Below are 144,179 nucleotides of genomic sequence, written 5' to 3'. Positions count from 1 at the left end.
AGAAACATTCAATACTGAGTCTTCATTTGCTCTAAGCATTTATTGTAGTTTAAAGACACATTACTGAGTTTTTTTTGTTGTGGAGCCATTTTATACACTCAGACAATAAAACTATTTGGATCTCCTAGACAAGAGGGACAGAGGAATTTGGACCCAAAATAAAGACAGTCTTTCCTAAATGGGGACACTTGACAGGTATGAGACGAGACCTCCTTTGAAAAGCAATAACATGAGAATGCTATTAGATATAATGAATCTAAATGAAATCGGGAATAAAGGACCTGCTGCACTTTTTAGAAAATCTTTTACTTTATGAAATACTGCTACACATTTGTAACTGGGTAATGCATTTAACAAGGCAAAACATTTTCACAAAATATGAGTAGAAAAATGACTAGGAGATTTGACATACAATGTAGAAATTCCAACTGACCGTTTTTTGGTACCCGCATACTACTGGTTATAATTACCTTGCATTGCACATTTAGAGAAAAACATTTACCTAATAAGTTGCTCAAATGCCTCCTTTTCTTTCCTCAAGGCAGTGAGATAGCGCTGTTCTTCAGTGGAACCTCCATAGATAAGGAAATACACCCTGCAACAAAGTAAGAGGAAAGTTAAATATTAAAGGGATCCTATAGTGCCAGGAAAACAAACCTGTTTTCCTGGCACTATAGGCTCCTGGAGTGCCTCCCTCCTTCGGGGCAGAAGGGGTTAACCACTTACCTGAATCCAGCGGCGATGTCCCTCGCGCTTGCTCAGTCTTCGCCCACGCTCCTGAAGTCAGCCGGGGAGCCCTAATGCGCATTCGCAGCAATGGCCACGCGCATTAGACCTCCCCATATGAAAGTATATTCAATGCTTTCCTATGGGGAAAATCTGACGCTGGAGGTCCGTGAGAACGTCCAGTGTCAGATAACGAACCAAAAGTCAGTTTGGATTCCAGAAGCCCTCTAGTGGCTGTCTGTTAGAAAGCCACAGAGGGCAGACTAAGAGCTGCAATGTAAACATTTACATTGCAGCATTAAGTGCAAAAGGGCACATACGGTATTCCTGCAGTTTGGTTTCATCTAGTGTATCTTATGTTTCTGGTGCAACCAGTCTGTTCCATGGCCAGTACTTTTATCACACATTTTTTATCCTGTCCATCCTAGTCTAGTCAAGCCTCTAAAATGCTCAAAGCTAATGTGTTTAAGATTGCACGTCGTACTGTTTATTCTTATCTCGCTATTACTGTCGTGGCATAGCGAGAATGCTTGTTACCCTCATGCACGTCAAAATAAAGAATGTAAAAAATGTTTTAAAAAAAATGAAGAAGATTGCACGTCGAGCTGGTATCCACTTGCTTCTGGTCTGTTTAGCTATACAATATCTGTGCAATTCTAATACAGCTAACCCTTGTCAGGGCCTGCTCTGCTTACATTCTTGCCTTTTACTATTCATATCAGTATGGACATGCAAAGGCCCTGCTCCCACCAGTATTCAACTCTACCTGCATTCAAGGGTGGTTATTAATGAGCCTCTGTCTGCAAAATGGATCTAACCAAACTGCTAACCAAGCCCACTTTACTCTAACAGTAAGAAAAATATTCTACTTCCACTAGATGCATTATAACAGTTTAAAAATACCATTATTAGGAATTTTAAAAAACAAAACAGGTTGGGCAGGGCCCTACTGTGATGGCGGATGGATGCCTTTTCATGGTGCTCCAAGTGAATCTTATACTTTGAGACGTTTACCTGTGACCCCGGCTCGCTTTCTGGGTCTGGCTGCGCAGTTTGTGTGTTCAACGTCAACTGACCGACCTAGGGGCGTCCCTGGTGATCATTTGCAGCCACCAGGACGGAGTCCTTTGCTAAATGGAGTGAGGCCTATCAGGAGCTGCTGTAGGGAGAGGTGGCCAATCTCCCGAACTAGCTCACGCTGATCTCCAGCAAAATCTAGATGGCGCCCCGCTACTCCAACTGTGGATCGTTGGGGGTGATCTCGGTCCCCACTCTGGAGGCTCCCTCACTCCACCTGGGAAGTGTGGTACTGCCGAAAGTAGTGACAACTCTCCACAAGGCTTAACATGGCAAATGTTGCATACCCCCAGCTCTACTTTGACAAAGTGATGTCCAAGCTGGATAAAATCTTCTATGACTTCTGGAAGTAGCGGTCTCCCTGGCTACATGTGCCTGCTCCCCAAGCCCCATCCGGCCACTCACCTGGGAGTCCCCCCGACGGCTTTAGATCCAATCTGTAGCGATGGGCGCTGGAAGAAACAGCGCCGACAGCTCACCAGGGTTGCGGGGTATAAGCCTGCATCGGAGCTGGGCACATTCAGAGCCAGCAAGAGCCTTGAGCATGAAGCAGCATGGAGGGAAGAGTAGAAAGAGCAGAGGTTCCCTATTACCTGGGTACTGCCACAGCCCTGCAACTAAGCCAGTCAAATCACCACATTCTCGGGGCCTGCATCCTGCCCTTAGCAGGCATAGGCTGAATACCTAGAGATGAACATTCTGCACATCTTCTCATAGTGGCATGTCCTCCCCCCCACCTCCTTTATGAATGGTTTTACGTTTCATGTTATGTTTTTATGTTTCATACTATGTCCCATTGTATCTTGGACATTCATCTCTGGAGCCGTCTGGGGTGGCACCACACTCATGCCTTCAGCCTTGCATCATTTACTATTCCTGTTTGCGATATACTTATGCATCTGTTTACTCTCCTTACTTTTAGAACTATAAAATGTGATGATTACTCTTAGCAGCTAGGCCCTTACCGTACGCGGTCTCTAACTCGCTTAACTGAATTGTCCTGTGCTGGTATTACTTATCTTGTACTATTTGTCACCATCACAATAGAAATGTGATTTAAAAAACAAAACAATAGCATCATTTTCTAAATGTGTATATACAGAGATGATACACATATATATAAGACGTTGGCACCAGGCTAAAGAAAAAAGTTAAAATTATTATTATTTTTTTTAAACTTTATTTTGCTGCTCCATGATAAAAATATTATGAATTCAAAGTGATGCGTCACCTATGCGGCTAAAACAAGCAAGTGTAATATAAAATGTTTTATCACGCTCTCCAACCAAGCACAATACACAATAACATTGTACAGTCACAAAAAGCCAAGCTGCAGTAACATATAATAGACGAGGAAAGACTGCAAAACGACCAAGAGGAAATAGCTATGAGAAAGTATCAAGGTAAAGGAAACTGAAAAAAGGGGAGGAGAAATGGAAAGAAGAGTAGGAGAATCAAAGGGTTTTAAAATAAGCACATAACATGGGCTACCAGTTTCCTTATTTAAAGAACTCCAAAAATAGCTTGATCAATTGACCTGTATATCCATCTAAATCAGAAATAAAATAAAGAGGAGAAACATAACACTAATGACCAAAAAGAGCCTACAGAAAAAGGAAAGGAAGGAACGGCTTCATTCCAAAGTAAACAATTGAGTCACTCCACATTCAGCTCAATGGTCAGTCAAAGAAGAACATTCCTTGGTGGTGAAAATGTGATCTAAGAAGAAGTTGTATATAGAAAATCATCCTGGAAAATGTTCTGAACATACAGTAAAAGGTCCAACAGGTTTAATTGTACCCCGGATTTGTGGGTTGTATTACGTGGTATGAAAAGCTAGTAAGATCTATACCTCAATTGGGAAACAAATATGAAATTAGCAAATTGGAACCAATGTGGCTTAGTACAAAGGTCGGTCAAATGATAAAAGGAACCCTGTAGATGTTGGATAGAAACCTCCGGGGTTATTCACTATATTGAGAATTCAATGTGAATGTCAAATCTAAGGTCAAATCCCTATGTTTTCAGTTTGGGTACTCTTACATTTGAAATTCTATTTTAATTCTTACTTTAATACACAACCCTGTTAGTATATCAAGTCAAACAGTGAGGAGGTAAAGCTCAACTTAGGCCACTGGTAGTGCACCCTCCAAAATAACAAAAGGAATGTAATCTCTATTTCTTCTGTATGTCTAAACCCTGGCAGGAATACGTAATTTATTTCATAAAACTTTACCCCAGGACTTGCCAAAATTAGCTAACTTAGTATTTTGTAATAGATGTATACTTGATAGGTTACACAAAAATAATAATAAAAAAAAATAAATAAACTTTGACAACTAATTTTGACAAGACCTGATTTACTAGGATTATGATAATACAAGGATAGGGCCCCGAGATGTTGAATGTCCTTGTTTGCAATTTATCAGCAGTAAACACTGCTGAACTATTTCTGTGTGTCTATGTGCTTAGAACACATTTTTCGCTTACCTTAGCGGTTTCTGTTTACTTGCTCTGTAAATTTCAAGCTGGCGAACAAAACTGAGCTCTGCATCATAGAGGACTACATATCTTGGTTCCACTTCATGCAGGACCCTTGTGAGTGCATAAGGGTCAGTACAGCCTTGTAGCGGATGAATAACAGTGAGCGGTTCCTTCAAAATCCCATAGCAAGAGTCTGAAGGCAAATTCAATTGGAGGTCTTCAAACTTTGGTTCCTCAACACTGCTTTCCTGACTAATGCTTTCTTCGTTGTATTTGTTTTCCTCCTCCTTTCCCACATCATCCTCTTCTCGTTTTCCTATCATTTGTGTTAAAGTTAGCTCGGTGTTTTTACAGTTTTTCTTCTGTTTTGTGGCACCTTCTTTTGTCTTCTTGGCTCTGGATGCTTTCCCAGTCTTGGTACCCTCTTTAACCTTGGCAGTTTTTCGGCTCTTCAACCACACTTCTGCAGCTTTCTCATCTCTTACAAAACTTTTGTTGTAAAGTCTCATTAACAGTTTCTCTGCTCCAGTTGCAATGTATTCTCTCAGTTGTGCGCATGTTCGATCATCACTGGCACAAATTAATACACGACCTGAAAAAACACAATGATAGAAAGTTATTAAGAACTGGAATTTATGTGGAGTATGATATGAGCTATGCAAAAAATATAAATATATACCCACAGTATATGTATATAAAATCGATGATTCCCTGCCTGGACGTTAAGGAAATTATGAGTCTCTCTGTTTCCCTATTATAAAATATGTGTAATGGGATACATGACAGAGAGTCTTATAAGATTATCAACTATTACTAGTCTCTCATAACAGCAGGTAAAGGCATTGCAGGTAACATATTGTTGTTTTCACAAGTAGATCAAGTTTTCAAACCATGTAATTAAAGGTATACTATAGTGCCAGGAATACAGAGCTGTATGCCTGGCACTACCTATCTCTCTGCCTCCCCGCTCTCTCACGCCCCCTCTAGCCCAGTAAGTAAAGGGTTAAAAAGCCTTTATTTACTTACCATATCCCAGCGCCGATGTCCCTCGGCACTGGGTCAAAGCTCTGCCCCCTCCTCCATCCCGCGACGAGTAGGGTCGAATACACAAGCGCGGCAAATCCACACGTGCATTAGACCTCACCATAGAAAAACACTGAATCAATGCTTTCCTATGGGGAAAATCTGACACTGGAGGTCCACATGCAGAGCGAGGGCTGACAGAGCTGCAATGTAAACATTGCAGTTCTCTGGAACTTCAATGTTTTACATTGCAGCACTAGGTTCAAAAGGGACACAGCACCCAGACCACTTCAAAGAGCTGAAGTGTCTGGGTGCCTACAGTGTCCCTTTAATAATATGTCACACTGTTAATTAATCCCTGTAATTCAAGGAATGGCATCTTTCCAGGGTTTCTAAATCTTTGTACTGCAAAAGGACATAACATACCTCAATATATTTTAAGAATAATGGAAGTTACAATACAATCATGTACTGCTGTTCTATAGAATATATAATGTCTAAATGAATAAAAAGTTATTTGATAAAATAAAATATAAAAACAACCAAACAAAAAAAAACACAAACACTGTTCGGTATAACACAAAAATTGGGTTAGAAAGAACTTATAAGCACTAGCCAAATAATGTTCTTGGGCATCCTCTATCTCTTCATGTTCTAGAACCATGAAATCTTAAGAAGGTGCAACTTACTGCTGTGACATTAAAGGAACACTACATGTATTCCTGACCCTATAGTGTTAAAACCACTATCCAACCCCCGAGCCCCTCATGCCTCCCTAAATATAGCAAAATCTTACTCGTATTCAAGCCTGAAGCTGTAGCTCTGCGTGCGGTTTGCCTCAGAGTAGCAACCTGTCTGCTGACATCAACAGAAGTGGTAGCCTGATCTAATCACAGTACTTCTCCATACGATGAGCGGAGACTGTGATGGAGGCAGATCAGGGGCAGAGCCAGCACAATTCAAACACAGCCGATCAGCATCTCCTCATAGAGATTAATTGAATCAATAAATCTCTATGAGGAAAGTCCAGTGTCTGCATGCAGAGGGAGGAGACACTGAATGTTTGGATGCATTTTAGGCAGCCATGACCCAGGAAGGATCTCTAGCAGCCATCTAAGGAGTGGCCATTGAAGTTATCACTATGCTCTAATGTAAACATTGCATTTTCTCTGAAAAGACAGTGTTTACAGCAAAAAGCCTGAAGGTAATGATTCTACTCACCAGGACAAATTCAATAAGCTGTAGTTGTTCGGGTGACTATAGTGTCCCTTTAAGTATGATAGAGGAACAGATGCACTGAAGGTGCATCTCGTAGCTCCTGAAAAGAATGGGAAAGTACTAACTGGCTGAGAGGGTCGGCTTCCTCCTACTTTGTGTAGAGCACACTGCAGGAAGCTGCAAACCCTAGGATTCAAGACATGTACTTCAAAAGGTGAAAATATTTTGTTTATTTTATGCATATATATTTTAAATGCAGTTTCTATAGGATGCATTAAAAAGGACCATTCTGGGCATCATAACATCACAATAAAAACCTGATCGCGCTATCCTTCCACTTCCTATTAGTCTGAGGCTGCAATCAGAAAGGCGCCACTGATAAGCTGAGAGACATACGTAAATTTTTCGCTCATTTTTTGAATGGGATGCTAGTGATGGGCTGATTGCATTCAGCCTATCAGTGGAGCCCGGTCCATGGCTTCCTGATTGAAGTCACAGACCTGCATAGGAAGTGGAGGGGCAGAGCGATTGTGCACTGTGTTCCAGACATTGGGGTCAAACTTTTCGTCAACAGTTTAATCGTCTACGTTAAGACAGCCCTCGGGACCTCACTGCATCATTAAAACTTAATAGTAATAACAGGAGAAACTGTTCTTAAAAGAGAGTGCTTGGGGGTGTGGCTAACCGCCGAACAGAGCAGACACAGGGTGAGCGCTCTGCGACCCACCAAGCCCAAATGCAACCAATAGGCGACGATTAAGGCACAAAAATCGCATTTTTGGAGACAAACAACATCAATCAGCAACATGGCACCCTCCAAACAAATAAAAATTACAGACCAAGTACGGCAAACTGGGAAAAACCGGGTGAGGCAAATCCAAGATGGCGACGACTCCATGCAACAATCACCCTTGTCAGAAGGCCTAATCGACAACTCTAACGCGCAAGATGATTACCCGGTGACGAATTAGAGTCTCCACACGATGCTGCAGGACCTCAAAGGATCCCTCAAGGCAGACTTCCTCCAAATGGCAGCCGACCTCAGCCGCGATATCAAGGAGCTGGGGGGCCGCACAAGTCAGTTGGAGAATAAAACGGACAAACTCTGTATCGCGCACAATGATCTTGTGGACAAAATTCAACACTTAGAGGAGGAACACTCCACCATGAAACTCAAACTAGCAGACATGGAAGATAGAGCACGTTGAAACAACCTCCGTTTCCGGGGCATAGCAGACTCGGTGCCTCAAGAGGAACTAACACAATATCTGCGCGGCCTATGCAAAGCAATGGTGCCGCACCTGGCGGAGGAAGCCTGGACGCTGGATAGAGTACACCGCCTGCCAGGTTCACTGCAGGGACACTATCGCTCGCTTCCACTATTACGAATCTAAAGACGAGCTCCTTAAGGCAGCGAGAAAATCTCTAACTCTGCCGGAGCCTTACCAAGGGATATCTATCTTTGCAGATTTATCAGCTACCACCATGGCATGCAGACGTGAGTTCATAGACGTCACCAAAACGCTCAGAAACCAGGATATATCCTACAGATGGGGCTACCCAACGAAACTGCTGGTATGGTACAAAGGGAAATCAGTGCCCATATTGGAACCTGAAGTGGGACTAGCCAAGCTCAAGGAATGGGGCCTACACCACGCAATGGGACTTTCCGCACTACAAAAGTCCCCACCAAGAAAGTTGAGGCCTGAATGAATTCTTGCCGGTTTACCGGCAAAACGTGATTCCGTGCCTACGGTGTAACTTACCACAAAACACCTTCACACGCACGGACCACTTAAGTATCATTAATTGTTTCTCATTATCTCTTTTCTTGTTATTCCCATGTACTTTAATCAACGACAATTATCTGTCTGCACAGACGTACTACTAACTGTAAATGTTAATTTCAATGCCAGCATGTCCTCCGCATGCTCACGTGAGCAGGTACTGGGAAAGTTTCTTGTTACTCCCATGTACTTTAATCAATGACAATTACCTGTCTGCACAGACGTACTAACTGTAAATGTTAATGTTAGTTTCAATGCCAGCATGTCCTCCGCATGCTCACGTGAGCAGGTACTGGGAAAGTTTCTTGTTACTCCCATGTACTTTAATCAATGACAATTACCTGTCTGCACAGACGTACTAACTGTAAATGTTAGTTTCAATGTCAGCATGTCCTCCACATGCTCACGTGGGCAGGTACTGGGAAAGTTAATTGCCATATGAACAATTAGAAGAGCTATGTTATTATGCTGAAATGTATATATACTTGTGTCGACCAATATGACTATGTCTAAAAACGCACTGTAGCCACAAACACGTAATGAGGGCGACAAACAGGTGGGTCACCCGCCACCCCTCCTCGACCGAACCATGTGTGGTGCCCTCTGTGACCCACACTCAGGTCTCATTCTTTGCGGCTCTCACAAAGTTGTTATTTACTTAGGTTATCGTTTGTATAAATCCGATTTTTTTGTTTCCCTCCCCCATACCCCATACCCCCCCGCCCGCCTTGAGCATAATTTCACATAGAGTGACAGAGATCAGAATGTCATATTGACGAAACATCCACAATCCACGAGTCTCATGCCCTCACAACTCCAATACCACCAACGCTAATGTTTCCAAAACCCACAGCACCCTTCACCGCAACACCATGCTGTAAATAATATGGCAGCCTCCTTTAAAATTTTATCCCTTAATGTGAAGGGACTAAATAGCCCGCATAAGCATCGCTTGGCTGCACTGGAAATGGTAAAATCTGAAGCAGCGATAGTGTGCTTTCAGGAGACTCACTTTTGTTCTCGCAAACCCCCGCAACTACGTAACAAGAAATACCCCCAAGCTGTCCACACATACTCTCCAAGTAAATCTAAAGGGGTCTCCGTGTTTTTTCACTCAGATTGGGTATTCACAGAAACTTCACGCCACACAGACACAGCGGGTAGACTGCTGGTGTTGGTGGGAGCTTTAAACGGTATTTTGGTTACTATAGCTTCCCTCTATGCTCCCAGTGAAGACCAAATATCATTTATCCGCCGAGCCCTGAAACAAATTAATAAGATGAAACAAGGGCACGTTATCATCTGTGGCGACTTTAATTGCACCCTTAACCCCGAACTCGATATCCGCAGGGAATCGAACAAACACCCCACAAAGCAAGGGAAAACTAAAAGCTCCCTTCTTTCCACCCTGCTCTTTGAAAACAACCTGTATGACACTTGGCGCTCTAAATACCCCAAAGAAAGAGACTACACATACTTTTCCCCAGTCCATTTGACATATTCCCGTATAGACCTATGTGTGGTCGATGCCACCACACTACCAAATGTGAGGGAGGTATCCGTAGGGGTGAGGACATGGTCAGACAACATGCCAGTCATTATCACTTTAGCAGCCCTTTACCCCTCCAGAGGTAGGGAGAAGTGGAGACTTAATGAAGGTCTACTAGATGTACCATCTGTGCTGCAAACAGTCACACATGAAGCAGCCGAATACTTCCAGGAAAATACATTGGATGATACTCCAATTAGCACAATATGGGTAGCACATAAGGCAGTAATGAGAGGGTTATTCATTCGGGAGGGGTCGAAACGTAAAAAAATAACTGCAGTTGCCCAAAACAAGATAACGTACGACCTCATGACATTAGAAACCCAAAATAAATTAAAACCCTCCAAATCTTTATCCAAGAAGATAAACGAACTCCAGAATGAACTACAATCTTTGTCCTCGTTAACCACCGAACGCTGGATGAGATCCCTGAAACTCACACAATACACCCAGGGCAATAAAGCAGGCAAACTCTTAGCAAACAAACTCAAGGCCAGGCGCATCCAGTCCAAAATCCCATACATTCATTCTCACTCCAAGGGCAACCTATATAACCCAGAAGACATAGTAAATGAACTAGCACATTACTACCATAATTTAAATAACCTTAAAGACGACACATCTACATCCCAACCAAGCAACATGGATATACAATCCTTTTTAGAAGGCGTTACCTCACTACCCAGACTAACCCTAGCTCAAAGTACAACTCTAGACAGACCTTTCACAGAAGATGAGGTCACAATCCATTCCGAAGCATAAAGCTCCAGGACCAGACCGGCTGTCTAATTATTATTACCACCAGCTGAAATCCACCTTGATACCATATCTCACCTTACTTTTTAACGACATAAAAAACTCCGGTACCATGCCCAAAGAGATGCTGGAAGCCCACGTAGTAACGCTCCCTAAGCCAGGCAAACAACCCACTGTCTGTGGAAACCTTAGACCCATCTCCTTGTTAAATGCTGATGTTAAGTTGTATGCAAAATTATAGCCAACAACACCCAAACCCTTACTCACGGATTTAGTGTCAGCAGAACAAGCTGGCTTTGTTCCTGGTAGACAGGCTGGTGACAATACTAGACACTTCATTAACCTAACGAAGTGGGACAAGAAAAGCAATCAGAAGGGGGTTATCCTAGCGCTTGACGCTGAAAAGGCGTTCGATCGGTTACACTGGGAATATATGACAATGACGCTTGCCAAATTGGGTTTTTCTACTTCCACCCTAACTGGTATTCTGGCACTGTATCATGGTCCTACAGCTAGAGTGTTCAATTCCGGGTTCCTATCAGACCCTTTCAACATTAGTAACGGTACTCGCCAAGACTGTCCACTCTCTCCCATCTTGTTTATATTATGTCTAGAATCACTCATCCATCGCATAAAGACACACCCTAACATTAGACACCCCAGCCGGGACACACACACAAAAAAAAAAAAAATATGTTACAGACCCCCACACATCAATCCCTCATTTAATGTACTTACTACACCAATATGGCAAAGTGTCCTACTATAAAAATAACCTGACAAAAACCCAGGCATTGCCCATAGGTCTTCCCGCCTCTGCAATACAAACACTAGCAATGACTCACCCATTTGATTGGAGATCCACTTACGTAAAATACCTGGGCATCAACCTAACTAAATCCGACGCCCAACTTGTACAGGAAAATCACAAGCCAGTAATCCACAAACTGCAAGCCCAATTAGACTCATGGCAAGGTCTGGAGGTGTCATGGATGGGCAGGATCCACACCACCAAGATGATGGCATTGCCCCATGTGCTGTACCTATTCCGCACAATACCGGTGGCACTACCAGACAAACTTATAAAGAGATTCCAAAACGTATTTAACAACTATATCTGGAAGAAAAAAATAAACCAAGAATTGCAAGGCGCCTAACTTGGCAAAGACCGATGAAAGGAGGCCTGGGGATCCCTAATATAAAGGCTTATTATAAGGCAACCATTTTAGCGCAGGGCTTGGGAGTTCTGACTGGTGGTACTCCCCCAATATGGAAACCATTGGAGGATGCTCGCGTCCACCCAGCCTCGATAGATCAGATGATCTGGTTGGGCACAGAGGGGGACCAAAAACAGAAGGGCTACCTGCCTAGCACAAAACTAATGTTACGGGGTTGGGCACGATGGGCTGGCCCACTTACTGGAACAGCAAACCGTCTCTTTTTTGCCCCTATTGACGTTCTCAACTCCATATCAGAAAACATTCCTGTCAAAACCTGGGTATCCAAGGGGATAGAACGGGTTCACCAATTATATGCTGCACAAAACCTTAAACAATTCCCTGAATTGCAAGCAGAATTTAACCTACCCTCTAGAGACATATTCACATACATCAGAGTGAAACACACCTTACAAATAATATAATATACAGTGCTGTGAAGAATCCCAGTTAACCAAATTTGGACTTCACAGCATTGGCAAAGGCACAAAGGCCAAATCACTCTCCCTGTGCTACAACTCCATAAATGAGGCAGACCCACTATCATGCTATGGCTATATAGATCAATGGGAAAAAGAATTGAACACTTCCATACCTCTACCTACTTGGCTTCAAGCCATACAACTCAATAGAGCATCATCACAAAGCTTGTCACATTGGGAGGCATACTGCAAGATTTTGATGAGGTGGTACCTGGTCCCAGCTAGACTGGCTCACATGTACCAGTCCGTCTCCCCTCTGTGTTGGAGATGTAGAACACATGTGGGATCATTTAAGCACATCTTTTGGGATGCTCCATCTTGGTAGAGAAACTTCTCCAGAGGCTCACACTTACTCCCATCCCGTTTACAGCAGAATGCTATCTTTACACCTCTCCCCAGCCATTTTCTCGTCCAAAGAGTAGTGACCATACACTTATTAATGGCAGCTAAAATTAGTATAGCGAGCCACTGGAAAGCAACAAATGCACCAACTATACTAGAAATTTGGAACAGGATGGACTCCACATACGAGTACGAGCGCATGGCGAGTAGAATTAGGGGGAGGAATTACATGCGAAAGAATGGGCCAGTTGGACGTTGCACCGACTGAACTTAAAAGCCATACACACATAACCCACACGCTCCTGACGAATCCAGGCCAACGATTACTATAAACTCACATGGACATATACTCCTCAAAATGTATCATGCATAACTCTGTCAATGTATCATGCATAACTCTGTCAATGTTATTACTGTAGCTCAATAACAGTTATGAGATAGGATGTAGTAATCCAGTGCTCTGCATAGCACATAAGCTGATATTTAATGCTCACCCCCCCTTTTCTTATTTCTGTACCCCATTGCTCATATTTATTTTATACTTTGTTCAACAAGAATTTGACAAAAAAAACTCAATAAAAATTAGACACTGAAAGAAAAAAAAAACTTAATAGTAATGAGGTTGTTTTGGTGCCCAGTGTCCTTTTAAAATGAGGGTTGCAACAAGCTTGAAATGCCCCTTTAAGAGCGAGTAACATTTCCCTCTGACTGTGCTAGATATGCATGTTTATACAAGAAATTTAATCTTTAGGAATTCAATGTACTAGGACAAACACATCTTATTAAAATTGCGTTACATTTTTGTTTGCTTCAACATGACATAAGTAAATAGTCCTTACAAAGTAATTATATAAAGCCCTTTCCAATCTCAATCTGGTCTTATAAGAAAGAGCCTGATTACTGACATTTATAAAAACAATAGAAGACTACTTGAAAGCGTGCCAGCAAGAGGCCGGAATTTGATCTTGTACTTTAAAACATACTGGTAGGTTAATGCTAAAAATATATCTTCTCATTTAACAGCTTGTGGGTGCTAGATGTCACACTACTTTACACGTTTTAGAGATGAGGTTTAATTAAAGAATCCTTTTTTATATTTTCCCTTAAAAAGGAGTGTGTGTGTATTGTAATTACATCAATGTGATTTGAAATTATTAACATGTTCCTCAAAGCTAGGGATTCGAACAGTGAATAAGGAGCATGTATGTGAGCGGTTAAAAGAAGAGGGAAGTTATGTGATCAGCTTATGATTGTTATGTTATTAGTAAAATGTTTCAATGAAATAATGGGTTTCAATTACGGTAATATTTTAAACTCTGAAGTGTGATGAAGAAACATAGAAACATAGAAATGTGACGGCAGATAAGAACCATTCGGCCCATCTAGTCTGCCCAATATTTTTAAATACTTTCATTAGTCCCTGGCCTTATCTTATAGTTAGGATAGCCTTATGCCACATGCATGCTTAAACTCTTTAACTGTGTTAACCTCTACCACTTCAGCTGGAAGACTATTCCATGCATCCACTAACCTCTCTGTAAAGTAATATTCCTGATATTATTCTTAAACCTTTGCCCCTCTAATTTAAGACTAGGTCCTCTTGTTGTGGTAGTTTTTCTTCTTTTAAATATAGTTTCCTCCTTTACTGTGTTGATTCCCTTTATGTATTTAAATGTTTCTATCATATCCCCCCTGTCTCGTCTTTCCTCCAAGCTATACATGTTAAGTTCCTTTAACCTTTCCTGGTAAGTTTTATCCTGCAATCCATGAACCAGTTTAACAATCCAATAATAAGTGAGCGCTAAGAAAATATGTGCTACAACAGTATAGCAGCACTATACCCAAGTGACACAAACTAGTAAACACAGAAAATGAATAATATTTGTATACAGACATATACTCAACACTCTCTTTTAGCTGATCAGCATGGAAGAGTGTTAGATTAGGGACACACTTAGTTCTGTAATATTACCAAATAAGTGCGCTAATACTGGAGATAGTAGATCTGAAAATAAGCAAGGAAAAATATAGTGCAGATGTTATATACAGAACCATATATAGGTAGGAGTGAGGGGAAAGAACTCACATGGACCAGAGCCTAATCACCCCTGGCCCTGGGTTTTCACAGCTCTATTGTAGAGGGAGAAATCCCCCAATCTGCAAATGAAAGCTGTATGCTGAATACTATGAAGTCAGAGAACGATTTTTAGAAGTGGTGGGTATCAGCTGTATAAGCTACCCACATAAAAGCATAAATACACAACGTAGAATGCCACAGTCACAAACAACGCTGGGTTTCGAAAGTCCCGCTCATGTGACCACTTCCGGGTACGCCTTCTGATGACGTCTCTGTGACGCGGTTCGCCCGCCTGTCTGGGCTTCCTCCTCCGACGTCAGTGTTCACCAGCTCCTCCTCTTATACACCTTAATCCGCCCCCATACTGTCGTCACTAATCTTAAAATTTAAACATCATCCTATCCTGTGTCCCTAATTTGATACGCCTCCATGCTGATCAGCTATAAGAGAGTGCTGAGTATCTGTCTGTATACAAAGTGCTGGGGGGAATTATCTGCACAACAGCCAGCTATCATCAAACATAACAGATCTACTCCAGTATTAGCGCACTTATTTGGAAGATCCCATATCAATGAACACTGTCCTCCGATTTTCTAGGATGATGTTTACATTTTAAGATTAGTGATGACAGTATGGGGCGGATTAAGGTGTATAAGAGGAGGAGCTGGTGAACACGGACTTCGGAGGAAGCCCAGACAGGTGGGCGAAGCGCGTCACGGAGACGTCATCAGAAGTGGAAGTGGTCACGTGAGCAGGACTTTTGAAACCCAGCGTTGTTCGTGACTGTGGCATTCTCCGTTGTGTATTTATGCTTTTATGTGGGTAGCTTATACAGCTGATACCCACCACTTCTAAAAAATGTTCTCTGGCTTCATAGTATCCAGCATACAGCTTAAATCTGCAGATTGTGGGATTTTTCCCTCTCCAATACAGCTGTGAAACCCAGAGCCGGGGGTGATTGGGCTCTGGTCCATGTGAGTTCTTTCCCCTCACCCCTACCTATATATGGTTCTGTATATACCATCTGCACTATATTTTTCCTTGCTTATTTTCAGATCTATATCTCCAGTATTAGCGCACTTATTTGGTAATATTATTCATGAACCAGTTTAGTAGCGCTTCTCTGAACTCTCTCTAAAGTATCAATATCCTTCTGGAGATACGGTCTCCAGTACTGCGTACAATACACCAAGTGAGGTCTCACCAGTGTTCTACACAATGGCATGAGCACTTCCCTCTTTCTACTGCTAATACCTCTCCCTATACAACCAAGCATTCTGCTAGCATTTCCTGCTGCTCTATTACATTGTCTGCCTACCTTTAAGTCATCAGAAATAATCACCCCTAAATCCCTTTCCTCAGATGTTGAGGTTAGGAGTCTATCAAATATTCTGTACTCTGCCCTTGGGTTTTACGTCCAAGATGCATTATCTTGCACTTATCCACGTTAAATGTCAGTTGCCACAACTCTGACCATTTTTCTAGTTTACCTACATCATTAGCCATTTGGCTTATCCCTCCTGGAACGTCAACCCTGTTACATATTTTAGTATCATCAGCAAAAAGACATACCTTACCATCAAGACCTTCTGCAATATCACTAATAAAAATATTAAAGAGAATGGGGTCCAAGTACAGATCCCTGAGGTACCCCACTGGTGACAAGCCCAAGCTTCGAATATACTCCAATGACTACAACCCTCTGTTGCCTGTCACTCAGAACCTATTCAAGTAAGGCAGAAATACCATGCTGAGAATGAAGATGCACATTGGTCCTGAAAAGAGGCTGTTAGAGTGACAACGAACAGCGGTGGCGTAAGGCAGCAGTGTGAACACAACCTTTTCTCAGAAAAGGCACCGTAGACACTATAGAGGCTGCAAGGATAGTCTCTTTGATCTAGAACCACTACATGGAGCTGCAGTGGTTCTGATGCCTATTGTGTACCTTTAATGTAAATTTCAAAAGAAAGAACATAAAGCAAACGTGTGCAATGTTGGCAAATTAATAACTTAAATAAGAATATATATTTATGCTATCCATATCAGTACAAGTGTGTAAACTGTGCTTTCGCCATACCTCCATTAGGGGCCAGGATTTGAATGGCCACAGAATCCTTTTTCATGTTACACTGCCTGAAAATGGTTCAACACTAAATGAAAGGGACAATGCCAGGAGACTCCAGGCATCCAAACCAATTCAAAGAAATGATATGGTTGCAGTGTTATGACATTCAATTGCAAAATGCCAAAAGTCGGTACAGTGCAAAATACTTTCATAGTGCACAACTGTGAATTACCTACCACTATAACCAAGCATCTTGACAAAGACATGTTCATGATGAAACTGGTTAGAGCAATATGAAGATATTATATTATAGACTGTAAATACAGAGCTGCAAAAAAAACAGCTGCTTTTGGAGAAATTCTCCAACTCACCCATGGTCACAGCTAGACACACAGACAGACAGACACACGCACGCACACACTTAATTTTAACTATAAACCTAAACAAACATTATTTCACTAGTAAAAATCATAAGGAATGATACGATTTTCCAGTTTTGTGAAGATGTAACACACACACACATATATATATATATATATATATATATATATATATATAAAATGAATAAAGAGGTGCACTCACAGGTCTTCTTCCAAACGTGAAGTTTATTCTGTTATTTCAAGGTTGTCCCAACGTTTCGACCCCTAAGGTCCTTGAAAAAGACCCTTAGGGGTCGAAACGTTGGGACAACCTTGAAATAACAGAATAAACTTCACGTTTGGAAGAAGACCTGTGAGTGCACCTCTTTATTCGTTATTTATATATATATATATTTTTTTTTAATTCTTTATTTTTGTGGTGCGCATGTTAACAAACGGGCCCATGGTGCCACAACAGCATTCCAGGGCGAAACATTCAGATACATATATACAATGTGGCAAATGGAGGGTCTGCACATTTTTGTGATATGAGTCGTGTGCCTATAGCCCACAAGAAGAAGGTATGTGTGTCCATACTGAGTGTGTGTTGGTCGTCTGAGGTGTCTGTCATACCGATTGTGGGCTAAGTTCTGACCGTGGTCGCAGACAGGGCGTCTAGTGTGATGCCTGTGTACCTAGGCTCGTGTGGCTTGACTGTTGATAGAGGTACCTGTACATTGTTGAGCCTCGGTATGCGTTATTTGGGTCTGTGGTATGGTGTTAAACCTATGCGTTTGTTCTGTCGTGGAAGCTAGGGGCGCAGCGCCTAGTTTAGGGGCTGCTTGTGCCAGTCATCTGAGGGTACATCCGAGGGTAGGGGAGGGTCAGGTAATCTGCCTATAGTAGTGAGCATGTGTTGTTGTGGTGCACAAACTAGGGAGAATTATAACAAGGACAACATGGTTTGCCTGGTAGGGGCAACTTGGTGTTGTTACATGTCTGTAGACATGGTTCGGCATTAGTGAGAGTTCAAGTAGTCCCTTCTGCAAGTCAGACCGTCGGTGGCTGTCGAGGGACAAATGCGGTCACTTTTGCCGGGTCCCATCGTTGCTTTGCAGTTTCTCCCCTTTGAGGTGCGACTGACGGCAGTGAGTTCAAAGGTAGTCCCAATGTATGCATCATGGCCGTTGCTTCGGTGATGTCGTGGACTATGTGTCGTGCTTCTCCTTGAAGGATCAATAGGGTCCTCGTGTGCCGCCAGTGGTATTGGATGCCGTTCTGTCTGAGGATAGTGGTGAGTGGCCTCAGGGTTCTCCGCCACGCCAAGGTACCTCCAGATAAGTCCGGATAAAAGGTGAGCCGCATTCCCTCAAAATCATAAGGGTCTTGGTTCTTGAGAGCTGCGAGCAGTGCCGCTTTGTCCCGCCCGCTGTGTAGGTGGACTATTAAGTCCCTTGGTGCTGCCGCTGGGGCCTTGGGTGCTTTTGGGATGCGAAAGCATTCGTCAAAGGATAGGGATTTAGCCTGTCTTGGGGGTAACAGCGCCGCTGCGAGACGTCTCAGCATGTGGGGTAGTTCCTCCATTAGTACGGTTTCCGGGACCCCCCTAATTTTCAAGTTGTTTTTTCGTCTCATTTCTTCTAACGTTGCAAATCTGGCGTCATAACTTTTGTTTTGCTTCGTGAGCCCCAATATTGTTTGCTGCATTGAGGCTATTTGCTGTGCATGTTCCCCAGCAGTAGTTTCCACTGTACCCAGCCGGCCCGTCAGGCCCTGAAGGTCTGCTCGCAGGTTCGCCATGTCTGCCAGTATGTTTTTTTGTAAGCCCGCCAGCAGGTCTTTATGTACCACCGTTGTTACCGGTTCCTTGTCCGGGCTGAGCGGTTTTCCATCCGAAGGTGGTCTCGCCGGAGTTGCATCCACCTCATCATCCAGGGACAGGTCGTCGGACAGGTCTGAGTAGGCCCCGGAGTAGTCGGCCATATTGGGCCTGGTGGCCTGATGCGCCTGCCTGAGGAGTGCGCCAATGTCCTGGCTGAGGTGAGGTTTGTCTGGTTTTATTTTTTTGTTTTTCCGACCCATTGTGTGGTACGGGTCTCGCTCCTGCCTCTTTGGGTATTTCGGTCGGGTTTTGCCGTGGTAGAATGGCAAAATGTCTAGCTGTGTCTCGGAGCTCCGAGATCATGCGGCCATTCAGTTCAGTCGCTTGGCCACGCCCCCATTTATATATTATATATGCTGGTAGCACCAAGACAAAAACTTAAGGGTGAGTGCTGTGATACATTGGAAATTATATATATATATATATATATATATATATATATATATATATATATATATATATACACACACACACACACACACACAAAATAGTAAAGAATCCTTGCACTCAGGCTATAATTGTAAAGTGTGCTTGCCGGGTGCTCAAACCTGGGACTTTCAATATCCAACAAAATGTAGTGATGGTAGCACTCACGGTCTTCAGTTAAAAATCTTCTTTATTCAACAAGAATTAAAACATAAGGTCTAAGATCAACGTTTCAGTCCTCTCTCAGGACTTTTATCATATTGATCCTGATGAAAGTCCTGAGAGAGGACTGAAACGTTGATCCTAGACCTTATGTTTTAATTCTTGTTGAATAAAGATTTTTAACTGAAGACCGTGAGTGCTACCATCACTACTTTTTGTTATATATACATATATATATATATATATATATATATATATATTGTCCAAAGAGGAACCTGCACCTACGGTGTTAAAAAGTCCAAACTTTATTTGAAAATATTTCAGGAAAGGGTATTGATCCTGAAGAAAGTTCTTTATAAATGACTGAAATGTTGATCGTGTTTTAAATATTTTCAAATAAAGATTGGACTCTTTAACCCAGTGAGTGCAGCTACCTCTTTGGATAATGGATACTAAAGCCCTGGATAACTAGCACCCGGCAACCAAGAGACATACAAGCGTGAGTGCAAGGGTTTTTCCATACATACACACACACACACACACACACACATCTCCTAATATTACATGGTTTGAAATATTGTTCCAAACCTCTATCCTTACCTGGACCGAGATCATCACAGTTTTTATTTTCTACTTCAATCTCCTTCAAGACTTCAGTCAAAGCTTCCCATTTTGGGTTGCTCTCTAAAACCAATTCTTTCTTTCCATCTGGGAAGAAAAATAAAAATTCACAAATCTCATAAAGCAGAGGTGTTTTTGCAAATGTGCATAAACAAAACAAAACTAATTTTTAAAATATTTTTTAAAAAACCTAGGAAAATTTGTTAACATCCCTGAAACCCAATGACTAATATTAAAGGAACACTCCGGGTACCATAACTTTTTATCTCAATTATATATGCCTGGAAGTCTCAGCTGCCATCTTACCTTTAAGGGCTAAATTGTTGACAAATGGTTTAACCCCAAAGTTGCTGACACTCCTAGTCTATCAGTAACTTTCCATTGATAACACTGCACATAGTATTATTATATTATTACTGGCATTTATAAAGCGCCAACATATTTGATAGGACTCTAGAACATGGGTAAGGGGAATGTGTAAAATATTCTGAAAGCCAAATCAAAACAAAGTTAAAAAATCATTATCTAAATATATTTGTGAGACATAGGCACCTTAATGAAAGTAGCAGTTGGAGATTGCCAAAACCAATTTTAGTCCATTTACCAATCAAGCTTTAGTGATCAACAGCTTGTGCTAAGAGTTAATTTTAATTAGGATCAAGCATAGTAATTATAAGAGGATACAATGGTGAAGGAAGAGGATTGCATTAATAGAGGATGATTCTCCCTGTAAAGAACTTTAGGCTACTCATTCTCTAATACTTTGCAACAGCGGGAATAAACGGAGAGAATATTTTTTGGAGATGTCCAGTTTGGGAATGGAGTTTAAGTGGCCCAGGGGTATTATGTAGCATTCTCAGTGTACAGAGAGTGGGGCCTAAATTTAAGACAGATAACTGAGGTATTAAGCAGATGATCCACTTACCTCCTTAACAAGAAAACAATAGACCTATATTTTAGTTTGTTTTAGGATGGGGGGCTTTGAAGGCACGTCCATATACAATCATGTTATCACAATAAGCGCTACCATTACATAGTGCTGTTATTTTAACAACAGTAGTGATGGTACGCAATGTGTTATGGAGAGATAACGTGTTGAAAAAAACATAAACAGGATTATTCACTAAAATAAGAACGGTCAGAAATTCATGGAGAATTTCAAATTTGAAGACAAAGTAGCTGAACGAAAATCATAGCTAACTTGGAGAAATTTTCCAGTTTGACTATTTTAGCCTAACATTTGAAATTCTCCCTTTGTGAATAAATAACCCTGGTTGAAATAATACTCATTAAAGGGGTAATGTCTGGACATGCAGCACTATCAAAAGGACTTACCATGAAAAAGTTGAAACAGAACACTCCGGAAACCATAATAACTAAATAAATAACCTGAAAAAAAATTTATGGTACAAGGTCGTCCAAGGTGCTGGATTACCTCAAAGGCTTAAACTGCTAAATGGTTTAACCTCAAAGTCAGCTCTGACCATTCACTTCCTTTCCAGTCTGAGGAGTCAATCAGAAAGCATCGGACTGGGAACAGCTGATAGGATGAGAGCATCAGATACATACTTTTTTCCCTCTGATTTGTGAATGGGGAGGTATTTACAGGCTGAGCGCATTAAAGGGACACTCCAGGCACCCAGACCACTTCTGCCCATTGGAGTGGTCTGGGTGCCAACTCTCACTACTCTTAACCCTGCAAGTGTAATTATTAATGAGCAGTTTAAAATCAGAGTCTTCAGACTGGCACCCCTCAGCTCTGCCTCCTCACTTCCATTCCAGACTGAGATTTCAACTAGTAGGTTAAAGGGAAACTTCAGTGCCAGCACTGCAGGTCCCCTCTCCCTTCCACCCCCCAATCCCCGGTTGCTGAAGGGGTGAAAACCCCTTCAGTAACTTACCAGAGGCAGCGACAATGTTTTCCTGGCACTGGAGTTTCCCTTTAACCTACTAGTTGAAATCTCAGTCTGGAATGGAAGTGAAGAGGCAGAGCTGAGGGGCGCCAGTCTGAAGACTGATTTTAAACTGCTCATTAATGGAAACTAATTGAAGTAAGCTGGCACACCATAACAACTTAATTCTGCAGTAGCTGTAACGGTGCCTGAAGTGTCTCTTTATCTGATCTAATAGCAATGTAGCCACTTACAGTAGAACGTTATGTATCTATTTTACACATACCATTTGCGATTTCTGTTGACTTGGCTTGCACGTTTTCAGATGTTTTTGGCTTCTTGATAGTTTTAGAATCTGGAACATGGTAAACCCTGGCACGAGCATGGACAAACATTGATGTGCTAGAGTCAAGAAACAGCCAGCCTTAAACATAAAACAGAAGCAGGAAGATATTATGTAAAACCTAGGATGCATATTATCTTGAGAATATATATTTTATTTATAAAATATTTTATCAGGAAGGATACATTGAGATTTCTCTCGTTTTCAAGTATGTCCTGCATTCACAAAACATTGCATTGATACAATAGGGTACAATAAAATACAAAAACAATATTAATACAAAATGTAACATAGAACTGGTAGGAAATATATAATCAACCATGACAGGTGCATTCTGTTGAGATATGTAGAGATGGATTTCTTGAAGGATTTTAGGCCTGGGGAAGATTTGAAATTGTGCGGGAGGTCGTTCCATAATTGCGGTGCTCTGTAGGAAAAGGAGGATCGCGTTTCTTTTTGTATTGAGGAAGACTAAAAAAAGTGCTGGTACTGGATCGGAGGTTAAAGGAGGTGGGAACAGCCAGGGACAGCATTCTGCTCAGGTAGGGTGGGAGCTTTAATACACGATGATTGAAAGATGAAGGGTGCATCTGGATACCAGTGACAGTCAGTTTAGTTCTTTTAGCATGTCACAGTGGTAGGTCCTGTAATTACACTGTGGCACAAACCGGCAGAACGAGTTATACAATCAGGGCCGGCACGTCCAGAAGGGACGGCGCAAAAATCCAAATCTCTGGCACCTGGCCAGAGACTTGGATTTTTAAATATTTCTGACACCCTAAGCCCACAGCAGCCGCCCCTCACAACTCACACACTGCCGGTGTTTTGAAGGGCAGAGCTGCTACCACGGAGACACACTATGGAAGCCTGGATGCTGCAGGGCCTCCCTGAGGCATTGTAACAGCCCTGCAGAGGTTTTATTGACTGCGGTCTGCAAAGCTCCGCCCCCTTGCTCTGTATCAGCCCTCCCATAACATGACGTATGTCATCAGACCGCGAGGGAGTGGGAACAAGCTCCCACTCTGAAGGCTGGCTCCAGCTCCTACAGGTAGGAGCTGCCACAACATACATACTGCCTGTTACAGTGAGGAGCACTATGGGGCATAAAGGAATTAGTAGCTCTCAGCAACAGGTGAATCACCTATGGTGTGTCTCCATGAGTGACTGTGAGTGAGTATCTGGTGTGTGAAAGTGAGTGGTTGTATGGGTATGTGAAAGTGAGTGTGTTGTCTGGTGTATGGAAGTGATTGGGTATCAGGGTCTGTGAATGTGAGTGTGTTGTCTGCTGTATGAAAGTGATTGGGTATCAGGGTCTGTGAATGTGAGTGTGTTGTCTGCTGTATGAAAGTGATTGGGTATCAGGGTCTGTGAATGTGAGTGTGTTGTCTGGTGTATGAAAGTGATTGGGTATCAGGGTATGTGAATGTGAGTGTGTTGTCTGTGTGTGTCAGAGCATAAATGTCTGACTGTGAGTGTGCATGTCCTGCATGCATAATTGTAAGTCTGTGTCTGTGTGATTTTGTGCATCTATGATTGTGACTGTAGGTGTATGCTGTGAGTGTGTATCACTGTAAATGTGTATGAGAATATTTCTGATTGTGATTTTGACTGTAACTGAATGTGTTTGTATGTAATTGTTATGTATATCTCTGAGAATGTATGTTCCTGTGTGACTGAGGGCAGTGTGTGTATGACTGTGTGCCCCTATCTGTGAGTGAATGTTGTGTGACTGTTACACTGTAAGTGTGTAGAGCAGAAGTAGCTGGAAAAGCTTATAAAAAAGGGTGCACACAGGGAACCTGGAAGGGGTTAATTGACCTAATTGTTATGGGAAATATGGAATTTTAGTTTAGGAGGCTATAATTGCAAAGAAATAAGGACTTTTTTGGGAGGCATGGAGTAAACTGCAGGCCTATGTGATGTGGTCATCCTGCTTGGAGTAAACATGTAAAACTAGCACTAACTAGAAACTAGCAATTAAACAAGGCATGTTAAAAATTTCTTCACATCCTCCAATTTACATGTATTTTATATATATATACACACACACACACATAAAAAAATAACATGATTATAGAAGCGTTCTAGCAGTGGTTAACGGTTGTCTGTGGGTAGACAGCTGTGCAGAGCTCTGAATGTCTTTAATCTATGTCATAAAAAATATTTTATGCAATAATGTGTATATCTCTTATAAAACACAAATATGTGGGGGAAAAAGAAGAACGGTTCATAATGTATAAATACTACTTGTTTCAAGTGCACTTTATTTACCTGAATTTTGCCCAAATGCCTTTTCACTTGCCCTCATTGATTCTAGAAGGTTTAAAAAAGTCACACAGTCATACTGGGAAAGGTATTGTAAGAGTGTGCGAAGAATCTTTAAGTCTTGAACCAAAGACTTTGTCTTGGCTCCAAGCTGATGCCATAGTGGATCCAAGTAATGGCGGATAGTCTGAAGAAAGGAAGATTAGTGAAACTTTAGCTGGACATAATCAATTATTTGCGAAGTGTGTCAAAATTCAGTAATGAGCAAAATATTACACTGGACAGAAAATTCACAATAGAGTGGAACCTCGGAACTCAAACGGTCCCTTACCCGAACAATTCGGTAGTTGAACAAAAAATTCAATAAAAAAATGGCTAGATACACGAACGATTCTCAGTACCCGAACAAATCATGACACAAACATGTTCCATCATAAAGCTAGGTCTCACGTTAGACACATTTTAAATGCCAGAAGAACAGTTACCTAACAGTTCCCCATCGAACCAATCATATTTCTTCTCTTTTCCACTTACACCATCAACTCTCATCATTACAGGTAAAGTAAAATTTTCTTTTCATTTACTGTACATTGTGTTTATTATTTATTTTCTATTTGATTTTATGCATGCAAGGCATTATTCAAATTTGTATTAAAATGCTGTAATGGTGGGGGTCTGGAATGGATTAATCCAATTTACATAAATTCTTATGGAAAATGTTGATTCGGTTCTCCAACAAATCGGAACTTGAACAGCCTTCTGGAATGGATTAAGTTTGAGTTCTGAGGTTCCACTGTAATTAATTTGACTGCTTTCTCCATTAGAAAACATTTTGTGAAAGGTATTATTTGAGTGTGTTTTTTTTTTTTAAATGTAAACCATCCACAGATATGAAAGTGCAGATAAAGAAATAAAAATATAATTGCAAGCACAACTTGGAGAAAACGGATATCAAAGAGGCTGTATGTTTACAAATGACTTCAGTACTACACCATTCAAATAGCTGAGTGTGGATGTAGGGTGCCGTTTGCACCATCAACTCAACAATTAGGCAAATTTGTAAAGATGCTTAGAGTGATCCATTAAGAACATATAGATGTTTACATTATTATTCACTAAAGTGACTATGTTGGGAATTCAAAGCAAATTACAAATTGAAGGCCAAAGCAGCTGTACTGGTAGGAAAGCAGACTTGAAGAATGCTTCCTTTTGGCTTTAAAGGACCACCATAGGCACCCAAACCACTTTAGCTTAACGAAGCAGTTTTGGTGTATAGATCATGTCCCTCAGTTTCACTGCTCAATTTTCTGACACTTAGGAGATTTAAATCACTTTATTTATGCACCCCTAGTAAAACCTCCCTGCATGAGACTTGAACATTCTTCCTAAACACTTCCTGTACAGAAACATGTAATGTTTACACTTCCTCTATTGCAGTTTGCTTAAATTAGAATGTCGTATCTCCTGTTCAATTAATAGCCTTAAAGACCTTGAAAGAGCCTCTTGTGTGTAATTAAAGTTTAATTTAAAGAGTAGGTGATTAAAACTGTTTCAGTAAGTTACATCTGACTGAAAATGAAACCATTTTGATTTCATGCAGGCTGTGTCAGTCACAGCCAGGGAAGGTGTGTCTAGGGCTGCACAAACAGAAGCAAAAGTGATTTAACCTAAAATTGAGCCATGAGACATCAGATGTGTGATCTATACACCAAAACTGCTTCATTAAGCTAAAGTTGTTTTGATGCCTGTAGTGGCCATTTAAAATTTGAATCTCACTTTAAATTACGGACGGTTCTCACATGAGTGACTAATCGAATTATAATAGCTATTATCAATAATAAAGAAACAAACACCTTGTCAAATGCTTTGCCAATGGCACTTTCCAAAGATAAATCCTCCACCTCTAGAGCTGGGTTATAGCGCTTGAGTTCTTTCAGACAAGCATTCATAATGTCCAATATTGAAGCTTGAATAGCAAGCATGGCAGGGGTCATGGAGACGTGCAACTCTACTACTTCAGGTTTATGCTTCTCTAAGAAAGAATTCACAGACATGTGGAACCTGGAAAGAAAAACAGCAGTGACTACAAACATATGTCGCAATGTTTTTTGCCCTGCTGTAGGCACTACAGAGTAGGGAAATTATTAATACTTTCTAGAAATAATTAAACTTTGTACAAGTTAACTCAAATACTAATACTAAAACAAACATAGTATGTTAAAATTGTAATAAAAGAGGAAGAAAACATGTAATGTTAACATAAAAAAGACAATATTATGGAGTACACTATACTAAATATCTGATGAATAAAATACCAGGAATGCTAGGTAAGGGGCATGTATTCTAAGCATCAGAAACACTACAGCCCGCTGAATTGGTTACGACGCTAGGAGCACCCTGACGCCGTTTCCTAGTAATGGGGCAACTTAACTGGGTCTCTGTAGGATGCTGAGCATCCGGTAATTGCCTCTAGCAGTAACATTAAATATCGCTGTATGTTCAGTGTTTCATAGTGAAATGCTGCACGTACAGACTACAAGCACCACAACCACTTTGAATCACTGAAGTGGCCATGGTGCTTGAAATAACCCTTTAAATATGATCCAAGTACTATTCACATGCCCTATAACCATTTCACACGTAGTTTGTATACAGCTCAGACGATAAGAGTTTATGAAAAAATAGGGTGTGTAATGACTTCATGCTTTGTTTTGTTTGTCTTAGTTATCTACCTCTTCGCCCCATCCCCGCTGCCCCCGTGGTTAGGGGTATAACAAGCCAGAGCCTGGAAACCTCACTCTTATCGAGAATACACTGCCGAAGCAGCGCCTTATCTAAAAAAATCATAGTTGTCAATATAGGTTCACACAATGCACCCAGCTAGTAAAACACAACACTTTACGGGCAGTGACGTGCTGCTCTAGCTGCCTCTCAGGTCTTCCTTTCATAACCACACAGAATAGAATCCGGGGAACAGTACCCAGTTTAGCTTGTGGGGAGAATGACTAACTTAGACAATTAGTGGCAAGCAGCAGGGAAACAAGCCCAATGTTATTTTAAGATTAAGATTACGTTAAGTTTATTATTGGTGAATGTTTTTTCCTTAACTCACTATACATGTAACATAAGAGGCCATGATACTCAGAAGTAGGAAACCAACAGCCAATATTATGCAAGGATTCTGCAATGCATTTGTCTGCACCTAATTTAATTCTACGTACCAATACTGCACTACCAACTACTTTTTTCATTTCAGAGCAATGGGTTTTTATGTGTGCTGCATACCCCCAAATGGTTAATTGGAAAGTGCAAAATGTGTGTTCGCCTAACTTAGTGTAAACACAACATTTTAAGCAAAACATACCGTGGCCATAGATAAAGTTTCCTCACAAATAGATTTCTCATTACTCTTTCCACTTGGCAGAATCCCATGTTGAATGCAATCGGATTGTCTGTAAAGGCTTTGATGAAACCTTGCTTGTTCTTCTGTCGGTACAAGCGGAGTATAAATGCCTCCTGGCAGGACTCTATAATCTTGTGTGCTTTATACACCAGGATACCTGCAATCATGAAAGTGCAGACATTGAGACAGACCATTACTCTGCTATAAATGCAGGTTTACTCAGAAAAATAGCATGCTTTCCTTACATGCAACTAACAAGTTTTTTATTTATTTATTTTTTTTAAAGTGGAAATCGTAAACTATTTACACCAGCAGATAGCTAACTAAAAGTTTACTGTGGTATGTGCTATATTTATTTATTTATTTTAAATCACTAGATGGTGTGTCTGTATGGGTAGTCTATGTCAAATAAATTACCCCTGCAATGCAGCACAACTGTGTGTGCAGTATGCACATGGCACAAGAGAATTAAAGATGGAGGAGTGCATACACTCATACCAGGTTTATCTTTACATGCCTGAGTGTAGCAACATTGCACTAACCAGTGGCAGGCACGTCAGCTGTGAGCTGGTTAGGGAGATTAGCAAACCACTTCAAATGTCCCAGAATAATTTTTTTATATTTCTATTTGTGAGCCCAGGTTAAAAAGAGACCCAAATTGTAGTTTATTGTTGCTCCCCTCTACACCATAGCTGCATATGCATTCACTGTCATAATTCCCAGGATGAGGTGTGACTAACTTGTACCGGAACCCCAGCAGTGTGGGAAGAGGCAGGGATTTGATCTATGCTTCACATATTGTGAAATAGCAAAATCGTGTGGGGTAAACAAAGTGCAGAATATAAGGTAAGGTGTATATTCCTCTTTGAGTGATAAACCCCCCATATAATCAAACTGAGAAATATAAAAAATAAAAATAAAAAAGAAGGTTAATCTTTGGGTAGCCTTCACATATTCCAGAAGGGAATATCACCAGTATCAATGAATGATATAATAATGCCACTGTTTAATGCATTACTTACCAGATACTAGGTTTGCAGGAATTCTGTCAGTAAGGAAATCCACCACAAGAATTCGGCTAGTGACAAATAAGACTCCACCTTGTGTGTAGACATCATAGCGTTCACTGCTGACAATCTCATTGGTGATAATGCGTGGCAGAGGGGTAACACCTTCAGAACGTAGCTGTTCTATAAGGTATTCCTGCAAAAGAAGATGTACATCTTTTGATTATACTACTGCATTTTTAAACTTGTATGTGAAATAGATTGTCTATATCACTGTCAGGTGCAATGTTTTATGTAGTAAATAAGCCCATCATCCTTTTAAACATAAACAAAAACACAACAAAAATTAAAGAAAAAAAAAAACATTAATAAGAGGATCGTAAACTAATCTCAAATGCAAATGCTTTAAAACAGTACATATACTGGGACTTCTTCCAATGTCACCTACAGTAAAAAATAGATTCATTAAAAAATATTTAGTAATCCCAATAACAATAAGTACACAGCAATATTCAGAGTTGCAGTAAACTAAAATCCACAAGACAAAATTGTGGATAAAGTTAACTAAACAAGGTCTGGCAATAACAACCCTAAGCATTGAATATCATTTTCCATTTGTTTTATATATATATATATATATATATATATATATATATATATATATATATAAACAAGGAGTCAGTGCAACATTTTATCTGCAGGTTTTTTCTGTTACAGAAGAACAATGAAAACTGTGTCTGATGTGATTGTTAGTAACTGGTACTCTCTGTGTCTGATGTGATTGTTAGTAACTGGTACTCTGTGTCTGATGTGATTGTTAGTAACTGGTACTCTCTGTGTCTGATGTGATTGTTAGTAACTGGTACTCTCTGTGTCTGATGTAATTGTTAGTAACTGGTGCTCTCTGTGTCTGATGTGATTGTTAGTAACTGGTGCTCTCTGTGTCTGATGTGATTGTTAGTAACTGGTGCTCTCTGTGTCTGATGTGATTGTTAGTAACTGGTACTCTCTGTGTCTGATGTGATTGTTAGTAACTGGTACTCTCTGTGTCTGATGTGATTGTTAGTAACTGGTACTCTCTGTGTCTGATGTGATTGTTAGTAACTGGTGCTCTCTGTGTCTGATGTGATTGTTAGTAACTGGTACTCTCTGTGTCTGATGTGATTGTTAGTAACTGGTGCTCTCTGTGTCTGATGGGATCGTTAGTAACTGGTACTCTCTGTGTCTGATGGGATCGTTAGCAACTGGTACTCTCTGTGTCTGATGTGATTGTTAGCAACTGGTACTCTCTGTGTCTGATGTGATTGTTAGCAACTGGTGCTCTCTGTCTGATGTGATTGTTAGTAACTGGTGCTCTCTGTGTCAGGTACTCTCTGTGTCTGATGTGATTGTTAGCAACTGGTACTCTCTGGGTCTGATGGGATCGTTAGCAACTGGTGCTCTCTGTGTCTGATGGGATCGTTAGCAACTGGTACTCTCTGTGTCTGATGGGATCGTTAGCAACTGGTACTCTCTGTGTCTGATGGGATCGTTAGCAACTGGTACTCTCTGTGTCTGATGGGATCGTTAGCAACTGGTACTCTCTGTGTCTGATGGGATCGTTAGCAACTGGTACTCTCTGTGTCTGATGGGATCGTTAGCAACTGGTACTCTCTGTGTCTGATGGGATCGTTAGCAACTGGTACTCTCTGTGTCTGATGGGATCGTTAGCAACTGGTACTCTCTGTGTCTGATGGGATCGTTAGCAACTGGTACTCTCTGTGTCTGATGGGATCGTTAGCAACTGGTACTCTCTGTGTCTGATGGGATCGTTAGCAACTGGTACTCTCTGTGTCTGATGGGATCGTTAGCAACTGGTACTCTCTGTGTCTGATGGGATCGTTAGCAACTGGTACTCTCTGTGTCTGATGGGATCGTTAGCAACTGGTACTCTCTGTGTCTGATGGGATCGTTAGCAACTGGTACTCTCTGTGTCTGATGGGATCGTTAGCAACTGGTACTCTCTGTGTCTGATGGGATCGTTAGCAACTGGTACTCTCTGTGTCTGATGGGATCGTTAGCAACTGGTACTCTCTGTGTCTGATGGGATCGTTAGCAACTGGTACTCTCTGTGTCTGATGGGATCGTTAGCAACTGGTACTCTCTGTGTCTGATGGGATCGTTAGCAACTGGTACTCTCTGTGTCTGATGGGATCGTTAGCAACTGGTACTCTCTGTGTCTGATGGGATCGTTAGCAACTGGTACTCTCTGTGTCTGATGGGATCGTTAGCAACTGGTACTCTCTGTGTCTGATGGGATCGTTAGCAACTGGTACTCTCTGTGTCTGATGGGATCGTTAGCAACTGGTACTCTCTGTGTCTGATGGGATCGTTAGCAACTGGTACTCTCTGTGTCTGATGGGATCGTTAGCAACTGGTACTCTCTGTGTCTGATGGGATCGTTAGCAACTGGTACTCTCTGTGTCTGATGTGATTGTTAGCAACTGGAACTCTCTGTGTCTGATGTGATTGTTAGTAACTGGTACTCTCTGTGTCTGATGTGATTGTTAGTAACTGGTACTCTCTGTGTCTGATGTGATTGTTAGTAACTGGTACTCTCTGTGTCTGATGTGATTGTTAGTAACTGGTACTCTCTGTGTCTGATGTGATTGTTAGTAACTGGTACTCTCTGTGTCTGATGTGATTGTTAGTAACTGGTACTCTCTGTGTCTGATGTGATTGTTAGTAACTGGTACTCTCTGTGTCTGATGTGATTGTTAGTAACTGGTGCTCTCTGTGTCTGATGTGATTGTTAGTAACTGGTACTCTCTGTGTCTGATGTGATTGTTAGTAACTGGTACTCTCTGTGTCTGATGTGATTGTTAGTAACTGGTACTCTCTGTGTCTGATGTGATTGTTAGTAACTGGTACTCTCTGTGTCTGATGTGATTGTTAGTAACTGGTACTCTCTGTGTCTGATGTGATTGTTAGTAACTGGTACTCTCTGTGTCTGATGGGATCGTTAGTAACTGGTGCTCTCTGTGTCTGATGGGATCGTTAGTAACTGGTGCTCTCTGTGTCTGATGGGATCGTTAGTAACTGGTGCTCTCTGTGTCTGATGTGATTGTTAGTAACTGGTACTCTCTGTGTCTGATGTGATTGTTAGTAACTGGTACTTTCTGTGTCTGATGTGATTGTTAGTAACTGGTGCTCTCTGTGTCTGATGGGATCGTTAGTAACTGGTACTTTCTGTGTCTGATGTGATTGTTAGTAACTGGTACTTTCTGTGTCTGATGTGATTGTTAGTAACTGGTGCTCTCTGTGTCTGATGGGATCGTTAGTAACTGGTGCTCTCTGTGTCTGATGGGATCGTTAGTAACTGGTACTTTCTGTGTCTGATGTGATTGTTAGTAACTGGTGCTCTCTGTGTCTGATGGGATCGTTAGTAACTGGTACTTTCTGTGTCTGATGTGATTGTTAGTAACTGGTACTTTCTGTGTCTGATGTGATTGTTAGTAACTGGTGCTCTCTGTGTCTGATGGGATCGTTAGTAACTGGTGCTCTCTGTGTCTGATGGGATCGTTAGTAACTGGTACTCTCTGTGTCTGATGGGATCGTTAGTAACTGGTACTCTCTGTGTCTGATGGGATTGTTAGTAACTGGTACTCTCTGTGTCTGATGGGATCGTTAGCAACTGGTGCTCTCTGTGTCTGATGGGATCGTTAGTAACTGGTACTCTCTGTGTCTGATGTGATTGTTAGTAACTGGTGCTCTCTGTGTCTGATGTGATTGTTAGTAACTGGTGCTCTCTGTGTCTGATGGGATCGTTAGTAACTGGTGCTCTCTGTGTCTGATGGGATCGTTAGTAACTGGTACTCTCTGTGTCTGATGTGATTGTTAGTAACTGGTACTCTCTGTGTCTGATGTGATTGTTAGTAACTGGCACTCTCTGTGTCTGATGTGATTGTTAGTAACTGGTACTCTCTGTGTCTGATGTGATTGTTAGTAACTGGTGCTCTCTGTGTCTGATGTACTGGTTTTGTCTAACCTCTGGCCAGCTATTGCAGAGTACCTCTCCCATGACGTTCAGCCACACAGCTGGCTGAGCATCATGGGAGCTGTAGTCCCCGGGAGTTGGAGTGCCAAAGGGAAGCTGTCAGTGATCCCATGCACACAGAGCTGCCAGGATGCTGTATTATCTATCACCTCCTCTGCTGTATCAGTATTTAACACCAGCACCAGGTTCCCCGGATCGCAGTACAGCTTCAGAAAGTTCTGCAAGATCCTATCGATCCCCAATCCACGGCCAGTGATCACCAGGCCGTCTTCATGGAACAAGTCCAGGAACACTTGGTTCTCATACTCCAGGAGAGGCGCCATTTGCAAACACCTCTAACCCGGAAGCGGCACCAAAACCATAGAGTTCAACAACAACAACAAGCTGTCAGCACCATCGAGACGTAAAATGAAACCAGACAATCCCAGGGATAGGACTCCCAAGAGTGAAGCAGCTGAGGCTGTCATAGCATAGGAACAAAATAGAGGGGTACATCTAGCACTGGTATTAATGTTAGTATGCTAAAAATTTTTATTTATTTTTAAATTCTTAATTTAGTACAATCTGCTGAAGGAAATGTAGATAACACAATTTTAAAATCTAACTTTTAGTAATCATCAAAATATATACTGGATAATAGAGGTGAGAGGGGTGGTTGCTATGCAAGGAAAGGATATATATATATATATATATATATATATATATATATATATATATATATATATATATAAAATTAATAAATATATAAATCAAAGCAGTAGCTATACTTTAAGCTGACCATTAGATTGGGTGAATTAGAATTACTATTTATAGTACAACACTGCTCTCTAGTGGATTTGGGATGGAATAGAATTCAGACTCAGTGTTAAAACAACACTCCAAGCACCAAAACCACTGCAGCTCACTGTACTCTTTATGTTGCCAGGAATTACCAGGCGCGCATCTTGTACGCAACAGTTTGGCTTGCCCCAATAATGTTTTACGCAATTTAAATTTTGTTCAGGACGTCTGATGCAGGTCCATGTGACAGTTCGGTTCAGCCAAAAATTGTCTGTGATTAAATATTTACCTCTGACGAAGGCGCAATCAAGCGCTGAAACGCGCGTTAGCTAGTTTAGCTAGGTGCTGCTCCACTCATGGAGATCTTATTCAGTCTAGTTTTCTATACTAGCTCTGGGACTCTGGTGGTTTATTAGGAGGGGATTTTTTGATTCATTTAGCAATCTGGGCGAGTGATTTAGCCGAGTTTGGTTCTTACAGATATATTTTGCTCTATGTGGGTGGTCTCCTCCATTTACACTTCTGGGGGGGTCGTTTGATTAACCATCCTAGTTTGGAGTGCATTCAGTTACAAGTGCAACTTTGTTGCCCTATCCACCAGATACTCTGTTACCTCTAGGCTGATAGCCTAGGACAGGGGTAGGCAACCTACGGCACTAGTGCCATGCACGGCACTCGAGGTGTCTTTGCACGGCACTCAAGGCTGCTAAAGCCAAACAGGCTCTGGCCTATCAGGAGTCCCAGTAAAACCAATTAATGGTGGAAACAGCGCCTATTGGCTTATGGCTGCACCATATCAGCCATTTTTGACATGCCAATTTGATTTGTCATCTTGTTATAATTACATTATTATATCTCTATTTTAAAAAAAAAACAACAAGTGAGATAACTCATATAATAATGGTTGATTGTTTTTCGTTCAACAATATTGTATTAATGAATATTCAAAAAATGAAAGGAAAAATTCAGTGGCAATTGATGACCCACTCATCCCTTATACTCTGAGAAGAACAAAACTTACTCCCATATCCAGTCTGCAGCGTGAGTGACCGTCCTTAAGTGTAAAAAACACAGTGTCCTGGTAGCTATAGGAGTCATTTCATTTGGGGAAAAAACAAAAACCAAATGCTTTTCATTTTAGTTGTTTCGCCCTGACTTCCACAGACACAGTTGGGAGAATCTGATGATAGGGGACTGTTTTTTTCACAATAAAGTATGGTCACTAATGCTACAGACTCTTCCCAGCCACGCTGATGAAAGAAAGGAAATCAGGGCTGTAAGGAGGCTTGCACTGGCAGTGGAAGCAACCACAGAAGTTATTGTGGAGCTGCTGGTAAAAGTTGTGGGCCTAGCTGACTCTGCTTTTGCAACAACAGATTCTTCAGAAATTTTTGATTTTGAGTCACCAATTGCAGCAGAATAGGACAGAGAATAAAAAAACATTGGCCTGCTGGATGGGGAATTGAATGTAACAGACATGCTGCTCCCACTTTCCTGAGGCTGAATACCACTAATAGTAGTGGTACTGCTGGTGGCAGTGGCGATGCTGCCTGCAGTAGTGTTATGACTGTGTTAAGACACAGTAGTGTTAAGATAGTGTGGTGGAATCTCGGTAAAAATAAATTTAGTAGGCCGAGATTACCACGTGGCATGTGTACGTGCATATGCTGACGTATCGATCAGTTGGTTGCACGAGGCAAGATACGATCAGTAGTGTACGGAGCATGTGCAAGAATACAGGATGTAGTATTCCCCTCCTCCATTGTGCTGGACAGGCCATGCGGTCAAGCAGGAAGTTAATTCTTATTTGTATTGATTGGTCAAGAGAATGTGCGGGTGGAGCTTAATATGGGAGGAGTTATGTGCCTATATAAGGAGCCTGCACTATTGTCCGGGGCTCAGAACTTGCTGTATTTTGGTGACGTTAGTCCCTCTGAGTCCCGATCGGTGATCCAATAAAGAATCTCTTCCTTCCTGAAGAAACCTGTGTCCATCTCTCTGTGCTTCGCTTCCGTCAGTTTCTCCGGTATCATTTGGTGCATTGGCCGGGAAGCTCATCGTTCAACGGTAGCTGAGAGGCAGAGGCGTGAGACGGTCTATCTTTGCCCACGTTCTCTACGGCTGCACCCCTGAACTTCTGCGTGGACCTCCCTTCGTCTCGGCGCCACTGGTCTGTTGTCCAGGAGATCATCGGCCTCTACGTAAGAAGTGCTGGGGTGTCCCCGTCGATGAGTGTGAACTCAGGTTCAGGAACGAGGAGGTAAGACAACTGCTGTTTTAGACGGCAGACCCACTAGGGGTATACCGATTGTGCGGTAGGCCCATAAGGGGTTATTTGTGTATGGAATCTGCCCCCTCTGTCGGAGGGAAGGAGCGAAGGCGCACCGCTCAATCGAACGCTCTTTAGTCAGACCGTTTGATTTGGTTAGTCAGGCGGGGTCCTGTGTAAATAGCCCTAGCCGGACACCGGTGTCTTGTCTAGACTAGCGTTCTAGGGTGTATATTACGTTCGCTAGGTCGGAGGGACCGGGAGACTAAGCGGCGCCTGTGTAAATTCGGTTCACTAGTTCTCAACCTATCTTGGCTAAGTGGGAAGGCGTGTAAATTTGGAACCCACTAGATTTTTGATAGTAATCGACTAAGAGGCGCCTGTGTAAATTCGGTCCTCTAGCTCGCTATATGTGGTGCTTGGGCAGTGTGGCTAACCAAAACGGGTGTACATAGTTTTAGGTAGTCCATTCAAGGTACTGGCCAATAGTTTAGTTGGGAATTGTAAATGTGTTAAAGATTGTTTAGTAAAGTGTATATCTTGTTAGATAGCGCGAGCTCAGCCGTCTAGCGAGAGTGTTAATAGTGTGTTGCTGTATCATAGTGCACGGTACCATAACCCTGTATATTTACTGACACTGTATATAAGTACTAATCATTGTCGTCTATTGCATGTTTAACACCATAACCACTAATAATTGTACTGTGACCTTAAATTGTGCTTTGACCTATGCTAACCGTACTGTAACCGCTATTTGTAAAACACGATGTTACTGGGGTGTGTTATAGACGGGTAATTCGTATATAGAGAATTATAGCGTGGGTGACTGTATAGTTTCGCCAAAGGGCATAATATTGATTATCTAGTGACTGGTGTACCAGCTGTGTGTGTACGGGAATTCCCTGAGTGTTTATTGTGTTATTGTGTACGTTTCACTTGGTAACCGTACCACGTGGTGCTGTTGCCAGAGGAAACAGGTGTGACTGTTGAATAGTACGCGTGCATAGTATTCGTTGTCAACGACGTTCCATTGATAAGTATGGGCGCGTCGCAGTCAACGATTCCGGATCCCTTAGGTTGTATGGTGAAGAATTTAAAAAAGGGATTCAAAACATGTGATTTTGGGGTTAAAATGTCTCCTGTACGTTTAGTCACTTTGTGTACTAGGGAGTGGCCTACTTTGGTTGCAGCATGGCCGCCACGTGGCAGTTTGGATCCAACTCTGGTACAGCGCTTACACTTGGCTGTATCGGGTAGGCCTGAACTTTACGGGCAGTTTCCTTATATTGATTGTTGGAGACAGGCCGTAAATGACTCGCCAAAATGGATTCAGACATGCCACGAGGAGCAATGTCGCCTCATGGTGGCTAGGACTTGTTTGTCCACTAGGACTGGTGTTAGGCCCATTTTGGACACGCCCCCTGAGTCCGAGATCCCTTTGCCGCCCCCTTACTTTCCTTTAAGAGGAAGTGACGCGAATGCAGGAAGTCCTGCACCCCTTCCCTCATTGCCCCCATCCACTTCCGCTTCCTCCTCCAGTACAGAATCCACCCCCTCTCGTACTAAATCTCCCCTTCCGGAACCAGAGCCAACCCCCATTAGATCTGAATATCCTGATTTGGCGCCACTTCAGACTTCCGGTCAAGCTTCTTCTAGCTCGGCTCGAAGTGTTTTATTTACTAATTTTTCCCAAAACCAAGCTCCCACATCCTCATGTTTTATTACCCCCCGACCGGAACCTCTAACTGACGCCCCTCTACGTAGCCCCATACTAACCAGACAACTGACCGGTACCCAACAATTAAAACATTATCAGATGCCTCTTCGTCTGAATCCCGGGTCAGCCTATATTGATGCCGCAGGTCAAATGGCACATGCTGACCCAGTCTTCGTATATGTCCCGTTCACGACAACCGATCTCTTGAATTGGAAGACCCACAATTCCTCGTATACTGAGAAACCACAAGCTATGACTGATCTGTTCACCTCGATAGTTCAGACACATAACCCGACATGGGCTGATTGCCAGCAGTTATTGATGACTTTGTTTAACAATGAGGAAAGGACAAGGATTAACCAAGCGGCCATTAAAGCGCTAGAGGATAGAGCCCGTGCTTTGAATCAAGCCAATCCGGCAGCATGGGCCGCAACACATTATCCTAACACCGATCCCGACTGGAATGTAAATGGTGCTGATATGGTTCAACTCAGAGCCTATAGAGACGCTATAATTGCTGGCATGAAAGCCGGAGGAAAGAAAGCCATTAATATGTCGAAGACAGTTGAGGTGATTCAGAAAAGTGATGAAGCGCCCAGTGTCTTTTATGACCGATTATTGGAGGCATACCACTTGTATACCCCCTTTAATCCGGAAGACGCAGATAATTCCCGAATGGTGAACTCCGCCTTTGTCAGCCAAGCTTACGGAGATATTAAGCGCAAGCTACAGAAGTTAGAAGGGTTTGCAGGTATGTCTATCACCCAACTAATGGAGGTAGCGAATAAAGTATACATGAACAGGGAAACAGAAAGTAAGAAAGAGGAAGAGCGCAAGATGCGTAAAAAGGCAGATATGTTAGCGGTAGCGATCGCAGGCGTAGATAGACGGGGCCCAGATAGAGGCGATAGTAGATGGAATAGGGAGCCTTTGAGTAGGAATCAGTGCGCGTATTGCAAGGAAGAAGGGCATTGGAGGAACGAGTGTCCACAAAGAGAGCAGTACGAGAGAGACCAACCCAGGGCAGGTTATGGAAACTTTAGAGGCAGAGCGAGAGGTAGAGGAGGCCCCGGAGGGAGTAATGGTAATAGAGGGAGCAATGGGAACAGAGGAAGTGTTAGGGAAGATAGGTATTTTCCAGCAGCGCAAAGGTCCCGCGATAGAGAAGGTAGGGACTTTGTAGGATTGGCTGACACGGTCATGGAGGACTATTGATACCGACCGGGCTCCATCCCCCTTGGTCGAGCGGAGTCTATGGTCGATGTATCAATAGGGGGAAAAAGGAGTGTGTTCATGATCGACACTGGTGCTGAACATTCAGTGGTGACTAATCTAGTTGCTCCTCCATCTGGAAGGACTATTACTGTAATAGGAGCAACTGGAAGAAGTGCTGAAAAACCGGTTCTTAAAAGTCGACTCTGTACATTGGGAGGCCACGTGGTAAAACATCAATTCCTTTATATGCCTGAATGTCCAGTCCAATTGCTGGGACGTGATATGCTATCTAAATTACAAGCACAGATTACGTTCCTACCAAATGGAACAACATCCTTAAAGTTTAATGGACCTTCAGGTATTATGACATTATCCGTACCAAAGGAAGAAGAGTGGCGACTTTATACAGCGTTGACTAGCCAAAACCCTAGGAGTGATGAATCCTTATTCAACATACCAGGAGTTTGGGCAGAGAACAACCCACCAGGACTGGCCCGCAATATTCCACCTATTAAAATCGAACTAAAACTTGGGGTTTATCCAGTGAGCCTAAGACAATATCACATCCCGCAGAAGGCTAAGAAGAACATCCAATCTTATCTGGATAAGTTCATACGGTATGGTATCCTAAAATTCTGTACTTCCCCCTGGAACACCCCATTGCTGCCTGTTCAAACGCCCGGTACTGATGAGTATCGACCTGTGCAGGACTTGAGAGCAGTCAATGATGCGGTTGTTAGTATACATCCAGTTGTACCCAATCCATATAACCTGCTTGCTTTAATTCCGGGCGGGGCTACTTACTTTACAGTCTTAGACCTCAAAGATGCCTTCTTTTGCCTCCGAATTGCCGCAGAAAGTCAATGTATTTTCGCTTTCCAATAGGAAAATGCTGTAACGGGCTCAAAACGCCAAATGACCTGGACAAGACTGCCCCAAGGGTTTAAAAATTCACCTACCCTATTTGGTTCAGCTCTAAGTCAAGATCTACTGGATTTCGAGTCCATCCCAGGAGAGTGTGTATTGTTACAATATGTAGATGACTTGTTGATAGCAGCAGTTACAAAGGAAATATGTCAGCAAGCAACGCACGATCTATTACACATTCTCTGGAAGGCAGGATACAAGGTGTCTAGAAAGAAGGCTCAGTTGTGTTTGCCAACTGTCAAATATCTGGGATTCCATATCTCTGAAGGTCAAAGAATTATGGGGCCAGAGAGAAAAGAAGCTGTGTGCCAAATACCGATACCCAAGAATAGAAGACAAGTGCGAGAATTCTTGGGGGCAGCAGGCTTCTGTAGGATATGGATTCCCAGCTACGCGATACTGGCAAAACCTCTGTATGCAGCTATCAAAGGTACAGAGCACGACCCCTTCTTATGGACTCAAGAACAGCAAACGGCATTTGAAGATGTGAAGAAGGCTTTGATGAGTGCCCCAGCATTAGGTCTACCTGATCACACTCGACCATTCTACCTGTATGTACATGAGCAAAGAAGAATGGCTGTGGGAGTATTGACACAGTACTTGGGATCATGGCAAAGACCTGTTGCCTACATGTCTAAGCAACTGGATGCAGTGGCCAGCGGACTTCCACCTTGTCTAAGAGCCGTAGCTGCAGCCGCCCTGCTGGTAGCTGAAGCCAATAAACTCACTCTGGGTCAAGAACTTTATGTACGAGTCCCACATGCAGTACAGACGTTGTTGGATTACAAAGGAAATCATTGGTTTAGTAACAGCCGTATGACCAAGTATCAAGCAATGTTGTGTGAAAACCCAAGAGTGCATTTAGAGACTGTAAACACCTTAAATCCAGCTACCCTTTTGCCACAACCTACTGAAAGTCAACATGATTGTTTGGAAGTAATGGATGAAGTATTTTCAAGTAGACCAGATCTTCGTGATTTTCCCATCCAGAACCCCGATGTTCAATATTACACCGACGGCAGTAGTTATGTGAAAGAAGGGATCCGCTATGCAGGATATGCAGTAACAACAATAGACAAGGTGATAGAAGCTCGGCCACTGGCGAAAGGAACATCAGCACAAAAGGCAGAATTGATAGCACTGACACGAGCGTTACAATTGGCTGAAGGTTTAAGAGTGAACATCTACACGGACTCCAAGTATGCGTTTTTAACCACTCATGCCCACGGAGCTTTGTATAAAGAAAGAGGACTATTGAATTCAGAAGGCAAAGAAATCAAGTACGCAGCTGAAATCCTACAACTATTGGAAGCAGTGTGGGAGCCGAAACAAGTCGGTATCATACATTGTCGAGCGCATCTGAGAGGAGATGGTGATGTAACTAAAGGAAATCGGATGGCAGACAGTACAGCTAAGCGTGCCGCTGAATCGGGAAGACAGGAATATGTGGGGCATATAGCTGCTCTTATACCAACTCCACTGTCTCAATGGACTCCAGTTTATACAGCTCAAGAAGAGGAGTGGTTAAAGACTGAACCTGGAAAGTATTTGGAGAACAAATGGTATCAGTTAGAAGATGGAAGAATAGTCATTCCAGCATCACTAGCGGTAGAAATTGTCCAAAATTATCACAACGGGACACATTCTGGGAGAGACAGCACAGAAGAATCTCTCAGAAAACATTTCTACATACCAAGATTGTCCAACTTGACTCAGGCCATTGTACGAAGATGTGTAACGTGTGCTAAAAATAATGCAAGGCAAGGACCAGTAAAGCCACCAGGAGCCCAGTTTATGGGGGGACTCCCCATGTCCGATTTACAAATAGACTATACAGTGATGCCTAAATCGGGTGGACATCGTTACCTGCTGGTAATTGTGTGCACCTATTCAGGCTGGGTAGAAGCATGTCCTACTCGTACAGAGAAAGCAGGAGAAGTTGTGAGATTCCTGCTACGAGAAATTATACCCCGATATGGACTACCCTGCTCTATAGGATCGGACAATGGTCCAGCTTTTGTTCATCAGTGCCTACAACAACTGACTCATATGCTTGGTATAAAGTGGAGGCTTCATACGGCATATAGACCCCAGAGTTCTGGTAAGGTAGAGAGAATGAATAGAACTATTAAGAATCAGTTGGCTAAAATGTGTCAGGAAACCCAACTTAAGTGGAACGTTCTCTTGCCCATAGCTCTATTGCGAATCCGCAGTACCCCTACCAGAAGGATGGGCCTCTCTCCTTTTGAAATCATGTATGGGCGACCACCTCCCGTACTTGGTAACTTAAGGGGGGATTTGAGTCAGTTGGGAGAAGGAATTACCCGGCAGCAGGTTGTAGAGTTGGGTAAGACTATGGAGGAGGTACAGAAATGGGTACAAGATAGATTACCTGTGAATATTTATCCCCCAGTTCATAGTTACCACCAGGAGACCAAGTGTGGATTAAAGAGTGGAATAATGTACCGTTAGGGCCCAAGTGGAGAGGTCCTTATGTTGTTCTTTTGTCTACCCCTACAGCGATAAAAGTAGCCGAAGTGACTCCGTGGATACATCACTCCAGGGTTAAACCAGCAGCAGTCGATTCTTGGCAAGTTACAGCAGATCCAGAGAATCCCTGCAAGATCCGGTTAAAACGCACGACTCAGTCGGAGTAACGAGGAAATTTGTGGATTACAAAATTTTATTGTTTCAGAGATTTGGTACGTGAGTGAGGAGGCCATAATAAAGCCTGTCCCCCCACCGACGTATAGTGTATAAGCCAGTAAAGTCTCGAAGGGACTCCTGTGAAGACGAGCAGAACTCCATTCCCTGCAGCCCTTACATCCTGGAAGCTGAGGTGCCTTCGCACGGACGAAGACTGAGGATGACGACGAAAGATGTGTTCTTGATAATGTTTATTTATGTGTATTTTTATATTCAGGGAGGTAGAGGTACCGACACTCCTAGCTGTGAGGTATGCATTAAGACTACAAGAACAGGTAACCATATTTCCCAAACCCTAATTTGGCATTCACAATACGAGTGTAAAGGAGATGTATCAAGATGTAGATACCTAAATATAGAATATAGTGTGTGCCATTTAGGAGTAGGAGAACCTAAGTGCTTCAGTCCGGAGTATCAACCTCGTACAATTTGGTTGACTCTCAGGAATGGAGATCCTCAGGGGACCCTAATTAATAAGACGGTGTTAGAATCCGTACATTCTTCGGGTGTTCTGCTATTTGATGCGTGTAAGGCGATATCGAGTGGTAGAAAGCCGTGGAATGTATGTGGGGATCTTAGATGGGAGAGGACGTATGGGTCTAACGATAAATATATATGTCCCAGTAGTAAAAATAAATATGTGAGTCCTAGATGCCCAAATAGAGATTATAACTTTTGCCCATATTGGTCTTGTGTGGGGTGGGCAACTTGGGGACAGACAGTAGACAAGGACATGATAGTGACTAAGTTGCCTACCAGCCCATATTGTAAGTCTATGGAATGCAATCCAGTCCATATACTTATAAATAACCCCGACAAGTTCTTAGACAAGTATGGTAATTTATTTGGGTTTCAAATATATGGGACGGGTTTAGATCCTGGGACAGTATTGTTTATAGGGATAGAGACTGATACGGTATCCTCCCAAACTCATCAAGTATACCATTCATTTTATGAAGAGATGAGCATAGATAATAAGATCCCCCATAATGCTAAAAACCTGTTCATTGATTTAGCCGAAAGTATTGCCGGTAGTCTTAATGTTACCAACTGCTATGTGTGTGGAGGTACTAACATGGGAGACCAATGGCCTTGGGAAGCAAAGGAGGTAATGTCCGGTTCTGAGGCAGTTGACCAATTAATATCTACACAAGCCGATTATCATATGAGTGTTAGAGGTAAATCTGAGTGGAGATTAAAGACCTCCATCATAGGTTATGTTTGCATAGCAAGGAAAGGAATGATGTATAATACTTCTGTAGGAGAATTAACTTGTCTAGGGCAAAAAGCTTATGATGATGATACAAAGAATACAACTTGGTGGTCGGCTTCAAATGTCTCAGAACCATCTAACCCGTTTGCTAGATACGCCAATTTAAAGGATGTGTGGTTTGATCTATCCATCACATCTACCTGGAGAGCCCCAGCAAATTTGTACTGGATCTGTGGTAAGAAAGCCTATTCGGAGTTGCCACAGGACTGGGAAGGGGCATGTGTGTTGGGTATGCTCAAACCATCCTTCTTCTTGTTACCTATTGAAACAGGTGAGACTTTAGGTGTTAAAGTGTATGATGTGAATCATAGGAAGAAAAGGGGACCCATAGAGATAGGCGCCTGGGAAGATAATGAATGGCCTCCCCAGCGTATTATAGATTATTATGGGCCAGCCACGTGGGCAGAAGATGGTACCTTTGGTTATAGAACCCCTATTTATATGCTCAACCGTATTATACGATTACAGGCGGTGGTTGAGATTATTACTAACGAGACATCACAAGCGCTCAATCTTCTAGCGAAGCATAATACCAGGATGAGGACAGCAGTATACCAAAATAGATTAGCCTTGGATTACCTTTTGGCAGTAGAGGGAGGTGTATGTGGGAAGTTTAACCTGAGCAATTGCTGTCTTCAAATAGATGACGAAGGGCAAGCAATAGCTGAGCTTACTAGCCATATGGTTAAACTAGCGCATGTGCCTACTCAGGTATGGAAAGGGTATAATCCAAGCAGTTGGTTTGGTAGCTGGTATGAGTGGTTTGGAGGGCTTAAGGCAGTGGTAGGTGGAGTCCTACTGATTTTAATGTTGTGTCTACTCCTGCCGTGTCTTATACCCTTAGTAGTTAGGTCTGTGCAAAGCCTGATAGAAAATATAGCAGAAAGGAAGGCTGCTGCACAGATAATGGCAATTTATAAATATAAGGCTCTAGATCAGGGAGAACCAATGCAGGAAGATGAGTGTTGAAGATTCACATCATAAGATAAGTCTGGTCTGGTTCAAGGTAACCTGCGGTGTATGCAAACTAAGGTTAAGTGATGCCTCAAGTAATTGTGAAATATCAAGAGGCATCAAAGGGGGGAATGTGGTGGAATCTCGGTAAAAATAAATTAAGTAGGCAGAGATTACCACGTGGCATGTGTACGTGCATATGCTGACGTATCGATCAGTTGGTTGCACGAGGCAAGATACGATCAGTAGTGTACGGAGCATGTGCAAGAATACAGGATGTAGTATCCTCAACCAAATTGATATCCATTTAGTAATGAATCCTTGTTCCTATCCCACTGATAGAGCCAAGATTGCTTTCCTTATTAACCATCTATCCGGGAAAGCTTTAGCATGGGCTAATCCCATATGGGAAAATACGTCCCCTACATCCTTTGCTGAGTTTTTGACAGCCTTTAAACGTACTTTCGATCTACCCGGTAGGGTTGCTTCTGCTGGCAAAGCTCTGCTTAGGGTTCGACAAGGGAACAGATCGGTAGCAGATTACACTATTGAATTCCGCACCTTAGCAGCTGCAGTGGTTTGGAATAATGACGCTCTCGTAACGGCCTTTCAGGAGGGTTTGGCCGCTTACATCCTGGACGAAATAGCGTCCAGGGAATTGCCTGTCCTTCTGGATGATCTTATTGATTATATCATCCATATTGATAATCGTATTAGAGAGAGACGTAGTCAGAGGCGTGTGTATACACAGATGTTACCTGCTTTACCCAATACTGCGCTACTAGCGTTACCCCCTTCTAGCCAACCTCCCCCTGAACCCATGCAATTGGGTGCTACTGGGTTAACTGAGGTTGAAAAATCATATCGAAGAAGGGAAGGGTTATGCCTTTACTGTGGGAAAAGGGGACATCTTCTAAGAATCTGCCCTGAATTGCAGGGAAAACTTCAGCACCTAAGGCCCATAGAGGGGCCGGCCTCGGGTGTTATGTTGTTTTTTTCCTCACGTCCCCATTGCTAGACCGTTTATTACGGTTACCCTTTTTGTTAGAAATACTACTGTGATTACCAAAGCCTTGATAGATTCAGGGGCTGCTGACAATCTTATGGATGAGAGTTTTGCTAAAACCGCATCTTTGACTATGATCCAAAGGGTCACTCCCTTGGCCGTGGAGGCCATAGACGGTAGACCACTGGGGAAACCTCTGTTGACCCATGAGACCCAAGAACTGGTTATGTCTGTGGGTGCCTTGCACAAGGAAAGATTGTCCTTTCAAATAATCGACTCTCCTACAGCCTCTATCGTTTTGGGCTTCCCCTGGTTGGTTAAACACAACCCAATGATTGATTGAGGTTGTTTGGAGAATCTCTCCTGGGGGGAAGTCTTGTCAAAAAGATTGTATGACTCGTGTTTGTCCTGTTAGCTTGCTTAATGTGCCCACAGCCAAACCACTTTCTGTTTCTGTCCCTCCTGTGTATGCAGACCTAGCAAAGGTTTTTGAAAAAAGGGAGGCAGATAAACTGCCCCCGCACAGTGAATATGATTGTGCCATAAACCTCTTACCTGGTACTATGCCGCCTAGGGGTAAGGTATATCCTCTTTCCGAAAAAGAGAACCAGGTCATGGAGGAGTACATACAGGATGCCTTAAGTAAAGGTTTTATCAGAAGGTCCTCCTCTCCTGCTGGGGCTGGTTTATTTTTCGTTGCCAAAAAGGAGGGTGACCTAAGGCCATGTATAGACTACAGGGCTCTGAACAATATAACGATTAAAAACGCCTACCCTATCCCCCTCATCACTGAGTTGTTTGATCGTGTTAAAGGTTCTAAGTACTTCACAAAACTAGACATCAGGGGGGGCTTATAACCTTGTCCGTATAAAGGAGAATGACGAGTGGAAAACAGCGTTCAATACGCGTAGTGGGCATTACGAATACCTGGTCATGCCTTTTGGACTGTGTAATGCTCCTGCTGTGTTTCAGGATCTCATAAATGATGTCCTTAGGGATCTATTGCATGTCTGTGCCGTGGTGTACCTTGACGACATACTTGTGTATTCTACTGATTTGAAGTCACACCATAAACATGTTAGGATGGTGCTTAAAAAGTTATTACAGAACGGACTTTATTGTAAGTTAGAAAAATGTGTGTTCGATCAGACTTCTGTGCAATTTCTAGGATATATTATTACTGAACAGGGTTTCAGCATGGATCCTGCTAAATTGGAAGCCATACTGTCCTGGCCACGTCCCCAAGGACTTAAGGCCATCCAGCGTTTTATAGGATTTGCCAACTATTATAGGAAATTTATAAAAAACTTGTCACCACTTATCTCTCCTATAACGAAGCTGACTAAAAAAGGTCTACACCCTAGGGTTTGGACTCCTGAAGCCCTTAAGGCCTTCGAAACTCTCAAGAAGGAATTTGCCTCTGCTCCAGTACTACACCACCCTAATCCTTCTCTTCCCTTTGTTATGGAAGTAGACGCTTCTGAATCAGGTGTGGGAGCAGTACTGTCACAGAGGTTGTCGTATGACGAACCCCTCCATCCCTGTTGTTACTTTTCAAAGAGGTTGTCTGATCCAGAAAAGAATTACGATGTTGGGAACAGGGAACTATTAGCTATTGTGTTAGCTTTTAAGGAATGGAGGTACTTATTAGAGGGTTCTAGACACAAAATTATGGTTATAACAGATCATAAGAACCTCTCCTATATAGCTGATGCTAGAAGGTTGTCCGCCCGGCAGACTAGATGGTCTCTATTTCTCTCACGCTTCCAATACATTATTACCTATAGACCTGGCTGCCATAATGCCAAAGCTGACGCTATCTCTCGACAGTATGAACCTTTGGAATTTGTTAACCCGACTCCTGAACCTATTGCACCTGCGTCTCAGATAATAGCTGTGTCAGGGACCAGGAACCAGACAGAGACGGAACTAGATGCAAACACACCTTTATTGATAAATAACAAATAAATAACAAAAGTAAAGTCCAGGAATCAAGCAGGGGTCAGTCACCAGAGCGGGTAGTCAGACAAGCCAGGGATCAGGAGCACGGAGAGCAGCGGAGTCAGGAACAAGGCCGGAGTCAGGAACCAGGAACAAACAGGAAACACAGGAACAAGGAGACTTCTGGGAAACAGGAAACCACGCAAGGGCAAGGAGGTTCTGGGCTTAGCTGCTTAAATAGGCAGAACTGATTAGCAGCAGGGTTGATTACTACTCACAGGTGAGTAACCGTGGCAACAAGCAGAAGGAGCTCATAGTAATTGCAGCTGAAAACTCAATCACTGAAACAGAAAAGGGTTGCTGTTTAAAACAGCAAAGAAACCCTGACAGTACCTCCCCCTCAACGACTACCCCCATCTCTGCTGGTGGGTCTGGGCTTCATGGGGAAGCGGGCGTGATAGGAACGAAGGAGGGATGGTGCATGGACATCAGAGGCTGGAACCCACGAGCGTTCCTCTGGACCGTATCCTTTCCAGTGCACCAAGTATTGGATCTGTCCTCTGAAGACCCGTGAGTCAATGATGCTGCGTATTTCATATTCCTCATGATTGTCAATCAGAACAGGACGTGGACGTGGCACTGAGGTGGTGTAGCGATTACAAACCAACGGTTTCAAGAGGGAAACATGGAAAACATTTGAGATACGCATGTTAGCAGGAAGGTCAAGTGCGTAAGCTACAGGGTTAACCCTTCGAAGTATACGAAATGGCCCAACGTATCGGGGTGCCAGTTTTTGTGAGGGAACACGGAGGCGTAGGTTGCGGGAAGACAGCCAGACCCTCTCTCCGACCTGATAGGTAGGTGCAGGAAGGCGTCTGCGGTCGGCCTGGAGTTTGTAGTTCTGCATTGCGCGTTGCAAAGAATTCTGAACCTGCACCCAAGTGGAACGGAGTTCCCTGAGATGTTCCTCCAATGCCGGTATCCCCTGTGGCAAGAACGTATCAGGCAACATGGACGGTTGAAACCCATAGTTTGCCAAGAATGGGGATAGCCGGGAGGAGGCGTTAATCGCCTATTGTGGGCAAACTCCGCCCAGGGTAGCAGATCAGACCAGTTGTTCTGGTGGTCAGAAATGTAGCAACGCAGAAACTGTTCCAGTGTTTGGTTAGCTCGTTCCGCTGCACCATTGGATTGCGGGTGGTAGGCCGAGGAGAAGGAAAGCTGAATTCCCATTTGCGTACAAAAAGCTCTCCAAAATCTGAACACGAACTGGCTACCCCTATCTGAGACTATCACTTTGGGTAACCCATGCAAACGAAAGACCTCCCGAGCAAAACTTGTTGCAAGTTCCTGGGAAGTTGGTCGTTTTTTCAAGGTAATGCAATGCGACATCTTCGAGAATCGGTCAACAACCATGAGAACAACTGTATTGCCACGGGAGACTGGAAGATCTACGATAAAATCCATGGACAAGTGGGTCCAGGGTCGTTCACCATTAGGTATGGTTTGCAGGAGACCCACTGGAGGGCGTCGTGGGGTTTTATTTTGAGCGCACACAGGACAGGCAGCTACAAAAGCGGTGACATCCGAACGGAGACTAGGCCACCAAAATTGCCGGGAGACGGACCAGATTAACTGTTTTTTGCCTGGATGTCCAGCTGCTTTGGGGTCGTGGTATGTACTCAATAGTTTCGTACGGAGGTTAATAGGTACAAAACAACGGCCATAAGGTTTCTCTGGAGGAGCATTACTTTGTGCAGCCAGAATCTCCTCGCCTAGGGGTAAGGTGAGGTTAGTACGGATGGTTGCCAGTATATGGTCCGGATGAATCACAGGAGTGGGGGTTATCTCCTCTCTAGATGGAGGGGAGAACTGTCGAGACAAGGCATCAGCCCGAATGTTTTTAGTACCGGGCAAGTAAGAAACCACATAATTGAATCTTGATAGGAAGAGAGCCCATCTAGCTTGCCGGGGGGAAAGCCGCTTAGCTTCGGAAAGATATGTAAGATTCTTGTGGTCTGTGAGGATGAGGATTGGCACTGAAGTACCCTCAAGAAGGTGCCTCCATTCTTTGAGAGCCAAAATTATGGCTAGAAGTTCTCTATCACCAATCTGGTAATTGCATTCCGCCGGGTTCAATTTCCTCGTGAAATACCCGCACAGATGCCTGGAGCTCTCAGGGTTAGGACGTTGAGACAGGAGGGCGCCTACTCCTGTCTCAGACGCATCGACTTCAAGAATGAATGGTAAGGCAGGGTTAGGGTGTGCCAGTATAGGAGCAGCAGCAAAGGCGACTTTGAGAGACTCAAAGGCAGTAATGGCTTCTTGTGACCAATGCTGTGGATCAGCATCTCTCCTGGTCATGTCCGTGAGAGGTTTAACCAAGGAAGAAAAGTTGCGTATGAACTTCCGATAATAATTGGCGAAGCCCAGAAAACGTTGTATAGAGCGAAGACCCGTAGGTCGAGGCCATTTTAGTACAGCTGAAAGTTTCTCAGGATCCATAGAGAATCCAGCATCTGAGATAACATATCCCAAGAATGTGACCTGTTTGCAGTTAAATTCACATTTCTCCAATTTGCAGATCAGATTATTTTCTCTAAGTCTCTGTAGAACACGAGAAACGTCTGCATGATGGTTCTCGAGAGATGTGGAATGGATAAGAATATCATCAAGATAAACCACCACACATTGCTGCAGCATATCTCGCAGGACGTCATTTATAAATTCTTGGAAAACCGCCGGAGCGTTGCAAAGACCAAAGGGCATTACTAGGTATTCGTAATGGCCGCTCCTGGTGTTAAATGCGGTTTTCCATTCGTGGTCCTCTTTTATTTGGACGAGATTATATGCCCCTCAGATCAAGTTTGGTGAAGACCGTTGCTCCCTTGAGGCGGTCAAATAACTCCGTGATTAATGGAATGGGGTAGGCATTCTTAATAGTAATGCGATTGAGACCCCTATAGTTGATACAGGGTCTCAACTCGCCATCTTTCTTTTTTACAAAGAAAAAGCCGGCCCCGGCAGGAGAAGATGACTTCCGAATAAAACCTTTAGACAGTGCATCGGTAACATACTCCTCCATGGCTCGATTCTCTGCTACAGACAGTGGGTAAATCCGGCCACGGGGAGGATTGGCACCAGGTTGGAGTTCGATACCACAGTCATACGGACGGTGTGGTGGCAGAACGCTGGCTTGACCTTTGTCGAATACATCTTGGAATTCTTGGTACTCAGCGGGTAAGGAAGAGGCAGAACATGCGCCCAAAACTTTGACTGGTTTCTGGTTTAAAACAGCAAAGAAACCCTGAGACATACACACAGGCGTACATAGTGACAGACACATACTAACATACAGACACACATGCATAAGGACAGACACATTCATAATGACATGTAGACATACATACACACATACACACATAATGACATGCATACAGATAGACATACAGTCATACAGACACTGACATCCATACATATACACATATACACATTCATACACACATAATGACATGCAGACATACACACAGACACACAGACAGACATACATACATACATACATACATACATACATACATACAGCTCATTTTCCAGCCACCCTCCTGTTTCTTGTCTTTGCAAGTCGGCTGGCTCTCCCTCTTCATGTCAGGCGCGAGCGCTCCTCCCACACAGAGTTAGCTGGGAGGAAGTGACCACTTCCTCCCAGCAGCACTTGCGCTGCAGCAGCATTTTTTTTTTACCACGGCCGCAGTGCTGACCGGGCCCCTGAAGATATGGGGCCCATCGGGTGGCCCTAAGTGCATGGGCCACATCAGCATGCGGGCGCCGGTGCAACTGCTCTGGCAGTTCCACCGCTACACGTGGGGCCCGGGCGGCCATTATGGTTGTCACCCCCTGATGGCGGCCCTGATTGGGCATAAGTTTGGCAAACACGAGATTCATGGATAGAAAACCTGTTTGGTAGCTGACTTCATTCTCCGTGAGATATCGAACAACACCCCCTCCGGAGTGAATGTGCGGGCCCGCCAGTCCAAGGCTCTTACGTCCGATACCCGTTTACAGGATAATAGGCAGAGCAGCATAAGTAGTTTTGCCGATATTTGTTTAAGTGATACTTCCAAGTTAGTGGGCCAGCCATCTAGGAGTCTGAACACACAGTTGATGTTGAACACACAGTTGAAGGATCCATATCTGGATGTAGGGGGACGTTGTCACGGTTCTCACCGCTACATCCAGACAGCCAGACGAGGTCGCTCCAGAAGTGCCCGATGAGGGAATTGAACCAGGGTACTCTGCAATCCTGGACCTGCTCTCTTGCCTCTGAGCCACTATACAGCTCTAGAAATTGCCTGAAGTTAATCTTGCCTTGTATCCAGCACTGGGGGCTGGACGTTATTCTGTGGCTGCTCCAACATTCTCAGCACACCTGTGGCTAATCACCAATCAGCCAGGTATAAGACACTGCCTCTCCCTGAGGGCAGTGTCAGTTCATTGACTCTGGTTCAAGTATTGCTGTTTCGTGTTCCAGTGTGCTCCTGACCTTGGATTGTTATTTCGTTGTACCCTGACTTCTGGCATCCTCTGACCTCGGCTCTCTAATTGCTTATCCTGATTTCTGGCACCCACTGACCTCTGGCTTACCCACGACTATTCTCCTGGTTTATCCGTTTCTGTACTGTGACTTGGAGCATTAACCTGCACAGCCCCCGTGCACAGACTCACAGGCCAGGTGAGTTCTTACCTGACCACCTTGGCCTGTGTTTAATTGCAAGGGTGAGCATATATCTGCGCTACAGACTCCCAACAAAGGTAAGCCGTTACAGACGTGAGAAGCGGACTCCCTTGAGCAGGCGACAGATTCGAGGATTTTGCCCCAGTGGGAGCCCATCCACCTGGTCATGTCCAGCTGATATGGCTGAGCGGAATACATTGACCGTGCGGAAGGCTTTGCCTGACTCGAACAGGTGTGTTAAGAAGTCTAGCACTGACTTCACAGGGGCTAATACCGGATCCAACGATCGTTCCAGGCACCAATTGGCCCACTGTCTCCATGCCGCAGTGTATGCGTGCCGTGTACCAGGTGCCCATGCTTTTGCCAGGAGTTGCATAGTTGTGCTCGAAACCTCTGTGATTTCCCAGGGTCCCCGGAAAGGAGCCATGCCATGAGGCGGAGAAGGCCTTGTTCCACTAGGGAGTGGTTCTCCCCGTCTGGGTTGGTCAGCAGAGATGGATGGTCCGGTAGTAGCCTTGGGTGGTCTATCGCCATCTCCAGTAGGTGTGGGAACCAAGGTTGAGATCTCCAGCATGGGGTTATCAGGACCAACGAGCTCTTGAAGCGTCAGAGGTGCGCTAGACAACGGGCTATTAGATTGAAAGGTGGGAAGGCATAAGCCCTGCCCTTGGACCAATCTTGGAGGAAAGCGTCTGTCGCTATGGCCTCCGGTTCCGGTTGCCAGCTGCAGAACCTCGGTAGTTGTGTGTTGAGTCTGGATGCAAACAGGTCCGTGCTCAAAGGTCCCCATAGGGCTGAGATCCTGCGGAACACGCTCGGTAGCAGTCTCCAATCTCCTGAGTCCCTCAAGTAGCGGGAGTTCCAATCCGCGGTGTAGTTGTCCAGGCCTGGGATGTGTTCCGCGGTAACGGACAGGCTGTTCTGTAAGCGGTAATTCCAGAAGTCTCTGGCCAAAACCGCTAGGATGCGGGACCTGGTTCCCCCTAAATGGTTTATGTATCGCACCGCCGAGACATTGTCCAGTTTGAGCAGGATCGAGCATGAGATGCCTTTGGGTGAGAGACTGCGAATGGCGAACGAGGCCGCCAGCAGTTCCAGAGAGTTTATGTGTAAGAAGGACTCTTCCGTGGACCATCTGCCTCCTGTGGATATATTGCCACAGCGTGCGCCCCAGCCATGTAAGCTGGCGTCCGATTCTATCACCAGATCTGGGGTGGACCCGAAGATCGCCCGGCCATTCCATGCTTCCATGTGGGTTAGCCACCAGTTCAGTTCCTCCCTGGATTCCATGTCCAGGGTAAAGTGCGATTCTTACGAGTGGCCACTTCGCAGGCAGGTCGCTTTCAGTCGCTGTAATGCTCTTTAGTGTAGCGGGCCTGGGAAAATCGCCTGTATAGAGGCTGCCAACAGGCCAATGACCCATGCCAGTTGCTCTGGCCGGTGCATAAGTTTCCTTATTTCCTTTTTGATGTTGGACATCTTTTCCACCGGGAGGCAGAGAACTTGTAGGACGGAGTCGATTCGGAATCCTAGGAATTCCATTTGTTGTGAGGGAATCAAAGGGCAGGCATGTGAACCGCCACTTCTTGTCTCCCCAGCCGAACTGGAGTAGGTTCCTGTGTATTGTCGCTACCGGGATCGTCAGGTAAGCATCCTGCAAGTCTAGTTTGACCATCCAGTCTCCGGGTAGGAGCAGGTCTCTGAGGCAATGAATGCCTTCCATTTTGAAATGCCGGTATTGGATGAAGGCATTTAGGGGCCGTAGGTTGATAACCGGGCAAACCCCACCTCCATTTTTGGGCACTAGAAAAAGGTTGCTTACGAAACCTGGGGTGTCTAGAGGGACCTCCTCTATGGCCCTCTTTGTCTGTAATTCTCTGATCTCTGCAGAGATGAGGTCGATGTGTGTAGTCGGCATGTGAATCGCCCGTGGGGGAGTGGTCTGAATGGGGGTAGCAGTCAACCCTAGGTGGTAACCCCCTACCGTCTGTAACACCCAACTGTCTGACGTGATCAGAGTCCAGGCCTGAGAGAACAGGGCCAGTCTGCCCCCTACACGTATATGGGAAGAAAGGGGAAACATGGTACTCACCATAAGGGCGTTTTCCCGTGGGTGTTCCTCGACTGCCGCGGGTATGCCAAGTCCGTCCTCGTGAGGGGAAGAACGGGGTGAAGGACCGTTCCTGGGTCGGTCTCTGCTGGTTGAAGGAGCCTCTACCCGGTCTGGAAAAGACCCGGTGGTTGCGGCCGGGTAGACGGCTCCTACCTCTACCGGCCCCGCCAAAAACCTTCGGGTTAAATACCCGTTTGATGGAGGATTGGGCTTTGTCCAAAGCCGTGAAGGTTTTGACATATGGCCCTAGGTCCTTTACGAAGGACTCACCAAATAGAAGGCCTGTTGCGGAGGCACCGGGCTCATTGGAGGCCATGCTCGCGAGCTTGGGCTCAATCTTTAGCAGGATGGCCTTCCTGCGTTCAGTCGACATAGCCGTATTGGCGTTGCCTATCATGCATATTAGGCGTTGGAGCCATCCGAACGCCACGTGAAAGTCTACTGTAGCCCCACTTGACTGAGCCGTTTCTAGCAACTCATACAGTTTGGTGACTGGACCCAGGGTGTCAAGGAATTTGTCCTGACAATTGCGCATAGAGTAGTCTAGGCCCTTTTGGGTTTCCAACCCGTCTTGCCCAGGAACTGTACAATCTGGGGGTCAACTTCAGGGGTCTTTGCCACTGCATCGGGTATGATCGGGCGGGGGCATTCCGCCCTCAGTTTGTTACGACCCTCTTGTGAGAGGGATTTACGGACTCTGAGGGCCAGGTATTGGGCTATGTGGTCAGAAGGCTCCCATTCAGCGGAGCGAGGGTGTCTGAGGTTGTCTGGGTCAAACGCCAGGGTATCTTTAGCGTCAGGGGTTGGCTCTGTATCATGGGCCCCTGATAGGGCTTTGGTCTGGGTTGGTCTGGAAGGGAATTGTGTTCCCGGGAGGTCATCGTCCCCTGAAATCTCGTCCCCATAGGGGTCCGAGAACTGATCATCTGACCCATCCTCCCCATCCCCGTCTGAATCAGACAATAAATTATGGGCACGCGCCCGTTTCCATTCTCTGGCCGCCGTAGCCCGGCCAGTAGCTCTACTGCGCGTTTTTTGCGCGCCATCATCGACAGCCTGAGGCGTGTCAGTGTCAGGGTACCTGTAGTCTCTACCTCAGAGGAGGTGAGAGACTTAGACGTTTATCCTCCCAGAGGGGTTGTTTCTTCCGTTCCTCGCGGTCCTCTCGGCCATTTACAAGCCGACCGCGAGGGATCCACTTCCTTATATGACGCGACGCTCAGTAGTCGACGTCATGACGCCAACCCGGGTCGACCTGTCAGTCAAGTCCCGAGCACTAATCAGGACTCGTCGGGGGCGTGATTACCCTCTAGAATCAAGGTATAAAGTAAGGCTTTCGGCATCTGCTCATTGCCCTGTCGTGGTTCTAGCCTGTCTAGTCACTCAGTGCTCTTGTATTCTAGTTGTCTCTTTGGTTCTGATCCGGCTTGTTTGTACTACCCTGTTTATCTCTGTTACCCTTTGACTCGGCTTGTCTCTCGCTTACCTGTCCTCTCGTTCCCTCGACCTCGGCTTGTTCCTAGACCATTCTCTACTTACTCCTTACGTTAAGTCCGGCCATTCTAATACATACCTACCACCTGTTTGTACTCTGCGTGTTGGATCCCTGTCCCGATCCTGACAGTCAGTCAAACCAGGCTTTACCTGGATATGGGGGGGGGGGTCAGCAGTGTGTTTGCGCTTGCCAAGCGCCTTGCGCCCTGCGGTAGTCCCTTCAGGGGAAATGGGAGAGAGTCCTGGCCTAGATTGGGCAGGGAGGGCCTGCTTAAGGGCCTGGGAGATGGATAGGGAGATGCTAGAGGACATAGCTCCCATGGCAGAGGAGATGGCCCTGTTAATGGAGTTGGACATAGTGGTGTCCAGGAGGCTTTGGAACTCCTCAGAGCCGATAAGGTTAGAGTCAGCCTTGGAGTCAGAACCTGTGGTACCCCTAGGGGGAACAGGGTGAGAAGTTAAATCACCGCAGACAGACTGCATGATGACAGATAAAGATATATCTCAAAGTATAGGACAGAGGTAGGTGCTGGATTGCTTAACCCAAGCACAAGGACAGAGTAGGAGAGAAATACCCGGTATAGGAGCAGGAGCAGGGAGCATGCAGCCTCCACGGAGCAATGAAGCAAAACCGCCGAGTAAGGAGGCTTTAAAATGGCCGCCGGCGACAAGAAACCAACAAAATGGCCGCCGCACGTGTTCCGCGCATGCGCAGAACGTGCGCGCGGTGGAACCGGAGAAGAAAGAACCCGCCGGGGTAAGCTGCCGGTGGGAGTCTATGGGTGCCGAAAACAGCTGTGGGGGGTGGGGGGAATGCCAGGAGCACCCGGAGAAGGGGTCAAACAGCCCAGAGAGAAGGTCCTGAGCCCACCCCAATAAGGATAGTAGAAATACAATAGTGAATATAGAATAGGAATAACCAGAAACAAGCCCTGCAGAAAACAGGGACAGTCAATGTAGACAGAAATGACAAATAATATTAGATAGTTAATGAAGGTACTTAGCTGGTCTGAGGGAGCAGCGAAGAAAGAGGAAGAGGAAGAGAGTGCTACACCTTATATACTGAAAGGGGGAGGTTCCCTTATGTAGCACTGTTGAATATGTTGAATATGTATATATGTTAATGATATGCTTTTACTCATTTCTCTCTTCGCTGCTGAGGGAAAATTAAAGAAAGAGAAGCATAATAGGAGCCTCCGTGTCTTTAATAAAATTCAGAACTCCATTACATAATTTAGACATTAAGCAATAAATATCCCCAGCAGTCCAGAATCCTTATAGCCTCAGGAGTATATGCAGCAAGTGTGTATGGCTTAAAAGCTCCCCTATTATACCTTGAGCAGTTCGGCATTCAGTAGTCAGCAAACAACGGACGGAATACCGCTTGTGTCTTCATTGTTCTGCAGCATTAAGTCTCGGCACTCTGCTGCTCTTATGTGCTGGACGCCGCTTCTCCTCCTCACACCAGAGCCTCTCGGCCGCGGGAGTGTGCGCAATCACGTGTCACGTCATTACCCCGCCGGCCCCCATCCCCAATTTTGTTGTTTTTATATAGTTGAAAAAAAAGTTGGAGGGGCGTGGCTAGCCGAGCAACGGACCAGACGTGTCTGAGAGGGGCTCCGGCTCTACTACAACCAAATAAACATTATTGCCACAAAATTAGCAAGATATTTAGTATAAAAAAAAATCAAAGATATGGGTGCGCAGAAAATATTTAAAATGTCAGTGCAAATAAAGTAATAATACAGATTTCTCCCAAGGATAATATACAGGGTGTGTAGATAACTCTTGTAGAAACACACACTGTGAACCAAAATAGCAATTGATATAACGTGCAAAAATAGAGGATATACTTGCACTCTTTAGTAGATATGGTCAGATAATCTAAAATACAGAATAAACACAAACTAGTGCAATACAGCTAGTAAAAAAAAAATCTGAGTAAATGCTCTTGAGAAATTCACTCACAATTCTGGAGTGGTTATAGTACCACTCCGGGCTCTCAGGCTCAGGGAGGATCAGACCCTTGAGATCGTTGGATCCAAGTAGTGGAGGTTAAAAGATGCACTCACCGCCAGCCAAACCTCTGGAGAAGAATAATTTAATGTAGATCAAAAATCAATGTAAAATGTATAAAATAAAATCACCCTGCACATAGAGGAGATGCAAAGACTTGGCAGTCAAAATGATTTACAGTCCAAGTGTCCTCTCGCTGTAGAATCCAGCCGGTCTCCGTCTGTCTCTCTCTGTTACCATATGCAGTTACATCCGGGTTCGGCATGCAGCTACGCTATGTGTATCTGTATGTCACTTTGTGTATCTGAGTGTATGTGCCTGTGTGTGTCTGGGTGTGTGTATCTGTGTATTACTGTGTATCTGAGTGTGTGTGTATGTGCCACTGAAGTGGTCATGATGCTTGGATTAACCCTTTAATCACTGTGAAGAAGTTATGAGACCAGTTCATATGGTTAGGAAAATAAAGTTTTGTCAACAATTGTCTAAGTTAGTCTTCATATTACTGACGGTCACAATCACAAGCAAAACATGTTTTTTTATTAAGATATCTTTAATTGAAGAAACAGCTCAGTATTTAATTTTAACAGACACCCCCAGACTTCTGTTGGTTTTCCAGAAAGGAAAGAATTCTTAACAATTAGCACAACTGTTCAAAGTTTCTTGTGAATGCACAATCGTATGAAAATATATTTCACAGTCATGTGCATCATTTGCTTTCTCACTCAGTAGAACTGTCTTCTTTGCTCGTTTTCCTTGGTTTCTTATACATATTACATGCCGGAGTGCTCGATCCACATAAGAAATTTGGATAAAGTATATACTTTGCATTATATGAAGTACTGCGCAGGCATCTTGCTATATCTTTGTCACACTTGCACGTCAGTTTTTGGCATCTGTCCTCTAACGCATCTGAAAGACAAAAATAGTTTCCATTGAGAACATCAATTTTATTGGGAACAGTTTTACATCTGACCTGCTTCTTTATTGAAATACTTCAAATGCTTTTACTGTTATCAGAAATCCTATCAACTAATAGTGTAGACACACCGGGCTCAGGTGTATAGGGACATGTTTAACCCATTCATGACACATAAAGGGAGAATTCAAAGTGAATTTCTAATTTAAGGCCACATTAGCCAAACTGGAAAAATTCTCTAAGTAAGCAATGCTTTGAGAAAGGCTACCTTGGACTAAAATTTGAAATTCAATATGAATTCACTTTGAATTCACAACTTAGTGAATAACCCTGACTATTTATGAAACTTGACACACCAGGACATAGTGGGACATCGTTAACCAATTGTGATGAAGGTGGTTAGGAATAATAATTAAAAAAAATTAATGTATAATGCTTTATTGTTGCATTACCAGTTTCGATTATTATTAGATTGTAGATTATTATTATTATTTTTATTTTTTTAATTCTTTATTTTTGTTGTGCACGCATGAACATCATGCTTGAATAGCCACGACAGCTACAGCAAGCTTATTTGACAATAGAGTATAACAATAGTATGGCATTTTGAGTAACGGCACAATTTTTAAAAGGTATAAAAGAGCATTTACGAAAGTTAACAACAGAAGGTAATATAGAAAAAGAGCAATTTCCGTCCTGGCCGTATGGTTAGTGTCGGCGTATGTGCGTATGGCCTGGAGTAAGCCTATATTTGAAGGCAAGGTGTGCACTTATGTGTCTCATTCCTCAAGGTTGGAGTGGGACTCTGCACTTGAAGGGAGCATGTCGATACGCCTTTGTTGTGGGGCATATGGAAATTCCATTTGTAGACCATGTGGGTGGTCGTAAGGCATTGTGAAAGGTGAGGGCTGTGCATAGCCTAGATTGTCGTATGTGAGGGGGGTTAATAGAGGATGCTGACGCGCAACCTGATGAGGTATTTGTGCAGCTCCTAGTTAGTGACCTCGTTGTAAAGTAGTTAGGGTGGAGCTGGGGGGGTTTGATAGTAAAAGGAGCCAACTAGTCCGGGTTCTGCCCGGTTCAGCGGTAAATAGCCGCCGTATAGCAATCCTGCTATGTGTGTGCAGGGAGCTCTGGGTTACACAAAGATAGGGGCCTATGCCCTGTAAGCAAACATTTACATTACGGTAGCGTAGATAAGAGGGAGAACATTAGAACAAAAAGCTAAATATAAGTAACTCAAAAGTCACGGTTCAGGTGTTCTTCACTCCAGGTGTTCCCCTGGATGCTGGAACAAATGGGATAATCTTGGCTGGATCCCAAGTAGTAGTGGTCGAAGAAGGCAGGAGTCCCATATCTGTCAAGACAGTGTCCATCTCCGCGACATCCGTCGCTTTATATTCCTTGCCTTGGTGTTGGAAGAGGAGTATGTGTGATGGTCCCCAACGATACTTCACTCCCTTAGCCGTCAATGCCGCTGTAAGTGGTCGGAGAGATTTGCACCATTGCAGAGTTGTGCGCGAGAGATCAGCCGACCTACGCCAGCCGCGGAGAGCGACTGGCGTAGGTCGGTCAGGAGAGAGGTAAGTATCTCCGTGGTAACTGGAGAGCCCATCGGCTGTTGCTTAGGTTTGGGAGATCCCTTGTAGCCCAGTGTCTCAGGGCAATGAGGGATGTGTCATCTGAGCTCTCTGAAAAATCTTCATAGTCGTCCGCCATGTTGGGTGCCGCCGCACCATGAGGCCTCCTCAGTAAGTCGCCGATATCGGCTGTGAACCGCGGGCGATCCGGCCGCGGTTTTTTAGTTTTCCTCCCCATCTAAGGGGGAGTGTTAGCAGGCTGTCCGCTGTCTGGTGGAGTGACTTTTGCGGTCAATTTCAGACCTTTTTGGGCTCCGGTCGTCGGAGAGCAGTAAGTGTGCGACCGTTCATGCCGAGAGCTGGCTCCGCCCCTAGATTATTATTTTCCCTGAAATAAAGTGTTGACTTATTTCTAGTCCAGCAGAGAGACAGTCTGTGGCGCACTCTGTATTATTCCCTTTGGTTGCCCTTACCTATCTTGATATTTTCCGAATTGAGACGTACCCCCTTGTTCATGGCCCAAATGGAGCATGTGCGGTCCCCCCTTTTATGCCCTTCAAACACCGACCACCCCTGGCTCGTTAACTTCAAATGAACAATTGGTTCAAGTGCTTTCCCTGCTGCTTGTTCCTCTCCCAGACAAGTTAGGAGAACAGCGTTCGGGAGAGAGGAACTACCGAGCAGGGGGAACATTCGCTCCCTAACAGTGTTAGGTGTTCATGCAGGAAGCCCCGAAAATAGACCGACTGCCAACCCTTTTCTTGTGGAACTATTCTGGGCTATCGCCTCATGGCCGGCCAAAACTTTACCTGAATGGCGATTTTGTTCTACCGAATGGATTTGAGCACTATTTGGACAATTTGGGCACTCAGATCTGGGCTATTCGAGGATGTACGATTTGTGGGGTTCCTGTAATATTTTGATATGTTTTTGGAGTATTTTGTATTCTTTGTATTCGTTCCTGTAACTGAGAGATAATTGAGTTAGCCTTCTTTTGACTCAATTATCTCCCAGACTCAGGGACACCTGGGAGGGGTTTGTGTGATGTTCAATGGAGACCCCTTCCTGCGGATCTGTGCATAAAAAGCTTAGCTTTGAGCTGAATAAACCAGTTGACTCCCTGTGTGTCGTCCAGTTACTGGGGGAATGGGCTATAATCACTAAACAGCGCTTTCTTCCAGCTCCAGAGGACTTCAGCGGAGATATTCGGTCTCAGGATTCCAGCTCACAACACAGTCCCACCCCACAACTTTTCTTTGCCCACTGGGAGATAATGAGTACTGAAGAACTCACCGGCAAAAGATAAGCATTGAGAGGCATGTACAGCAAACGACTCACTGTCCTCATAAAGATGCTGGACCACAAAGCAATCAGGATAAGCAGGTGGGAGAATGCAACCATGTCACTTTATGAAAGTGCCAAATTCTCTTGAAATCAGAACTTTTATAAATCACAAACATGGGGCACTGTTAACCCCTAAAGTGCCTCAACAAGCTGAAGTGTTTTAGGAGTGTGCCTTCTGCATGTCGATTTATTTTCCCCAACACCTCGGTGCAGGGCCGGACTGGGAAAAAAATTAGGCCCGGGCATTTTTCAATCGGAGCGGCCCCCTAAGAAGGGGGCGGGGCCAGAGAGGGTGTGTTTTGTCATTACTAATGACAAGCACGCCCCCTCGCAAAGTGAGCATGTTGGTTTAATGCGCAGAGCCCCACTGAAGAGCTCTGGCATTAGAAAAAGGCCCTGAATTTGTTATGCACAGCGCAAGCAAATTTAATAACATGCTTGCGCTGTGTTTGCTTTTAAATTGTCTCTGGTGTCTCCACAAGTGGGATACCAGAGGACAAAAGGGCCAGGAAAGTGCATGGTGCATATGTTTGGAGCCTGCTTGTGGGATTGCGTGTGTGTAGAGTGTGGTGTGGTATTGTGTAAATAGGTCAATTTCATTTGTGTTTGTGGTGTAATGTGTGGCTAGGGGCTGTAGAGAGTGTGTGTATAGGGGGCATAGTGTTATAGGGGATGTAGCGAGTGTGTGCATACGGGCTGTAGTGTGTGTGTGTGTGTGTGTGTCGGTGACGTAGTGTGTGTAGGGGTTGTAGAGAGGGTGTGTTTAGAGAATGTTGTATGTGTTTGCTGATAAGGAATGTAGTGTGTGTGTAGGTGGTGCAGTGTGTGTGTGTGTGTGTAGGAGATCTACTGCGTAAAGGACCTAGAGTGTGTATAGGAGATTGTGTGTGTGTGTGTGTGTAGGGGATTAAGAGTGCATATAGGGTAAGGGATCTAGCGTGTATCTGGAGCGTAATGTGTGTAGTGGTGCAGTGTGAGGGGTGCTGTAGTGTGTATATTATATTTGGACGTATTGTATGTTTGAGGGGCACAGTGTGTGTGTCTGTAAGAGGGGTGCTGTGTGTGAGGGTGTTTTTATCTGCCGTCACATTCTAGGTTTCTAATTTTCTTTGTCTGTTAACTCACTGAGGGTATTTGGGTGCTGTGTGTGTTTGGGTGTCGCGCTGTGTGTCTGGGGGTGCGCTGTGTGTCTGGGTGCGCTGTGTGTGTCTGGGTGCGCTGTGTGTGTTTGGGGTGCGCTGTGTGTGTTTGGGGTGCGCTGTGTGTCTGGGGGTGCGCTGTGTGTCTGGGGGTGCGCTGTGTGTCTGGATGCGCTGTGTGTCTGGATGAACTGTGTGTCTGGATGCGCTGTGTGTCTGGGGTTGCTGTGTGTGTCTGGGTGCTGTGTGTGTGTCTGGGGGTGCTGTGTGTGTGTCTGGGGGTGCTGTGTGTGTCTGGGGGTGTTGTGTGTGTGTGTCTGGGGGTGATGTGTGTGTGTCTGGGGGTGCTGTGTGTGTGTCTGGGGCTGCTGTGTGTGTGTCTGGGTGCTGTGTGTGTGTCTGGGGGTGCTGTGTGTGTGTCTGGGGGTGCTGTTTGTGTGTATGAGGGTGCTGTGTGTGTGTCTGGGGTGCTGTTTATGTGAGTGTATTTTTTAATTTAAATTAAAATATATTTTTTTATTAATAAAATAAAATGTTAAATGACCCCCCCTTCCCCCCTTCTTACCTTTATCCTGAGAGGGGGGAGTCCGTTCAACCATGAGGAGGGGCCTGCTGCCATGGAGGGTGCTTCCTTCCCTGGTGGTCCAGTGGTGAGAGTGAACTCTAGCCTGCAGGCTAGAGTTCACTCTTGCGAGATCTGACCGTTGCCGCGATAACCGCGGCAACGCTCAGAATCCCGCGAGAGGACCCGGCGGAGCTGCTGGATAGAGCTCGCCGGGTCTTCTCCTCCCTCCCTCCCCAAGCGGCCGCATCTGAGTGCCTGTGGGCCGGTGAGGGAGATCTTTGATCTCCCCACCGGCCCATGGAGGCAGACAGCAGGGCTGGCGCTCGGGTAGCGCTGGCCCTGCAGGGGCTGGCAGGGGAGATCCTGTGATCTCCCCTGCCGCCCTCGGCCCCACGGCCATCACGGCCCACCGGGCATTTGCCCGGTGTGCCCGATGGCCAGTCCGGGCCTGCCTCGGTGTATCTCTTTGTCCCTCCTCTTTGTCTGTCCATCACCCTCTTGTTCTTTTGTGATCTCTCACCTCCACCTGTTTACCTCCATTAAGCATGGCTGAGTATTAGTGCTAGAGGATTTTCTGTTTCCTTGAGCTGTTTCGTCAGGAAGCTGCTTCTTGCTCTCAGTGAGCAATTCCTATCAGACAGGGTAGAGGATATAGAAGATTTTCCACCCAGGTCATTGCCGCCACACTGCATTGCATGACTGGCAGAAGTTGGAGCATTGTCCAGTGCGCTCCCCTCCTGCCGGAGATTGTGTCCCCCGGATAAGTGTGCTCTAGGCAGCTGCCTAGTTCGCCATGCGGTTGTGCCGGCCCTGATTGTGTGACTACCTAAAATAAGAGATGCCAGAACAATCCTGGCATCATTATCAGTGTTCCATAAATGAACATTTGCCTCTTGTTGGACAATTTATGAAAGACCGCAATTCAATATCTTAAGCTGAGGCTTGGCTGGACTGGAGAATATATATTGCCAAACAACACCTACTCATGGTATTATCTAAATTGAGCTACTCCAACCAATGTAAGTCCACAACACAGTTTTAACATGTAGAATCAGGTCTTTCAGCAACTCTGTTAATGCAATACATCAATCCAGCAGTAGACAGGGCCGGACTGGCCCGCCGGAATACCAGGAAACACGCAAAACTATGTAACATCTACATAGAACAGAAAACAGACAGAACGTAAACGGGTCCTTAGAATGGCCAGATTAATACGTTGAAAGATAGAGAATAGTCAAGGGAGCCAGAAATACACAAGATTGATAAGAGAGCCAAGTCAGGGAAACTAGAGATTAGAGTAGTCAGGAATAGCCAAAGTCAAATACTAGGAATATCAAATACAAGGACAAGAAAATGCACTCTCGGATACCAGGAATGGACACCACGGCAGGGCAATGGGCTAGGGAATTCAGGGGTTTACATACCACTCCTTGGGTTGTAATTGGTCAGAACTTGGCCTCTGACACCTGAGCGTGCGTGTGCGTTGACGTTGTGACGTCACACACGCGTTCTCGCAACCTTTGGAGTCAGGGCTACAAATGGCCGTGACCTTGTGTGACCTTGCGTGACCTCGGTGCCATTTTGGATAGCACATGTGGAGGGGACGGATGCCACAACGGGTCTGCTCCCAGCTCGCTGCTCAACAGGTAATTCCTTCAACCTGTCAGTGTGGTCGCACAGATCGGTTGCGACCACGTGTAGCCGCGAGCCATGACAGCCGCACAGTGCAGCTTCCCCCAACCCAGTACACACACTCACATTGGGGACCTGAGACGCCAAGGTCACCTCTTACCTCTATATTCTAAAAGTCACTTTTGTTTATCACCTTGTGAGCAGCAAGGGCTGGAAATTTAACTTAAAATACTGCTAGCGAGTGAGACACAAAGAGCAGGAGCCAGGAGTAAGCGCAGTGAGGAAGGCAGTCTCGGTCCCTGCCTGATAGCCGGCACACACAGGAAGCATGTGACCTGGCAATCAGGCACACATCAAGGCAGCCCACCCGGATCTTTTACAGTGTGTAAATGCTGTCAGGAAGGGAGGCCTGTCAGAGAGCTGCAGGCAGGCTGCAGAGAAGGAGCAAGGTGGGCTCTTTTGGCATAGCACCCAGCCCAGGTATTTCATGTTCATTGTACTGATTCTTAGAGTGTGTGTATAATTGAGGGTGTATTTGTGAGTGCGTTTGGTGTGTATGTGTTAATATGGATAAGTGTGTGTGTGTCCGGATGGATCAATGTGTGTGTGTTAATATGCATCACTGTGTGTGTGTCTGTGTGTCAGTATGGATCAATGTGTGTGTGTCAGTATGGATCAATGTGTGTGTGTGTCAGTATGGATCAATGTGTGTGTATGTCAATATGGATCAATGTGTGTGTATGTCAGGGAGTAGGTATGCATTAGTGATTGCGTGCCAGTGCTTGTATGGGATGCAGCATTAGTTTTTTTGTTGTGTGTGCCAGTGTTTGTTGATGAGTATATGTCAGTGTGTTTATGTGTGGGCATCAGTGACTACACAACAGTGTGTGTGCCAGTGAGTATCCATTAATTAATAATCCATGTGTCTGTCTTTATCTGTTTTTTTTTTTTAATTTAACCCCTTAAGGACACATGACGTGTCTGACACGTCATGATTCCCTTTTATTCCAGAAGTTTGGTCCTTAAGGGGTTAAAATAACAGATTGAATTTAAAAAAGTAAATATAGTTTTGCTTTATCTATGTGATATGTGGGAGTATTATGCATCTATATATTTGCACAAATGTATATTAATTTTTTATATATATATATATATATATATATATATATATATATATATAAACACAAACTTAATCTTGTAAATTATTATGTTTATAATATATGATACACATGTATATAAATGTAACAAGTGATTTTACAAGTGAAAATCTAAATTGCGTAATTTAGACCAAAATAGCAGATTTGAAAAATCCAACTTAGCCATAGTGACAGCTTGATTATTGTAGTCTAATTTGTGGAATTTAGATTTTTATTCACAAAAAATATTTGTTTAGTGGATAACCCTGCCCTTCTCTCAGTCTTTCATTCCCTGATATCAAACTATATCCAACGAAGAGTGCACTCATAGGATTATAGTCACCTAATTAACTTTAGCTTAATGAAGCAGTTTTAGTGTATAGATCATGCCTCTATGGTTTCACTGCTCAATTCACTGCCATTTAGGAGTTAAATCACTTTGTTTCTTTTTATGCAGCCCCAGCCACACCTCCCCTGGCTGATTGACAGAGCCTGCATGAAAAAAAAACTGGTTTCACTTTCAATCAGATGTAATTAAACAATTTTATCTCTTGCTCTGTAAATTGAACTTTAATCACATAGAAGAGTATCTTGCAGGGTCTAGCAAGCTATTAATATAGCAGGGGATAAGAAAATCTAAATTAAACAGAACTTACAATAAAGGAAGGATAAACATTAGATGACTCTCTTTACAGGAAGTGTTTAGGAAGGATGTGCAAGTCACATGCACTCCTAAATGGCAGATGATTGAGCGTTGAGACTGCAGGGGTATGCTCTATACACCAAAACTGTTTCATTAAGCTAAAGTTGTTTTGGTGACTATAGTGTCCCTTTAATTTAAATCAGACATGCAGCAGCAATCAATGTTTCACTCCCATTACTAGACTATTTAAGTTATGGGGATAAAACGTTGGGTAAATAATTTTCAATCTTTTGGGTTTTTCCACCTCTATATCTGTCACAGGTGGCACAATAAATATTAGGGCTGGTGAAAAAAATTTCCAGGGCTGCTTTTTATTCCCAGTCCGGCCCTGGAGGTAGATAGAACGATAGGCTAAATAAATTGATAACATATATACCTCTATTTTACAAGTACTGAATCCCTAGTGTATAATGCTAGCTTAGAAAGGGGTTCATTATCTGCCTATGCCTATATTTCATGTCAGTTTATTATGAGTTAACAGAGTAAAGTGATATCTACTATAAAAAAACATGTGGGTAAACTAGGATATCTAAAACAGCTATCTTCCGTAAAAAAAAACTATAATTATGGGAAGTTGCTTCCTACGATGTGCCATAAAAATACAATTTTCCTCTGCCCAGGAAACAACTTATGAGGACAGACCACAAGCAGATGTCTACCATTCTCAGCTTCACATATACTCACAATACATATGCCAGTTTGGCTTTCAGTATTTCAGGTTTTCAAATATCCTGTGTGCCTTTACTTTATGGTTTTATTTAACTTTCATAATTTTGTCTTTGGGACAATTAAAAAAATAATTAGTAATTAAATCAATTCTGTATTTAAAAACAAACTTTACCAAATCAGCTTAGTATCCTGTGTAATATTTTCCTAAGCGCTCTAATTTTTATAAAATACATAAAATGAAAATTACGGATTACTTTTCCTTATGTACCATAAAGCAGTCAAAGTGATAAAGTCGACAAAAGAATGGGCATAGTTTAAATGTAGGTTCTGTTTCCGTTGTCAAGATAATTTACCCACAGCAATTCCAGAAAAGAACTACACTTTGTAATGAGTAAGCTCCAAAAAGTCTCCGCAAGGTGGATCCTTAAAAGTACTCAGTTTATTGAAAAATATGTAGCATGGTGCAAAAAATACACTGAGACCTCATTAGTAACTGGCGATCTAGATAGAATCCTCAATACATTATCAAAGAATATAGAAAGAATCTTCGTTCAGAGATCTATTTTTCTGTTTGTTAAAAATATTAAGAGGCTGTCGGGGGTTAAAATATAAACTAATATTAGTATAAGGAGGGTTTAATGCCCTCCTTATTCCCCCATCTACCATGCCACTCACTGAAATAGAAAATTGTCAACTGGGCAGGGCTCTGCCTCCCACGGGTGAGGATGGGGGAATACTAGGATGCCCCCCCAAACACATTTATTAATAAGCCTCACCCACCTGCCCCAATTGCTTGTTTTTATTTACAGTGAACAACCGTTTAGTAGGCATGCCTTATTGTTTAGTAGATATGCCTACACCCGTGGTATGGTAGGTGGAGGCATAAGGGAGGTGCTAAACCTCCTTTATACTAATATGGGGGGTCATATGTCATATTGAACCAAATCTTTTTGCCATATCCAAGTCTTCTCTTTACCGTGTGTGATTGATATTGCATTTGGACAAATTTAAAAATGTTTTGCATGGTTTGTCAATTAGATCCATGTGCCCCAATCATAAAGCTCCAGGGCTTTCTCTGCCATAGCCTTACCATTCTGTCATTTATAAGAATGTTTCTGCAAATTATAGTTATCTACAACGCTATTCAAGTTTTGAATGTTTACATTTCTTTTTGAGCCTAGTACATTCTTATTAATAATTACCCATATATTTAACCAAGGTACAGTGGGTGTTAGCATTTGTATGACGCATTGTGTTTTCTCTGAAATGTACCTTTACAGCTGTAATTGATAACTGAGGTTAGAAAGCTATTTATGCTCAGTGACTGCATGTTGTTTCATGTATTGGTCTCTGTTGTTAGTTGTATTACTGTGGTTTTGTTTTGTTTGTCTATATTATTGTGTGTATCTTTTATGACACTGTACAAACGTGTGTCAGGATTATTCACTAAAGTGAGAAGTTACGATTTAAGGCAAAATAGCTGAACTGGAAAAATTCTCTAAATCATCTGTGTGCTTTCCCTTCAGCTGCTCTGGCCTTAGATTTAAAATTCACTATCAATTCTCAGTATAGTAAAGAAATTCCAGCCTGTTAAGCTAAGTAGTTGTCATGTGTAGCATTATGTACGTTTTCTAAACCAAGCAAAATCAACCACTTGCACTACAAACAGCCAATCTGTACGCATGTAAGCATATCTGTATGCAGCCCAGCCTCAGGGTTCATGTCACAGGCTGTGTGGAGAGGGTGGTGACATAACAGACTCCATATTTCAGCTCCCTGCATCCCGCATGGGATGGTCTTAACTGTGCTGAGGAAGCATCTACTCCTGCCAAACGAGCTCCGGTCACAGAGAGCGTTGCTGTGTGTTACCATGGCATCGCGCTAGCATTGCGTAGTTCCAGAGTTCAAGGAATAAGAGCATTATTTCTACCTGGTGGAGGGTACTTTCAGTCCACTGGACTACTAGGGAACTACTTGTCCCTCCTCCGTGTCCACAGGTATAAAGAGGGTGCGGGGAATAAATGTTTCTCTCTCTGTTTTTTTCACCCCCATAATTCATTATTTAACCACCCCCCCCCCCCTTCCCACACTAAAGTCCCTATACTAAGCCCCAATTACACATTTACAGACACAACACTATAGTCCCTATAAAGTCCTTACACACACCAGTGGCATATCTGCCACGGTCGAAGGGGTTGCATTGTCGACTTGACCCATCACTACAAGGGGCCCGGCTGCTGGCATATCAGTCGGCATACCTTTAGGGCCCATGCACTGCAGCACCGGCCTGAGCACGTGGTTGCAGGCTGAGCGGTAGGAGAAGAACGCTGTGCTGCTCCCCTCCTGCCGCTGTGTGTAGTGCGGCCGAGAAGTCTGACTGGAAGTGTTCATTGAGAGAGCACTTCCTGTCAGACGGGTACCGCAACTGCGGCGAGCAGGTATGGGGTTGTGGGGGGGGAGAGACACATGGAGGGACTGCAGGGGAGGGGGGAGAGACACATGGAGAGGCTTGGGGGAATGAGACATTTGAAGGGGTTTGGGTGCGGGATGAGACACTTGGTGCGGAATGTGACAAAGGTAGGGCTGGATTGGAGGAAATACAACACTTGGGGGGGAGAATGAGACACATGGAGGGGCTGGGGGTGGGAATGAGACACAAGGGCAATTTTCGCACCAGGCCCCATGGTTTCTAGTTACGACCCTGACATACACCCTAGGCTTCTGCACACACGCAGCATTCTGTGACGTTCACAGTAAATGATGTGGAACACAACTGCAGATTTCTTAGGACTTTGATCTTTTATTAAGACACTTAGATGGAACTGAGACTTCAGTTCCAGAATTACAGTTACTTTTTCTTTAAATAATAAACGGTTTGTTTCATTTAGCATTGACAAGGTTCAGAATTCATTAGAGTCCGTTATTCTTGTTAACAGTTCAAATTATAAGAGATTATATACATTGGAATTATCAGTAGCAAGAATGGTGCAGCAAAACTTAAATAGTACTTGTTTTGAGGGATGCTGTAGCAGGCTTGCTGGACAACTTGATAGCAGACTTTAGTATGAAGAAATAAGATTATCTGTAGCAAGACAGGTACAGCTGAACTTGAATAATACTTGATTTGAGGAAAGCTGTAGCAGGCTTGCTGGAGAACTTGATAGCAGACTTTAGTATGAAGAAATAAGATTATCTGTAGCAAGACAGGTACAGCTGAACTTGAATAATACTTGATTTGAGGAAAGCTGTAGCAGGCTTGCTGGAGAACTTGATAGCAGACTTTAGTATGAAGAAATAAGATTATCTGTAGCAAGACAGGTACAGCTGAACTTGAATAATACTTGATTTGAGGAAAGCTGTAGCAGGCTTGCTGGAGAATTTGATAGCAGACTTTAGTATGAAGAAATAAGATTATCTGTAGCAAGACAGGTACAGCTGAACTTGAATAATACTTGATTTGAGGAAAGCTGTAGCAGGCTTGCTGGAGAACTTGATAGCAGACTTTAGTATGAAGAAATAAGATTATCTGTAGCAAGACAGGTACAGCTGAACTTGAATAATACTTGATTTGAGGAAAGCTGTAGCAGGCTTGCTGGAGAACTTGATAGCAGACTTTAGTAAGTTGAAATAAAGCTTTAGCATTATTAGCTCTTAACTCAGAGACTGTAAGTTACTTAACTTCTAGAAGTAGAGGGATTGTGTCCCCAGCTCTCCTCCGAGGCGGTTGCTTCAGTGAATGGTTGCCGAGAGTGCTGGTATCTGTCTCTGATGAGGAGAGATGTTGGGGACTTGAATATTCCTCCGGTCCGGTCTAGTAGCGAGTGGTCGTCTCAGCGAGGTATGTGAGCCGGTGAGTTTGGCGCGGTACACGTTTCAATAACCCAGCGTCTATCAGCTGGTGCGGTCGCATTAAATAGCAGACCGCGGCAATGGGGGTGTGGCTAAGCTCCGTCAAACCCGGAAGCATGAGGAGACATCGGGAGGCTTGAGGCCTGACAGTACCCCCACCTTAATGAGCAACCTCAGGGTGCTATCTCAACATGGTTTAGAAGAGTAGCGTCTATGAAAAGCAGAAATCAATTTATCAGCATGGATTCCAGAGGATTTTTCCCAAGTATCTTCATCAATTCCATATCCCTTCCATCTAATGAGGTATTGTAAAGAGCCACGATGAATCCTTGAATCAAGAATTTTCTGAATCTCGTATTCTTCTTCACCCTGGACTAAAACAGGATCAGGAGGAGTAGTTACATCTCTACGGAAGGGGTCAGGATGATGAGGTTTAAGCAAGGACACATGGAAAACAGGATGAATTTTCAAAGTAGATGGAAGCTTCAATTCAACAACATTATAGTTGATTATTGACTTAATTGGAAATGGACCATGAAAAAGGGAACTTAACTTCTTAGATGGCCAATTTATGAAAATGTCCTTTGAGGAAAACCAGACAAGATCCCCAATCCCATAATCGGGGGAAGAGTTTTCTTTAATATCAAAATTTTTTCTTTGAGTGGATGATGCAAATTCTAAAAGTTCATGTAAAAATTTGAATAAGGATGACATGTGAGAGATTTGATTCGAAACAGAAGAGTTAGACGAATGATTTGTTTGAGCAGGAAACAAGGAGGGATGAAATCCATAGTTGGAGAAAAATTGAGTCATCTTGCTATTAGTATGATAGGAGTTGTTGTATACGAATTCTGCCATGGGCAACCAGGTTATCCAATCATCTTGTAAGTGAGAACAATAACATCGTAGATATTGCTCTAAGCATTGGTTGACTCCTTCAGTTTGTCCATCAGTTTGGGGATGATATGCGGATGTCAGTTTACGTTGGATATGAAGAGAAGCACATAATGCGTTCCAGAATTTGGAGGTAAACTGAGTCCCTCGGTCTAAAATGATTTCGTCAGGCAGTCCATGAAGTTTTACAATATTGTCAAGAAATAATTTTGAAAGTTCAGAGGATGAGGGTAACATCTTTAAAGGGATAAAATGGGACATTTTCGTGAAGCGGTCCACTACCACTAGAATGGTGGTATGCTGTTGAGAAGGGGGAAGATCCATCAAGAAGTGCATAGAAATGGATTGCCAAGGTTTTCCGAGAATCGGTAGGTTCAATAATTGACTACTTAGGTACTGATGTCCTTGTTTGGATCTTTGGCAGATTGAACAAGTTTTAACATATGATTTAACGGTTTTGTCTTGATGAGGCCACCAATAATATCTCTTGGACAATTCAAGGGTCTTTTTTATACCTGGATGATCTGCCAGGTTAGAATCATGGATAAAATTGAGCACTTGATTTCTGAAAGCAGGAGGTACATAAATTCGGTCCTTGAAATAGTAGAGACCGTCTTTCTTCGATAGTTTAACTGATGTAGGAAGATTAAGAGTATCTTTACTGAGTCCTTTTATGTCGTCGAGAAAGGAAGATAAAGTCCCAACGACTGTATGAGGAGGAGGTTCAAGTTCGGTGTCCGAATAACAAGAGGTTATAGCTGGTTCTTTAGTAGGCTGCAGGATTGGAATATGTTGCAAGCATGTTTCCTTGCAATAATCGGAGTTAAAAGTAAGAGAAAAGGGGGACCAAGAGATTTGAGGGTTGTGGTTCCTTAACCAGTTAATCCCGAGTGTAATAGGAAAAAAAGGTGATGGGATAACATCAAATATAAGATTTTCAGTATGAGTATGATTGGTGGTTACTTTTAGAGGGATGGTTTCATGAAGTATTGGTCCCGATGAGATGAGGGACCCGTCAATCACTCTAACAGGAACAGAAGTTCTTTTACGAATACAAGGAATTTTATTCTTTGTTACAAAGGCTGAGTCGATGAACACTCCATTTGCACCGGAATCGATGACAGCCTTGGTCATAATTATTTTATTGTCCCACTGTAATATGAGAATGATAGGGGACATTTGAGTATTTGCTGTAGAGGGGAGTGCACTTAGGATGGAAGAGGCATGAATCTGCCTACTGCCCTTCATCCGTTTCAATAAAGGGCAATCAGAGACCAAATGAACTTGAGAGGCACAATACATGCAGAGGTTTAATATACGTCTTCGATTTTTCTCTTCAGGAGTGAGGGGACTTCTTATTACCCCTATTTCCATAGGTTCGGTTGGTAAGGATGAGTTGTCAGAAGGCTTTGGAGGATGAAATGATTTTTTCCCGGTTGAAGTTGAGAGAGCCTTTTCGGCCTTTCTTTCTCTAAGCCTTCTGTCAATGCTGATCGATAGATGAATCAGAGCATTTAAAGTAGTAGGGAGTTCTATTCTAGATAGTTCATCCTTTACAGCTTCAGATAAGCCGATTCGAAATTGGTTGCGCAATGCGATGTCATTCCATTGCGTTTCTACTGCCCATTTTTAAACTCAGCGATATAATCTTCAACGGGTCTATGTTTTTGCAGCAAGGTTCTAATTGTTAATTCAGCAGTATTTTGTTTGTATGGATCTTCATAGAGAAGAGACATGGCTTTAAAGAATTCCTCCAGTGAATCTAAGATGGGGTCATCATTGTCCAAAAAGGAATGGGCCCAGGACATAGGTTCACCTCTCAGAAATGAGATAACTGAAAAAACTTTAGATCTTTCTGTGGGATAAGATCTAGGTTTTAAAGCAATCAATAATTTGCAGGAATTAAAAAACTCCCTATATTTGGAACGATCACCATAAAATTTTTCAGGGTTACATACAGCAGGATCGCTAATTGAGTGCAGAACAGTATGAGGAGAATGCGTTTGTAAGTCTCTGACATAAGTGAGAATTCTTTCATTTGTAACCTGCAGGTCTTGCACACCTTGGTTAAGTGAATCGACTCGTTGATTCAGCAACAATACTTTAGAATCGAAATCTGCTGGTTCCATTACAAAGGCTGGATTATTCTGTCACGTTCACAGTAAATGATGTGGAACACAACTGCAGATTTCTTAGGACTTTGATCTTTTATTAAGACACTTAGATGGAACTGAGACTTCAGTTCCAGAATTACAGTTACTGTTTCTTTAAATAATAAACGGTTTGTTTCATTTAGCATTGACAAGGTTCAGAATTCATTAGAGTCCGTTATTCTTGTTAACAGTTCAAATTATAAGAGATTATATACATTGGAATTATCAGTAGCAAGAATGGTGCAGCAAAACTTAAATAGTACTTGTTTTGAGGGATGCTGTAGCAGGTTTGCTGGACAACTTGATAGCAGACTTTAGTATGAAGAAATAAGATTATCTGTAGCAAGACAGGTACAGCTGAACTTGAATAATACTTGATTTGAGGAAAGCTGTAGCAGGCTTGCTGGAGAACTTGATAGCAGACTTTAGTATGAAGAAATAAGATTATCTGTAGCAAGACAGGTACAGCTGAACTTGAATAATACTTGATTTGAGGAAAGCTGTAGCAGGCTTGCTGGAGAACTTGATAGCAGACTTTAGTATGAAGAAATAAGATTATCTGTAGCAAGACAGGTACAGCTGAACTTGAATAATACTTGATTTGAGGAAAGCTGTAGCAGGCTTGCTGGAGAACTTGATAGCAGACTTTAGTATGAAGAAATAAGATTATCTGTAGCAAGACAGGTACAGCTGAACTTGAATAATACTTGATTTGAGGAAAGCTGTAGCAGGCTTGCTGGAGAACTTGATAGCAGACTTTAGTATGAAGAAATAAGATTATCTGTAGCAAGACAGGTACAGCTGAACTTGAATAATACTTGATTTGAGGAAAGCTGTAGCAGGCTTGCTGGAGAACTTGATAGCAGACTTTAGTAAGTTGAAATAAAGCTTTAGCATTATTAGCTCTTAACTCAGAGACTGTAAGTTACTTAACTTCTAGAAGTAGAGGGATTGTGTCCCCAGCTCTCCTCCGAGGCGGTTGCTTCAGTGAATGGTTGCCGAGAGTGCTGGTATCTGTCTCTGATGAGGAGAGATGTTGGGGACTTGAATATTCCTCCGGTCCGGTCTAGTAGCGAGTGGTCGTCTCAGCGAGGTATGTGAGCCGGTGAGTTTGGCGCGGTACGCGTTTCAATAATCCAGCGTCTATCAGCTGGTGCGGTCGCATTAAATAGCAGACCGCGGCAATGGGGGTGTGGCTAAGCTCCGTCAAACCCGGAAGCATGAGGAGACATCGGGAGGCTTGAGGCCTGACACATTCCCTAGACATCAACACCATACACTACAGCCCCAACACACATTATTTCACACACACACTCGACCGCCCTTAGACTACAGCACCTAGCCACATATAGTTCACTACAAACATACCCCTTTAAACACACCCTACACCACAAACAGCCCCATCTACACATATATACAATCCCACCAGTAGTTTACAAACACATGCAACACCACAGGCATCCTCCCTACACATATACAACACTCTTTAGAAGCCCTTTCTTACTATTCTTCTCTAGTATTCCACTTTTTTTTTTAATTCTTTATTTTTGGTATGCAGGTAAGTACAGCAGTGCCTGTATTGCCACAACAGCGTCAGCAGGCTCGATTATCATAGACATAACATCAGAGTGGTGTGGCATGGTGGGTTAGCATACATTTTTAATTAGGTAAGGTAACGATAAGGTAAACAAGCTATTGTCGATTTGGTTTAAGCTACATTAGTGTCAATAGCTTGAAGCGGTGCAATAGTTTCAACATGCTTGTAATCTAGTGAAAAACAATGAGAAAAAAAAATGGATTTGTTTGCCGTGCTTTTCACCAGAGACATATAATAAAGTAAACACGCTATTTGACAAGAAGTTTAGAGTCAAGCTGGTAAGGTGAGACAAAATATCTAGACATTTTCTGCTTCTTGGAGACGTCGCTGTGTAAAACGAAAACTTGGGTACTGTCGCTTTTATAGTATTAGTTGTTTAGCTAGGGTGTTTATACTAATGGGGTGAAACAACCGGAGAATGTGATCGTATCATAAACATTAAGTAAGGCTCTATCACAAGAAGGCCACATCATAGGCTACGACAAGACCTGTGCTAGGTTGGTAGAGAGCTGGCACATTTTCCTTTCATACTCCCTCTGAAGATATACGCTTAACTTAAATGTAGTGAGCTATGCCTAACTACGATTAATTCTCCTCTGTAATGATCTTAGATCGCTTAAGCTTGCAGTAGATGGCAACTAGAGGCTATGGGCTGAACGCATTCCCCTCCTATGAGTGGTGGGCTATCTTTATGAGAAAGCCTGGTCTCTAGGGGTGTACAAGTAAGGGAGTGAAGGAGTTAAGTCCGGTGATGGAGCACCTCGCTGTGGGTTTGCCTGGAGATTTACCCAGTTCGCTGGCTAGTAAGGGCCCTTCAGTGTTAGGGATTGGCATGAGCTGGTAATGGGCAATGAGCTGCCTGTCGTTCCGGCCTGACAAACATGTAAACACATTATGACTAATTTGATGTATAGCCAATTAATAATAGAAAACAGAAACCGTAATATGAATTAAAATTAAAGGCATAGTAAAAGCATATTGACCCCTATAACCAAATGCAGTGTCTTATAGTAAAACATCAGATTATATACGCATGTGTATAGTTTACACTGGCATTAGCTATCAGGATGTGGTGCCACGAGAAACATACTGTCATTGCGGCCATAACTAAAGAAGGGTAGAGTGTAGGAAGTCCGTGTAGCGTCGTCTGTGAACATGCCCTCCAGATGGAAGTGAGGTATGTCTACTTGAGAGGCACAGAAGTGGTCCCTTCAGCCGATGCCTAGTGCATGGACGTGTCTCTTGCCGTCTGCGTTTGTCTCTGCAGAGGCGCCCCTGGACCGGGACCCAACTCCAGCGGCATTCAGTAGAGTGTGCAGCTTTGCGGCTCCCCGGTTTGCAGCTGTGACTTGGAGGGATGGAGACAAGCTGTGCCGAGCGCTCGTTCCCGGGTCGTTGTGAGTAGCTTGTATGGAAGCCTGGTTTGGTAATTTCGTTCTCATGAGTGTGGGGGCAAGTGCGTTCGCCCGAGTAGCATGGTGTTGTTTCCCCCCCGTTGGATCGACGGTATTTGCGTGGCCTGGCGGCCTTTCTGGATGCTCGTGGTGGAGGTCTGTAATGGCGACGGCGGGTTACTGGACGAATCCATGTAGCCACTAGTTTCACTGCCAGGTGTTAATCCATTCCTCTGTCGCACAGCATGGTCCAGAGGCTCGCGCAGAGCTGGTCGAGATCCCCCAGGAGGTGCGTGGTAGGTTGGGTGTGTGTACTCCGCTTTTTGGGCCTTCGCTTGGTGGCCATCTTAGCTGCGTCCCAGTGGCTTGGCACCTCTCAGCGGGATACTCAAGAGTGTGCAGGTGCCGTGATTTCCCTCAACGGCGGGGGGGGGGGGGGAGCAGGAGCCCCTTCTACTTGTGTGTCCCAGCAATGTAGACAGCCGAGAGACCGGCCGGCTGCGTCCACGATTAGGCCCAAAGAAGTGTCAGGATGTGACCTCCGGTTGATTAGGAAGACACCTTAAAAGGTGTCTCTCGTGAGTGTAGAGTTACTCCGGCAGGATCGCTGCTTGTTTTCTCGAGTGAAAAGTCGTTATTTTTGTGGTTTTGGTGAGTCTTGTCAGGAGCTATCTATATGTGCGACTGGTCTGCATGGCGGTCAGGCCCCGCCCCCTAGTATTCCACTTTTGTGTTAGAGTATCTGTATGTCTGTGTGCCTGTATGTCTGTGTGTCTGAATGTCTGTGTGTCTGAATGTATCTGCATAACTGTCCCTATGTCTGTGACTGTTTGATTGGGTGCCTGCACCTATATATTTGTGTTTGTATGTGTACTTGAAGGAGTCTTCATGACCGTGTGTCTGTGCCTGTATGACTGTCTTATTTGTGTGCCTGTGACTGCATAGGTTTGGGCCTCTATACCTGTGCCTGCATGCCTGTGTACCTGGATATCTATCTCTGTATGACCAAATCCTGTATTTCTGTCTTTGACTGTATGATTGTGAGTCTGTATGTTTATGTCCATTGCATGTAAGCCAGTAATATTTTTATGTAGGTCCTCAAACAATGGAAAATGCTAAGACTAGCACAATACAATCTTGTGAGAAAAATATAATTGATGTTTCCCCATCATTTTACCTTTTTGGGGGAGGGGGAATTGGAGCCCTTTGTTCATTAGTTCACAGATGAGTAAGCCCAGTCAGCAAAGAAAGTAAAGACATTCTGCATAGCTCAGCCATGAGTAAAAAAAAAAAGGTAGGATATAGAAATGAATATTTTGGTTATGGTTGGCAAGTAGGATGAGAGGCAGGAGAAAATGAAAATAGCGGAGAGGTAGTAAAGGAAGGGATGTAGGAAGTAGGTGATATTTCCTCTGAGTTCAGTGCATATTACTCTTCCCTGCATAACCTAAGGGCAATCCCCTTAACTCACAGACTGAGGCTAGACAGAATAAGATCCGGGCATACCTAGATGTATTTGTCAATTAAAGAACACTATAGAGTCAGGAATACATATATTCGTGACACTCTAGTGTTAAACTAACTACTTTGGTTCCCTGTCCCCCTTAGATCAATCTCAAAGGTGTTTAAACTCATCTTTTACCCAATGCTGTCCTTGATGCAGGTCACCTCGCCTCATGATCTCAGCCAATCCAATGCTTTCACATAGGTAAGCATGAGGAGGCTATTGTGCATGCGCAGCCAAATTCCATGCTGTGCCAATCAGCATCTCTTCATAGAGATGCATTGAATCAATGCATATTTATGGGGAACGTTCAGTGTCTCCATGCAGATAGTGGAGAAGCACCTCTAGTGGCAATCTGAGGGACAGCCACTATAGGTATTCCTAGGCAGCAATGTAAACAGTGCCTTTTCACAGAAAAGGCAGCGTTTACAGTGCTCAGCCTGCAGGGACATGCTCTAGTCACCAGAACCACTACATTAAGCTGTAGTAGTTCTGGTGACTGTAGTCCTTTTAAATACTGAGGTGACTAGTTTGGAGTATGAGTTGTTGGCCGCAGTGTTATCACCAGCCTAGGTATTTCTGCACCTGGCAGGTTTTCTTCCACTTCTGTTAGATCCACAGGGCTCTGTATTACAGCTCTTTGAGAAGTATTGTAAAGCTGCCATCGCGCGTGCCATTGTGTCGCCAGCACAAGAGCACCTTCAATGAGCCTCTGATTGGCATATTACCACGCACAGACTGAAAGTCTGCACTCGGGTAAGAGGTGAAAGCTTGCAAAGGTTGTAGACAGCAAGTTTGCAGCTTTTTCAAGCTGCTTTTTCCAATATACCCTCAAAGAAAACATGCAGAAAAGATAAATACATGATTATTTTGTAGGTATATCTGCGAAATTGTTAAAGAAAACAATATTTAAGTGGATTGTTCCTTTAATTGTACAACTCGGTATGGGGTATTACTCTGGGGGCAGTTGTTTACTTATTGCAATAATTGCTGCAAAGTTGGGATCAATACTGTGGGTGCAGGGTTTACAAAACAGGTGTATGGTTTGTAAATATAGGTGTCATAATGTGATTCATAGAAACTTTGGTCAAAGGGCATGATATAGGGCAGGGATTGGAAGAGGTTTAAATCAACCTAAATGGGAGTGGCCATAGAATTCACTCTCGGGCTGTAGCCCCTGGTCTTGCTTCAATACTTTCTTATGGGGATTTTACTAATGCTGAATGACCAAAAATCAGTTAGCCACCAGGAAGTGCCTCTAGTGGCTGTCTGACATTCACTAAAGGCAGTCTTAGTCCTGCAAAGTAATTATTGCAGTTTCTCAAAAACTGCAATGCTTTACATTGCAGAACTAAGTGATACTGGGAGATTGCACCCAGACCACTTCAATGAGATGAAGTGGTCTGGGTCACTATAGTGACCTTTTAACTGTGAATGTTATACTGTAGTATTTACTGCAATAAAACACATACTTGTATGGTGTGATGTTCTAGGAGTACAGCGATTCCCCCATTTACAGGTGTTTCATGGTGTTTCGGAAAGTTATAGGGTCAAACATGGGGTTTGCCCTTTTCAGTTTTTGAAATTTGCCAATTCTGTTTGCTGGGCCTATGTTGCCTTTGATACCATATGGAAGCCCAGGTTTTAGAATTACCCCATCATCGCATACCATTTGCAAAAGTAGACAACCCAGGGTATTCAAAATGGAGTATGTCCAGTCTTTTTTAATAGCCACGTAGTCACAAAGCCTGGTTAAAGTTAGTGTTCACATTTGTTTTTTTGCATTTTTCACACAAACTGCATTTTCACTGATGATATTGTCATTATACGTCTTACTGTACACTCTGTTTTAGAGCATCTTTGATTTTAAAAGGTCAAAAACTATATTTTGCACGTGAAGTATTGGGCAGGTGCTTTTCCAATAGTACTGAGGCCTATATGAGGGGGAGATAAAGCACTGTTCACTATTGAACCACAAACAGAGAGTGGGATACGGCTGTACAGTCTATGGAGGGAACATACAAAGAAAAAAACAATAGTGTGATACAGTATATACAGTGAATTGTGCGCTTAATTGGATGCACTCACGAGATAATAGAGATAGAAGAGCATTCAAGGTGCCTCCCCAGGAAATATGGGGGGATACTGGTATCCTTTGCCAATGTCGAGCAGCCAATGGGACACAGGACTCCAGGTGAGTAGTAGTAGAAAAATTCGAAATTTTATTCTTTTTAAAAGGTGATACAACACCATAAAGATAAAATATAAAAGTGCAGCAATAGGTCCAACACGTTTCGTTCAACACAGGAACTTCATCAGGGACTGCACAATAAAAGAAATCACCAGCAGTATTGCAGATAATAAAAAATACACATCCTACTCACCCTAACAATAATCACTATAAATAGGGCTAATCCCAAAGTCCCATTGGTCCAAGAAGTGGGGGTGTCTTCCAAACAGCTCTCCATTGGTCCAGGGAAGGTGTCCTCCAGCTGATTCAATTTTCGTCATTTTGGTGTTCAAAAAACGAGCGCGTTTTTTTTGCCACACGGACCATGTAGTATATTTACTGCGGTGTCCGTGTGGCAAACAGTATGTGGGACGCACACAACGTATTTTGAAGGTCAGAATCTTGGAACATCTAAACAACATACGTAAGGGACTTGTTACTCATTCTGTTTCCGCCCATTGCTCCAACTGTCCTTCTTTTTCATTTAGAAATTTTCAATGTATGGGGATTGAACATGTTCTACCCTACTGGCGGGGAGGGGACAGAGTCAAAAAGTTATCCCAAAGGGAAACCTTTTGGATACACAAGTTAAAGACCTTGGAACCAAAGGGTTTAAATATCGGGATTGATCTGGTGTGTTTTTTGGAGTAACCACTATGACCACTCTCCTTTTTTTAGAAGTTCTTTTTGAATAAAGAGTACCATTTGTTCATTATATGGGACACTAGGGACACCTCTTTCTTCCCCCTTTTTTTCGGGGATAAGATTAAACGGCCAAACTCAATGTATATATATATATATATACAAACTATAAAAAAGAGATCTAAGATAAAAAGACAAAATATAAATAATATATATAAAATAAATAGTTCCAAAAAATTAATGAATGTAGTTCACACTATACAGTTATGTGTACCGATTAGGTATTTATTACCATCTATAATTAATAGTATTGAGGGAACATTTTTTACCGGTTATGTTTTTCACTTTTTTATTCCAATAGGTGCCGGTCACGTTTATGGATTCACAAAGGAGTCTATCTCTTTAAATACACTTGTAGATAAGGCGTCTATAACTTTAATGGACCCTAAAGGAGTCCATTATGTTAATAATTTTTTAGATTAAGGGCTTGTGATCCTAACGGATTTATGAAGGGTACGTTACTTTAAATAGATCTGCAGAGTAGGTGTTTGTAACTTTAACAGACCTGCAGATACCATATAATGGGGTTAAATCACGAAAATTTGCTATATTATAATTTGAAACTTATTCAAGTAATTAATGATGTTTGTACATTATATACTAATTCATCTCTCTCTCCTTCTAGAGATTTATTGCATTTTCAATTATGTTTTAAGCCTTTTGGTGTTAGTATTCAATGTATGAGGATGTTTCTGATTGAGATAATAATGTAATATCCACTGAGCATGTGCGGACTGCCCTTGGAACGCACGTGGAACGCACGTGGAACGCAAGTGACACGCGGAAGTGAATGAAAACGTCCACTTCCGGTTCCGGCATTTGAAACAAACGCGCTCGTTTTTTGAACACCAAAACGCCGAAAATTGAATCAGCTGGAGGACACCTTCCCTGGACCAAGGGAGAGCTGTTTGGAAGACACCCCCACTTCTTGGACCAATGGGACTTTGGGATTAGCCCTATTTATAGTGATTATTGTTAGGGTGAGTAGGATGTGTATTTTTTATTATCTGCAATACTGCTGGTGATTTCTTTTATTGTGCGGTCCCTGATGAAGTTCCTGTGTTGAACGAAACGCGTTGGACCTATTGCTGCACTTTTATATTTTATCTTTATGGTGTTGTATCACCTTTTAAAAAGAATAAAATTTCGAATTTTTCTACTACTACTCACCTGGAGTCCTGTGTCCCATTGGCTGCTCGACATTGGCAAAGGATACCAGTATCCCCCCATATTTCCTGGGGAGGCACCTTGAATGCTCTTCTATCTCTATTATCTCGTGAGTGCATCCAATTAAGCGCACAATTCACTGTATATACTGTATCACACTATTGTTTTTTTCTTTGTATGTTCCCTCCATAGACTGTACAGCCGTATCCCACTCTCTGTTTGTGGTTCTATTCATATATAACGATCGTTTTGGGTGGATAACGATCTTGGGAGGCTACAGATTAATTGGAAGTTAAGTAATTTATATATTATCTAACACTTTCTACGGTGTTGTTTTGTTTTGACTGTTCACTATTGGCTGGAACAATTTGATTTATTGTTATGAGGTTGCCATGGTGTTGGCTTGCATTGTGCTTAGGTTGGACTATGGAGCCAAGGTGTGTTGCGGTGAATAGAGTATACTACCAGGTGGTTATGACATGTTGCAAGTTGAATCAAGCAGATTTATTAGCTGGATATGTCAGTCAGTGTAACAGTTTGTGTTTCATCATAGTTCCAAAACATCTTTCAATGGTAACAGTAATCACTTGTCCCTTCATATAGAATTTGGCAGGGCTTCTGTAATAAGTTCCCCTTTCACATACACAATAAACAGTGTTTAGCAGTGCCCAATTAACTTTAAAACAAATGTGTAGTCATGTATTTAAGCTACAAGTGTTTTACAATTAGATATTTTCCTCTTGATGTATAAGCATTATGGATGTTAAAGGGTATCTATTGTACCAGGGAAACAAACTTATTTTCCAGGCACTATATCTCTCCTCCCTTGCACCTCCATCCCCATATGGTGCAGAAGTGGTTATAAACTCCTTCTGTCACTTACTTCAGTCCAGCACCAAGGTCTCTTGGTGCTGGCTCAGGTCCACCTTCGCTTCTCCCCCTACCGACGTAAGCCAGCAGGGAAGACCTAATACACATGCACGGTAATTGCCGCGCTCGCATTAGGATTTCCCATAGGAAAGCATTAAACAATGCTTTTCTAAGGGGATTTGGGTGACGCTGGAAGTCCTCATTTTAAGCGTGAGGACGTCCAACGTCAGTTAGGCAACCAAAATTGGCCTAATGATCCGGCCACTAGAAGTGGAGTTAACCCCTGAAAGGTAACTATTGCAGCTTCTTAAAAACTGCAATAATTACCTTTGCAGAGTTAAGGGAGCTGTGACACTGCAGCCAGACCACTTCAATGAGCTAATGTAACAGTTTACCAGGAGTTGGAGCCCAGCTGCAGGAGATCGCACAGGGAGGAGGAAAAAAACAGAAGCACAGTACAGATTAAGGGGAAATCCAAAGGCAGGGTCAGACGAGAAGCAGAAGGCAGCGGAGTAACATAGTCGGTAAAGCAGGCAGAGGTCAGAGTCCAGGAAATAAGTCAGTAGCGAAGCAAATAATCGTCAGGAAACACCAAACAGGAAAAATGACCAGATCCTAGGTTTCAGGCAGGGCTGGCTTTTACAGCCTGCTAATTAGATGCAGCTGACCCTAATTGGAAAAGGGCTACAGGTGGATCAGCACTGCACTTTCAAACATTGCTGGAGGGTGAGCAAATATATTACTGGTATGTACATACATGAGGGTTTTGTATTAGCAGTTTTCCTGTTGAAAGTTTATGATTTTAAAGGGGTCAGGAAGCAGAATGATGCAAACAGAAACTGAAGACCCCTGGTGGATATCACGGCATAGAACCTGACTGGGATGCTGGAGTTGTGAGTTCAAACCCAGCCCAGTCTGTACTGAGTTCATAATTGAGTGTCTTATAATATCAGTGATGTTCTACCCGGCATTGAATAATTTTACACCTGGACTGCCCTCCTGGTTAGTACGTATACTGTCGGAATAGCCTTGAATGATGAATACAAACTTCCATCAGGTATAGCCGCCCACACACGTCCAATGCGTTCTTATGTATCTGGGTAGCCCCAGGTAGTACTACAGCAGAGTGAGGTGATCAGTATGACTAAGATAAGATCTATTGAAGTGAAGATTACTGAGTATTTTGTTTTGTAATGCAGCGATCTGCCTCAATGGTTTACATCTCTGTTGTCGTGGCAACTGTTGCAACTGAGGTGCGGAAGCAAGTCTGTCCCGTTGAGAGCGAGATATGGGACACATGCTGCTTGTATTTTCAAACCAAGAACACACTTAAACGGCACTTTCAAACATTGCTGGAGGGTGAGCAAATATATTACTGGTATGTACATACATGAGGGTTTTGTATTAGCAGTTTTCCTGTTGAAAGTTTATGATTTTAAACGTTTTAGCAGAAAAAAGACGTATGAGTGCTGACCTGACCATCTGTGGATTGGTAATATATGTACCATTTTTAAAGAAAACATGAGTGAGCAGGCAAAACACATTTATTTTATTTCTTATGGGATTCATTTTCAACTGTAGGTTAAAATAGAATGGCACAATCATAATACAAATCATGGCAAGAAAGAAAAAAAATGAAATGACCCCAGTTCAAAAGTTTGCATACCCTTAGTTCTTAATACTGTGTATTGTCCCATTTTGCATCAATGACAGCATGCAGTCAAATGCCTCCAGGTCATGCAAAGTCTTTTGGTAGTTTGAGATCTCCCCAGAGTTGCTCGATGATGTTAAGGTCAGGGCACTGTGATGGCCACTCCAGAGCCTTCAACTTTTTCTGCTGTAACCACTGGAGGGTCAACGTGGCCTTGTGCTTAGGGTCATTATCATGCTGGAAAGTCCAAGAGTGTCCCATGTGCAGCCTTCGTGCAGAAGAATGCAAATTGTCTGCCAGTATTTTCTTATAACATGCTGTATTCATCTTGGCATCAATTTTCACAAGATTCCCAGTGTTTTCTGTACCCCTTGTTTGTCTCCTGTATGGATGGTGTGTGTTCCCCCTTTTTATACCTCCACAAACACCTACCTCCCCTGGCTGCTAACCACAACTTAAGTAATTAACTTGAGTGCTTCCCCTGTCTCCCGAACGCAGGCAGCAGTATATGGTCGTCGAACGCCTGGAACTATTTTCAGCCATGCAATCTAACGATCCCGGGCAAATATGGTACCGTTGCCCATTCAACTCCCGACCAACTAGCTGAATGGCATTTAGGAGATAGGAACTACCGACTGGAGGAAACATTCGCTCCCTAGAAGCCAGTGGGAGCATTCGTCAGTGTTCGCACAGGAACCCCAGAAAGGAGACCGGACATTGTCCTCAATTCCCTAGAACTATTTTGGGCCACCGCCTCGTGGCCGTCCGGTCAGAACTTTACCCGAATGGAGATTCAGTTCTATCGAACGGATCTGAGTGCTTTTTGGATATGTTTAGTGCTCAGATCTGAGCTATTCGGGGATATAAAACTTGTGGGGTTCCTGTGAATTATTAATATTTTTGGGGATGTTTTTGAATGTTTTCTGTTTTCACTGTAACTGAGAGCTAATTGAATTACTCAGTTTTGACTCAATTATCTCTCAGACAATGGGTTGCCAGGGAGACGCATGTGTATATTTTGTTTGGACCCCGTGCTGGGGGTCTGTGCATAAAAGGCTGTGTTTGAGCGAAATAAATCAGCTGTACTCCCAGAACTGTGTGTCATCCAGTTACTGGGGGGGATTTCAGCACCTTGTTCCAGAGTTCCTGTCTTCACGGATCCAGCGGAGGGAAAAGTCCTTGTCAGTACCAGCGCACCGCTACATATATTGTAACAGGGCTTTTTTTGTGGCATTGACGCAGTAAAGGCTTCTTTCTGGCATGTATCAACGTATTGTGCTCCTTGAAACAAGCACACCGTCTTTTTCTCCTGAGGTTACCTGCGGCTTTTTCTTTGTATCCCGAACAATTCTTCTGGCAGTTGCAGCTAAAACCTTTTTTTTTTATCTACCTGACCTTGGCTTGGTATCAAGAGATCCCGAAATTTTGCACTTCTTAATAAGTAAAATTTGTACTGACTGACACTTTCAAGCTTTGGATTTTTTTATACCCTTTTTCATCTTTATAAAGTTCCATTACTTTTTTTACGCAGGTTTTTTGACAGTTCTTTTCTGCTCCCCATCAGCCTGTTCAGTGCATCCACGTGAGAGCTCACAAACACATTGACAATTTATACACAGACACTAATTGCAATTTAAAAAGCCACAGGTGTGGAAATTAACATTTTAGCATGATCAGTCATATTTTCAAAATCAATGCCAAAATGTCACAATTTCTGCCAGGGTATGCAAACAGCAGGAGAGAGAAATCAGAAACTAAGCCTGCATAAATCACACTGATCGGACACCCTCTCTTCTCTCCCTGTCAGGAAGTTGCAAGATGAAGAGATTTTCAAACCGCACATGTGTACATCGGTCAGGCATGCCCAATACACTTCCAGCATTCCTAGGGATAGGACACTGATTGGTTAGATTAGTACAGTGATGGCAAACTGCTGAGTACACACACAGACAGACTGCTGAGTACACACACAGACAGACTGCCGAGTACACACACAGACAGACTGCTGAGTACACACACACTGCTGAATACACACACACAGACTGCTGAATACATGTACACACACAGACTGCTGAATACACGCACACACACAGACTGCTGAATACACACACATACTGCATTGAGGGGCGTAGTGTATGTGTGAGGTGCTGTGTGTGAGGGATGCTGTGTGTGTGTGTGAGGGTTGCTGTGTGTGTGGGGTGTTGTGTGTGAGGGGTGCTGTGTGTGTGTGTGTGTGGAGGGTGCTGTGTGTGTGTGGGGGGTGCTGTGTGTGTGTGTGGGGTGCTGTGTGTGTGTGTGGGGTGCTGTGTGTGTGTGAGAGGGGTGCTGTGTGTGTGTGTGTGTGTGTGAGGGGTGATCTCTGTGTGTGTGTGTATGTGTGTGGGGTGCTGTGTGTGTGTGATGGGTGGTGTGTGTGTGTGAGGGGTGGTGTGTGTGTGTATGAGGGGTGCTGTATGTGTGTTTGTGTATGAGGGGTGCTGTATGTGTTTGTATGTATGAGGGGTGCTGTATGTGTGTGTGTGTGTATGAGGGGTGCTGTATGTGTGTGTGTGTATGAGGGGTGCTGTGCTGTGTAGGGAAGTAGGGGTGCTGTGCTTTGTGGGGGTGCTGGGCGGGAGTAAGGGTGCTGTGTGTGTTGTGGGGGTGCTGTGTGAGGGGTAGGGCTGCTGTGTGTGGGGGGTAGGGGTACTGTGTGTGTGTGAGGGTTGCTGTATGTGTGTGTGAGGGGTGCTGTATGTGTGTGTATGAGGGGTGCTGTATGTGTGTGTGTGTGTATGAGGGGTGCTGTGTGTGTATGAGGGGTGCTGTGTGTGTGAGAGGGGTGCTGTGCTGTGTGGGGGGTAAGGGTGCTGGGCGGGGGTAAGGGTGCTGGGCGGGGGTAAGGGTGCTGGGCGGGGGTAAACGTTTAAAAAAAAAAAGTATATTAAATCATCTTCTCCCCCCCCCCCCCTTCTTACCTTTAATGAATGAAGGAGAGGGGGACACAGTCATCCCTGGTGGTCCGGTGGTGGCAAGTACTGCTTCCGGTTCGGGAGGCAGGGGAGGGATCTTTGAAGCAGCTCCCCTGTCCTCCTGCGCAATGCTTTGTGGAGCGTTGCCATGGTAACGCGCGGCAACGCTCCACACAGCTTGCTCGCGGGAGGACATGTGTAACATAAGCACAAGAACATATCAATTCACAGTCAGATAATAATAGTTCCGTAGTGATACAATATGAAAATAAGCAGCTATACAAAACACCTAGTAGCTTCATTAAAGTCGATTAAGCAAAACCCAGCATTTGTAGAATTTTTGCATCAGTGTTGTATTCAGAATATTTCTGTAGTTAATATAGACCTAATTTGGGTGGTAAAGGTTGACTTCGGGTAGGAATGCATTTGATCTATGAATTATTTTGGCAATGTAAAGAATGGCCATGAATACAGAATGTGAATGACACAGTTGTATGAAACAACAATAAGCCTCTCCAAGGTTAGTAGATAAGTAGGCAAAATGGATTTAATTTGCGACTAAAAACCAGATTTAAAAACAGCAAAACTTGGCTGCACTAGAATAGACTGACATTATTGACTTACCACATTGTACAGAACTATCTTTACAAGTCCATTTATAACTTCCCATCTTGGTCTTGCAACCCAGTTTTTCTGCCTCATCGTAGCAGCAGTCATGTTTGTGGCAGCACCTTAATATAACAGAAATTTAAAATTAGAATGTTGAGATGTGTTTGTTGATATTAAAAAAACATATTTAATGCAAACGGTACTGCTGTCTAAGCTTTGCAGTTTCCCAGATTGCTGGTAAATAAGTTGTTGTGCCCAGTCTATTATTGGAGGTTACATTGCACAACGTACAGTGTGAGTGGAGGGAGCACGAATATAACTAAACAGAATGTTTCCTAAACTTTTTTTGAACATGACGCATGGTGTCTGGTGACAGTTGACGAACAATACTTAGTGTCTACCGTGATTTTCCTTCATTTTATAGGTGAGGTCCAGATTCGACTTAACCCCTTAAGGACCAAACTTCTGGAATAAAATGGAATTATGACATGTCACACATGTCATGTGTCCTTAAGGGGTTTAAAGGACCACAAAAGTGCCAGGAAAACATACTCGTTTTCCTGGCACTATAGTGCCCTGAGGGTGCCCCCACCCTCAGGGTCCCAGTCCCGCCGGGCTGGACGGAGAGGAAGGGGATAAACGTACCTCTTTCTCCAGCGCTGGGCGGGGAGCTCTCCTCCTCCTCTCCGCCTCCTCTCCTCCTCTTCGTCTGAATGCGTGGCAAGAGCCGCGCGCACATTCAGCCAGTCTCATAGAAAAGCATTTACAATGCTTTCCTATGGACACTGGCAAATTATATCTGGTATGTGAGCGCTCCAATTAATAATAAACAACTAATGATAAAATAGTGACCACTATAGCATAAACATATGCTATAGTGTTCACTATTTTATCATTAGTTGTTTATTATTAATTGGAGCGCTCACATACCAGATATACTTTTCAAGTTTGCTCATATAAGTCGCTCTCCTGTATGTGATGCAGCCCTGCTTTTAGTGATTTATTGTATTCATTTATCACCCCTATTCTCACTGTCAGTTCCTTTATATTTGTATTATTATTTGTCCTATGGACACTGGCGTCTTCTCACTGTGATTTTCACAGTGAGAAACACGCAAGCGCCTCTAGCGGCTGTCAATGAGACAGCCACTAGAGGCTGGATTAACCCTAATATAGACATAGCAGTTTCTCTGAAACTGCTATGTTTATAGAAAAAAGGGTTAATCCTAGAGGGACCAGGCACCCAGACCACTTCATTAAGCTGAAGTGGTCTGGGTGCCTATAGTGGTCCTTTAATGTTGATAGAGCACAGCGCAAATCATGCTGAGGATCCAGACAGTTCCTTGCTTTAGTCCTGATCACTCGCAAATTCATATATTTACAGAATTACTCACAAACACTAAACAGATTCATATGCAGACTCACAGACATGAAAGCATAACCTCAGATTCACCCACTTATAAATATAAACACATACACTCACAGATACATAGTTGTAAATGCTAGTCGTTATTTTTGTTAGTTTTTTCTGCAATAAAGACCATTAAATGGATACTAAAAGCACCAAAACAACTTGAGATGAATGAAGTTATTGAAATGAATGAAGAATGAAACTAATTGCTCAATGCTCTCCTTTTTAGGAGCTAAATCACTTTGTTTATGCAGCCCTAGTCATTCCTCCTCTATATGTGACCGTCTCTCTGCATATTCCTGTAAAGAGAGCTGTTTAAAAACTTCCTTTGTTGTACAGTTTGTTTAATTTAGAATTTCTTATCTCCTACTAGCGATGTACAATTTCCAGAATTTTTAAAGCCATTGAAAAAAAGGTTATTTTCCATTTTTTTTTTTTATTAAAATATTTTTAATTTTAGGATTTAAAAATAAAAAAAAGTAAAATAATTTAACCATGAACGTTAAAATTATACAGTCTCCTCTAACCCTCCTACTGATTCACTGAACCAGATTGTGAAAAAGCACTCATTTTATTTAAAGAGATACTCCAGACCTCTAATGGACATGCTTGCTGAAGTGCTTCAGGGGTGTTTAGGCAGTTCCTCTTACCCTTGTTTTATTATAGCGCTTATTTCATGACAAGACACTTTAACGAAATTGAGTAAAAATGAGGGGAACATCACCAGTGAAGTGACCCACATCACTAGCTACTACTTTAATGTGCAGGTCCACCCATAAAATGACTTCAGCCTGTCCACTGACGGGGTATGAAGTTGCGGAAGTGCTCCATGCATGGTCCTAGTGCTCACTGCATTTATGATGTTTTCGCTCTGTGCTGCCTGGGGACAATTCCCTTGTGTTCTGATTGTGAACTAAAGTGAAACGGATTCCTGAAATCGTGACTGTCCTGATAAAAGTGGGACTGTTTGCAGGCCTTCTAAGAATCAAGTCATCATTTAGAAAAAAAAAAACATTTTCGATTTAAACAAATAGACTCAGGTATGCTCTAGTAGTACTTGTCATTGATAGAAATACAGTACAATATCCTTACGGAGTATAACAATATCAGTCTGTGGAATAATGGTATTAGTACACCTTCATTAGGTGGGACTAAACGAGAAAAGATATATTATTATTATTATTGTATTATTTATTCCGTAGCGCTGTACAATGGAACCCATGGTGCTCACTGTAATCAGAAACTGAGATGGTCCGAGTGGAATGCACAGTGATGTATGCTAAATCAGAAAGTGAGATGGTCCAAGTGGAATGCACAGTGATGTATTTTAATGCTGGAAAGTAGCTTCTCTGGAGTTAAGTGGCTTTCTTGGGGGCCTATGATACCAGTGAGGTCCAGTGATACACTGTCCCTCTTCTCTCCTGCCTGGCTGCCATACAACGCTGGGAGGAAAGATACACAACGATATAGCAAAGGGAGTGAAAGACACAGAAAGAGGTGAGGGAATTAAAATACATTCAATGGGATTGAAGATACACACAAGGGAAAAAGGGCATTGTAAACAAAACTAAAGGAGATATAAGTGGGGAGGATGGGGGTCGGAGAGACACGTGGGGAGGGGGACACATGAGATGAGGTATGAAAACAAGTGGAGATAGGAGAGGAAGAGAAACACACATGGAGGGGTGTAAGAGAAATGCAGCCTTATTCACACATACTGACAGCATTCAAATAAGTAGCCCTTTGTCAAGTCAGTGTCACTAAATAATGTGGCCTGTCCCTTTAAATGTAATAAAGTATAGGGGATTTTGAAATGTTCCTTCAGTTCCATATAATTCCCATTAATGAGAAACAGCAAGTTACTACTAACTTTTTTAAATCTAAAAATATCTAGCTGCCAGAAGCAAGTGATTTGTAGGGATTCCCCAAGTTAAGTACACAGGAAATACTCTACTGTTATAGCTCATTTGTTATTTACTAAACTGAGTTAAGTAAATAGACAAAGGACTGGGTGGGGGCTGCAAGCTTGATCTACTTTGGTTGACATGAAATCTGTCAGGGGGTAGGAGCTACCTATTAATAGGGAGAACCTAGTGTTACCCCCAGCCTTCACCCATGGGCAGCTGGTGGGTGCTATTAATTTGATATTGGGGAAAATAGTGCCCCCCATTCCCCATTGGTGGCTTGTGGGGGCTTTTTAATAAAAAAGCGAGGTTGCCCCAACTCATAGGTGGTAGAGGTGATGTCTATTTATTATTAAATGGAAATGAACATGCTATTGCCCATCCATGGGCTTGTGGTGGGGTTTTAAACGTGATGGGAGCGTGGCTTGCACCCCCCAAATTATGGCCAATCACACCCAGTGGCTAGAGATCATCAAGCCCCTAGTCATCACCCCCCAAAAAAAACATGTCTAGCCCCCTCACTTTAATACGAGTGGGCAATAAATGTAACACCGGTAAGAGAATAAAATTACATTTACCTTTAGAAGTATTTAGAAGTACAAAAACTGAATTACAACAAAAAAAAGACAATTTTATATATGTATAATTTAAAAAAAGCCAATTTTAATAAGATTAGGGCAGCTCTACAACATATCGACTGGCATAAACGCCTTAGTGCAGGGCCGGACTGGGAAAAAAATTAGGCCCGGGCATTTTTCAATCAGAGCGCCCCCTAAGAAGGGGGCGGGGCCAGAGAGGGTGTGTTTTGTCATCACTAATGACAAGCACGCCCCCTCTCAAAGTGAGCAAGTTGGTTCAATGCGCAGAGCCCTGCCGAAGAGCTCTGGCATTAGAAAAAGGCCCTGTATTTGTTCTGCGCAGCGCAAACAAATTTAATAACATGCTTGCGCTGTGTTTGCTTTTAAATTGTCTCTGGTGTCTCCACAAGTGGGATACCAGAGGACAAAAGGGCCAGGAAAGTGTATGGTGCATGTGTTTGGAGCCTGCTTGTGGGATTGCGTGTGTGTAGAGTGTGGTGTGGTATTGTGTAAATAGGTCAATTTCATTTGTGTTTGTGGTGTAATATGTGTGGCTAGGGGCTGTAGAGGGTGTGTGTATAGAGGGCATAGTGTTATAGGGGATTCAGCGAGTGTGTGCATACAGGCTGTAGTGTGTGTGTATAGGTGACGTAGTGTGTGTAGGGGTTGTAGAGAGGGTGTATAGGAGATCTAGTGTGTAAAGGAGATTGTGTGTGTGTCTGTATATAGAGGATTAAGAGTGCATATAGGGTAAGGGATCTAGCGTGTATCTTGAGCGTAATGTGTGTAGTGGTGCAGTGTGAGGGGTGCTGTAGTGTGTGTGTGTGTGTAGATATATATATATATATATATTTATTTGGACGTATTGTATGTGTAAGGGGCGCAGTGTGTGTGTGTATGTAAGGGGGGTGCTGTGTGTGAGGGTGTTTTTATCTGCCGTCACATTCTAGGTTTCTAAATTTCTTTGTCTGTTAACTCACTGAGGGTTATTTTATATATTATATATATATGTATATATATGTGTGTGTGTGTGTGTGAGCGAGGGTGCTGTCTGTCTGAGGGTGCTGTCTGTCTGAGGGTGCTGTCTGTTGAGGGTGCTGTCTGTGAGTGAGGGTGCTGTGTGTGTCTGAAGGTGATGTGTGTGTCTGAAGGTGCGCTGTTTGTCTGGGAACGCTGTGAGTGTTTGGGTGCTGTGTGTGTCTGGGAACGCTGTGAGTGTGTGGGTGCTGTGTGTGTCTGGGGGTGCTGTGTGTGTTTGGGTGTTGTGTGTGTCTGGGTGCTTTGTGTGTCTGGGGGTGCTGTGTGTGTCTGGGTGCTGTGTGTGTCTGGGTGTTGTGTGTGTCTGGGGGTGCTGTGTGTGTGTCTGGGTGCTGTGTGTGTCTGGGGGTGCTGTGTGTGTCTGGGGGTGCTGTGTGTGTGTCTGGATGCTGTGTGTGTCTGGGGGTGTTGTGTGTGTCTGGGGGTGCTGTGGGTGTCTTGATGCTGTGTGTGTCTGGGGGTGCTGTGTGTGTCTGGGGGTGCTGTGTGTGTCTGGGTGCTGTGTGTGTCTGGGGGTGCTGTGTGTGTCTGGGTGCTGTGTGTGTCTGGGGGCGCTGTGTGTGTCTGGGGGTGCTGTGTGTGTCTGGGGGTGCTGTGTGTGTCTGGGGGTGCTGTGTGTGTCTGGGTGCTGTGTGTGTCTGGGGGTGCTGTGTGTGTCTGGGTGCTGTGTGTGTCTGGGGGTGCTGTGTGTGTCTGGGGGTGCTGTCTGTGTCTGGGTGCTGTGTGTGTCTGGGGGTGATGTGTGTGTGTGAGGGGGCTGTTAGTGTGATTTTTTATTTAAATATTTTTTTTATTAATTATTAAAAAAAAAGTTATACCCCCCCCCCTCCCTTCTTACCTTTAGCCTGGGAGGGGGGAGCCGTTCTGCCTGCGAGGAGACGTTCTGCCTGGAAGGGGGATCATGCTTCCTTCCCTGGTGGTCCAGTGGTGAGAGTGAACTCTAACCTGCCGGCTAGAGTTCACTCTCGCGAGATCTGAGCGTTGCCCGCGGCGGAGCTGCTGGATAGAGCTCCGCCGGTCCTCTCCTCCCTCCCTCACACCTCACAGCCGGCGGCCGCATGTTACAGTGCCTGTGGGCCGGTGAGGGAGATCTTTGATCTCCCCACCAGCCCATGGAGACACACAGCACGGCCGGCGCTCGGATAGCGCTGGCCCTGCTGGAGCTGGCAGGGGAGATCCTGTGATCTCCCCTGCCGGCCTCGGCCCCACGGCCATCGCGGCCCACCGGGCATTTGCCCGGTGTGCCCGATGGCCAGTCCGGGCCTGCCTTAGTGATAAAAACACTGAGGAAAAATGGAAACTATTCAAACAAATATTAGAAAGGTACATTTCACAGTATGTACCATTGGGTAATAAATATAAAATAAACAAATTAAAACCAATGTGGCTTAGTAGAGAAGTAAAACAAGAGATTTAAAATAAGAAAAGGGCTTTTAAAGCATTTAAATCGGACCAATCAGATGCATCCTATATAAGATATAAGGAAGCCAATAATACTTGCAAAAATGCAATTAAAGTGGCTAAACTAGAAAATGAGAAATTGATAGCCAAAGAATGCAAAACCAACCCCAAACATTTTTTTAAGTACATTAATTCTAAAAAAACAAAAAATGAAAGTGTAGGTACACTGAAAACAGAGATGGGTCTGTTAGTCAATGAAGACCAGGAAAAGGCAGACATTTTAAATAACAATTTTTCTTCGGTATATATTAATGAGGATCCTATGGCAAGAGATATGCATATGATTGCTGCAACAAACTTGCAGATAACTTGTGATTGGATAACTCGAGACAAGGTGCTACAGCTATTAAAGAAAATTAATGTAAATAAAGCTCCGGGGCCTGACGGTATGCACCCACGAGTACTTAAGGAGCTAAGTGGGGAAATAAGTGAACCTCTGTATTTAATTTTTCAAGATTCTTTTGTTTCAGGTATTGTACCGGAGGATTGGAGGAAGGCAGATGTTGTTCCTATATTTAAAAAGGGTTCAAAATCCTTGCCTGGAAATTATAGACCTGTGAGCTTAACTTTTGTGACTGGGAAATTATTTGAACGGCTATTAAGGGATAATATTCAGGAATTCATTGGGAAGAACTGTGTTATTAGCAATAATCAGCATGGTTTTATGAAACATAGGTCATGTCAAACTAACCTAATTGCATTCTACGAAGAAGTAACTAGAAATATAGATCAGGGTGTTGCAGTGGATGTGATCTACTTGGATTTTGCCAAGGCATTTGATACGGTTCCTCACAATAGGTTAGTCTTCAAACTAAAATAAATTGGTCTAGATGAATATTCTTGTTCTTGGGTAGAACATTGGCTTAAGGATAGAGTACAGCGAGTTGTCATAAATGATACATTTTCAAGCTGGACAAAAGTGGTAAGTGGTGTCCCTCAGGGTTCTGTTTTGGGACCGCTTCTATTTAACATATTTATAAATGATCTTGAAATGGGCATTGAAAGCCATGTATCAGTGTTTGTAGATGACACAAAACTTTGTAAAGTAATAAAATGTGAGCAGGATATTGCCTTGCTGCTGGGATTTGGATAGATTGGGGGACTGGGCACTAAAATGGCAGATGAAATTTAACGTAGAAAAATACAAAGTTATGCACTTTGGGGTTAAGAATGCACAAGCAATTTACACCCTAAATGGTAGTGAACTAGGGATAACCACACACGAGAAGGATTTGGGAATTGTTATAGACAACAAATTAGGTAGCAATATGCAATGTATATCTGCCGTTGCTAAGGCCAGTAAGGTTTTGTCATGTATAAATAGGGGCATAAATTCTCGAGATGAAAATATAATTTTGCCTCTTTATAAATCGCTGGTAAGACCACACCTTGAATATGCTGTGCAATTTTGGGCACCTGTTCTAAAGAAGGATATCATGGCACTAGAAAAAGTGCAGAGACGAGCTACAAAATTGATAAAAGGAATGGAGCATTTTAGTTATGAAGAAAGGTTAAAAAATGTAAATCTCTTCAGTTTGGAAAAACGGCGCCTTAGAGGGGATATGATAACATTATACAAATATATTCGGGGCCAGTACAAACCATTATCTGGAAATCTATTCATAAACAGGGCTATACATAGGACACGAGGTCACACATTTAGGCTTGAAGAAAGGAGATTTCATCTAAGGCAAAGAAAAAGTTTTTTTTCAGTAAGAGCAATAAGGATATGGAATTCATTGCCGGAAGAGGTGGTTTTGTCAGAGTCTATACAGATGTTTAAATTGCAATTGGATAAATACTTGCAAAAACATAACATACAGGGATACAATTTCTAATTAGTGGGCTAATAGCTGCTTGATCCAAGGAGACATCTGACTGCTATTTTGGGGTCAAGAAGGAATTTTTTCCTAGTTTGTTGCAAAATTGGAAGCGCTTCAGAATGGGTTTTTTTTGCCTTCTTTTGGATCAACAGCAAAAGCATATGTGAGGAAGGCTGAACTTGATGGACGCAAGTCTCTTTTCAGCTATGTAACTATGTAACAATAAAAATAAAAGCCCCACAAAGGCTCTGCACAGGATCAGGTCTCAAGGCTGGAAAAGCTGCTTTGAAAGATATGTTAAAGGACCACTATAGGTACCCAGACCACTTCAGCTGAATGATGTGGTCTGGGTGCCAGGTCTCCCTAGTTTTAACCCTGCAGCTGAAAACATAGTAGTTTCAGAGACACTGCTATGTTTACACTGCAGGGTTAATTCAGCCTCTAGTTGCTGTCTCCCTGACAGCCACTAGAGGCCACTTCCACACTTAATAAATCGTCATCACGGAGTCCATTGTCAAATAAGATCCCCATAGGAAAGCATTGAGTAATGCTTTTCTATGGGCGGGTCTGAATGCTGGCGCGCCACCGGCCGCGCATGCACATTCGGCTCCACTCGGGAGCTGTCGGCGGCGGGGGAGAAGAGGTCACCAGCACCGAGGAAGCCCGGCGCTTGGTTAAGGTAAGTTGCTGAAGGTTTTAACCCCTTCAGTGCCGAGGGAGGGTGGCCCAGAGGGAGGGGGGGCACTCCAAGAGCCTATCGTGCCAGGAAAACGGGTTTGTTTTCCTGGCACTATAGGATCCCTTTAACATTTCCTTTATGTAATGGGAGTATTGGCTCATCTGACATAAGATAAAACTTTTAATTGTATTGGGGATGATTTAGGACAAGATACAAAGAGCTAGTACTTTGTATAGTTACAAAGTGGGGGGGTCCACCTGTCCAAGCCTGGGTAGCAGTTCTGATAGGTGAGAGATTATTGCCAATACAAAAAGCTGGTGGCCTTGAGGCCATAACTACATGCAGGAGGATCAGCATCACTTGCCATTGCTATGGTAGTTGATTATCTAATTAGCTCATTATCTTGAGAGGAAGGAAGAAACTGAGGTGACAGGCCAGGAGATTTATTCCAGTCTGCTAAGCCATGGTGCAGAAAAGCTTGGAGAGACTTGCAATGTTGAGTTGAAAAGTTGCCAGAAAAGTTAAAAGAGTAAAATTAATGGCTCACGTGTGTAGTAAGGGACAAATAAGAACAAAGGGTCATCTACACAGTGTTATTCGTACAGAATAGTCTTTGATAATTAAAATGTTGTGGTTTGGGTATATAACTTGTTGTCATTATTTTTTATAAACAATAAGAATTTGTTGTGTCATTTAAGTTTAAGAATTTTATGATAACTGGTCGTGGTCTTAAATTATTATTGGACTGGACCAAGCCTACACTGAACAGCCACAACATTAAAACCGCCTGCCCAATATCATATAGGTCACCCTTATGCTGCCAAAATAGCTCTGATGTGTTGAGGCATGGACTCCACAAGACCTCTGAATGTTTTCTGATGGTATCTGGCAACAGATACTTTAAGTCCTGCAAGGTGGGGCCTCAATGGATTGGATTTTTTGTAAAATCTTGGGAATTTTAAAGGTCAAAGCAACACCTTGCACTCTTTGTCATATTATTCAAACCATTCCTGAACATTTTTTTTTGCAGTGTGGCAAGGTGCATTATCCTGCTGAGAGAGCCCACTACCATCAGGGAACACCATTGCCATGAAGGGGTGTATGTTGACTGCAACAGTCTCAAGGTAGGTGTTACATGTCAAAGTAACATCCACATGAATGCCAGGACCCAAGGTTTCCCAGCAGAACATTGCCCAGAACACGACACTGCTTCTGCCAGCCTTCTTCTAATAGTGCATCCTGCTGCCATCTCTTCCCCAGGTAAACGATGCATATACACCTGGTTAGTCTCCTGATCCAATAGAAAACATGATTCATCAGACCAGGCAACCTACTTCCATTGCTCTATGGTCCAGTTCTGATGCTCACATCTCCATTGAAACCATTTTTGTAAGTGGACAGATGTCAAAATGGGAACTCTGACTGGTCTGTGGCTACGCAGTCCCATACACAGCAAACCGCAACACCTTTCTATTAAGGCTAGCATTATGATTTTCAGCAATTTAAACTAGAGTTCTGGGTGATTGGACCAGATGAGCTAATTTCCCTCCCCAAGACCATCAGTGACCCTTGGGTGCCCATGACCCTGATGCCGGTTTGCCAGTTATACTTCCTTGAACTACTTTTGGTAGGTACTAAATCCCCAAAGAACTTGTCATTTTGGAGATGTTCTGATCCAGTCATCTAGCTATCACTGTTTGGCTGTTGTCAAAGTCACACAAAATAAAGTATGTGCAAAGATGGTGGACTGCACAAATGCCGGAGTAGTAGGAGGCTTCTGCAGGCCGTTGAGATCAACGCCTATTTGAAAAGAGGTGGAAGATGATGTTCGTCATAGGGAGAGGGAGATGGTTGACCTGAGAGAAAAATGCACATATTTTGTGGTGTTGCTCGTGGAGCAGCTAAGCTGGAGGGGGAACCAGAAGTCCCTCCACTAATATTTTTAGGAAATTGATTATGAGAGATTCATCATCTGTAATCCAATCAAGTCAGACACTGTAGCACAAGATTTAGTCTTTATCTATATTGTCCAGTTCCTAACAATGTACTTACTGGGGAAGTGATCTTACTTTACATGATTAGGTAAACCTTTAGTGAAAGATATGACCTGGTTTTAAGTGGGATCCTCTCCTCAGATGAAGGAGCCATGTCAGTGAGAGGTCCATAGATGGTAAATAAATAAATATCTATATCTATCTTTTGTATAGAACATGAATAACAGGAAAAACAAACATTTAAGTCAAAACTGCTCTTATAAAAGATACAGGAGATAAAATCATCATATCTAATAGAATTTAACCTATAAGGGTAATAATACTTTCACATAGGCAGGTGCACAAATCGAAACTAGCTCAAAGTGGCGAACTTAGGCAGACCCATACAAATATGTTATTCTGACATTAATGCACACCAGGCTGATTCACAACAGGTGGCAGAACTTAGTACGGTGACTCTTTCCTTTAGTTTAAGGCTTCAATAACTGAGTTCAGTAGCGAGGCTGAGGGGAAGCAGTCTGCCCTAGGTGACAGGCGGCAGGGGGATGCACAGAACACCTCTTTGTCCTCAAAGCGACACCTGCATTTCAGCGGCTGAGCCACATGGCCAGAGCCAACCCAGCAGCCACCTTAGGGCACTAAAAAATGGGGGGTCCAAAAATATAATATCTCCAGTTTCTGGCACAGGAATCACAAATGTAAGATCTCTTCTTACCCTCAGACACTCTGCACCCCTAGCACTGTTGTGTCACACTATTCCCCTAATCTCCTATAGCTTTAGCTGTCACTGTCCTGCTTATCCCCATCCTCCTGTCCCTGCTGTGCAAATATGTTCCAACGACACCCTGTCCTCCAAGTTATTAGTCACTCTGCCCCTCTAGCCCTTTGTCACTGCCCCCTTGCCCTGTTGTGTCACTCCATTCAGTAATCCTATCCCCCAGCCCTATGTCACGCTGTTCCACCTATACCTGTTGTGTCCTACTGTTCCCACTAATCCCTGTCACTCTCTCCATAATTGTAAATATACATATTCTTGCACTAAGGAACTCACTTGGCGCCCCTACCGCCCCATGTAGGCACCACATCGGTTTTCACACTTTCAGAAACCTTTGCCAGCATTTCTGACTTCAGAAAGAAAGTCACTGTAGCCCGCCTCATTTAATGATGCCATTAAGTAATTTCCAACCCATGACATCATCACATCATTGCCTACTCCAAGGGAACTTGAGCTTTACATCTGTTCAGTGCCCTGTTGTGGTTTCCAGTTATGTTATCCAAGAGCCCCTTTGTTCTATACTCTAAATGCTTATTGATCTTGGCTTTTCTCGACTACTCTGTTCTCTATATCCCTGCCCTTAGCTTGTTTATTGATTTAGTGTACCTTCATTGACTTTGACCTTCATCTGTTATTTTACATTTCTATTTCTTCTGCTTTGCACGTTAAGCCAGGCAACACGTATTGCTTTCAACAGTTTTTCTATCCTATCCTGTCACTAATCACTAGTCCCCTAGCCCTTTGTTACTCCATTCCCTAATCTTGACCCCCACCCTTTGTCATCCTGTCTACCTAGCCATGTGTCACACTGTCCACCAAGCCCTGTGTCTCTCTCTCTGTCCATCAAACCCCCTGCCAACCTAGCCCTATATCACAGGTATTTAAAAGATTGTAAATAAGCAGCAGCAAAAAAATAAATAAAAATGCAATAGGCAGTAGCTGCTGGGATCAGTCTGTGCTTTGGCTGCACAACTTTCTCGCTAATGCCCAGAGCCGAGATGTAACATCAACCCCATCCCGGCATCAGTACAGTGCTGCAGAGAGCTGTGCATGCAGTGCACAAAGTGATCCCAGCATCAAATTATTGGACACCATGGATAAAAGTCTAAATAAAAAACAAACGTGTCTGAGTGTATGAATGTGAGTATATGAGTGTGTACATTAATATAAGGGTGTGTATGTAAATATGAGTATTAGTATGTGAGTATAAGTGTGTGTTCGTATAAATGTGTGTGTATATATTTGTGAGTATGTACCATCCTTTTGTAAGACATTACAGATAGACACATGGAAAAAAAAGATATAGTTTTGGAGGTGGGGGGTGCCAACATACATGTTTGTTTCAGGTGCCAGGTCTGATTGAGTTATTAAACCCACCAAAACCTAATGTCCCATTAGACTTACCTACACTTTTGGTGTATAGATCATGCCCCTGCAGCTCAATTCTCTGCCATTTAGGAGTTCAATTCATTTGTTTACTGAGTCATAGGCAAACCTCCCTGCATGTGACTACCATAGCAGGCACACCTCCATACATGTGACTACCACAGCCTTCCTAAACACTTCCTGTAAAGCATCATCTAATGTTTACACTTCCTTTATTGCACATGCTGTTTAATTTAGAAAGTTTTATCTCCTGGTCTGTTAATATCTTGCTAGACCCTGCAGGAGTCTCATGTATGTAATTAAAGCTCAATTTACAGAGCAGGAGATAAAAACTTTCAATGGAAGCTACATCTGATTTAAAATGAAAACATTTTGTTTTTATACTGGATATGTCAATCACAGCTAGGGGAGGTGTGGCTAAGGCTGCATAAATGGAAACAAAAATGATTTAACCCCTTACGGACCGGACTTTTTTTGCGATGTTGTACATTTGCGACCAGGCATCTTTTTGACACTTTTGTGGTGTTTGTGTTTAGCTGTAATTTTCCGCTCTCTCATTTACTGTTCCCATACAAATTATATATTGTTTTTTTCAGGACAAAAGGGGCTTTCTTTACATACCATTATTTATATAATCTCATGTAATTTAATTTAAAAAAAATGAAAAAATATGATGAAAAATTGAAAAAAATACATGTTTTTTGACTTTTATGTGAAAAATCTTTTACTCATCTACAAAAGCGAATGAAAAAAACTGATAAATAGATTCAAAATGTTGTCCTGAGTTCAAAAATACCCAGTGTTTACATGCTTTTTGCTATTTTTTTGCATGTTATAGGGCTATAAGTACAAGTAGGATATTGCGGTTTCAAAACATACATTTTTAAAATGTATCAATAGTGACATTGTAACACTATTATCTGTCATGAATTGCTAAATAACACCCCACATGTACATATTTTTTTAAAAGTAGACAACCCAGTGTATTCAATATGGGGTATGTCCAGACTTTTTTAGTTAGTAACGCTAATTTTGGCCAGTGTTTGTGACTAAGTGGTTACTAAAAAAGACTGGACATACCCCATTTGCAATACCTTGGGTTGTCTTCTTTTGCAAATGGTATGCCATCATGGGGGTAATTCTCATTCCTGGGCTACCATACGCTCTCAAAGGCAACGTAACCAACCTGGCCATTTTCAATGTAAAAATATTTGACCCATATATTTGACCCTGTAACTTTCAAAAACGCTATAAAACCTGTACATGGGGGGTCCTGTTCTACTCAGGAGACTTTGCTGAACACAAATATTAGTGTTTCAAAACTGGAAAATGTATCACAACAATTATATCATCAGTAAAAGTGCTGTTTGTGTGTGAAAAATGCAAAAAAAGTCACTTTCACTGACAATATCATCGCTGTGATATGTTTTACTGTTTTGAATCACTAATATTTGTGTTCAGCGAAGTCTCCCGAGTAAAACAGTACCCCCCATGTACAGGTTTTAGGGTGTCGTAGAACGTTACAGGGTAAAATACAGTGATAGCAAATTAAATTCTCTGTACTTTCGGCCTGGGTTGGCAGGCAGGTCCCTTAAATTGCAATCAATAAAATAACTTAATTATGTAAAAATATTACATAAATACGCACGTAGAATTTAAATATATATGCATATTTATGTATTTGAAGTCTACGTGTATATTTATATAATTATTTATGTAATTTTGTATATGGACATATGAATAGTTCGCATTCTTTTTATTTATTTATATATACATAGATATATATACAATTTCATTCTAAGTGTATTTTGATATAAATATATATATTAATATCAAAATACAGTTAGAATAAAATTTCGTATAGATATATAATTTTTTTACATTTTTATTATTATTTTTAATTTTTTAAATTTAATTAAAATTATTTATTATTCGTATTTTATAATAATATATATATACAATATATATAGTTATTATATATATTATATATATACGTGTGTAAATTAATTATAAGTGTATTTTTATATGAATATATGTACATATTAATATAAAAATACACTTAGCATGACATTATATATATGATATATAGACATATATTATATAGGTATAATATATGTCTATATATCATATATATACACATATATAATAATATTTTTTTTTTTATTAACTATAACTTTACATTTTTTTTTGATTTTACAGTTGCAGGGAGACTGCCTGTCAGCACAGACAGTCCCCCTGCAGGCAGAGACTAGGACACCTATTGTGACCATGTGGTCGCCCTGTTGGGCGATCACATGGCCACAGGGGTCCTAAACCGCCATGGGGAGACTGTCTGGGCTGCAGGCAGTCTCCCCACACCGGGAGCACCACCGATCGCCGCCGGGGGAACGACGGCGATCGGGTAAGTACATTGGACGGTTAGGACGGTTCAGGACCGTCACCGGTCGGCAACGCAAAAATGCCGATGACGGTCCTGAACCGTCCTCCGTCCTTAAGGGGTTAAATGGCAGTGAATTAAGCAGTGTAACTTCAGAGGCATGATCTATACACAAAAACTGATTTTCTAAGCTAAAGTTGTTTTGGTGACTATAGTGTCCCTTTAAAGGATCACTATAGTGTCAGGAAAACAAACTCGTTTTCCTGACACAATATCATCCTTAGGACCCCCCAATCCCCCCCACCCTCAGGGTCCCCCTCCCTTGGCGCTGAAGGGGTTAAAACCCCTTCAGTTACTTACTTTAATCCAGTGCCGGGCTCTCTCGGCGCAAGTGACCTCTCCTCCCTCACTGACGTCAGCTCCCGAGTGGAGCAGAATGCGCATGCGCGGCAAGAGCAGCGCGCACATTCAAACAGTCCATAGGAAAGCATTTCTCAATGCTTTCCTTTGGACGTTCTGCACGCTGGATGCTGGAAGCGCCTCTAGCGGCTGTCAGAAAGACAGCCACTAGAGGTTGGATTAACCCTGCAATATAAACATAGCAGTTTCTCAGAAACTGCTATGTTTACATCTGAATGGTTAAAACCTGGGGGACCTGCCACCCAGACCACTTTATTGAGCTGAAGTGGTCTGGGTGACTATAGTGTCCCTTTAAGAACAAATTGTGCTCCCAGGCGGTGGACATGGCGTAAACAGAGATTGGGCAGGTGGTCAATTAATCGGTAAACAAAAATAAGAGAAAAAGTAGCCCGATAAGTGTAGAGAGATCGTCACATCTACCAAATCAACAACTAGTAGCACCTAGAAAGAATGACAAAAAAACATTTATCCCCAAGCAAGTGTATCCAGTCAAACCTGCTATAAGTGAAATGGTAGTTAAAATCAGATTAAAGGAAAACTGTCCTAATTTTCATCATTTAAAAAGTTACAAATTACATGCATACATATTGGTGAATAATATATGTAAATACATCTTTTCATTGCATATTCTGGCTAATGTTTGCTCTATATGGATGGCTCTTCCAGATCTTTTAAATGTAAGCTCTACAGCATTTATCTTACCAAAGACCATTGTGCTTTGGTAATTTGTGCTTCAGACCAAGAAAATTAAAACAAATTATTAAATTGCATCATATGTGTCAAATATATAGGATATTATATTTTCAAATGGCTGTAAGGAAACACAAAAAATTTGAATGTCAATCATATTTTATATTTTCATTTTAGATTTAAACATATCCCGGGTTATTTACTAAATTGAGAATTGTCAGAAATTCAAAGTTAATTTAAAGTGAATTTCAAATGTAGGTAAAAGTAGAAAAAAAAAAAAATATAGCTGACCGTGTCAATTCTGACTTTAATGACTAATCCTTATAGATACATCTTTATTTATTTTCTCAATATGCCTATGAGCTACATACCAGTCTATGTTGTCCTTTGGCATTCCGTGGCCTCCAAGTCCACAATAGCATCCATAGCCAATGTAAATGAGAGAACTTCGGCCAGCTTCACATTTAATGGCTCCATCCAGTTCAAAGAGCCCTCTTCTCTGTAATACATGAGTTGTGCCTAATGCTCCTTTGAAAACTGTAACTGAAAACAGCAGATCATTTCTACACAGTTTTGTCTAATGGTACATGTGAAATCATATAAGAAATTAAACTAAATGTTAAAATGTAAACATCAAATTAAATCAGAAATAATTAAACTATTTCCATCCAAAATATTAATACATAGGTTTCGATGCTAAGAGTGCCAAACCAGCTTTAGCCCAATAATGTGGTTTTGGTGTATAGATCTGATGCAGTCTCAATACTGAAGTCTCTGCCATGTAGAGGTTATCCCCTGGAGAGCAAAGGCAATTGACCAACTTCTGAACCAAAATAAAACCTAGAATGTGTGCTATGCGTTTATTCCATAATTTAAAGGGTTCTTTTAAAATATAATGCATATTTTATATGGGTGCACCTTAAGGACAGAAATGGCTCTCTTTGAATATCCTATATGTTTTCCCAAGACAACCTTAGATATGAAAACAATGTTAAAAATTTGAAAAAATACACCCCAAAAACAAATAATGTCACAATTTTACTTAAATCATTTTTTATGACATCAAGTGCAACTAAAGAAAGATGGATTGAAATATCATTCCTCATTGTTAAATGCCTCATAAGTCTAGGATCTAAATACATTTACCAACCCTACCCATAACCCTAAGCCAACTCTACCCCTAACACTTACACAATTATAACCATACACAACCCTAACCTTAACCCTACACTACCCTAACCCTAAACCAACTCTACCCCTAACACTATGCTTACACTAACTATAACCATACACAATCCTAACATTAACCCTACACTACCCTACCCCTAACCCTACACTACCCTAACCCTAAAGTAGAATCAGCTCTAACCCAGCATTAACATTTACCATACACTAACCGTATATTTATATTAACCATACACTGTTTCTAACTTTAACCCTAAACCAGCATAAACTCTAACCTGCCATTAGCTTTATACTATAGAGAAATAGTGCACTAACCTTAATGCTAATGTTTACCCTAACTCAGAGGGATTCCCTCTGCTTATGTGTGATGTCCAAAAGAGGGATTACATCTGGCAGAGAGTGTCAGCTGATCGCATTCAGCCAGTAAACTAAGTCCTTTACTGCCAAACTCAAACAGAGACCTTTCAGCTAACTTAGAGGCTGTGTTGAAGAGATGAAGTGGTCCCTGGAGGACCACAGGTACAGTCACACTGCTGTAAAATCTATGGGGGGAAGGGGCTTAGGGTACACTGTGGTGGTTATGGAATACTGTTTCTGTTTTGAAGTATGAATGTAAAAGAGCAAGAGTCTGATGGCAGTAGGCAAGCTATTCTATAGGAGAGGAGCCGCCCGCGAGAGGTCCTGCAAGCGCGAGTTGGCGGTACGGGTGCGAGCAGCGGTCAGGAGGTGGTCGGTCACGGGCAGAGCGGAGGGTATGAGGAGGGGCAAACCTATGGATCAGTGAAGAGATATAAGAGGGGCTGGAATTGTTCAGTGCTTTAAATGTATGGGTTAGCACTTTGAATTGACTCCTGTAGGATACAGGAAGCCAATGTAAGGACTGGCAGAGGGGCGAGGTGTGAGAGGACCGACTAGAGAGGAAAATCAGTCTAGCTGCAGCATTCATTACAGACCGTAGCGGGGCAATACGGCTTTTGGGGAGACCAATCAGGAGAGGGTTACAGTAGTCCATGCGGGAAATTACTAGAGCATGGACAAGCTCCTTGGTAGCATCTTGCGTAAGAAATGGGCGTATGCGGGCTATGTTTTTGAGTTGGACCCTACAGGACTTGGCAACAAACTGGATGTGAGACTCAAAGGTGAGACCAGAGTCAAGTATGACGCCAAGACAGCGCGCTTGCAGGGATGGACTTATGTGGATATAACTGACTTGAAGGGAGAGCGAGAGAGGAGGATCAGTATTAGGAGGAGGAAAGACAAGGAGTTCAGTTTTAGAGAGGTTAAGTTTGAGAAAGTGTGAGGACATCCAGTCAGAGATGGAAGAATGGCAAGCAGTGACACGTTGCAGGACGGCAGGGGAGACGTCTGGGGAGGAGAGGTATATCTGAGTGTCATCAGCGTACAGATGGTAGTGGAATCCAAAAGAGGCAATATGTTTTCCAAGAGAGGCAGTATAAAGAGAAAATAGAAGGGGACCAAGGACAGAGCCTTGTGGAACTCCAACCGAGACAGGACGAGGGGAGGAGGTATCCTTGGAAAAGGAGACACTGAATGAGCGTTGGGAGAGATAGGAGGAAAACCAAGAGAGGACAGAGTCACAGAGACCGAGCGATTGAAGAGTTTGAAGGAGGAGAGCATGATCAACGGTGTCAAAGGCAGCAGAGAGGTCAAGGAGAATTAATATGGAGTAGTGACCTTTGGATTTAGCGGAGATTAGGTCATTCGTCACTTTGATAAGAGCGGTCTCAGTAGAGTGGAGAGGGCGAAAGCCAGACTGAAGAGGGTCAAGGAGATAGTCGGAATTAAGGAAGTGAGAAACACGGGTAAAGACAAGTCTTTCCAAAAGCTTTGATGAGAAAGGGAGCAGGGATATGGGACGATAGTTAGAGGGGGAGGATGGGTCAAGAGATGGTTTTTTCAGGATAGGTAATACAGTGGCATGCAGTGGCGTACACACACTCCATGGGGCCCCGGTGCGAAACTGATCCGTGGCCCCCCCTACCGTGAACCTATCCCCCCTGACTGTGGGCCCCTCCCCCCGACACATACATACAGACACAAACACGTACACACACCCCCGACAGACACATACATACACACATGCAGACACATACATACAGAGACACACACGCAGACACATACATACAGAGACACACACAGACACATACAGAGACAGACACACACATACATACACACATACAGAGACACAGACACACATACATACACAGACATACAGATACACACATACAGAAACAGACACACACACACACATACAGAAACAGACACACACACACACACACAGAGACACAGACACACAATCATACACACATACAGAGACACATACACAAACATACATACGCAGACATACATACAGATACACACACACACACACATACAAAGACACAGACAAAGACACAGACATACATACACACACATACATATGGATGCACACACACACACACACACACACACACACACACAGAGACACAGACATACATACAGATACACACACACACATACACATACATACACACAGATACAGACACAGACATACACACATACAGAGACACAGACATACATACACACATACACAGACACAGACATACATACACACATACAGAGACACATACACAGACATACATACACACATACACAGACACAGACATACATACACACATACAGATACACATACATACACACATACAGAGACACAGACATACACACATACATACAGAGACACAGACATACACACATACATACAGAGACACAGACATACATACACAGACACAGACATACATACACACATACAGAGACACAAATACACAAAATGTTTCCTACCATGTGTGGGTCCAGTGGTGGCTCAGCCTGATGGGAGTCAGAGTTCCCACTCTGTCTGCCTGGGTGCGGGACTTCCTCCAGGAGCGTTCAGCACAACGGGAGCATCTTTGCAGATAGCGTGTTGATTTATTATGCCAAGGTAGGGGTCGTGTCCTCCTCGAGGTGCATGTTTGGAGTGGGGCTGCAGTGTTCAAGGCAGATGTGAGGGTAGTGTTATATGTGGAGATGGCCAGTGAGGGACAGGAGAGGGGAGGGATGGATAGCAGTTGTGAATCAATGTCAGCTGACAGCTGCTGGAGGTCAATAGAGTTAAGGTTCCTCCGGAGCTGAGGGGGGTTAGGCTGAGGTTGTTGGGTGAGGGGGTAATTGAGAGCAAACGATAAGAGGTGGTGATCAGAGAGAGGAAATGGGGTGTTGCAGATATTAGATAATGTACATGAATAAGAGAAAATAAGGTCAAGGGTATTGCCAGCTACATGAGTGGGAGAATTAGCCCACTGCAATAGTCCAAGGGAGGAAGTAATTGAAAGTAGTTTAGAGGCTGCTGGGGTTCAAGGTGGGTTAATGGGAATATTGAAGTCTCCAAGAATTAGGGATGGAATGTTGGAAGAGAGGAAATAGGGTAGCCAGGCAGCAAAGTGGTCAAGGAAGAGGAGAGGGGCACCAGGGGGACGATAGATAACGGCAATGTTAGCAGAGAAGGGTTTGAAAAGGCGAATTGAATGAATTTTAAATGATGGGAAAGAGAGGGAAGGGGGGGTGGGCAGGGTTTTAAAGGAGCAGTGGGGTGAGAGAAGAAAACCTACACCGCCACCTTTAATCTCTGCTTGTCTTGGATTGTGGGTAAAGTGAAGACCACCAAAGGATAGTGAGGCAGGGGTAGCAGTAATTTACTGCATGATATACACACAATGTTTTAATCTGACATGGCAGTGGTCAGGGAGAAGGTAGCCCTACTGACAGGACGCACGGCTGCTGTTGAATAAAATGTAAGGAGCACTATGGTAACAGTTACTGCTACAGATTCTGTACTTAACTGTCTACAGAAGGGCTATGCAGACTTAAATGCATGTATGGCAATAATAGAGGACAGGACCATGGCCTGGAATCAGAGGGGTACATTTCCTGAGAACATTCCCCATGAAGAATTACTGCACTGCCTTTGTCACCCCCTCATAAGCTTTTTACCACCTAAACAGTCTAAGCAGTTTTTCATTGAGTGTTAAATACACAAGGCTACAAAGCTCCCTTCAGAAGTGTATGTACACTAAAAACTGAAATGGGGGGTGTTAGTTAATGAAGACCAGGAAAAGGCAGGAATTTTAAATAACTATTTCTCCTCCATATACAGGGAGTGCAGAATTATTAGGCAAGTTGTATTTTTGAGGATTTTATTATTGAACAACAACCATGTTCTCAATGAACCCAAAAAACTCATTAATATCAAAGCTGAATATTTTTGGAAGTAGTTTTTAGTTTGTTTTTAGTTATAGCTATTTTAGGGGGATATCTGTGTGTGCAGGTGACTATTACTGTGCATAATTATTAGGCAACTTAACAAAAAACAAATATATACCCATTTCAATTATTTCTTTTTACCAGTGAAACCAATATAACATCTCAACATTCACAAACATACGTTTCTGACATTCAAAAACATAACAAAAACAAATCAGTGACCAATATAGCCACCTTTCTTTGCAAGGACACTCAAACGCCTGCCATCCATGGATTCTGTCAGTGTTTTGATCTGTTCACCATCAACATTGCGTGCAGCAGCAACCACAGCCTCCCAGACACTGTTCAGAGAGGTGTACTGTTTTCCCTCCTTGTAAATCTCACATTTGATGATGGACCACAGGTTCTCAATGGGGTTCAGATCAGGTGAACAAGGAGGCCATGTCATTAGATTTTCTTCTTTTATACCCTTTCTTGCCAGCCACGCTGTGGAGTACTTGGACGCGTGTGATGGAGCATTGTCCTGCATGAAAATCTTTTTTTCTTGAAGGATGCAGACTTCTTCCTGTACCACTGCTTGAAGAAGGTGTCTTCCAGAAACTGGCAGTAGGACTGGGAGTTGAGCTTGACTCCATCCTCAACCCGAAAAGGCCCCACAAGCTCATCTTTGATGATACCAGCCCAAACCAGTACTCCACCTCCACCTTGCTGGCGTCGGAGTCGGACTGGAGCTCTCTGCCCTTTACCAATCCATCCATCTGGCCCATCAAGACTCACTCTCATTTCATCAGTCCATAAAACCTTAGAAAAATCAGTCTTGAGATATTTCTTGGCCCAGTCTTGACGTTTCAGCTTGTGTGTCTTGTTCAGTGGTGGTCGTCTTTCAGCCTTTCTTACCTTGGCCATGTCTCTGAGTATTGCACACCTTGTGCTTTTGGGCACTCCAGTGATGTTGCAGCTCTGAAATATGGCCAAACTGGTGGCAAGTGGCATCTTGGCAGCTGCACGCTTGACTTTTCTCAGTTCATGGGCAGTTATTTTGCGCCTTGGTTTCTCCACACGCTTCTTGCGACCCTGTTGACTATTTTGAATGAAACGCTTGATTGTTCGATGATCACGCTTTAGAAGCTTTGCAATTTTAAGAGTGCTGCATCCCTCTGCAAGATATCTCACTATTTTTGACTTTTCTGAGCCTGTCAAGTCCTTCTTTTGACCCATTTTGCCAAAGGAAAGGAAGTTGCCTAATAATTATGCACACCTGATATAGGGTGTTGATGTCATTAGACCACACCCCTTCTCATTACAGAGATGCACATCACCTAATATGCTTAATTGGTAGTAGGCTTTCGAGCCTATACAGCTTGGAGTAAGACAACATGCATAAAGAGGATGATGTGGTCAAAATACTCATTTGCCTAATAATTCTGCACTCCCTGTATATTAAGGAAGAACCCATGGCAATAGATGTGCAAATTATTGCTACTAAAAACTTGCAGAATAATTGGTTAACTCAAGACAAGGTGCTGCAGCAACTAAAGAAAGTTAATATAAACAAAGCTCCAGGGCCTGACGGTATCCATCCACGTGTATTTAAGGAACTAAGTGTAGAAATAAGTGAACCTCTGTTTTTAATCTTTCAAGATTCTTTTCTTTCAGGAAGTGTTCCGGAGGATTGGAGGAAGGCAGATGTGGTTCCTATATTCAAAAAGGGTTCAAAATCCTTGCCTGGAAATTACAGACCTGTGAGCTTAACTTCTGTGGCTGGTAAAATATTTGAAAGGTTATTAAGGGATAATATTCAAGAATTCCTTGAGGAGAACATGGTTATCAGCAAAAATCTGCACGGTTTTATGACGCACAGGTCATGTCAAACTAACTTGATTGCGTTCTACGAAGAAGTAAGTAGAAGTATAGATCAGGGTGTTGCAGTGGATGTGATCTATTTGGATTTTGCCAAGGCATTTGATACAGTTTCACACAATAGATTAGTGTTCAAACTCAAGGAAATCGGTCTAGATGAAAATGCTTTTTCTTGGGTAGAACATTGGCTTGAAAACAGAGTACAAAGAGTTGTCATTAATGGTAAATTTTCGAGCTGGACAGAGGTGGCAGGGGTCTGTTCTGGGCCCCCTTCTATTTAACATGTTTATAAATGATCTTGAAGACAGCATTAAAGGACCACTCTAGTGCCAGGAAAGCATACTCGTTTTCCTGGCACTAGAGTGCCCTGAGGGTGCCCCCACCCTCAGGGACCCCCTCCCGCCCGGATCTGGAAAGGGGAAAGGGGTTAAATCTTACCTTTTTCCAGCGCTGGGCGGAGAGATCTCCTCCTGCTCTCCTCCTCCGATCCTCCTCTTCTCCTCCCCGTCGGCTGAATGCGCACGCGCGGCAAGAGCTGCGCGCGCATTCAGCCGGTCACATAGGAAAGCATTCATAATGCTTTCCTATGGACGCTGGCGTGCTCTCACTGTGAAAATCACAGTGAGAAGCACGCAAGCGCCTCTAGCGGCTGTCAATGAGACAGCCACTAGAGGACATAGGGGGGAAGGCTTAACCCATTCATAAACATAGCAGTTTCTCTGAAACTGCTATGTTTATGAAAAAATGGGTTAACCCTAGAAGGACCTGGCACCCAGACCACTTCATTAAGCTGAAGTGGTCTGGGTGCCTAGAGTGGTCCTTTAAAAGTCATGTTTCAGTGTTTGCAGTTGACACAAAACTTTGTAAAATAATATAATGTGAGCAAGATATTACTTTGCTGCAGAGGGATTTAGATAGACTGGGGGACTGGGCACTCAAATGGCAGATTAAATTTAATGTTGAAAAATGCAAAGTTATGCACTTCGGCGTAAAGGATACACAAGCAACATATACCCTTAATGGAAGCGAATTAGGGATAACAACACACGAAAAAGACTTGGGAATTGTTATAGACAACAAACTATGCAACAATGTGCAATGTCAATCAGCAGTGGCCAAGGCCAGTAAGGTATTGTCATGCATGGAAAAGGGCATTCCTTCTCGGGACGAAAATATCATTTTGCCTCTTTATAAATCACTGGTAAGACCACATATTGAATATGCTGTGCAATTTTGGGCACCTGTTCTAAAGAAGGATATTATGGCACTAGAAAAAGTGCAGAGGCGGGCTACAAAATTAATAAAAGGAATGGAAAATATCAGCTATGAAGAAAGGTTAACAAATTTAAACCTATTTAGTTTAGAAAAAGTCGCCTGAGAGGGGATATGATAACATTATACAAATATATTCGGGGCCAATACAAACCATTGTGTGGAAATCTATTCACAAACCGGACTTTACAGAGGACACGAGGCCATGCGTTTAGACTGGAAGAAAAAAAGATTCCGTCTAAGGCAAAGGAAAGGTTTTTTTACTGTATGAAACAATCAGGATGTGGAATTCTCTGCCTGAAGAAGTGGTTTTATCAGAGTCCATACAGATGTTCAAACAGCTACTAGATGCATACTTACAAAAACAGAATACTCTGCTTGTCGGAGCCACAAGAGGTTCTCCTTCTTGGTCCTTTGAAGGTTTGCAACTAATCTTCTAAATCTAAGGGGACCTCTCCAGGCAGACAGCTCTGTGGCGTCAATCTCTCAAACCTCTCACTAAATAGCTACATGATAACTATATATATATATATTATAGGTGGGGTCCACAACTGCTGTGGGCAGAAAATAATTGCAATACCTACCAATCATGTGAGCACCAGAACCACCTACCCTCCTGCATTTCTTCCTATTGTCAGAATGTCTCCTCTATTATGTCTTTTATTCCCAGGACCTACTCCATCAGGGGTGACAGAACCTTCAACCTAGTGCTAGACCACAGCTCTAGTACACCTTTTATACAGCTAGACTGGCTCAGTAAGTCTATAGTCTGCTTAAACTATGCAGTTCATCCTCTCTAATTCTAAATTTGATATGCCTTGTTTTTCTTTTATTTTTGTCTTTTCATTTTCTTTAAGTGGCATATTATTCAAGTTGATTGCTTTCTTTATATACCTGTTTCAATATTTCACTCAGGCCTGTCATAAGCTACTTGTATTTTTTTTTTAAAGGGACACTATAGGCACGAAAGCAACTTTAGCTTAAAGAAGCAGTTTTTGTGTATATATCATGACTCTGAGTAGGACCCCTTGCTCACGGAGCCTAGAGGGATATTGGCTATACCTCACTGATGATACCTTACAAGGTTGAAATGATCGTCTGGGGTTGCCATATCTCTCGTGCAGAGGAAACTTGCTGGCATTTCGGATCTGGACTACCTGTACAGGTAGGACCAGTCTGATATGCTTCAGATATGTTTTCTCTGTAATGGCCAGTGGTGTATCTTGGATTTGTGCTGCCCTAGGCACGACTAAATTTAGGCACCCCCCTAATCTAAATTTGCCCCACCACTTCGTGTCAAGGCCACTTTTTTGAATGACAGACGCACGCCCTCATTGACACATGCACTGACATACAATCACTGACAGATACATAGTTATTGGCACACGCATACAGTCATTGGCACGCACACTGTTTAAACAACCCACACTTTCAATGACAGACACACTCACTGACAGGCACAAACTGACATACACACACTGACATGAACATCCTCACAAATTTGACAGACACACACATTCACTTACAGACACACTGACAGTTACACACACACTGACATACACACTCCCTGACAGACACACACAAACACACTAGCTTACACATACATACACACACACACTCACTGGCAGACACACACACTGATAGTCACAGACACACTCACTGACAGACACACACACACACTGAGGGATATACATCTTATTCAACTTCAGTCTGACAATCTTGACAGTTTTACAATATGGCGTATAGCATAGGGCTGTTATCTATATTATGTGGGTTATAAGTAAATGCCCATTGCACCCAGTGATTAGACAACCAGGCTCATTGTGCTGTTTGACAAGTGGCATGCCCCACACAGTACTGGGTAGTCATTAGCTGTAAGAGCAGATTATGGATGTACACTGGTATGGTAGATAAGGGGTGCTGATGATGCATGCCTGGGGAAGATGATTCGTAAACCCCAGTAAGGCAGGTGAGAGGAGGTGGGGGGAGGAGAAAATGAATGTCCCTGATTAAAAAAAAAGATTAAGGGAGCATGTACCCCGGCTGCAGGGGGCAGATCCCACAAGATTGGGGTATATGAACAGAATAGGGTGCAGTGGGGAAGATTGTGGTATATGGGCAGGTTGGAGGGCAGTAAGGCAGAGGTGCAGATTTGGGGGCAGTAGAGTAGATAGGGGTAGCTGGGGCAGATTTGGGGGCAGTAGAGTAGATGGGGTAGCTGGGGCAGATTTGGGGGCAGTAGAATAGATGGGGTAGCTGGGGCAGATTTGGGGGCAGTAGAGTAGATAGGGGTAGCTGGGGCAGATTTGGGGGCAATAGAGTAGATAGGGATACAGCAACACCGATCTGGGGCAGATTTGGGGGCAGTAGAGTAGATGGGGGGTAGCTGGGGCAGATATGGGGGTAGTAGAGTAGATGGGGATACAGCAACCCCGATCTGGTGCAGATTTGGGGGCAGTAGAATAGATGTGGGGGTATCTGGGGTAGTTGAGTAGATGGGGGTTGCTGGGGCAGATATGGGGGTAGTAGAGTAGATGGGGATACAGCAACCCCGATCTGGGGCAGATTTGGGGGCAGTAGAATAGTATCTGGGGCAGTTGAGTAGATGGGGGTTGCTGGAGCAGAAGAATAGATGGGGGTAGCTGGGGCAGTTGAGTAGATGGGGGTTGCTGGAGCAGAAGAATAGATGGGGGTAGCTGGGGCAGTGGAGTAGATGGGGGTTGCTGGAGCAGAAGAATAGATGGGGGTAGCTGGGGCAGTGGAGTAGATGGGGGGGTATCTGGGGCAGATTTGGGGAAAGTAGAGTAGATGGGGGGTAGCTCACCCAGTAGCAGGACTGTTTGGTTCTCTCCAGCGAAGCTCTCTCCTCCGCACTCAGGGTACATCCCATGACTGCTCAAGGGGTCCCAGAACCGTCAGGAGCGGGTGGGGAGGCGGTCCCGGTCTCAGCAGGGGATGGTCCCGGTGGGGAGGTGTTAGTATATCCCAGTGGTAGGCAGCGGGTGTGTGACTATGCAGGTGGTCTGTCTAGCGGTCGGTGTCTCTATCCCCTTCTATCTGTCTCAATGGAGGTGGCGAGGGAACTGAGCACTTCCTGCTCCCTCGCGCACCGCCGGGGCCGGAGTGATGTCATATTCCGGCTCCCGGCATAATAGAAGGGCGCGCGAGGGAGCAGGAAGTGCTCAGAGTTTGTGCTCCCTCACCGTCCGTCTAAACTTTGAGCCAGCTAAATGCCTCGGGAGGGTACAACGGTGGGCAGCCGGCCACATGAGGCAAACAAGGCATTTGCCTAGGTACTTAGGGTGGCGTTTTTTTGGCGCCCCCCTGAAAGTGCCGCCCTAGGCAAATGCCTTGTTTGCCTCGCGCAAAATACAGCCCTGGTAATGGCATTAGATGAGCTAAAACCAGCATGAGATCTGAGCGGGGACCCACCGATGGGCAGGCTAATTGAGCAGTTGTCTGTTCTAACCTCTCTTGCTACTTGTTTTTTCTCTCCTTAATCCAATTTTATGTATACTAAAGAACCTAATTTGTATGTTTTTCTCCTTTATGCCCTTTCCTGCCCACAAACAATATGAAGCCTTTTGGATATGGACACACCCCGACCAGCGTCTGTTTGTCAGTGAAAATATGTGGAGGTGAAGCAAATCAGGTGAAGGTGTGGGAGAAGGTATAAGAAATAGGCTCGCTGGGAGCCTAGCAGCGCAACTGACTAGACGCCATATTACATAGCTCCGAACAAAAAACATAGAATCCACCAAATATCTCCAGCATCACTACATACCCGGCCGAACAAAGGGCAGATAACGCAGCAGCACATCACCCCGAACCTGCCGATGCCTTTTCTCCACACCCCGGGGAAAAAAAGACAGAGCCGAGGCTCCAAGGCCTACCACGCCAGTAGACAGCCCTCCGCACTCGCAGGCCTCCCGGACTGGGACGAACCAGACCTTCTAACCTTGCTGGCAGGCACTATGTGCAGGAGGAATCAAAAGACACCCGCGACTACCACTGGAACGCAGCAGTGATACCGGAGAAACTGACGGAAGCCAAGCACAGAGAGATGGACACAGGTTTCTTCAGGAAGGAAGAGATTCTTTATTGGATCACCGATCGGGACTCAGAGGGACTAGCGTCACCAAAATACAGCAAAGTCTGAGTACTGAATACATAGAGTACATTCCTTATATAGCACTGTAGCTCCTCCCACAATTAACTACACCCACACATACCCTTAACCTATTTAATGAATAGAGTCTAAACTCATCCATCCGGTCTAACCACGTGGCTCATCTGATACAAAGGAGAGGGACGCGTAATTCCAGTTCTTACATTCCTGCACCTGGTCAGTACAGTGATGACAGTATCTTAGCTACGTGTGATTAACCAACTGATACTACAAACACATATACATACATATGCCTTGTGGCAATCTTAGCCTGCTAAACTTGTATTTTACTGGAATTACATCACATTCCCCCCTTTGATGCCTCTGATATTTCACAATTACTTGAGGCATCACTTAACCTTGGTTTGCATATACCTCAGGTTACCATGAACCAGACCAGACTTATCTTATGATGTGAATCTTTTAACACTCATCTTCCTGCATTGGTTCTCCTTGATCTAGAGCCTTATACTTATATATCGCCATTATCTGTGCAGCAGCCTTCCTCTCTGCTATACTTCCTATCAGGCTTTGCACAGACCTAACTACTAAGGGTATAAGACACGGTAGGAGTAGACACAACAGTAAAATCAGTAGGACTCCACCTACCACTGCCTTAAGCCCTCCAAACCACTCATACCAGCTACCAAACCAACTACTTGGATTGTACCCTTTCCATACCTGAGTAGGCACATGCGCTAGTTTAACCATATGGCTAGTAAGCTCAGCTATTGCTTGCCCTTCGTCATCTATTTGAAGACAGCAATTGCTCAGGTTAAACTTCCCACATACACCTCCCTCTACTGCCAAAAGGTAATCCAAGGCTAATCTATTTTGGTACACTGCTGTCCTCATCCTGGTATTATGCTTCGCTAGAAGATTGAGCGCTTGTGATGTCTCATTTGTGATAATCTCAACCACCGCCTGTAATCTTATAATACGGTTGAGCATATAAATAGGGGTTCTATAACCAAAGGTACCATCTTCTGCCCACGTGGCTGGCCCATAATAATCTATGATACGCTGGGGAGGCCATTCATTATCTTCCCAGGTGCCTATCTCTAAGGGTCCCCTTTTCTTCCTATGATTCACATCATACACTTTAACACCTAAAGTCTCACCTGTTTCAATCGGTAACAAGAAGAAGGATGGTTTGAGCATACCCAACACACATGCCCCTTCCCAGTCCTGTGGCAACTCCGAATAGGCTTTCTTACCACAGATCCAGTACAAATTTGCTGGGGCTCTCCAGGTAGATGTGATGGATAAATCAAACCACACATCCTTTAAACTGGCATATCTAGCAAACGGGTTAGATGGTTCTGAGACATTTGAAGCCGACCACCAAGTTGTATTTTTAGTATCATCATCATAAGCTTTTTGCCCTAGACAAGTTAATTCTCCTACAGAAGTATTATACATTATTCCTTTCCTTGCTATGCAAACATAACCTATGATGGAGGTCTTTAATCTCCACTCAGATTTACCTCTAACACTCAAATGATAATCGGCTTGTGTAGATATTAATTGGTCAACTGCCTCAGAACCGGACATTACCTCCTTTGCTTCCCAAGGCCATTGGTCTCCCATGTTAGTACCTCCACACACATAGCAGTTGGTAACATTAAGACTACCGGCAATACTTTCAGCTAAATCGATGAACAGGTTTTTAGCATTATGGGGGATCTTATTATCTATACTCATCTCTTCGTAAAAGGAATGGTATACTTGATGAGTCTGGGAGGATACCGTATCAGTCTCTATTCCTATAAACAATAATGTCCCAGGATCTAAACCCGTCCCGTATATTTGAAACCCAAATAAATTTCCATACTTATCTAGGAACTTGTCGGGGTTATTAATAAGTATATGGACTGGGTTGCATTCCATAGACTTACAATAAGGGCTAGTCGGCAACTTAGTCACTATCATGTCTTTATCTACTGTCTGTCCCCAAGTTGCCCACCCCACACAAGACCAATATGGACAAAAGTTATAGTCTTTATTTGGGCATCTAGGACTTACATATTTATTTTTGCTACTGGGACAAATATATTTATCGTTAGACCCATACGTCCTCTCCCATCTAAGATCCCCACATACATTCCACGGCTTTCTACCACTCGATATCGCTTTACACGCATCAAATAGCAGAACACCCGAAGAATGTACGGATTCTAACACCGTTTTATTAATTAGGGTCCCCTGAGGATCTCCATTCCTGAGAGTCAACCAAATTGTACGAGGTTGATACTCCGGACTGAAGCACTTAGGTTCTCCTACTCCTAAATGGCACACACTATAATCTATATTTAAGTATCTACATCTCGATACATCTCCTTTACATTCGTATTGTGAATGCCAAATTAGGGTTTGGGAAATATGGTTACCTGTTCTCGTAGTCTTAATGCATACCTCACAGCTAGGAGTGTCGGTACCTCTACCTTCCTGAATATAAAAACACATATAAATAAACACAATCAAAAGCACATCTTTCGCCGTCATCCTCAGTCTTCGTCCGTGCGATGGAACCTCAGCTTCCAGGATGTGAGGGGCTGCAGGGAATGGAGTTCTGCTCATCTTCACAGGTGTCCCTTCGAGACTTTCCTGGCTTATACACTATGTGATGGTAAGCGGACAGGCTTTATTATGGCCTTCTCACTCACACCTGTAACAATAAAATTTGTAATCCACAATAATTCCTCGTTACTCCGACTGAGTAGTGCGTTTCAACCGGATCTTGCAGGGATTCTCTGGATCTGCTGTAATTTGCCAAGAATCGACTGCTGCTGGTTTAACCCTGGAGTGATGTATCCACGGAGTTACTTCGGCTACTTTTATCGCTGTAGGGGTAGACAAAAGAACAACATAAGGACCTCTCCACTTGGGCCCTAACGGTACATTATTCCACTCTTTAATCCACACTTGGTCTCCTGGATGATAACTATGAACAGGGGGATAAATATTCACAGGTAATCTATCTTGTACCCATTTCTGTACCTCCTCCATAGTCTTACCCAACTCTACAACCTGCTGCCGGGTAATTCCTTCTCCCAACTGACTCAAGTCCCCCCTTAAGTTACCAAGTACGGGAGGTGGTCGCCCATACATGATTTCAAAAGGAGAGAGGCCCATCCTTCTGGTAGGGGTACTGCGGATTCGCAATAAAGCTATGGGTAAGAGAACGTTCCACTTAAGTTGGGTTTCCTGACACATTTTAGCCAACTGGTTCTTTATAGTTCTATTCATTCTCTCTACCTTACCAGAACTCTGGGGTCTATATGCAGTATGAAGCCTCCACTTTATACCAAGCATATGAGTCAGTTGTTGTAGGCACTGGTGAACAAAAGCTGGACCATTGTCCGATCCTATAGAACAGGGTAGTCCATATCGGGGTATTATTTCTCGTAGCAGGAATCTCACAACTTCTCCTGCTTTCTCTGTACGAGTAGGACATGCTTCTACCCAGCCTGAATAGGTGCACACAATTACCAACAGGTAACGATGTCCACCCGATTTAGGCATTACTGTAAAGTCTATTTGTAGATCGGACATGGGGAGTCCCCCCATAAACTGGACTCCTGGTGGCTTTACTGGTCCTTGTCTTGCATTATTCTTAGCACACGTTACACATCTGCGTACAATGGCCTGAGTCAAGTTGGACAATCTTGGTATGTAGAAATGTTTCCTGAGAGATTCTTCAGTACTGTCTCTCCCAGAATGTGTCCCGTTGTGATAATTTTGGACAATTTCTACCGCTAGTGATGCTGGTATGACTATTCTTCCATCTTCTAGCTGATACCACTTGTTCTCCAGATACTTTCCCGGTTCAGTCTTTAACCACTCCTCTTCTTGAGCTGTATAAACTGGAGTCCATTGGGACAGTGGAGTTGGTATAAGAGCAGCTATATGCCCCACATACTCCTGTCTTCCTGATTCAGCAGCACGCTTAGCTGCACTATCTGCCATCCGATTTCCCTTGGTTACATCACCATCTCCTCTCAGATGCGCTCGACAATGTATGATACCGACTTCTTTCGGCTCCCACACTGCTTCCAATAGTTGTAGGATTTCAGCTGCGTACTTGATTTCTTTGCCTTCTGAATTCAGTAGTCCTCTTTCTTTATACAAAGCTCCGTGGGCATGAGTGGTTAAAAACGCATACTTAGAGTCCGTATAGATATTTACTCTTAAACCTTCAGCCAATTGTAACGCTCGTGTTAGTGCTATTAATTCTGCCTTTTGTGCTGATGTTCCTTTCGCCAGTGGCCGAGCTTCTATCACCTTGTCTATTGTTGTCACTGCATATCCTGCATAGCGGATCCCTTCTTTCACATAACTACTGCCGTCGGTGTAATATTGAACATCGGGGTTCTGGATGGGAAAATCACGAAGATCTGGTCTACTTGAAAATACTTCATCCATTACTTCCAAACAATCATGTTGACTTTCAGTAGGTTGCGGCAAAAGGGTAGCTGGATTTAAGGTGTTTACAGTCTCTAAATGCACTCTTGGGTTTTCACACAACATTGCTTGATACTTGGTCATACGGCTGTTACTAAACCAATGATTTCCTTTGTAATCCAACAACGTCTGTACTGCATGTGGGACTCGTACATAAAGTTCTTGACCCAGAGTGAGTTTATCGGCTTCAGCTACTAGCAGGGCGGCTGCAGCTACGGCTCTTAGACAAGGTGGAAGTCCGCTGGCCACTGCATCCAGTTGCTTAGACATGTAGGCAACAGGTCTTTGCCATGATCCCAAGTACTGTGTCAATACTCCCACAGCCATTCTTCTTTGCTCGTGTACATATAAGTAGAATGGTCGTGTGTGATCAGGTAGACCTAATGCTGGGGCACTCATCAAAGCCTTCTTCACATCTTCAAATGCCGTTTGCTGTTCTTGGGTCCATAAGAAGGGGTCGTGCTCTGTACCTTTGATGGCTGCGTACAGAGGTTTTGCCAGTATCGCATAGCTGGGAATCCATATCCTACAGAAGCCTGCTGCCCCCAAGAATTCTCGCACTTGTCTTCTATTCTTGGGTATTGGTATTTGGCAGACAGCTTCTTTTCTCTCTGGCCCCATAATCCTTTGACCTTCAGAGATATGGAATCCCAGATACTTGACAGTTGGCAAACACAACTGAGCCTTCTTCCTGGACACCTTGTATCCTGCCTTCCAGAGAATATGTAGTAGATCGTGCGTTGCTTGCTGACATTTTTCTTTTGTAACTGCTGCTATCAACAAGTCATCTACATATTGTAACAATACACATTCTCCTGGGATAGACTCGAAATCCAGTAGATCTTGACTTAGAGCTCAACCAAATAGGGTAGGTGAATTTTTAAACCCTTGGGGCAGTCTTGTCCAAGTCATTTGGCGTTTTGAGCCCGTTACAGCGTTCTCCCATTGGAAAGCGAAAATACATTGGCTTTCTGCGGCAATTCGGAGGCAAAAGAAGGCATCTTTGAGATCTAAGACTGTGAAGTAAGTAGCCCCGCCCGGAATTAAAGCAAGCAGGTTATATGGATTGGGTACAACTGGATGTATGCTAACAACCGCATCATTGACTGCTCTTAAGTCCTGTACAGGTCGATACTCATCTGTACCGGGCTTTTGAACAGGCAGCAATGGGGTGTTCCAGGGGGAAGTACAGAATTTTAGGATACCATACCGTATGAACTTATCCAGATAGGATTGGATGTTCTTCTTAGCCTTCTGCGGGATGTGATATTGTCTCAGGCTCACTGGATAAACCCCATGTTTAAGTTCAATTTTTATAGGTGGAATATTGCGGGCCAGTCCTGGTAGGTTGTTCTCTGCCCAAACTCCTGGTATGTTAAATAATGTCTCATCACTCCTAGGGTTTTGGCTAGTCAACACTGTATAAAGTCGCCACTCTTCTTCCTTTGGTATGGATAAAGTCATAATACCTGAAGGTCCATTAAACTTTAAAGATGTTGTTCCATCTGGTAGGAACGTAATCTGCGCTTGTAATTTTGATAGCATATCACGTCCCAGCAATTGGACTGGACATTCAGGCATATAAAGGAATTGGTGTTTTACTACGTGGCCTCCCAATGTACAGAGTCGACTTTTAAGAACCGGTTTTTCAGCACTTCTTCCAGTTGCTCCTATCACAGTAATAGTCCTTCCAGATGGAGGAGCAACTAGATTAGTCACCACTGAATGTTCAGCACCAGTGTCGATCATGAACGCACTCCTTTTCCCCCCTATTGATACATCGACCATAGGCTCCGCTCGACCAAGGGGGATGGAGCCCGGTCGGTATCAATAGTCCTCCATGACCGTGTCAGCCAATCCTACAAAGTCCCTACCTTCTCTATCGCGGGACCTTTGCGCTGCTGGAATATACCTGTCTTCCCTAACACTTCCTCTGTTCCCATTACTCCCTCTATAACCATTACTCCCTCCGGGGCCTCCTCTACCTCTCGCTCTACCTCTAAAGTTTCCGTAGCCTGCCCTGGGTTGGTCTCTCTCGTACTGCTCTCTTTGCGGACATTCGTTCCTCCAATGCCCTTCTTCCTTGCAATACGCGCATTGATCCCTACTCAAAGGCTCCCTACTCCATCTATTATTGCCTCTATCTGGGCCCCGTTTATCTACGCCTGCGATCGCTACCGCTAGCATATCAGCCTTTTTACGCATCTTGCGCTCTTCCTCTTTCTTACTTTCTGTATCCCTGTTCATATAGACCTTATTTGCTACCTCCATTAGTTGGGTGATGGACATACCTGCAAACCCTTCTAACTTTTGTAGCTTGCGCTTAATATCTCCGTATGCTTGGCTGACAAAGGCGGAGTTAACCATTCGGGAATTGTCTGCGTCTTCCGGATTAAAGGGGGTATACAAGCGGTATGCCTCCAATAATCTGTCATAAAAGACACTGGGCGCTTCATCGCTTTTCTGGATCACCTCAACTGTCTTCGACATGTTAATGGCTTTCTTTCCTCCGGCTTTCATGCCAGCAATTATAGCGTCTCTATAGGCTCTGAGTTGAACCATATCAGCACCATTTACGTTCCAATCGGGATCAGTGTTGGGATAATGTGTTGCGGCCCATGCTGCTGGATTAGCTTGGTTCAAAGCACGGGCTCTATCCTCTAATGCTTTAATGGCTGCTTGATTTATTCTTGTCCTTTCCTCATTGTTAAATAAAGTCATTAGTAACTGCTGGCAATCAGCCCATGTCGGATTATGCGTCTGTACTATTGAGGTGAACAGATCAGTCATGGCTTGTGGTTTCTCAGTATACGAGGAATTATGGGTCTTCCAGTTTAAAAGGTCGGTAGTGGTGAAAGGGACATATACGAAGACAGGGTCAGCGTGTGCCATTTGACCTGCGGCATCGATATAAGCTGACCCGGGATTTAAGCGAAGAGGCATCTGATAGTGCTTTAATTGTTGGGCACCAGTCAACTGTCGGGTTTGGATGGGGCTACGTAGGGAAGCGTCAGTCATGGGTTCCGGTCGGGGAGATATAGGGTATGGGGATGTGGGAGGTTGGTTTTGGGAAAAGGTAGTGAATAGAACACTTCGGGCCGAGCTAGATGAAGCTTGACCGGAAGTCTGAAGTGGCGCCAAATCAGGATATTCGTTTCTAATGGGGGTGGGTTCTGGTTCCGGAAGGGGAGATTTAGTATGAGGGGGGGTGGATCCTGTACTGGAGGAGGAAGCGGAAGTGGATGAGGGTAATGAGGGGAGGGGTGCAGGACTTCCTGCGTTTGCGTCACTTCTTCTTAACGGAAAGTAAGGGGGCGGCAAAGGGATCTCGGACTCAGGGGGCGTGTCCAAAATGGGCCTAACACCAGTCCTAGTGGACGAGCAAGTCCTAGCTACCATGAGGCGACACTGCTCCTCGTGGCATGTCTGGAGCCATTTTGGCGAGTCATTTACGGCCTGTCTCCAACAGTCAATATAAGGAAACTGGCCGTAAAGTTCAGGCCTACCCGATACAGCCACGTGTAAGCGCTGTACCAGAGTTGGATCCAAACTGCCACGTGGCGGCCATGCCGCAACCAAAGTAGGCCACTCCCTAGTACACAAAGTGACCAAACGTACAGGAGACATCTTTACCCCAAAATCACAAACTTTGAATCCCTTTTTAAAATTCTTAACCATACATCCTAAGGGATCCGGAATCGTTGACTGCGACGCACCCATACTTAACAATGGAACGTCGTCGACAACGAATACTATACACGCGTACTATTCAACAGTCACACCCGTTTCCTCTGGCAACAGCACCACGTGGTACGGTTACCAAGTGAAACGTACACAATAACAATAAACACTCAGGGAATTCCCATACACACACAGCTGCTACACCAGTCACTATATAATCAATATTATGCCCTTTGGCGTAACTACACAGTCACCCACGCTATAATTCTCTATATACGAATTACCCGTCTATAACACACCCCAGTAACATCGTCTTTTACAAATAGCGGTTACAGTACGGTTAGCATAGGTCAAAGCACAAGTTAAGGTCACAATACAATTATTAGTGGTTATGGTGTTAAACATGCAATGGACGACAATGATTAGTACTTATTATATAATGTCAGTAAATATACAGGGTTATGGTACCGTGCACTATAATACAGCAACACACTATTAACACTCTCGCTAGACGGCTGAGCTCGCGCTATCTAAGAAGATATACACTTTACTAAACAATCGTTAACACATTTACAATTCCCAACTAAACTATTGGCCAGTACCTTGAATGGACTACCTAAAACTATATACACCCGTTTTGGTTAGCCACACTGCCCAATCACCACATATACATAGCGAGCTAGAGAACCGAATTTACACAGGCGCCTCTTAGTCGCACTATACAACGAGCTAGAGATCCGAATTTACACAGGCGCCTCTTAGTCGTACTATCAAAAGTCTAGTGGGTTCCAAATTTACACGCCTTCCCACTTAGCCCAGATAGGATGAGAACTAGCGAACCGAATTTACACAGGCGCCGCTTAGTCTCCCGGTCCCTCCGACCTAGCGAACGTAATATACACCCTAGAACGCTAGTCTAGACAAGACACCGGTGTCCGGCTAGGGCTATCTTACACCAGGACCCCGCCTGACTAACCAAATCAAACGGTCTGACTAAAGAGCGTTCGATCGAGCGGTGCGCCTTCGCTCCTTCCCTCCGACAGAGGGGGCAGATACAGATTCAAAAACCCCTTTGGGCCTACCGCACAATCGGTATACCCCTAGCGGGTCCTGCCGTCTAAAACAGCAGTTATCTTACCTCCTCGTTCCTGAACCTGAGTTCACACTCATCGACGGGGACACCCCAGCACTTCTCACGTAGAGGCCGATGATCTCCTGGACAACAGACCAGTGGCGCCGAGACGAAGGGAGGTCCACGCAGAAGTTCAGGGGTGCAGCCGTAGAGAACGTGGGCAAAGATAGACCGTCTCACGCCTCTGCCTCTCAGCTACCGTTGAACGATGAGCTTCCCGGCCAATGCACCAAATGATACCGGAGAAACTGACGGAAGCCAAGCACAGAGAGATGGACACAGGTTTCTTCAGGAAGGAAGAGATTCTTTATTGGATCACCGATCGGGACTCAGAGGGACTAGCGTCACCAAAATACAGCAAAGTCTGAGTACTGAATACATAGAGTACATTCCTTATATAGCACTGTAGCTCCTCCCACAATTAACTACACCCACACATACCCTTAACCTATTTAATGAATAGAGTCTAAACTCATCCATCCGGTCTAACCACGTGGCTCATCTGATACAAAGGAGAGGGACGCGTAATTCCAGTTCTTACATTCCTGCACCTGGTCAGTACAGTGATGACAGTATCTTAGCTACGTGTGATTAACCAACTGATACTACAAACACATATACATACATATGCCTTGTGGCAATCTTAGCCTGCTAAACTTGTATTTTACTGGAATTACATCACAGCAGGACATATGCCAGATGCTGCAACACGCAACCCACATGACTGTACCGGCACCGCGAGAGGTCTCACTCTCCCGAGAACCCTCGACCTCAGGAGCCGACGGCGGGACCGCAAGCCGAAGTCCAACACCGGCACACAGAGAGACCCCATATCCACCCGTGACAGAAGCCCCGGCAACAAAACGGGAACTCCAAGACATGCTCATGTGGGAGGCAGACCTGGCAGCCCTCACAACAGAGGTACAGGCCGTTAAACGGCGCACACAAACAACTGAGGGAAACGTGGCAGACCTACAAAAGGGACTGCAAGCACTCAGCGACAGGGTGCAAAACCTGCAAGATACATGTCACGATTCGGGGAACACAACACGCTAACACACACACAGACACACACACAGAAAGTGTGCAGTACCGGTCCTTAGAGTGGCCGGGCTAAGCACACACAGAATAGTCAGGAGACAAGCCGAGTAAGGGGAACCAGAAAACAGAATAACGAGAAACAAGCCGAGGTCAAAGGGTAGGAGAAAGTCACAAAGTCAGTATAACAAGCCAGAGAGTACGTAACCAGAAATCACACGTTCAGAATCAATACTATAAAGCAAAGACCACAACAGGGCAGGGAGGAACAGGAAAGGTAAGTATTTAAACCAGAAGGTTAATTCTGATTGGCTAATTTCCAATCAGAATTAACGATCACACGTGGGAGATATCTAAACCTCCCACTGTGATTGAGGCACTGTGCCTTTAACGCCGGGTCAGGTGACTGACCCCGGCGTCTAACAAATTGGCCGGTCTCCCAGCGTGCAGCGTCATGCATGCTGCCGCCGGGGGACCCGGAAGAAGACGCGGGCGGCACCCGTGGCTGGGAGGATGCCGCCGGCCGAACACATGGCAGGAAGGGGACCGCGGACGGCTGGAGGGTGAGTGCCGCGAGCGGATTGCAGCCTCCCCTCGCAGCCGCCCGCGGGATCCTGACAATACACCAGCTTAAACGAACAGGCAAATACACATATTGGAAGACAGGGGAAGGAGAAAAAACATAAAGGTGCGAGGAATAGCAGAGACAATACCCCTGGAAGAATTGCCACACTTCGTGAGACGGTTAGTGACATCCTTACTGCCAGCGAAAGAGGCCAAATTCCTTGCATTTGATGGGGCATACAGAATTACCAAGTCCCCAAGGGCCCCCAAAACTGCACCACGTGACGTCATCCTTAGATGTCAATCGATGTCTACCAAGCTAAGCCTACTAGCGGCGATCAAAAGGAAAACACCATATACCTTTGAGTAATGTAAAATCTCCTTCTTCCAGGACCTCAGCAGAGCCACACTGAAGTGGCGAAAAGCCATGCAGCCCCTCGCGCAGACCCTACAAAAAGAAGGGGTGACCTACAGATGGGCAACACCACACACAATGTGGGTCACCAAAGAAGGGAAGCACTACAAGGCCACAGACCCCGCAGACGCCCCCGCGCTCCTGGCGACACTGAACTTACCTCTTGGTCATGCCACCACCCACGAAATGCCAGGCACACAGCCTCAAATGAACTCTGCAACCGATACGCATTCATCTGTCCACAGAGGAGATAGGAGACCGACGACCTGAAAACAGCAGACCCAAGCTGCAGAGACATATAAGAGACTATCACAGTTTTTAAAATGTTTAATATGTTTGGAGATACTTCTCCGACTACTTTACCTACATACACATACACACCCACCGACACATGCTTTGCCTGGACACCTACACAGTACACATAATACGCACACACCGCTTAGCAACTCCCCCCCCCCCCCCCCCACACAGGGCACAGAAGTGCCAGGAAAGAAGGAACCGTAAGGGGACATGGGATCAGAACTCCAGAACTGGGCCAAAAGCTAGAGCCCACACTAGCGACTATCTCCCATAGAAGTCCCATTCATCAAAGGGGGAACCTACCCGGAAAATAATGTAGACACTAGGAAGACCCACAGACCCCCCACCAGATGAAGGCAACGCAGTTGCAAAGCCAACTCTCCCCTTACCTAGACCCAAATGACCTCGACAGAGCATCATCACTGGCACACAATCCCTGCAGCACTACACAAAGGGGGGGTCAACTACCCCTAATAGCGACCAGCTCGTTACAACCCAACAGACCACCATAACCACAAAAATGTGCAATACACTAACCCAACATGACTACTAAGACATAATGTTACATGCGATGTTACCCTGTGTATATAACCATGGTGTAAAAGCATATACGGATGTTACATGCAAATCTGCACCAAAAATAAAGAATTTAAAAAAAGAAATAGGCTCGCTCAAAAAGCAGAAGTGGCGTGTTGCGAAAGGCGAGATGTCACTTCCGGGTATAAACCGGGCTGAGAATGGGCATTATAGGGTCTTGGAGGCTTGTCCTAAGGATGGCTTCCTATTGGAGGATATGGAAGAAGCGGTGGATACCCCTAAAGAAGTATGATCACCTACAATGGGAGAACAGGCTGGTCCTTATGGCAATTGGCCAAAACACCATCATGTGAATAGAGACTTAACTTGACAGCAGCATTGAAAAACTGACAACTTCTGGAGCTACATACATAGCTGACTAAGGGAGCTCAACCAAGTGAAACACGTATTGGCATTGGATTACAAGTACTTAGTGTTTCTATGCTTTTAATTTTATTTGTTTTAGAAATTTATTTCAACTATGTTTTGCTAAATAAGCCTTCATTATTCATTCAGAATAGTTTATGGTTCTATGTAATTCTTCGCTCCAGAAGAGATTCATTTGAGGTTCTGCCAACCCTGAATAATGCAACAGGTACTCTTAGCTTAAAAAAAACTTTTAAGCTAATTCATATATGGAAGTATAAAATATACTGTACCATTTGAGTTCTTTTTTTTCTTTCCACATACCCATATTTGGAGACCCACTCGATAGATGTTGGTATGTTACCATAAAGGCATAAAGGCATTGATTACAGAGCCAGTAGTTACAGGCTCTGGTCAATGTGAGTGGATCTTATCACTTATCACTTAATACTTCAATCCATGTGTATAACCATCCACACTATATATTTGTTTTTGTTTCCTTCTTTTATGTACTCAATTTCTACCCATGACGTACCATTTTATTAAGGGTAAATATAATTGCACTTGCACTTTTTTCAGCGCTCCACTTTATCACTTTTATCACATTTGTATTTTAGCTGTGTGTAGGTATAGGGGTTTTCCCACATTTGAGTGTTTTGATCTGCTATTTCAGTTTTAGAATTCAAATTCTTAAAGGACCACTATAGGCACCCAGACCACTTCAGCTCAATGAAGTGGTCTGGGTGCCAGGTCCGTCTATGGTTAACCCTGCAGCTGTAAACATAGCAGTATGTAGAGAAACTGCTATGTTTACAATAGGGTTAATCCAGCCTCTAGTGGCTATCTCACTGACAGCCTCTAGAGGCGCTTCCGCGCTTCTCACTGTGAAAATCACAGTGAGAAGGCGCTGACGTCCATAGGAAAGCATTGAAAAATGCTTTCCTAAGGACTGATTAAATATCCGGCGATGGAGAAAGGTAAAAGTTTAAACCCTTCAGCCCAGCAGGAGTGGGACCCTGAGGGTGGGGGGGGGGACCTAAAGACTCTATAGTGCCAGGAAAACGAGTTTGTTTTCCTGGCACTATAGTGGTCCTTTAACCCCTTAAGACCGGAGGGCGTACAATTACGTCCTTTTAAAAGCGGCTCTAAACGCCACAGGGCGTAATTGTACGCCCTCCGTTTTTTGTTACTTACCTGGTCGCCGGCAATCCCACGCCGGCGATCGCGGTTGGGGGGACTCCCAGGGAGCCCCCCGCGGCACCTCCGTCCTCTTCAGCCCCCCCGGGCCATGTGAGAGTGAGGTCCTTGCGAGGGCCTCACAATCACATGGCCGGGATAGCTGGCTGCAACAATGCCAGCAGGGGGACTAACTGTAATGACAGTTAGTCCACCTGCTGGCTGGAAATAAAATTAAAATAATGCTAATGCATCAGCAGAATCTGTTCTAACCCTTGGGTCGCAGGTTCAAATCCCGGCAGGGTTGACTCAGCCCTTCATCCTTCCGAGGTAGATAAAATGAGTACTATTAAATTGGGTGATAGTAACAACTCCTGGATGTTGGGCTAAGGTAACATCCCCAGGACATACTTGGAAACCAGAGTAATCTGAATGTACCTTTCCTGGTTAATAAACTGTTATTATTATTATATATACACATATACACACACACACATACACTGTCTAGGTGTATTTTAATATTAATATATATATAATTATATATATATATTAATATCAAATTACACGTATACTGACACTGATTAAATATATATATCATTATTGTTATATATATAGATTTATATATAATATTAAAAAAAATGTAAATACGTAAAAAAATAAAATAAATAAAAATTAAAAATAAAATATAAAAAAATATATAGATGTGTTTTATTTTGTTCTAACTGTATTGTGATATTAATATATATATATTTATATCAAAATACACGTAGAACGAAATAATATATATATATATCTATATACATAAATATATACGTATATATCACTATATATATATACCTATATATAAATAAAAATATTTTTAAAAAAATTATATATATATATATACACGTATATATACACATATGTATATATATACATATATTAATTCTACACATATATTTATGTAATATTTTTACATAATTAGGTATCCTAATTAATTACAATTAGTGGGACCTGCCTGACAACCCATGCCGAAAGTATAGGGAATTTAATTTGCTAGCACTATATTTAACCCTATAACTTTCCAAGACACCATAAAACCTGTACATGGGGGGTACTGTTTTACTTGGGAGACTTCGCTGAACACAAATATTAGTGTTTCAAAACAGTAAAATGTATTACAACGATGATATCGCCAGTAAAAGTGACGTTTTTTGCATTTTTCACGCACAAACAGCACTTACACGGACGATATTATTGCTGCAATACTTTTTACTGTTTTGAGACACAAATATTTGTGTTCAGCGAAGTCTCCCGAGTAAAACAGTACCCCTCCATGTACAGGTTTTATGGTGTTTTCAAAAATTACAGCGTCAAATATAAGGCTTGTGTTTCATTTTTTTCACATTAAAATTTGCCAGATTGCTTACGTTGTCTTTGTGACCCTATGGTAGCCCAAGAATGAAAATTACCCCTATGATGGCATACTATTTGCAATAGTAGACAACCCAAGGTATTGCAAATGGGGTATGTCCAGTCTTTTTTAGTAGCCACTTAGTCACAAACACTGGCCAAAATTGGCGTTTTTTGCATTTTTCACACACAAACAAATACTAACGCTAACTTTGGCCAGTGTTTGTGACCAAATAGCTACTAAAAAAGACTGGACATACCCCATTTGCAATACCTTGGGTTGTCTACTATTGCAAATGGTATGCTATTATGGGTGTAAATTTATTTCCTGGGCTACTATACAGTCTCAAAGGCAACGTAACCAATCTAGCGAATTTCAATTTCAAATGTAACGTGCTATATTTGACCCTGTAACTTCCCAAAACACCATAAAACCTGTACAAAGGGGGTACTGTTTTACACATGAGACTTTGCTGAATACAAATATGTGTATTTTATTGCAGTAAAAGCAAACAGTATTATGACATTGACAGTTAAAATGTCATGTAGAACTAAAAAAATAAAAACAAATCTTATTTTCTCCCATTTTTTTCATATTAAATTATGTTTCATAGCTAAATATTTGATATTAAATGAAAGCCCTGTTTCCCCTGAATAAAATGATATATAATAAGGGGGGTGCATTTAATATGAAAGAGGTGAATTACGGTTGGACAGACATATAGTGCAAATGCCAGGTTTTGTTTACATTTTGTTTCGTTCACAACGTGTACATTTGGCTCAATTAATTACAACACACTAATTTTTTTTTACTTTTTGGAGTAAATATTTTAGTTTGACCCTTTTACCTGCCTATATCAACTCAATTTAATTTAGAAGATATCATTCAATAAAACAAAAAATATTTCAAACATTCATGCAGGAACAAAGACTGCTTTCAACTTTGTAAATATTGCACCTTTTCAAAACTATATATATATATATTTTTTTTTTTAAAGGAACACTATAGGCACGAAAGCAACTTTAGCTTAATTAGGCAGGAATTCAAAAAGCTTTGGGAATGGACCTAAACTTGGTCAAATCCATATGTGCCATGTAGCCGTTATCTCCATCCAACTTTAGAAGGTTAACTAGCACTACCATATATACCAGGGGTAGGCAACCTACGGCACTAGTGCCATGCACGGCACTCGAGGTGTCTTTGCACGGCACTCAAGGCTGCTAGAGCCAAACAGGCTCTGTCCTATCAGGAGTCCCAGTAAAACTTCAGATATCTGCTAATACGAAGAGGTGGTGAAGGACAATCCTCAATTTATGCATTGCAGCACGTAGAGGAAGTGATCTCAGATCACTTCATCCCAGGACTTGTGAATGGGAATCCACACTGTATTAGAGCAGCTCGCAATTGTTGTTGCAGCTCCTGTCCTTAACTTGTACCTGGCTGGCCTGGTCCCCACTGGAACCCAGGGCAGCCACCCACTGTCAGGGCTCCGCGGGCAGCGGTGAGGGGAGGCTGCAATCCTCTCGCAGCACTCACCCTCGGTCCGTCGCCGCCCGCGGTCCCCTCTCCCCTTACCGTTAAGCGAGCGGCGTCCTCTCCTCCTGACACGCCGCTCGCGTCCTCCTCTCCTCCTCCCAGCGGCAGCATGTCTAACGCTGCACGCTGGGAGCCGGCACTATTATCTAAGCGCCGGGGTCACTCACGTGACCCGGCGTTAAAGCTACAGTGCAACAAACACAGTGGGGGGTATAGATATCCCCCACGTGTGTTTGTTAATACTGATTGGTGGTTAGCCAATCAGGATTCAGGCTAGGATTTAAATACTTACCTTTCCTGTCTATCTGTGCCCTGTTGTGGTCTTTGCTTTATAGTATCGATTGTGAACGTGTGCTTTCTGGTTACGTACCCTCTGGCTTGTTATACTGACTTTGTGACTTTCTCCTACCCTTTGACCTCGGCTTGTTTCTCGTTATTCTGTTTTCTGGTTCCCCTTACTCGGCTTGTCTCCTGACTATTCTTTGTGTGCTTAGCCCGGCCACTCTAAGGACCGGTACAGCACACTTTCTGTGTGTGTGTCTGTGTGTGTGTTAGCGTGTTGGGTTCCCCGGGATCGTGACATTACAACAGGGCCATAATGGAACCTGCTGACATACCACAGCTCCTAGTTAATCAGGAGGCTAGAATGGATGGCTTGGACCACCGTATGGATCAGTTTGCTCAAGCTTTGCAGACCATACTGGCTCGTACTGCACACCTGCAGCCTGCCGTCCAGGAGGCGGTTGCTGCTGTGTCCGAACCCATTGCCACTCCAGTACCCGTTCCTGCCCATGTAGTCCATATGACACCGCCACAGCGCTATAGTGGTGACCCAGCATTGTGTCGTGGTTTCCTCAATCAAATTGACATCCATCTGGTGATGAATCCACGTTCCTATCCCACCGACAGATCCAAAATTGCCTTTTTGATAAACCACCTGTCTGGGAGAGCTTTAGCATGGGCAAACCCCATGTGGGAAAATATGTCTCCTATGTCCTTTGCGGATTTTTTGTCCGCATTCAAACGCACGTTTGATCAACCCGGTAGGGTTGCCTCTGCTGGCAAAGCTCTGCTTAGGGTTCGACAGGGTAACAGATCTGTAGCGGATTATACTATCGAATTCCGCACTCTAGCAGCTGAAGTGGTTTGGAATAACGACGCCCTCGTAACAGCCTTTCAGGAGGGTTTGGCCGCTTACATACTGGATGAAATAGCATCCAGGGAACTGCCTGTCCTTCTAGATGATATTATAGACTATGTAATCCTTATTGATAACCGCATTAGAGAGAGACGTAGTCAAAGACGGCTGGATACACGGGTGTTACCTGCTCTACCCAGTACTGCATTACTAGCGTTACCCGCTCCTAGGCAACCATCCCCTGAACCCATGCAATTGGGTGCTACGGGGTTAACTGAGGCTGAAAGAACGTATCGTAGAAGGGAGGGGTTATGTCTCTATTGTGGAAAGAGGGGTCACCACTGTAATACATGCCCTAAATTACAGGGAAACTCCAGCACCTAAGGCCGAGAGAGGGGTCGGCCTCGGGTGTTATGACTTTGTCCCCTCATGTGTCCATCTCCAGACCATTTATTACGGTCTCTCTTTTGGTCAATAAAACCACCATAACAACTAAAGCCTTGATCGATTCAGGTGCGGCTGACAACCTTATGGATGAGACCTTTGCCAGAACCGCAGCCTTGACTTTGATCCAAAAGGCCACACCCTTGGCCGTTGAGGCCATAGATGGTAGACCCCTTGAGAGACCTCTGGTGACCCATGAGACCCAAGATATAGAGATGTGTGTGGGTGCTTTACACAAGGAAAGGTTAACCTTCCAAATAATTGACTCCCCTACTGCTTCCATAGTTCTGGGTTTTCCCTGGTTAGTGAAACACAACCCAGTACTTGATTGGGGTTGTTTAGACATACTCTCCTGGGGGGAATCTTGTCAACGAGACTGTATGGCCCAAGTACGTCCCATTTGTTTACTTAACGTGCCCACGGCTAAACCGCTTTCTGTTTCTGTCCCTTCTGTGTATGCAGACCTTGCTTTGGTTTTCGAAAAAAGGGAGGCAGATAAGCTACCCCCACACCGTGAGTATGACTGTGCCATAAACCTATTACCGGGTAATATGCCTCCTAGGGGTAAGGTCTACCCTCTTTCTGAGAAAGAAAACCAGGTCATGGAGGAGTACATACGAGAGGCCTTAAGTAAAGGTTTTATTAGAAGGTCCTCCTCTCCTGCTGGTGCTGGTTTCTTTTTTGTGGCAAAAAAGGAGGGCGATTTGAGACCGTGTATAGACTACAGAGCCCTAAACAATATAACGATTAAAAATGCCTATCCGATTCCCCTCATTACCGAATTGTTTGATCGTGTCAAAGGTTCTAGATATTTTACTAAACTAGACCTCAGGGGGGCTTATAACCTTGTTCGTATTAAGGAGAATGATGAATGGAAAACGGCGTTCAATACGCGTAGTGGGCATTACGAGTATCTGGTCATGCCTTTTGGATTGTGTAATGCTCCTGCCGTTTTTCAGGACCTCATAAACGATGTCCTTAGAGATCTACTGCATGTCTGTGCTGTAGTCTACCTAGATGACATACTTGTATATTCTCCAGATTTGAAGACACATCATACTCATGTTAGGATGGTGCTTAAAAGGTTGTTGCAGAATGGTCTTTATTGTAAATTAGAGAAATGCTTATTCGACCAAACCTCTGTACAATTCCTGGGTTATGTTATTTCTGAACAAGGATTCAGCATGGATCCTTCAAAATTGGAAGCTATACTGTCCTGGCCCCTTCCCCAAGGACTTAAGGCAATACAGCGATTTATAGGGTTTGCCAATTATTATAGAAAGTTTGTTAAAAACTTCTCATCCATTATTTCCCCTATCACTAAACTGACAAAAAAGGGTTTACACCCCAGGGTTTGGAATCCTAATGCTATTGTGGCCTTCGAGACTCTAAAAAAGGCATTTGCCACTGCCCCTGTGTTACACCATCCTGATCCTTCCCTTCCCTTTGTACTGGAAGTAGACGCCTCTGAATCAGGTATAGGAGCAGTGTTGTCACAAAGACAATCGTATGACGAACCCCTCCTTCCCTGTGGTTACTTTTCAAAACGCTTGTCAGAGTCTGAAAAGAATTACGATGTTGGGAACAGGGAATTATTAGCTATAGTGATGGCATTTAAAGAATGGAGGTACTTGTTAGAGGGAGCTAGACACAAGATTTTGGTTATAACCGATCATAAAAATCTATCCTATATCGCAGATGCTAAGAGGTTATCCTCTCGTCAGGCTAGATGGTCTTTATTTCTCTCACGTTTTCAGTACATAATCACATACAGGCCTGGTTATCGAAATGTCAAGGCTGATGCCATCTCCCGCCAGTACGAACCTGTAGATTCTATTACCTCCACTCCTGAGCCCATTGTACCCACTACTAATATAATAGCTACTACCCGTTTGGTTATCTCGTCTCTTTTTCTTGATGGTATCAAGTCATACCAACCCCAAGCACCCTCTGAGACCCCTACTGGTAAGCTGTACGTGAAAGTAAAAGACAGAAAGAAGTTGTTGACTTTATTTCACACAGCCAAAACGGCTGGTCATCCAGGGGTTACCAAGACTTACAAGGGTCTTCTCCAACAGTTTTGGTGGCCCTCACTCAAAAAAGACGTGGTAGATTACGTGCAGGCTTGCCGTGTCTGTACACAGTGTAAGTCCCCTAATGTTAAACCCCTGGGACTCCTTATGCCCCTATCTGTACCCAAGAAACCGTGGACACACTTATCCATGGACTTTATTGTGGATCTTCCTTCATCTGATGGGCAGACAGTAATTTTGACTGTAACGGATAGGTTCTCCAAAATGGCGCACTTCATTCCGCTTAAGAAGCTACCTTCTGCGGTTCAGTTGGCTCAGGTGTTTGCCAAAGAAGTGTTCCGCTTGCATGGTATACCACAAGATATCGTATCTGACAGGGGCCCTCAGTTTGTCTCTCGGTTTTGGAGAGGCTTTTGTGCTGAGATGGGGGTCTCCTTATCGTTTACTTCCTCCTATCATCCGCAATCTAATGGAGCTGCCGAACGAGCAAATCAGTCTGTGGAGTTGTATTTACGCTGTTTCACGAATGCACACCAGGACAACTGGTCCCGTCTCCTTCCCTGGGCTGAGTTTGCCAGGAACACTGTGTCTCATTCTTCTACTGGCGCAAGTCCTTTTATGGTGGCTTATGGGTTCCAACCCGCTGTCCTTCCCGGTGTATTCTCCGACAAGGGAATGCCCGCTTTGGACGAGCACCTCGCCTCCTTACGGAAGATGTGGGATCAGGTCCATGCTGCTCTTTGTCGTGCTGCTGCTACTCAAAAGAGGTTTGCTGATCGTCGTAGGTGTGCGGCTCCTTCTTATGCTCCGGGTGATAGGGTTTGGTTGTCCTCTAGGAATCTCCGCCTTAGGGTTCCCTCGATGAAGTTCGCGCCCAAGTTCCTTGGTCCCTATAAGGTGTTGCGTAGGGTGAATCCTGTATCCTACTCCCTGGCCTTGCCTCCTTCCATGCGCATACCTAACACCTTTCACACCTCCCTTTTGAAGCCCTTGCTCTGTAATCGGTTCTCTGGCTCTCTCAGGCGTTCCGATGCCCTCCGCGCGGTCTCTAGTGACGTATATGAGGTGGCTGCTCTCCTTGATTCTCGTTTCTCTCGAGGTCGGTTGCAGTATCTGGTTGATTGGAAGGGTTATGGCCCGGAGGAGCGGTCGTGGGTTTCTGTCTCTGACTTGGACGCCCCCTCCTTGATCCGCTCCTTTCATGCGCGGTTTCCTTTGAAGCCTTCGGCTTCCCGCCCCCTGGGCGGTCTTCGAGGGGGGGGTTATGTCAGGGCTCCGCGGGCAGCGGTGAGGGGAGGCTGCAATCCTCTCGCAGCACTCACCCTCGGTCCGTCGCCGCCCGCGGTCCCCTCTCCCCTTACCGTTAAGCGAGCGGCGTCCTCTCCTCCTGACACGCCGCTCGCGTCCTCCTCTCCTCCTCCCAGCGGCAGCATGTCTAACGCTGCACGCTGGGAGCCGGCACTATTATCTAAGCGCCGGGGTCACTCACGTGACCCGGCGTTAAAGCTACAGTGCAACAAACACAGTGGGGGGTATAGATATCCCCCACGTGTGTTTGTTAATACTGATTGGTGGTTAGCCAATCAGGATTCAGGCTAGGATTTAAATACTTACCTTTCCTGTCTATCTGTGCCCTGTTGTGGTCTTTGCTTTATAGTATCGATTGTGAACGTGTGCTTTCTGGTTACGTACCCTCTGGCTTGTTATACTGACTTTGTGACTTTCTCCTACCCTTTGACCTCGGCTTGTTTCTCGTTATTCTGTTTTCTGGTTCCCCTTACTCGGCTTGTCTCCTGACTATTCTTTGTGTGCTTAGCCCGGCCACTCTAAGGACCGGTACAGCACACTTTCTGTGTGTGTGTCTGTGTGTGTGTTAGCGTGTTGGGTTCCCCGGGATCGTGACACCCACACTGTTAGATATACACAGAAATGCAGAATAACTGCCCCCTCATACAAATAATACGGACAGCCCACAAACAAACATACACACAATCCGCACAAACGCAACACCACTAACAATCCACATACATGCACACAACCCCACATGCAGCCTCTCCCATGCAATACCCCAAACAGCCCCACACACTACCAAACACGCAATGTGACATATCCACCCACACACAATTCCTCAAGCAGATCCTATACACAGCCCACATTCATATGTATCATACTTGATACCACAAACTACTCCTGAACATATACAATATAATGACTCATATACGCACAAATACAACAATACAAAGCAATTACAGTATAAATAACACAAGCAGAATACGGCTGCATACACACCTCAATTTAAAAAATATAGGACCGGCACGCTAAGGGACATCACAATCCTATTTCGGCACAGTTCTGCTATAAGGTTGCCTACCCCTGATATATACGATACGTATAAGATGAGATATATTATAATATAAGATCTGTGGTTGGTGCACTGCTAAACTGTGCTGCTCATCCACTATGTTATTGCAACTATAAAAAAAAATCTATATTACGTTTAATTTATTATTAATATATTAATATTGTTGTAGATAGACTCAATTGTAGGCAATAAAATAAAAATATTTTATATAGATTACAGGATATTATAAACTGATAATGTATTTCTTAACGTATGTTTACAAACAGTCTAGAGTTATTTTTATTATTTTATTCTTTATCTACATTTATTTATATGTGTCAAACTGTTTTTTTTTTTAATAATTCTTCATTTTTGCATTGACATACAATACAACTTGAAACAGAACTTGGGCTTGCGCAAAAGCCGAATTACATGAGGTCCAATGAAACTGTACAGGTACAGAAAGAAGACAATGATTTGGTTAGAGGTACATTTGGTTTTTAAAATGCCTATCCTTTCGATCATTGATGTGTTTCCAATGGCTGCTGTCTGTCAATGGTTATGTGTCAAACTTTTTAATGTGAAAGAGCACATATCTTTTAATGGAACAATGAAAATATCTGCACAGTTTAGTGAGATTACTATTTGTAGAAATGACTTGTACATCTGAGTCTTTATTTTTTTTGTAAAATAAAACCCTGCATACACTCAGTTAATGTATTATATGATACCCATATAGCATTCCTTCAAATGTCCTCATTATTATAATGCTAAATGCTAATAGCAAAAAGTATTTCTGAATCAAATGGAATTCTAGCCTACGTATAACTGAGTACATAGGTTAGAAAAATATTGATTGTTATTGACGAATAATATAATTAGCACTGGTGCTACAAGTTTTGAACAAAAAATTGAATGAATAAACAGGTCCACTTTATTTAAAGAAAAGTAGGTACATTTTCGCTGAGTCTTATTTTTAAGCATTTCTTAATAGTCATATATTTATTTTTTTTAGTCTACATTTAATAAACAGAAAAATGATTTATAGTTAAAAATCTGGCAGAAATCTCATTTTAAATTCCAAAAATAGTACAAACACAGTGTCTAAATTAATTTCCTGAAAATATCAAAAATTAAAAGTAATCTACTTAATATGTAATATTTTAAAGTTTTCACTGCAATGTTTATTACTGATGTAAGTTTCATTTAACTGCTATGTAATATACATGTGCTTTTTCTGTCTACTTTAACCTTATAATTATATATTTTTCCTGAATTCTAAAGATTGTTTAAGTACATTTTACAGCATGTGTACCTGTATACCTTGAGGATATGTGTGCATATGTTCCTGTGTATCTTCAAATCATTTTGTAGGCACATTTTAAATAAAATAGTACACTAAAATAAAATATACTTTGGTATGCCATGCTTTACTTACATTTATAGAGCGATAGCAGAAAAAATATCTGGATCTCCATTGTGTAGTTTTTGGGAAAAACCAATAGCCTGCTGTTTTGTCAACAGTTTCCTCTTCTACTTAGACAGGAGAGTTCCCTTTTATTCAGTATATTTACAATCTCAACATTCCATCACATGTAGACTCAGTGTGCAAGCAGTTACAGAGCTTTCCAGTGTATGTCACTGTCTACTGGTATTACTGGCAGTTGTCCCAGAAATCTCCAGAGTTTGAGTTTTGGGTGGAGACGGTTACATTTCCTCTAAGCGTATACACATAAGTTTTCTTTTCTTTTCATAATTTTGATAAAAGTTGACTAAGCACATGTCAGCAGGTCAATGTATTACAGACATGGCATGACATGGCAAGAGAACTGTAGCTCAAAAGCACAACTTAAAACGTTTAGTGGTAAGTACCATAGTAACTTTGCGTAATTGCAATGTTCATAGCACAAAGACTTCCCTGCGCCAACTCACAGCTATGGGAATGGCTTATAACTGCAGAGATTGGTAGAGATTATTGCAGGTCTGATAAGTCTATTGTTACATGGCACAGGGGCAGGGGGCAAAAATATTTACTGATCTTGAGTTATTTCCTGGCTCCATCATCTCTCACATTGTCTGCATCCACGCCAATAGCGTGCTAGCAGGCAGGTGCCTTCTCTGTTGGGAGGGCACACCTCTAGAAAAACAGAAACATAGCAGGATAAAACTTACCAGGAAAGGTTAAAGGATCTTAACATGTATAGCTTGGAGGAAAGACAAGACAGGGGGGATATGATAGAAACATCTAAATACATAAAGGGAATCAACACAGTAAAGGAGGAGACTATATTTAAAAGAAGAAAAACTACCAAAACAAGAGGACATGGTCTAAAATTAGATGGGCAAAGGTTTAAAAATAATATCCGGAAGTATTACTTTACTGAGAGGGTAGTGGATGCATGGAATAGCCTTCCAGCTGAAGTGCTAGAGGTTAACACAGTGAGGGAGTTTAAGCATGCGTGGGATAGGCATAAGGCTATCCTAGACTTAAGATAAGGCCAGCGACTAATTAAAAGTATTTTGAAATATTCGGCAGACTAGATGGCCGAATGGTTCTTATCTGCCGTCAGATTCTATGTTTCTATGTAAACCAACTCTGAGTGGGAGAAAGATAGCCTGTTTAGGTTTTTTTTTTTTTTTTTTATACTAATGTGAGATTGGTGGTACT

At 43.4% G+C, this 144,179-nt stretch overlaps 2 protein-coding genes across 3 annotated transcripts in view; both read right to left on the bottom strand.

Annotated features, from left to right (window-relative positions):
- ERCC4 (ERCC excision repair 4, endonuclease catalytic subunit) overlaps nucleotides 1-33,534 on the bottom strand; it is a 40,525-nt gene extending 6,991 nt beyond the window's left edge. Inside the window, exons 1-9 of the mRNA XM_063430289.1 lie at nucleotides 33,349-33,534; nucleotides 29,179-29,359; nucleotides 28,118-28,313; nucleotides 26,607-26,814; nucleotides 24,760-24,940; nucleotides 22,432-22,569; nucleotides 20,253-20,340; nucleotides 4,294-4,902; nucleotides 503-595 (exon numbers count right to left, since the gene is read on the bottom strand). Coding sequence (XP_063286359.1) covers nucleotides 503-595; nucleotides 4,294-4,902; nucleotides 20,253-20,340; nucleotides 22,432-22,569; nucleotides 24,760-24,940; nucleotides 26,607-26,814; nucleotides 28,118-28,313; nucleotides 29,179-29,359; nucleotides 33,349-33,522 — 1,868 coding nt within the window. The 5' untranslated portion in view covers nucleotides 33,523-33,534. The remainder of the gene's footprint in view (nucleotides 1-502; nucleotides 596-4,293; nucleotides 4,903-20,252; nucleotides 20,341-22,431; nucleotides 22,570-24,759; nucleotides 24,941-26,606; nucleotides 26,815-28,117; nucleotides 28,314-29,178; nucleotides 29,360-33,348) is intronic.
- A 25,380-nt stretch (nucleotides 33,535-58,914) lies between these two features.
- Nucleotides 58,915-143,249, bottom strand: PLA2G10 (phospholipase A2 group X). Of its 2 annotated transcripts, none has more exons than XM_063428837.1 (4): nucleotides 142,950-143,249; nucleotides 106,505-106,676; nucleotides 89,613-89,719; nucleotides 58,915-59,251 (listed from the first exon to the last, which is right to left on the bottom strand). In XM_063428837.1, the coding sequence occupies exons 1-4, from the start codon at nucleotides 142,987-142,989 to the stop codon at nucleotides 59,061-59,063; spliced, it is 510 nt and encodes a 169-aa protein (XP_063284907.1). In that variant the 5' UTR covers nucleotides 142,990-143,249; the 3' UTR covers nucleotides 58,915-59,060. The 2 variants fall into 2 exon arrangements, with proteins under 2 accessions (XP_063284907.1, XP_063284908.1); XM_063428838.1 differs by having other exon boundaries at nucleotides 106,505-106,670.
- Between the last annotated feature and the right edge of the window lie 930 nt (nucleotides 143,250-144,179).

Source organism: Pelobates fuscus, chromosome 8, assembly GCF_036172605.1.
Source record: "Pelobates fuscus isolate aPelFus1 chromosome 8, aPelFus1.pri, whole genome shotgun sequence".
Classification (NCBI taxonomy): Eukaryota; Metazoa; Chordata; class Amphibia; order Anura; family Pelobatidae; genus Pelobates; species Pelobates fuscus.
Note: the sequence above shows the minus strand (reverse complement) of the source record. Positions and strands in the feature narration are given on the sequence as shown.

Excerpts from the sequence above, each read along its gene's own strand:
- PLA2G10 (XM_063428837.1), bottom strand. The coding sequence starts at position 142,989 with ATGGAGATCCAGATATTTTTTCTGCTATCGCTCTATAAAT. Across the intron at positions 89,720-106,504 it reads CCAAAGGACAACATAGACTG|GTGCTGCCACAAACATGACT; the intron begins GTATGTAGCTCA and ends TGTTATATTAAG. Across the intron at positions 59,252-89,612 it reads AGATAGTTCTGTACAATGTG|ATGCGTTAGAGGACAGATGC; the intron begins GTAAGTCAATAA and ends TTTGTCTTTCAG.